We start from the raw sequence: 139,288 nt of genomic DNA, 5'->3' as shown, positions 1-139,288 counted from the left end.
TTTAGCTCCAGGGGTAGATTGCTCACCTTGCACATGAGAGGCACTGAGTTTGATCTTCAATACCACATAAAAATAAGTAAAATAAAAAATAACTCAAAGGTGCTGTTTGCACCATAACAAATGCCTGTAATCTCAACAACTTGCAGGGATGAGGCAGGTGGATTGCAAGTTCAAGGCCAGCCTGGGCAACTTAGTAAGACCCTGTGTGAAAATAAAATTGAAAAAACTGCTGGGGATTGTAGCTTAGTAGTAGAAGGCCCTGGGTTCAATTCCCAGCACTGAAGAAAAAAGAAATTAACCCAAAGGAATAGCTAGATGCAGTGGCATATGCTTATAATCCCAGCAAGAGGGAGGCTGAGGCAGGAGGATTGCAATTTAGAAAGGCCTTGTCTCAAAATAAATTTTTAAAAATGGTTGGGGATATAACTAAGTGGTAGAGCGCCCCTGGGTTCAATAGCCCCACCACCACCAACAACAACAACACACACACACTAACTCAAAGAAAATTGAAACGGAAAAACCAGATGGAACAAAAAAAGAGAAAGTCCATAGTCGAAATACAATCACCTTTCTTTGACTTTTAATGATTTAACAGTATATCTTTAACTAAGCTCCCAGAATTCAATCATAGGACCAAGTTCCAGGTAGATGGGAAGAAAAAGAGAGCTAAATATGAAGGCCTGAAGCTAACATGGCCGACCTTGATTTCATTTAAGCTGAAAAAGTTCAAATTTTAATCCATTATTTTAAAAATTTGTTTTATTGAGGCATGATTTACAGATCTTGAAATTCACCCATTTTGTGTATGACTTGATGCTCAATAAATTTACAGTCATACAACCATTGCCACCAATTTCAAAATATTTTATCAGTCCCAAAAGATCCTTCATGCTCATTTGCAGTTTCTCCTGGATTCCATCCTCTGCCCAAGGCAACCACTAATTTTCTTTCTCTATGTATATACATTTGCCTATTCTGGACATTTCATGAAAATGGAATCTTACAAAAATGGCCTTTGGTGTCTGCTGCCTTTCAGCATCATGTTTTTGAGGCCTATGCAATATGTCTGATGTTTTATTCCTTATCATTGCTGAATAATATTTCATTACTAAATATATTCATTTTGTGTCTCTGCTTACCAGTTGACAGACATTTTCATGGTTTCAGGCTTGGGGCCAGTATGAATAATGTTGCTGTGAATATCTGTCTTCATAAGAATGTTTTCATTTCTCTTGGATAGGTTCCTACAAATGGAATTATTGAGTGCTGGAGCAAACTACTTATTTTTAACATTTTTCTCCCCAGTACTGGGGAGTGAACTAAGGGCACTTAATCCCAAGCCCTTTTTTTATTTTTTATTTTGAGACAGGGCCTCACTAAGTTGCTGAGTCTGACTTTGAACTTCCAATCTTCCTACCTCAGCCTCCCGAGTCACTGGGATTATAGGTGTGCACCACAGTGCCCAGCTTCCAGTTAACTCTATTTTAAACACTCCCTTTCTTCTTCGTGGAGAGAGGATCATCAACTAAAACCAATGAATATCTCTTATTGCAAACCCTTCACCTCAGTTCTATATCTCTGAAAGTTATTTAATGGCAACTTGGATATTAAGGGGCTTTAACTTTCTATTGTAATATCAAAGTGTGCTGGGGTGTAGCTCAGTGATAGAGCCCCTGCTTAGCATGCACAGGCCCTGGGTTCAATCCCAACACCAAGGGAAAAAGAGAGAAAATGTCAGTCTGGGTTTGTGCCTCAGTGGTAAAGCACTTGCCTAGCACGGGTGAGGCACTGGGTTCGATTCTCAGCACCACATTAAAAAAAAATAAAGGTTAAATTCTTGGAAAAAAAAAAAAGAGAGAGGGAGAGAAAATGTCAGAGTAATGCAGCTTAAAATAAATAATGTGGGGGCAGTCATCTAAGATGGTCCCGATTGCTCCTTGCCTGCTGGTGTTTAGACCCTGTGAAATCATCTCCACTTAAAGATGACCTACACATTATGACTCAATTCTAACTAAAACTTGGGAAAATTATGACTTTCACTTCTAAAATTCAGACACAAAAAGACTATGGCAACTACCCTTTCACCCACTTTGGGGAAAGCAAGCTGCCAAGTTGTGAGCTGTCCTATGGAAAGGCCCACAAGGATCTGAGGTCTCCAACCAATGGACAGTGAGGACCTGCTGACTACCAACAGCCATGTGAGTGAGCCTGGAAACCAAGCATCCCCTTTCAAGCCTCCACCTGATGACAGCCCTGGCCTACATTTTATTCAGCTTTCTTAGAGACCTTGAGCTAGAGACAGTTAAACTACCAACCCTCTTATTGTTTTATGCTGCTAAATTTCGCACTAATTTATTTTGCAGCAATAGATAACTAATACAACTAACAAAAAAGTGTTTTTCCTGTGATTTCTGTGAACAAGAGGGGCTTTTTTTGGGGGGTGCACTAGGGATGGAACCCATACGGGGGTGCTTTATCACTGAGCTATATCCCCAGCCCTTTTTATTTCTTTTGAGACAGGGTCTTGCTCATTTGCCAAGACTGGCTTCAAACTTGGAATCTTTCTGCCTCAGCCTCCTAAGTTACTGGGATTACAGGCAAGAGCCACTGCAGCTGGCTGCATTTATAGTTCTTTAAAGAAAAACACTGGAGTCAGGAACTAATATCATAGAGTTAAAATTGATTTTCAGGCAACCATTTAAACTAACAAGTGTCTTTGAGGAGTTATCATCAAGGCAATAAGGAATAGTGTCCTGAAAGAGTTCTGATATCAAGAAGTATTGCTGGGAGTATTGCTGGGGCTGAGGAGATAGCTCAGTCGGTAGAGTGCTTGCCTTGTGAGCACTAAGGTCCTGGATTCGATCCCCAGCACCCAAAAAAAAAAAAAAAAGAAGTATCACTAGCATTTAAACCTTAAAAATAGCTGTGACCAATCAGTATTTCAGAAATGGAAAAGAAAAAAAAAAAAAAGACTTAAGTGAGAAAACATATGAAGACTTTCAGAGCTGGGCATATAGTACTGTGGATTCTTTACTTGTTATGAGATTTTCAGTGACCCTTCAGTAAGCTACATGACCCTTTTATTAGCCTGTTAATTTTTTTTTCTTTCTTTCTTCTGTCCTTTCTTCCTGTTAGCCTGTTAATTTTCTTCACTTCAATGATTAATCAAGTCTCCAGATTTGGAGATGACAAATGGATGGAGCCATGAAGGCAAAATGCGAAGAATGATTTGCTATCACTAACTACAACAGCACATGTCACATGACCTGATATTCCCAGCAATTCATTTTTCTGCAATCATTTCTTTTCAGCTTGCTTCATTTGATCGTGTTTAATGTATGATGATACATTATTCAGTCAATGCTCTTGATTTCACTTTCAAAAGCATGAAAATTAATTCAAATCAAAACTAACTTGCAACCCTAAAACTCCATCCTCTTCAAGTTTTTATAAAGACCAATCTTCATTTTGGGCAGGGGGAGAGCAGATGTAATTTCAAAAATAGGACCATGGCTAATTAAACCAATGGATTTTTCTAACCATGGTTATGCAGAATTCTTAGAGGCTAATATATTGGTAGACACTCCAGGAATCCCAAAAGACTAAAAGCAATAAAAAGAAAGTACATGGGGTGGGGGCTTTCAGGGAGGCATTGTTTATACACCTTGTGTGCAAAGTAACAAGTTTCCCATAGCTTGGAAAAAACTGAGGGGATCTGGCAAAATAGGAACGCAGAAACATTATTTGAAAAGCCTTTAAGTGAGCCAGTCCCCCCAAATAAGCACACTTCTGGTTGGTAGCTTGCTCATTTTGTTTTACCTTGTGGGATGGAATAATGATGCAGTGACATTATTCATAAGGCATAAGTTGGATGCCAGCTGAAATAGACACAGAAGAAAGAATTCTTTATTTTTCATTGGAAATGCTTGTGCTGTGCAGAGCCAGAAATTTAAGGAAACTCAGCCTTTTGTTTTTTCTCCTTCTCCCCTTTTTGTTTTGATTCGCCCCATTTTCTGGGTGAATTTTGTAGACAGCCTGTTGTTTCAGGGCCACAGATTTATGGAAAGCTAAAGAGTTGAAGTGTAACATTTGAAGAATGCAAAAGGGGATTTAAAATGGATGTGTGCAGCGCCAGTGACAGCTGAACTAGCCATTAGCAAGGGATCTTGTTGGTTTGCTATAGAATACCATGAGCTTTACAATGGAACCGCAGCAGGGTCAGACATAATTAATAGTGAATGACTGACCTATGATCTTAGACTAGGGACTTGGATTCTTGTCCTAGAGTAGAATCAGATACAGACATAACAATACTCACTGTCTTACCCCTATTACCAAAAAAAATGTATTTTCCATAAGGTAGACCAGGAAGAGAACGATAATAAGAACTGCAGCCTCTTATAAAGTGCCCGCTATATGCCAGCTATATTCTAAGTGCTTTCTACACGATAACTTGGGTATTTAATCTTCAAAACAACCTGCTGATTCTCAATGGAATTTTAAAAATGTCTAGGGACATGTTTTGTTACTGCAGCAGGAAGGGGATGCAAATGACGTCTTGTGGGTAGTGGCCAGGTATGCTGTTTGCAATAATTGTGAAATACATAGTTTTTGTCATGGTTTCCTGGCATGCAAATCTTGAAATCCTTGGAATCTCCAGTGTAATAACTCATTCTGTGAATGAGTGGACTGATCAAATTCCCTGTTCTGGTCTCTTGGATAGTCCAGATAGTTTATGGCCTCACTGACTTCCCTCGCAGTGACTCTGCATCTGGGGTCATAGGACTTGGCGTATTTCTCTAGTCATCCAGTGAACTAATCTGAGCTTATTTACATGGTGGTGGGCCACAGGTTCCCAGGAGAAGCAAGAAAAAGCAAGCACAAGCACTTTACAGGTCTTTTCTTGTGTCAATTTTTCTAATATCACATTAGCCAAAGCAAAACACATGGCCAAGCCCAGAATTGTGAAGTAGGGGAAATAAGATTCCACCTCTTAATGGTACACAGATGTAATTTAGCGAGGTCCTAAGCAAATCAGCAAGACCCTATCTCTAAATAAAATATATAAAGGGGCTGGGGATGTGGCTCAGAGGTTAAGCACCCCTGGATTTAATCCCTGGTACCAAAAAAGAAGAAAAAAAAAAAAAGAGAGAGTAAAGAATTAGTGATCCTTTTCTATAATCATCATAATTAGAGATGGAGTAATTGAATATCAATACCAAAAAATTTTTTTGACAATTGTCTTGCAAAATTCTGAAGAAAGCTAAGAAACCTTTTAGCAATATGATGATTTCTAAAACTCTAGGTTTTTGGTCATTTCATTCAAGGCTACTAGAACCATCATGGTGGAAAGGGCATGAGGGAATAGTTTCTGCAGAGCTAGTTGTTGAGAGATGCAAATGCATGACCTTGGGAAAGTTGTCCCTCATTGTCCTTCATCAGAGGTGACAGCCTACACTAGATGTTCTCCCAGCAAGGGACCTTTCAGAGGTTGCAGGAACATGAAAGAACAGGGCACTTGCTGGATAGCCCATGCCCTGCTTGTTCAGATAAGATAAAGAGATAAGATGGCGGAGGTATAGCTCAGTGGCAGAGCGTGCAGGGCCCTGCATTCAATCCCCAGCCCTGCAAAACAAAAAGATTAGGAGATAGAGATGAAAAGGTATAGAGAGCTTTCATCCAGATTTTGACCTGGTCTGTGAGTCTATGGTTTTCGTCTTTTGTTGCTCAGAGTCCTGATCATACCCTTTGATCTCATTTTATTGGGCAATATTATTACACCACTTTGCAAATACACCATTGATTTCAGGCTGACCTTAAAAGTCTTTCCCCAACTCCTTCAAGAGCATTCATGATTAGCAGAATCCTCAACAATACTAGATTTGAACGTACTCATGTTAAATGCTCTACCACTGAGCTACATTCCCAGCCCTTTTTATTTTTTGTTTTGAAACCCAGTCTCAAAAGTTACACAGACTGGCCTTGAACTTGTGATCCTCCTGCCTCAGCCCCCAGAGTTGCTGGGATTACAGGCACACATCACACCCAGCTAGCTAATTTTATTTATTTATTTATTTTTTTAAGTAAAAAAAGCTAGCAAAAAGGCTAGGGTGCGGCTCAGTGGTAGAGTACTTGGGTAGCCTGAATGGGGCCCTGGGTTTGACAGAAGCACAATTTTTTTTTTTTTTTTCCCTGTGGTGCTGGGGATTGAACCCAGGGCCTTGTGCTTGCAGGCAAGCACTCTACCAACTGAGCTATATCCCCAACCCGACAGAAGCACAATTTTTAAAAAATAACAATTAAAATCACATTGTGTGGGCTGGGACTGCGGCTCAGTGATAGAGCCCTTGCCTAGCATGTGTGAGGCACTGGGTTTGATCCTCAGCACCAAATATAAATAAATGAATGAATAAATAATCACACTGCACTTAATCTATTGTGTGTATTATTGAATATATACAACAGACTATTATACAGCCTAAAATGGAAGAAAATTCTGACACATACTCCAACATGGATTTGCCTTTCAGACATCATGCTAAGCGAAATAAGCCAGACACAAAAGGATAAATATTCTGATTCTGCTCATATGAAGTCCCTAAAGTAGTTGAATTCATAGGCATAAAGTAGAATGATGGTTACTGGGGCCAGAGGAAGGGGAGAGTGGGGAGGTAGTGTTTAATGGGTACATTTTCTGTTTAGGGATGACAGAGTTCTGGAAATAGTCATAATGGTAGCACAACACTGCTTGTTACTGAACTGTCCATTTAAATGTTTGGGGGCTGGGGTCATGGCTCAGTGGTAGAGTATTTGCTTCGCATATGTGAGGCACTGGGTTCAATTCTCAGCACCACATAAAAATAAATGAATAAAATAAGGCCCATAAACAACCAAAAATTAGAATAAATAAAATTAAATAAATAAGTATGTTTGGGCTGGCTGGGGCTGTAGCTCAGTGGTAGAGCACTTGCCTAGCCTGTATGAGGCACTGGGTTCGATCCTCAGCACCACAAAAAAAAAAAAAAAAAAAATAGACAAATAAAACAAAGGCATTCTGTCCATATACAACTACAAAATTTTTTTTTTAAATAAATAAATGTTTGGGCTAAGGAGGTAGCTCAGATGGCAAGAGCCCTTGCCCAGCATGCACAAAGTCCTGGGTTCAATCCCCAGCACCACAATAAACAAACAAATAAGTTTAAAATGATCAAATTTCTGTATATTTTACCACAATAGGAAGGTAATAAAATAATAAAATCCTAACAGATGCCCTTGGATCTAAGAGATGCTCTTAGATTCTTCATCAAACACTAAGGGGTTCAGATTCACAGAAACAGACTCCATAAGAAAGTTGTTGATGTTTGTACCCATGTTCACTGTGCTTACAGGACGTGTGTACTATATATATCCTGTTGTGTCTCTTCTACCGAAAGACACCCCTAGTGCCCCTCTTCTCTAGTGGGTCACTCTCTCCAGTCAAGCAACATGCTAAATAGCTCTCATAATTAACATGTGTCATCCTGTCCTGCTGCCTGTCCCACCTTCTGTACCACCACTTCTTTTCCTACAATGCCCTCCACGGAGCAGAGACTTCCCTGCCCCACGTCCCCTTCCTCCAAGCCCATTCTCTGAAACCCTTCCACTTCAAGGAAATGCCTTCGTGCAGTGGTTTCCCCACTGCAAAGTCCAGTGACTAGTTCTTAGTCATCATCTTACTGAACTTATCAGCAGTCTCTGTCTGGGTTGATCATTGCCTCCTCTGGAGATATTTTCAAGCACCTGGCTCCCCTCACTACTTTCTCCTCTCCCTGACCCCTCGGCATGGGCACATGCCTTGGTTGTAGGTGTGCCCAATCTGTATTCCCTGGATGATCTTCCTCCCAATTCCATGGCCTCCAGAACCACAATTCCATGGCCTCCAGAACCACACATCCCCTGAAGACTCCCCCTCATTTCCTCCAGCTCTGGCTCCTGGTGGACTCTCAGCTGCCTAGTTGCCATCTCCCAGATCTCTCAAACTTACTGTGTGGCCAGGGCTCAACTCTACTCTTACCAGCTCCCCACCTTCAGAACATTCTACCTCCAGTCTTCCATTTGCTCAGTCAGACAACACCCTAGACTTGCACTGGTCTCTTTCTCACCCCCTACCCCCACCATCAGCAAGTACAATTAGCTTGACATTCAACTATATCCAGAATCAGTTAGTGCTCACCTCAGTGACATCACTCCAGTCCAAGCCACCACTTTCCTGTCCTGATGGTAACAGGAGGCTTCTAACACCTCTCCCTGCTTCCAGTCTTACCCCCAGTAAGTCTGTTTTCTAAATAGGGTGTAGAGCAATCCTTTTCGAGCACAAGTCATAGCATGTGGTTCCTCTCCTGAAAATTTCTGAATGGCTCTCAAGTCAGAATAAATGTCACACATCTTACCATGAATAACTGAATATCAGGCCCTTTGCTACTCCATCTTCTACTTGCTCCCTCCACCTCAGACACCCTGCCTTCTCAGTTCCCTCTTCCAGCACACCTAGAACACACCCAACTCAGGGCCTTTGCCCTTGCTTCTCCCTCTACCTAGAAGGCCCTTCCCCCAGGTAGCCACATAGCTCAGGACTTCACTTCCGCCAGGTCTTTGGTCACATTTCCGATGCCTCTTACTGGGGCAATCATCCTTGAGTAGTAGTCATACCCTAATATATACAATAGGGCCCTCCTTGCCATTCCATATCCCATAACCTCTTTCTTCTTCTTCCTCTTTAACCTCCTCTTCCTCCTCCTCTTTTTCATGCTGAGATTTGATCTCAGAACCTCATGCATGCTAAGCACACATTCTACCACTAAGCCACCTCCCAGCTGCATTAATCTTCTTGATACCACCTATCACTATGAGGTATGTATTTGGTAGTTCCTTTGTTTATTGTCTGTAAGCTCCACCAGGGCAGGAACCTTTTTGTTTGTAGTTGCAAAGCCTCTAACAGTGCCTGACACTTAGCTACTCAGAAATGTTTTAAATTAATTAATGAATATTTAAATTAGCAAATGTTACATGATGTGTGTATAGCTCTGTGTGTTCTTTTATTTTTTATTTTTTTGTTCTAATTGGTTACACATGACTGTTGAATGCATTTATACATTTTGATAGGTGAAACAAAAATGAAGTATAATCTCTCATTGTTGGATCACATTGGTCATGCAGTCATATATGTACATGAGGTGATAATGACTGTTTCACTCTACTATCATTCCTACCCCCATTCCACTTTCCCTCCCTTCACCCCTGTGTGTTTTTTAAAATTTTTTTTAGTTGTCGATGGACCTTTAATTAATTAATTAATTAATTAATATATGGTGCTAAGAATCAAACTCAGTGCCTTACACATGCTAGGCAAGCGTTCTACCACTGAGCTAAAACCCCAACTGTGTGTGTGTTCATTTTAAATGCATTCCTGGCAAACGGGGAGTGACTGACAAGGTCAAAGGGCTCTATCTCTCTATCTATGCCTTCCTGCTTTTATAAATATAGATACCACAGAGAGTTTCATGGCAATGGCCCCAGAAATATCTATCAATGTATTGATATATATCTAGATCTATCTGTATACCTATAGATAGATGTCTATTTATACCTCTATTTTATAGAGATAGGCAGATAAATACAGATGCATATATGTCTGGGTTCATTGCCATGAAAATCTGATCGTGTTAAACTTAATATAAATACATGTAATAGGTTGACTTTTGCCTCTTTCCTTTTTTTTCTGTGTTGTTCACTTGATACAAGGAAATCATTAATCTTTTTTCTTTTTTCTTTTTTTGTACCAGGATTGAACCCAGGGGCATTTTACCACTGATCCACATCCCCAGACCTTTTTATTTTTTATTTTGAGATGGGTCTCACTAAGTTACTTAGGGCCTTGCTAAGTCTGAGACTGGCCTCGAGTTTGCAACCCTCCTGCCTCAGCCACCTGAGTGGTTGGGATTACAGGCATACACCACCATGCCTGGTGAGATCACAGTTTTTTTTTTTAACTTTCTGATAGTGATTTAGGTGCCTGGCTCAACATTGTCAGCAAAGGTTTCCACTGTCCACCAGACATGGAGAAATTGGAACTTTCCTTCTTTGCTGGTAGAAATGTAAAGTAAGTGTAGCCCTTGTGGAAAGTAGTTTGGCTTGTCCTCAAAAAGTAAATGTAAGGCTGGGAGTATAGCTCAGTGGTAGAGTGCTTGTCTAGCAAGTGGGAGGCCCCAGCTTGATCTGCACTACACACACACAGAATTAGCCAAATACGGTGGCACATACCTGTAATCCCAGCAACTCGGGAGGCTGAGGCAGTAGGATCTGAAGTTTGAAGCCAGCCTGAGCAGCTCAGCAAGGCCCCAAGGAATTTAGCAAGACCCTGTCTCAAAATAAAAAATAAAAAAGGGCTGGGGATATGACTCAGTGATTAAGCACCCCTGGCTTCAGTTCCTCGTACACACACAAAAACGGTTAAATCTAGAATTGCCATATGATTCAACATTTTAACTCCTAGTTATATAACCCCCCCCAAATTTAAAACAGGCACTCAAAATAATACCTTTAAGTATTTGTTCATAGCAACCCTATTCACAATAGTCAAAAGGTTGAAATAACCCAAATAATAGACATTAATGACTGAATGGATAAACAAACTGTGGTCTGTCCATGCAACAGAACATTATTTAGCCCTGGAAGGAATTACTGCTAACATATTACTATGGATGAACCTCAGATACATGATGTCAAGTGAGAGAAATCTAATACAAAAAGTTACATCTTGTGTGATTCCGTTTACATACAATATCCAGAACCAGCAAATTCATAGAGCCAGAAAGCAGATTGGTGTTTGTCAGGTGCTTGGGAGGAAGGGAAGATGGGGAGTAGAGGGTTTCCTTTAGGATGATGAGATGTTTGGGGAGTAGATAGAGGCAGCTGCACTACATGGTGAATGCACTAAGTGCCATGGAATTTTTCACTTTAAAAGTGGTTCATTTTATGTTACATGCATTTGACTTCAATTAAAACGACAACAACTGTATCTTGACTTCATGTGAGAGCCCTCTTTAGTTAGTATAACCTTGACTTTCATTATGAAATAGCATTTTTTGCGAAGTCTCAGTAATAAGAAGGATTATTGTAGCCAGGCACAGTGGCGCACACCTGCAATCCCAGGGACTCAGGAGGCTGAGGCAGGAGGATCCTGAGTTCCAAACTAGCCTCAGCAACAGCGAGGCTCTAAGCAATTCAGTGAAATCTGTCTCTAACTAAAATACAAAATAGGACTGGGGGAGTTCCTGCTGCGACTGGTCTCCCTGACACGTCTGATTGTCCTCTGCCCGGAGGGCTGGGTGCGGGCGGTCATTTGGCCCTAGTTTTCCCGGTCTGGTCTTGTTGGGGAGTGCTCCCTTCCCTTGTCACTGGTCCAGAAGAGCAAGGGGGCTAAGACCCCAACATTTGGCGCCCAACATGGGGCACCTCGAGGCTGATTCAAAGAAGCTGCGGCCAGAGCGAAGGAGCGGCTACAAAACCGAAAGTACCGGCGGATGGGGCTAAGCAGTTCCGAGCTTTCTCAACAGATAATTGATGATATGCAATATGTTGCCAGTACCATCTTAGATCTACAGGCTCAACTTGATTCCTTGGCCACTGTTGTCCTGCAAAATCATCATGGTTTGGATCTGCTAATGGCGAAGGAAGGAGGGCTTTGCCTGTTACTTGGTGAAGAGTGCTGTTTCTACGCCAACTGCTCTGGCATTGTACAAGATAAAATCAAAAACCTGCAAGAAGATCTGGAACGTTGTAGGAGCGAGCTCCACTCTAATTTCCTCTGGACTGGGTTACATGGGTGGCTCCCCTACCTCCTCCCGCTTATGGGATCACTAATCACCATTATCCTTGTGTTCACCTTTGGGCCTTGCATAATCAATAAGCTTATCCATTTCCTGAAAAGCCAGGCTAAGTCTGTGCAGCTCATGGTGGTCTGACAGCATTAACCGCCCTTCATAATGATGATTGGGAGCCCTATAGGATCATGGATCACTCGGGTCTAAGTGTCCCTCCCTTGAGCCCTGCTCCTCCTGAGGTGCCCACCTGAAGTGCTAAGGTGGTAGTCAATGACGGGTAAGATCCTCAGAGGAGGACAACCTAAGACAGGCACACCTTCGAGTAAGGCGGACCCCCAAACTGCTAGGATGATGTTCCATGATGGGTAAGACCCTCCCAGGGGCAACCTAAGACAGACATACCATTAATATAAAATAAAAAAGAGGGAAATGTTGGGACTAATGACACGTTAACTAACTCAGGCTGACTCCTTACTTCCTGGCAGGTGAGCAAGATCAAGGTCTCAAAGGCGGTTTCAAAAGTTAATGACGATAAATCGGACCACCCTCAGGGATTGGTTAACAACAGTTGTGCGAACATGATCAGCTCGTGCTTGCCATATAGTCCTATGGGACTCTCACCTGTGTGAACCCCCTGTGCCTTGCTGACTTAAAGCTGATTGGTTCTCACTTAGCCTTCACCCTACATAAAAGCTGTGTGACTTCCTCAGTAAAAGAGTTCCTACTGTGGAAAAAAAAAAAGAACTGGGGATGTGGCTCAGTGGTCAAGTGCCCCTGAGTTCAATCCCCAGTACCCTCCCTCCAAAGAAAGCATTATTGTGTCTGTCTGGAGGACATAAGTTACAGAATTTCTAGGGCAGAAGAGACAAAACAGTGTTCCAAGTCAGAAACACAACTCCATTCATCTTCTTCTTCTTCTGGTAAATATATACTACTAAAGAATCTGGGATTTAATTAAGTGTTAAATTTAGCTCCTCTTCCTTTGAAGCCTCTTGCCTGCCTGTCCCAGCTCCGCACTCACCATGGGTTGCTCGCCAGCATCCGGTTTTCCTTTCTCCAGGAACTCCCACTTTATTCAGACATCCCTTTCTCCCACGCAGCCCTGAGCCTCAGCGGAAGCTGAGCTCAGTCTCAGCCCCTGCAGAGGCTGATCCTAGGATAATCCACTCTTTTTACTAGTTCTTGGTTCTGGAATAGCTACATGCCCCAGATCCAATGAATCAAAATGCGAGGGGAAGGCCGCCGGGTAGTATGGTGATTTCCAAAAAAACATTTAAGAAAGATGGCCCTCAGTAACTCCAGGCTTCCATCCTGATTAGTTCAACAGTCCAGGTGACAAATGTCATGTGAGGCAGGGCTCTTTTTTTCAAGTGGCACAAAAGCCAAGCACACACAAGCTGAGCGATGTTGTGAGGCTCAAACAATGTCACTGGGACTTGTCACTCTCCATCTCTGGGCTCTGTTATCATCTGCATTGACATCACTACTAGGCAGGTCCTGGTGGCACTTGGTGGCAAAATGCTCCGGGCTTCCATTCTGACCCCTTTGGCAATCCCAGGAGGCCGGACTTCTGCCAGAGTTCCAGGGCTAAAACTATGGAACCAGCCCCAGGGTCCATCAGTGGAGGAATGGATGAAGAAAACGTGATGTATATACACCACGGAGTTTTATTCAGAAATTAAAAAAATAAAACTGTGCCATTTGCAGGAAAATGGATGAAACTGGAGAACATCATGCTAACAAAAATAAGCCAAGCTCAGAAGGTCAAGAGTCGCATGTTTTCTCTCATATATGGAAGCTAGAGCGAAAAGCAAGGTGTGTTTTGTGGGGAATCTCATGAAAATCTAAGGGATATCAGTGGAGTAGAGGAAAGTGTTGGGAGGAGGGAGAGGAGACATACTGGGGAATGATACTGGCCAGATTATGCTGTTGTATTGTGTGCGTGTACAAATAAGTAACAAGAAATGCTGCCATTATGTGTAACCACAATGGACCAGTAAAAAATAGGGGGGGAAAGTTCCAGGCTAATGTTCACTGGGCAGGTCTGTGTCACATGACTATTTCCAGAGCAGGAGCCCCTGTGAACCAAGGAGCAGGGAGGGGCAATTCCCCAAAAGAAAACTGCACTTAGGAGGAGGGGAGAGCAACCCCCACTGACCTCCGCTGGATTCCAACGTTCTCCTGTGAACATGCCAAGCGTCCCCCAACGGATTACCAAACCCATACATGCTGTGCCTCCCTTGAGTCCCTGCGGACCATCTTCTTCCTTCTGCTGCCGAACTTCTAGTCTACAACTGCTGCCCCTCCTCCCAGCATTTTTGCCTTCTTTAGTCCTGTGTAACAAGGTGTCCAGCCTCGCCACTCCACTCAAAGTGCTGTGGCAGTGGTCACCAATGACCCAATTCAGGGGCCTTTCTTCTATCTCTGTCCTGGTTGGTCTCTCTGCCCCGTGCGGAACCACTGTCCACCCAGATGAGGCTGATCTCTGGACCTACTGGCCACCTCTCAGGTTGGCCCTTTGTCTCCTTTACTGCCGCCCCAGCTGCCCCTGTTCTCAGCTCCACCTTAGCCTCCATGTGCCCCTCTGTTCTTGGACACCCATTGCCTTGACCACACTTTTACAATGATGGATCCCCACATCTTTTCTGGTCTTAGCTCTGGACCCTTCCTGCCCACTGCCTGCTGTTCACTCCCACCTGGGCATCCTGCAGAACTTTTAGACCTGGTGTGTCCAGAATTTCATCCCTTATCCTCTTCTTGGCCAGGACAACATCCCAAGCTAAGACTGCCTTGGGTTGATGCCAGTCCTATTCCTTGCTAGCCAGCTGACCATGGGTAAGTTACTTCAACAAAGCCTCACTGGTCATCTGGCCTCTGGTCCTCACTCACCCCATCTCTACCTCCCCTTCCTCTGACTGACCAGGGTTCTTCCCCCCCCACCTTTTTTTTTTTGTACCAGGGATTAAACTTAAGAGCACTTAACCACTGAGCCACATCCCCAGCCCTTTTTAATTTTTTTTATAATTTTCATTTGTTCTAATTAGTTATATATAACAGCAGGATGCATTTCAATTCATCATACAGGAAAGGAGCACAACTTTCTATTTCTCTGATTGTACACGATATAGTCATACCATTTGTGCAATAATATATGTACCTAGGGTAATGATGTCCCTCTCATTCCACTATCTTTCCAACCCCCAGTCCTCCTCCCCTCACTGCCCTCTGCCCAATCCAAAGTTCCTCCATTCTTCCCTTGCCTTCCCCCCATTATGGATCAGCATCTACATATCAGAGAAAACATTTGTCCAACCCTTTTAAAAAAATATTTTTAGTTGTAGATGGACACAATACCTTAATTTTGTTTATTTATTTTTTAATTTTTTAATTTTTTTTTTTTTTTTTTTATGTGGTGCTAGGGAATGAACCCGGTGCTTCACTCATCCTCGGCAAGCACTCTACCACTGAGCCACAACCCCAGCCCCCATGCCCAGCCCTTTTTTATGTTCTATATGTTTTATGCTCTATTTAGAGACAGGCTCTCACTGAGTTGCTTAGGGCTCTGCTAAATTGCTGAAGCTGCCTTTGAACTTGTGATCCTCCTGCCTCAGCCTCTTGATCTGCCGGGATTACAGGCATGCGCCACTGCACCCGACTGGACCAGGGTTCTCTAAGACATCCATTGAATCATTCCACTGGTACCAGTGTCTCACTTCCCTGCCCTGCATGGCATGGGATGTATGGGTGAGGGACACAATCTTTATAACCTAACCCTATTTCCTTCCCAAACTCTACCCTACCTGTATGAGTTTCCTGTGGCCATTGAAACAAATCCACAAAGTTGGTGGATTAAAATCACATGACTGCGACATCACTCCACCTGAATACTCAGGAATCCCGGTCACTCTTGGGCGCTCCAGGCGCCTCCTCCTCTCTGCCTTTGCTCCTACTGTTTCCTCTGCCAGATGACCCATCCCACTTCTGTCAACCAGCCTGTCTTTTTACTGTAACTTCAGAACAACATAAATCACCCTTTTCTTTTTACTTTTCCTTAAGCCCCATAACCAGGTAGCATTCGGTACGCCCTTTCTTGGGTCCCTGGAGCAAGGAGCTTCATGATATTGAATCCTCGTGACGGGTTTGCATATCTGAGCTCTGTTGGATGGTGATGTTCTGGGAGTAGGGACTTTGGTGGGGTACATGAAGTATTTACTGACTCCAGAAACAGTTAATGAAATCTGCTTTTGTTGTTGGCTTTCCCCCTGTGCTGGAATCTGAACCCAGGACCTCGTTGCATACTGGGCCAGTGCCCACCTCTGAGCCACACCACTGCCCCTTACTAAGACTCTTTTTTTTTTTTTTAGTTGTAGGTGGACACAATACCTTTATTTTATTTTTATGTGGTGCTGAGGATTGGACCCAGGGCCTCATGCATGCTAGGTGAGCGCTCTGCCATTGAGCCCCAGCCCAGCCCCTAAGACTGTTAAGATCCAGTTGGTAGTGGGATGGTTTTATAGGGGCTGTCAGTTATTTCCTCTGCCTGGCCCAGCCGCCCTTACACCTTTGCAGAGCAGCTGCCTTCCTCGCTGGAGAGTCCCTCTGCCCCATCGCAGTTGCCCTAAAGGCCATAGCACTGGCTCTGATCCATGATGTAGGGCTGGTCAGTCAGAGCCAGAGTGATTGTCCCAGACGAAGACATGAGATTCAGACTGGGCTAAACACAACTGTCCTGTTCTGGAATTGAATGTGGAAGCTAGAGAGAGAAGGTGGCAGTGAACTGGAGTGAGGAGGGCCTTGAGTAACATGAAGCTCTGCCCCGTCCCCAGCACCGACCACCTGGAAAAGGCTTGCCTGCCATGGGGAGAGTGAGGCCACACAGGAAGAACATGGAGCTGTGGGTGGTCAGTGAGGCAGGCAGATGTGGGACAACCATCCCCGAGGTCAGCTCCACCCTGGACATCCCTTTATGAGAGCCGAGTAACCCCCTTCCTGCCTCTGCCTGTTGAGGTTGGATTTCTGATGCTCATACCTGAATGAGCCTTGACTAAGGCCAGCCTCAGCAACTTAGCAAGACCCTGTCTCAAAATAAAACACAAAAGGAGCTGGGGATGTTGCTCAGTGGTCAAGCATCCTGGATTCAATCCCTGGTAACAACAACAACAAAAAGGAACATATGGTGGAAGCCAGGCACAGTAGTGCGCGCCTGTAGTCCCAGCTACTTGAAGGCTGAGGCAGGAGGATCACTTAAACCCAGGAGTTCTGGGCTAGCCTGAGCAACTCAGCAAGGTCCCATATCTTAGGGATTAAAAAAAAGGAATTTATAGTCTAATGCTCTGTACACTGTAGAAACCCAGCAACGAGGACTTACTGACTTCAAATGACATGTAAGCTAAGACCTAAAGGAAGATAAGGCCCTGGTCATCCATAAGGGTCAGGAGGGTTATCTAGGGAGAACAGGACATGCAGCAAGGTCCTGAGACAGGAGAGAGTTTGGAAAGTCAAAAACAGATGTTATGGTTTGAACTGTTGCCCCGACAGAATTCATATGCTACATCCTAACCCACAGAAGCTCAACGTGTGATGTGACTTGGAGATAGGGTTTTCACAATGGCTATTGGGTTAAAACAAGGTTCTTAGGATGAGCCCTTACCCAGTATGACTAGGGTCCTTGTAAAAAGGGGAAACAGACCCACCCACCCACAGGGAACACCATGTGAATTTTGAGACAGAAACCAGAGCAAAGTGTCCACAAGCCAAACAACACCAGAGATTGGCAGCAAACATTATAAGGGAAGAAATGCCTAGAACGGATTCTCATTCATAGTCCTCAGAAGGAACAAACCCTACTAACCTCAATCCCACACTTCTAGTTTCCAGAACTGAGTGCCAATGCATTTCTGTTGTCTGAGCCACCAGGTTATGGTACTTTGTTACAGCAGCCTGAGCAAACTAATATACCATGTGCATCGTAAGGTAGCTGGGAGGTCACCAGGGAGTGGGGGGTAGTGGAGGATGGGATTAAAGAGAGGGTCAGGGCCAGTTCACATATGACCTCGTGGTCTTCAAGCAAGACTGTGGATTTTACTTTAAGATCTTAGAATACTGTTGATTGGTTTTATAGCTGTGGTTAGCAGAGACGAGATGCCATGTACAGAATGATCTGGAGGTGGGAAGAAGTGACAGAAGGACCAGCAAGGACCACTGCAGTGGTCCAGTGAGATGAGATGGTGGCTTGGGTTAGGTGGCACCAGTGGAGGGGGAGAAGATAGATTGAGCAACTGGACAGATAAGGATGGTTCTTATTCTGAGACAGAATATCAGAACTGGGGAGGGCGTTAAATTTGTGGGGAAGAATGAAAGAATCCCTTTCCATCATATGAAGTTTGGGATGTGTGTGCCACGTCCCAGCAGACAGGTCTCAAGTGAGCAGACAGGTGGGCCTGCCCATCCAGAGCTCAGAGGAGGGCCTAGGCTAAGGTCTGGGGACCTTGCAGCATCAAGCTGATCTTTCATGCCACAGAAATTGGTGAGGACAGGAGGCCGGGACTGAGCCGGAGAATTTCCTGTCCTGGGCTGGTGGAGATGAGTGAGAATGATGCATGATCGCTGGTAGATGAGGAAAAACAAGGCCGGTGAGCTGGACGAGTCCAGGAGCCTGGGAGGGTGTCCCTGAGGAGGGGGCAGGTTCAGTAGGTGAATAGGAGTTGACCAGGGGAAGAGAGTGTCTGAAGGAACAGAAGCATAAAGATCAGAAGATCAGTTCCCGAGGGCTCCATAACAATGAACTGCCAACTCAATGGCCCCAAAAGACAGAAGTTTATTTGCTTATAGTTCCAACATCCCAAGCAAGGGATCCTCGGGGCCATGCTCTCTCTAAAGGCTGTAGGGGAGAATCCATCCCATGTCTTCCTCTTTGCTCCTCATGGTGCTAGTGATCCTTGTCGTACTTGGCTTATAGATCCATGACTCCAAGTTCGGCCTCTGTCACCACACATTTTCCCTGTGTCCGGCTTCTCTTCTCCTAAGGACACCATAATGGACGAAGTGTCCACCTGACTCCAGTATGGCCTCAACCAATCATAACCACAACAACCCTATTTCCAAATAAGGTCCCATTCAGAAGTTCCAGGAAGGACATCCAGGGGGTGGATTCAACCCCCAGCATATCCCAAGTGAAGGAAGATGATGCCTGTACTTCACAAAAACGCAGGAGACTAATGAGGTTGAAACCTAGTCAATCGGACACAGACAGGAGAGGGCTCATGGGGAGGTGACCTTAAAAGTTACTTCCAGTTCTACACTGAGAGCATCTATGTTCAAGGAGCCTTGAAATATTGGTTTCTTAGAAATGACATCTTAGGGCTGGGGAGGTAGCTCAGCTGGTAGAGTGCTTGCCTTGCAAGCACAAGGCCCTGAGTTCAATCCCCAGTACCTCACACACACACAAAAAAGAAATGACATCTTAAACCAGGTGCAGTGGTAAATGTCTATAATCCCAGAGACTCAGGAGGTTGAGGCAGAAGGATCTCAAGTTCAAGACCAGCCTCAAGCACTTAGATCTTGTCTCTAAGTGAACATTTAAAAAGGGCTGGGAATATAGCTCAGTGTTAGAGTGCTCCTGGGTTCAGTCCCCAGTACAACAATAACAACAAACAAAAAGAAAGGAGGAAAGAAATGCTACCTTAATTTGTATAACTAGCCATATCTATGTGAATTCTAGAATAAGAACATGGACTTTATTCAGTGAGGGACAGGGCAAAGCTGAACTAGAACAAAGAAGTGTGCTTGGAAATGGAATCCGAAGCAGAAGAAATGATTTATAAGGAAACTTTGACATGTGTTACTTTAAAATGGGGTGGAAAACTGCAGCCTGCTTCCTGGCAGCTTATGTAAATAAAGTTTTATTGGCACACAGCCATGCCTATTTGTTTGTATATTGTCTGTGATTGCTTTTGTACTACCACGGCTGGGACCACATGGCCTGCAAAACCTAAAATAATTACTCTGGACCTTTGTCTTAGTTTTGTTCAGGCTGCTGTAATAAAATACCCCAAACTGGAAGCTTATAAACAACAGACATATTCGCTCACAGTTCTGGAGGCTGGGAAGTCCAAGATTTGGTACTTCCTAGTTGATAGATGGCACCTTCTAACTGTGTCCTCATGTAGTGGAAGAGGCAAGGCTGTTCTCTGGGGTCTCGAATCAGTTCATGAGGGCTCCACTCATGAGCACTCTCCTCCCCAAGTTCCCATCTCCTGATACGATCACTCAGGGCTAGGTTTCAACTTGTGAGTTCTGTGAGGACACAAACAGTCAGACCATAGCAACCTTTAACAAAATATTTGCTGCTGCATGGAGAAAAGGATGGAGGCTTATCGTTCAATGGGTACTGAATTTTTCAGTATGGAATGTTGAGAAACATGCTGCCAACAGGGGTGGTGATGGCTGCATAGCAGCGAGAATGTTCTTAATGTCTCTGAACTATACACTTCAAAAAGGTTCAGATAGTAAATTTTATGTGTTTTGCCTCAATAAATAGAAAAAAAAAATAACAGATAAGCCATCAAACTATAAACAAACAAAAAACAAGGCAACAAAACAAGAAATGCACCGGATGTTTCCACCAACCCCAGACTGTGGTGTCACAGTTCTTACCCAATCCTATTTAACCCTTTGAAAGATTTGCCTTGTCGAACTTCCAATTCACCAGAAATTCTGACCTTACCTTAACAAATACAAAAACAGACAAAAAAAAAAAAAAAAAATCAACAAAAGTTTGCCAATTCCAACTTCAAAAGGCTAGGTAGAACCGGGTACATTGGCACACACAGGCCTGTAATCCTAGCAGCTTGGGAAGCTGAAGCAGGAGGATTGCAAGTTCAAAGCCAGCCTCAGCAACTTAGTGAGGTCTTAAGCAACTCATGGAGCTCCTGTCTCTAAATAAAATATAAAAAAGGGCTGGGGAGGGCCAGGGCTGTAGCTCAGGGCAGAGCAATTGCCTATCACGTGTGAGGCAATGGGTTTGATCCCCAGCACCACATAAAAATAAAGGTTTTGTGACCATTTACAACTAAAAATATTTTTTTAAAAAAGGGCTGGGGATGTGGCTCAGTGATTAAGGCTCCTGGGTTGAATCCCTGGCACCAAAAATAAAATAAAATAAAGTAAAATTAAATTAAATTAAAAGGCTAAATAAATCATAAATCATATCCAAATGGAGAAAGCATTAAGAAAGCATGCTTACAAGTAATTTTTAGTGCAATGAGAAAAAATGTGATGTAATGCAAGGTGAAAAAAAATCTGGAGACAGTATGATCCACAGTTCTGGTGTCTGGCAAGTCCAAGATCAAGGCTCTGGCAGACTTGGGGTCTGGGTAGTGATTATACAGGTATATTCAATGGTCAGAACTCATCAAACGGGGGGCTGGAGTTGCACCTCAGTGGTAGAGTGCTTGTCTAGCATATGTGAGGCACTGAGTTTGATTCTCAGCACCACATAAAAATAAAATAAATAAAGGTATTGTGTCCATCTACAGTTAAAAAAAATTTTTTTTTTTCAAAAAACAAGCTGTTTAAAAAAAAAAAAAAAAAAAAACTCATCAAACTGGCTACATGCTGTGTCACACACCTGTAATCCCAGCAACCATGAGGCTGAGTCAGGATTGCAAGTTCAAGGCCAGCCTCAGCAACCTAGTGAGACCCTGTCTCAAAATTAACAACAAAAAAAGGGGGGCTGCTGGGGATGTGGCTCAGTGGTTAGGCACCCTTGGATTTAATCCCCATTAATAAAAAAAAAAAAAAAAGCAAAAAAACCCTGCATGCTATTGTATGTTCATTATATCTAAAAAATAAAACATCATAAATAACTTCAACCAAAAAAACCCCAAAAATCAAAACATAAAAGCAATGCATATTTTGTTTGTATTTTGGGGTGCCGGGGATTGAACTCAGGGGCGCTGGACCACTGAGCCACATCCCCAGCCCTACTATGTATTTTATTTAGAGACAGTCTCACTGAGATGCTTAGCGCCTCACTTTTGCCAAGGCTAGCTTTGAACTCTTGATCCTCCTGCCTCAGCCTCCTGAGGCATGCGCCATTATATAGGATTATAGGCATGTGCCATTGTGCCTGGCAGAACAATATATTTTTGTGCTTATTATTTCTTATAACATTTAGATTGTGTCATTGTAAATAGGATCAATGGAACTCAGTGGAGAAGTAAGTGATGTAACATGAAATAGGTGTTAAATCAATCATAGTAAATTTGACTTGTTATGTTGAAAAAGTTCCTGAAACATGTTTGCAAGTAGACCCAGTACTGCTTTGCACCTGCCAAGTGAATACTACCTTGTAATATCCCCCAGTAGTTTGTAAGAATTATGTTGTAGGCTGTCTCTGTCCTCTGTTTATTCTGTAATAAACTGAAGCTTCAAATGAATCCGAATCTGGTTCCAGTTAGCCTGTTTATATCCTTTTCACCATACCTCTGGGGCAGTAACAGAGTCCACGCTCTCAAAGAGAGAACCTCTTAGAGTCTGGATAGCTTTATTCTGAAGGAATTTTTCCAGCTGAGGAAGCACCTCACGAGGTTCTGTGGAAGAGAACCTAGTATCTGCTGTGGACTGGACTCTATCCCCCGCAGGGTGAAGGGACGCAGATCATCAGAATGGTGTGATTTCGCAAAGCCAGCCCAGGGTTATAGTAGGGTAAGTGCTGGGCTGTTTTCTTATACCTTGTTCATTGTCTGTGCCAGCCCAGATCTTGTTGAAGTGGGAGAGAGGATGGAGAAGAGGGGAAGGCTTTTGAAAGTGGGTGTGTGGGACCTTCTAACTCCCACAAAAGTGGCCTTAATTCAAAACTCTCTTTCTTTTCCAGAGGATGAAATAGGAATAGGCTTCGCTATCCTTTCTCCAGATGATCATAACCATGAAATCCTCACCTAAGTAAATTCCTGATTGCTAACAGGAAGGCTCCTTCACATTCCTAAGTCTCAGAGTGAAGGGAGGAGGAAGAGTGGAATGGGCTGACCCCATATTTGAGGGTCAGATGAGGCTGAGATGGGCACTGCCTGTATCACTTATCAGCTAGGTGATGTCCATCAGTGCTGGCCAGGTTTGTCGCACCTGTCTCCCCTGAGCCTTGGTTTCCTGATGTGTAAAAATGGGACACCAGTACTAAGTTGGCAGGGCCACACTGAAGACTGTGCCAAGCACAGTGTCTGCAGCTGGCTGAAGAGGAATTCTGCAGACGTGAGCTGGCCTTAGCATCCGACAGCACCACAGCAGGATGGGACTTGCTTCTATTTCTACTTCCTCAGCAAGTGCGAGGTGCCTCTGTCAGCACTGGGGTCCTACCAAACACAGCAGGGATTTGGGGCCTTCCTCTCTGAGTTGCCTAGTTAGGGTAACCAGTGCTGGAAAAGAGGTCTCTCATAAGAACACTCTAGACTTTTCCACATCACACAAGCTAACAGTAACCCAACAGGGCTCTTTAGTGTTAATTATGTTCCTTCCCTCAAGAATGTTATCTCAGAAGATGAAAACTGTTTTTAAGGAGTAAGCCTGTGGACCATTAAAAAAAAAAAAAAAAAATATATATATATATATATATATATGTGTATATATACGTGTATATATATGGGAGAAAAGAGTGGGGGCTTGATGTGGGTTCTCTCTTTCAGGATTGTTATTTTTTCTGAAAGTGGTAGGACAGTCTTATTGGCAACTGTAAAAGGCAGAGGGGCTGTAGGGAGAAGAGAACACAGGTAACAAAGGAGGAGAGGACAAGCTTTGGTACGACTCCTGCCAAACAGAGCCAGGAATCTCTCCAACACCAAAGTGCAGAATTGGAAGCGGCAAGAAATCTCTCATAGAGTTTTAGGAACGATTCTGGGCCACAGCACGGGGCCTCCTCTGTCCGGGCCAGGAGAATTCTGGCAGCGGCCCCCAGCCCAGACTTGTTCCTACATAATTGAAGTCGAATGTGCAGGGGGGAGGGTGGACTGAGGAAGGCTCCATGCTCCTCTAGACTGCAGAATCTTCAGCATCCTGCCGTTGACCCTGTTTGGGATCAAAGCCAGTTAGTGTTGATTTTTTGCAGCATGGAAACAAATGCAATGAAGCTGTTTTCCTGAGGCCTGCATTTTGCAAGGAAGGATTTTAATGTTTTTTCCCCCCAAGGACAGGTGGAGGGGGGAGCAGTGGAGGAGTGTGACGTGGCTCTTGTATTGCTGACATTTTTGCAAACTGTTTTGGGATTGCAGCTTCCGCATGAGCGTAAAGGAATCAGATGAGTTGGTACAGCTTTAGCTAAGCAGTGTCTGTCACCATAGAAAATTCCTAAAAAATGCTGTTGGAAGTGACCGTGCATGATAAGTTACAATTTGGTTGCTCTCGGTTGGAGTGTATCCAAGAGAACACGCTCCTTTTCCTCCTAAAATTTTCCGCTGACTCTTCTTCACTTCTAGGCCTTCCTCTGTGATCTGTTCTGCTCCAGAAATTAGTCTGTGCTCTCCTTCTCTTCAGTCAGTACTAAGTCCTTTGGTGCTAAACGTTATGTTAATGATGTAAAGTGACACCAGTTAGTTTCTCAAGTTGTGGGAACACCTCATTCTTTTACAGGGAACTTGACTAATCCAGAGCTCAGGGAAAAGCCTGAACTTTGCCTCTTGGGCCATCACCAAAGCACTGAGAATTTAGAATTGAGAATCCATGCAGTAGGGAGAGGGTGGTAGTGGTGGTGGTATGTGTGTGTGTGTGTGTGGTAGGATGTCTCTGTGGGCTTTCCTTATTGTTTGTGTGTGTGTGTGTGTGTGCTGGGAATCACATACATTCTACTACTGAGCTACATCCTCATTCTTCTTTTTTTTCCCGGTGGTACTGGGGACTGAATCCAGCAGTGCTTTACAACTGAACTACATCTTCAGCCCTATTTTTTTAATTTTAATTTTTTAGTTGTAGATGCTCACGATACCTTTATGTGGTGCTGAGGATCTAACCCAGTGCCTCACACGTACTAGGCAAGCGCTCTACCACTGAGCTATAACCCTCAGTCCTTTCGCCCAATCTTGAGACAGGGACTCACTAAGCTGCTGAGGCTGATCCTCCTTCCTCAGCCTCCCAAGTAGCTGGGATGACAGGTGTAGGCTGCTGCACCCAGCAGTGCTCTTCATTTTCACATGAAGAAATAAATGTACAAGGATATTTAGTCTGGAAACTGTTGCTTCTCAGCAAAAGATGGCAAAAGGTATCTCCAGGTCAAAACTGGTTCTTCTATTCCACATTTATGCTCAGTGCTTCAGGCTTACTTTTATCAACTGGAAAGAAGTGCACCACTGGCTGCTTTATGTTAGGGTAGATTTATCCTAGGTCTTGTAAGACTTCATGCTGCAGATTTCACTCTTTGACTTTCCCACCTGGACCAACTTCCCTGCATTAATTTCTAGGCAATCTCGGGCTGGATCTGAAAGGAGTCTTGGGTCAGGGGATTTAGAACAAGGTCTGAAAAGAGACAAAGCAGCTTTATTTCATTTAGTGAGCTTGGTAATTAGCCTTGGAGTAACAAATGTTATCTGTACCAGCGCAGCTCCGTGCCAAGTACCAAATCTGCATTTCCCAATGATCCCAGTGAGAAGTTTTTGACCTAAAGCAATTTAGCATTCGGCCCCAAAGACTATGATCATCTTGTGTGAAACAGATCGCTCATCTCTTCCTTTCATGCAGCAAGAGGGCAAAATACAGATTAAGAACTACTGCAGAACTGCTTTCATGTTCTCCTGAGCTTCCAGAATTAGAGACTACTCAATGTTCATGAAAATAAACTGGCTACAATGCTTCTGTAATAGTACTGGCTTCTGGAAGTACTTTCAAAATTAATGCCTGACGGAATGGATAGCCCAAGTGTGAGCCCACTGGGGACAGCAATGAAACTTGAGATTTTAGGTGAAGGAGGGTTATCATTGAAAAATGGAGTGGGAAGGAGTTGAATGTGTCATTAGTCAGGATAAATAGGCCACAATCTCTCTCCCCCAGTGAAACACAGAAGATGGCTTATGTAACGTCCCCTAATACACAAATGCAAATTTTTTTGTTTTTCCAGGCAGACTCCATGTGGAACAGCATTTCACAGAAAAACCATGTTCACATTAGAGGGGGAGGAGTCACTTGGCCTTGGCACTAGAGTAAACTCTGGGTTTCAGAAGGGAAAGGTCGTTCTGTTACTGTTTCACTGCCACTTCACATTTTTAACTTCCCAAAAAATTTACATCCATTTAGTAGAGCCACTAGGCAGATATTCCCATTTGAAGAATTTTTATAGGCAAGATTGAAAGTGGAGCTGGGGGTGTAGAACATGTGTTTTAGCCTGAAGAGGTGCTAGGTTCCATCTCCATCACCTCCCCATCACCCCCACCCCCACAGAAAACAAAAAAAGGGGCCTGGCCAGCAGCAGAAGCCTGCCACAGAATACTCAGTGGCATCCTAAGATTGATGAAGGCCATGGCTAGATCTGACTTTGATGTTACCCTGCACTAGTTTTTATTTATTTTGAATACAAGGGATTGAACCCAGGGACACTTAACCACTGAGCCATTCCCAGCCCGTTTTTATATTTTGAGACAGTGGCATGCAGCGTTACTTAGGGCCTTGCAAAGTTGCTGGGGCTGGCTTTAAACTTAGAATCTTCCTGTTTCAGCCTCCTGAGTCACTGGGATTATAGCCATGCACCACCGCACCCAGCTTTCCTGCAGTGTTAGCCAGAAAACTGGCTGAGCTTGGTGGTGCAAGCCTGTAATCCCAGTGACTCGGGAGGCTGAGGCAGGAGGGTTGCAAGTTCAAAATCAGCCAGGGAAACTTAACCAAGACCCCGTTTCAAAAAAAAAAAAAAGTTGGGGGGCGTGTCTGGGTATATAGCTCAGTGGTAAAGCATCACTGGGTTCAATCTCCAGTACCAAAAAAAAATAAAAGTATATATGTATAAAGTAATAAGCAGCACAAATTGGTTGTCCAGACTCTGAATTTCCCTTCTGCTGCTAAGAGAGCAGGAAGGCAGCACAACCATTATGCAGCAGTGAATTCAGCTTTATCCCAGAGAAAACAAGTTTCCTCCAAATGTGACTCTTCCCTTTTATACATAAGCCTATAGACTTCATCACACTAGCCAAAATGCGCCACCAGCCCAAGCAACATGGCATCTCGCACCATGGCCGAATCACATACAGTACTTGGAGAGTGTGCATCCTAACTGCACCAGGAGAGGGTTTCCAAACGATGACAGAAGGTTGCTCCTTCATATTTGCCAAGTTCTGACATTACTGGCTGGCTGTCTACCTAAGTTTCTCAGCCCTTTGGATGTGACAGCTTTGCTTTGCAGTTGTAGTTGCTTCAAGTGCTTTGTATTACCAATGTCCTAAGGAGCCACATTTGTGATGGTTTAAAAAAAAAAAACAAACAAACCAAACAAACTCAGCTTTAAGGCCTGGAAGCGTCTCAGGTTAAAAAATCAACTCCTTCTCATTTACAAAAAAGAGTTATGTGTCTGGGTCTTCCTCTGCTCTAGACCTTCAAATTCAGATAATTTCCCCTGATCTGTATCTGGTTCGGCTACTCCCCTGCTTTTTTCCTTTTTCTTTTTTAAGGTACTGGGTATTGAACACACAGGGGCTTTACCACTGAGCAACATCTCAAGTCCTTACTAGAGTCTCACTAAATTGACCAGGTTGGCCTCAAACATGTGATCCTCCTGCTTTAGCACCCTGAGTAGCTGGGATGACAGGTGAGTGCCACCATGCCAGCTCAGGTTCCACCTACTTTTTGTTGGTTTGGAAAGCTGCAGAAAAGGGGCTGAAAGATGGACAATTTCAGTGCTCACTATCCTGTCAGTTGATTTTTATGCTTATCTCTAAATCCAGGTCATTAACTTTCTTGATTAGATATGTGCTCCTAAGCAAATGTCAGAAACACAAACTTCACACAGCAGAATAATTTCAAAGTTTGGTTATTTTAATGCAATTTCACTGTTCAAGGAAGTATGGTTCATTTCCATCCTGAAGAGAACACTAACAGCTCCTATCTTATCTAATTTTGTCATAACTCTTTCACCTTTTTTTAAAATAACATTTTCTTTACATATCTTGATAAGATTCCCCCCCGCCCAACCCTGGAACAGTTCTTTTAAACCTTCAAGTAGTTTGGGGACCGTTGCCTATTTGCTCATTCCTCTGGGCACAGCCTTCCAGAGCATTTGCCCCACCTGTGCTGAAAACTGCTGCTCTCCCAGATGGAGGCAGGGCTGAGTGATGGAGGCGATCATAAGGAAATGAGGAGCGAGCAAGCTTTGTAAACTACTTCTTAATTAGTATGCTACAATCCACCCCAGCTTCTGCAAGGTCAGACATGCAAGACAAGTACTTGGCCAAAACAGCAGGATTCTAACTAGTGTAAAAATAGATTTTAAATAAAATAGAATCTCTATAGGAAAGACAATTAGGTTATGCTTTACATTCCCACTCTTGCTTTAAGATATCTGTATATTAAAGTCCAAGGAGGACTCATAGCATTAGCGTTGGTCTGCCCTAAGTAAAAATTAAGAATGTCTGACTGAGTACATTCATTTTGCAAAGTTACAGGTAAGGTTTTTTTTGGGAAATGCTGTAGCACATCCCCCAAACTGGATGGTGATTAGCAACACAGCTGATGAATTAACAACACGTAAGACTGTTTAAGTCAAAGGGGATGAGGCCCAATCACAGCCTAAAAACAATTCTGCAATGTGACAATTTAAAACCTTTGGCTAATTATAAATCAGGGGGAAAAAAAACAAAAAAACCATCATTTAACAGGATGCCTTGTTAACCTGTCCAGCTCCCTCTTCTAGAAGCTAAATTCCAACATGGTTCTCACTTCAGTTTCACTCAATTATGGCATGTCATGAATTATTTGATGTTTCTGGTTCTAGAGAAAGTATGCATCCCTCTGTTGGCCCACAAAAAGCATTACATGACTGTTTTAAAGGGGGCTCTGTTGAAATTCAAATTTTAGGATTTAGTAACAGCCTTTGGTTATATCTTGAAAGCATAATTGAAAATCTGCCCAAGCTCCCTCTAGCTGCAACCTGAACATGCAGTTGGATCTTTTGTAAACATTCAGAAAATACTGATCCCAGCAAAATACACAATTAGCTAGTCAGAGGCCTCACACTATGTTTTCACATGGATGATAAATCTCCTCTTATTCTTGCTAGACACTAGGAAATCCACTCTGAGATTTAAATCTTGAATAGTCATTAAGCCTCTTTCTTATTTGAGGTGCACAATGATGTGTGGAGTCACCAGAAATAAACAAAGTGGAACTGCCACCATTTTTCCTACACTATGTCCACTCAATCTGTCCTGGGTTGTTTTTCCTGGCTATCCCTAGGGCAAGAAGAGATGGCTGCTGGTTACAAGCCAGTGCCTGGCTTACAACCCAGCCTGTCTTCATATAACATTCAAACAATTCTTCAACTCCCCAGAGGAAGGGTGGGATGGCAATGAGATGAGGCTGGTGCTAGGGAATTTTCCTAGCTCCTAAGTAGCCAATGAGAATCTGTCTTTAAAGCAGCTGCTATGACCCCTGGGAGGTTTAATGCTAGGTAACATTACCTTTGAGATTACGAAAAAACTTCATGTCTTTTAAAACTACCCTAGAACTAAACATCAAATACTCCAACTTAATAAATACAACGGAAAAATGCACAGCAGAGTTGGGGCATCTACCAAGCAAGAAGGCAAAATGGTCATTAGAATGTCTGAGGTTAATGAACTCTTACCACCTTTGAATACACTGTCCATGTGCATCTGCTCTCTCAGCATCCTCTACATTCATTATGCCACACTAGCAAATGAAAGAGCCAAACGACCGTGGCTTGATCCTTACTTGTACTTATTAGGGCCCACCCTCCCATTTAGCCAAAGGTCCCAGCACACCCTTGCAGTGCCAGGGAGAACAGTCTCAGGGATGTTGTTTCTCTGAAGATCACTTGCCCCTCTTGCTTCGGCCCTTCCTGGAAGGCAGCTTCCCACTGCCCCCTGAAGAGGAGGGGCTGGAGGTGGAGGCCATGGCAATGTTAATCTGTCCCTCCTGTATTTCCTGCCGGGTTTCAGCAGGCAGGTGACTGATCTGCTGCTGAGTCTCCAGGTAGAACATGACATCACGCAGCTGCTCCTGGATCTCGGTGATCTGAAGGTCTTTTTGATCGCAGGTTTCTTTCAACAACCTTTCCTCCTCCTTCAGCTTGTTCTGCAGGAGGACCTGGTTGGCTCGCAAACACTTGTTCATTTCCTGCTCCTCCTGGAGCTCAGTTGTGAGTTTGGCCACTTTTGTGTTTAGCTGAGTGCACCTTTTGCAAAACAAAGACAAAAGCACATCTTTTCACTTGCTGACACAGTCGGCTTTCTACTCTGGGACTGAACAGTAGCAGGCCAGGACCTCAGAATCCATTTTAGAGCAGACTCCCCCCATCTCCTGTGCTGAGGTAGACTGGTTTGCTGCCATTGTAATCAGCCAGGCAAAGAAAGAATTTTGCTCTGGTTAACCCAGGTGTATTCTTAAGCCACTTTTAAAGCATCTGAAAATTTTCAATAGCAGAAACTTGTGGGACTCATGGTGAAACTGCTTCTCTGTCAGCCCATAGTTAAATGGGTGCCTCAAATGTGATAGCTATAATAAAGAAGTTATGAGGAAAAGTGACATTCTTGGAAAGTCAATTTCTCTGACCTCACTGCATTTGCTGGAGAAAAAAAAAAAAGTGCTTATTCAAAGGGCTTTCCAAAATTGGGAATTCCCTATTCTTAATGTCCAATCTTACTCATAAGTAAAGAATTACAAACGAAAACATCATTTGAGATATCATTTTTACATTTCAGAATACCAAAGAACTCAGACAAGGGAAAAGAGGCACACCTACAGGCTGGCACTAGAGTGAACTGATACAGAGTCTTTGGAAGTCAACTTGGCAATATTTATTAAAAAAAAAAAAAAAAAAAAGTTCACAGCTGAGCATAGCAGTGTATGCCTCTAATCTCAGCAATTTGGGAGGCCCAGGCAGGAAGATCATTAAGTTCAAGGCCAGTCTGGATCTTATCTTGAAATAAAAAATAAAAATGTCTGTGGATGTAGCTCAGTGGTAAAGTGCCCTTGTTTTCAATCCCCACTATCAAAAAACAAATACAAAGTAACAACAAAAACCAAAAAAGTTACCTCTTACTAAAGATCTAGGAGGTTAAAAAAAAGAGCATCCACAATTCTTTATTTTTTTAGTTGTTGATGGACCTATATTTTACTTATTTATATGTGGTTCTGAGAATCAAACCCAGTGCCTCCCATGCTAGGCAAGCACTCTACCACTGAGCTACAACCCCAGCTCATTAACTCTGAAATTCTTTTAACTCAGCTCAATTTGTATGTAGGAAAATTTAAAATTTCTATTAATATTGCAGTGTTGTTTTTACAGCAGCTTAAAAAATTTGGTGAGAGTTTCTGTTTGGGGTGATGAAAAATTCTAGAAGCATAGTGTGATAATGGCCTTGCAACACTGAGTGCACTTCATGCTAGTGAATTTACACTTAAAAATGGTTAAAATGGCACATCCTATGTTCCATATATATTTTTCCACAACAAGAAACTATTAGAAAATGCTTTTTAACAGTAGGAGAAAATGGGTGAAGAATACTAGGAAATCTTGTTGCTACTATCTTTGCAGGCTTTCTGTTAATCTAAAATTCCAAAATAATGTTAAAGAAAAAAAAAAAAAACTTTTTCCCCCTGCAGTACTGGGGATTGAACCCAGGATACTGTGCATGCTAAGCAAGTACTCTATCACTGAGCTATATCCCCAGCCCCTAAAACAATACTTTTTAAGGACCAATTATCTCCCTTAAATGTATGTTTTATTTGTTTGTATGGACATAAAAAAAAATCCATTCACTTCTGTGACTATAACTTAAACCAGAAAGGTAATTTCAATCAGTAACAACTATCTTCCCAAATGACAGTGGCCACACTAGTCATTGGCTTCTTGTTCTATATTCAACCTCTCTGGCCTTTACTTTTGCCAAAAGCCAAAGCCAAAGACATCTCCAGCTTAGATACAGTCTCTTTTCTAACTTCCAGTTCTCAGCAACCATGGTTCAGAACAGCTGCAGGTCCTGAACACAAGGAGACGGCTTCCTACCAGCAAAAATGGAAGCCATCTGCTAGGGTGCAAGATGCAGGCAGCAGGAGAGCACTGCATTCCACATAGGGGCATCCACTTTGGGTAAAACAACACATTTTTTTAATAAATGAGAAGTCACAGTAAATTTGCTCCACTTATAGGGAAACCCTTGAAAACCTGGTGATGTACACACTTGAAAATGAGGGAATTCCTAAAAGAATGAAGGGAATCATCTGTTTACCATAAGGTGGCTAATTTGAATAACAGATCATCTATACCTACTTCCTTTCCACAGACTGCTTTTCTTTCAGGAGATCATTGAGCCTGTGCTCCAGACTATCGCACTTCTCAATCGTTTCTTTAAATTTGGTCTTCATGTTGTTAATCTGAAAGAGCAAAGAGAGATCATGCTAAATCGTGTGGTCTTTGGGACTAATGCCATGATTTCCTCCAATCATCAGTGTATAATTTTGACAAACCAAATTTAGAAAAGGTGAGGTGATCATGTGAAAGCATACCTGGGGACTGGGGTTGTGGCTCAGTGGTAGAGCACTAGCCTAGCATGTGTGAGGCACTGAATTCTATTCTCAGCCACATATAAATAAATAAAAGTCCATCAACAATGTAAAAATGTATATATACACAGACAGAAAAAGAGAGAGAGAGAGATGGGGGAAGCATTTCTGTAACAGGAATAAAAATTCTAAGAACTTCTTTTTTGGCTTACTGTTTCTCAACACTAGAATGAAGAAGGGATCAGAAGTTGCTGAATGTCCATTGAAACTGCTGGAAGGTGACCAATAAGCTTTAGGCCCCAGAGCAGGAGTTGGCTCGCCAGAGGGCAGATCAGGCCTCCCATTATTAATTACTTCCTAATGTTTTTCCCTCCTGTGCTTACATTTCAAAAGTTATCATCCACTGATTCTAGTTGTTTGTTTTTGTTTTTTTTTTTACCCTCCAAACTATTACTTTTCTCACATACCACGAAGCTCTATGAAACATAAAGTCCATTTTTTTTGTGGGGGGTGGTTTGTAAAGGCAATATATATCTATAAACTAAGTCACATGACAGTCTTAAAAACAAAAGAAAACTTAAAAAATTTTTGGTGTATTAGATGGCAGTAATCCTAGCCAAGAGTATATTGGAGTCCAGTTAGAGGGAAATTGGACTGGTTCAGGTGTAAAGGCCTACAGACTTGGAAACTGCCTCACTTCCACTATTGAAGGATACTGGGAGAAGAATGGGTGGGAAGGGGAAAGAAGAGTCTGAGTGGACCATGAAGCAATAAAAAGATCTGAAAGTGACCAAGATTTTAAATCCCGTGGTCCAGGCACTATGTATTTCATAGGCAGTCTCTCATTTACTGTTCACAACAAGCCAATGCCATAGATAAGGTATCTTTGACAGAAACGAAGGCTCAGAGAAAGGCAATATGCCCAAGGTCACTGGGCTTGATTGTGGTGAATCCAGTCCAAAACCAAGCTTTATTCAAAGCCAAGTTCTAACCTCTTTCTGTACACTAAAGTTGTCCTGTAAAGGAGACATAACTTCTGATCTACATCTGAATCCTTAGCAGATCCTGCCTATGATGCATGTGAAATTGATCGTGCAGGAGAAATCAACCTTCCCTTTCTCTTTTCCTCTTTTTTTTTTTTTTTTTTTTTTTTGTACGAGGGATTGAACCCCAAGGAACTTAACCAATGAGCCACATCCCAACCCTTACCCTTTTTATTTTTTATTTTGAGAGAGGGTCTCACTAAGATGCTTAGAGCCTCGTTAAGTTGCTAAGGCTGGTCTTGAACATGTGATCCTCCTGACCCAGACTCTTGAGCCCCTGGGATTACAGGTGTGTGCTTCTGCATGTGCTTTCTTTCTAAACATTTTTCAAAAAGCCTGACAAGCTGGTCTCTTATAGCATTGTTGTTTAAAAAAAATGATAATTGCTTTGTAGAAATTAACTTTATAGCCAATTTCATTAAGTTAAAAGAACAAGAAAGGGAGATTCTAAAAGTTCTATGTCATAAAAATCAAAATAGGTTCAAAATTGTTCTAATTCTAGTTTAGTATTAATTTTCTCTTCAATATTGTTTTGAAATAAGTGACTACTAAGGAGCTGGGATTGTAGCTCAGTATCAGAGCACTTGCCTAGCATGTGAGGCACTGGGTTCAATTCTCAGCAGCACCACATTAAATAATTAAAATGTTGTCCATCTACAACAAAAAATAAAAAGAGAGATATTACTAAATTCTTTTCCCATTTTTCTCCTAAACTGACTCTTCAGTGAAGTTGGAAAGGACAAAAATTACTATCAAAAGGAACCAAACTGTATGTTTTGGTCACAGAAAATACATAAGCCAAACACATTTAAATAAAGATGAAAAATATGAGGTAACTGTAGCTGGCTGTGGGGCGCATGCCTATAACCCCAGTGACTTGGGAGGCTGAGGCAGGAGTATCACAAGTTCAAGGTTAGTCTCAGCAACTCAATGAGGCCCTAATCCACTCAGCGAGACCCTGTCTCAAAAAATAGTAATAAAAAAAAAAAGGAAAAAAAAAAAAAAAAAAAAAGGGTTGGGGATGTAGGTCAGTGTTAGAGCATCCCTGGGTTCACTTCCCAGTACCAAGGAAAAAAAGGGGGGGGGTACTTCTAAAGAGGCTTTTAATGTTACTATAGATGGATGTTACAAAGATTTATTAATGCTTTTTAAACCATTTCCAAACAACAGCTCACAATAAGAAACAGTCAATAGATATAGACAAACTGCAGAGAATTTCACAAAATATTTAAAGTGATACACTCACATTTTATATCTACCATATTCTATGCAATAAAAATGCCAGCTGTGGTCCACTAGATTCATTTCATAATCCACAACTGGAAAAATACTGATTTAAATGGAGCTAGAGGTTCGAAGAGAAAAGAGTTATCTTCAGGAAAATTCCCCTGTACTGCTCACTGAGTGCTCTTCATATGTGGCCCCATGAAAACTAAGAACCTTCGAGTGGATATAAGCTTCATTTTCTAGACTCTGCTCACATGCTATAGTAATGGCACTGCCTCAGGCACTGGGGGAAGAAATAGCATTTATGACTAAAGTCCATGATGAGTTTCAACCTTGATTCACTCCCTTCTTGACATAGAATTTTTTTTCTTTGCAGCCCCAGGGTGCACTGCCACTGAGATACATCCCCAGCCTTTTTTTTTTTTTTTTTTTTTTTTTTTTTTTTTGAGACAGGGTCTCACTAAGTTGCCCAGTCTGTCCTGGAACTTACAATCCTCTGGCCTCAGCCTCCCAAGTAGCTGGGATGACAAGCATGCACCACCACACTTGGCAACATCAACTTTTTATGAGTCTCCCAAACAAGAATCTGTCAGTGGGGCTAGGGAGATAGCTCAGTTGGTAGAGTGCTCGCCTTGCGAGCACAAGGCCCTGGGTTCAATCCCCAGCACTGCGCAAAAAAAAAAAAAAAAAAAAAAAAAAAAAAACTGTCAGTGTAGCCCAGAGTCCAGGTCACTGTTTCTCCCTGCATTCTCTGGTGCTAATGGATAGAAGAATGGCCAATGGAGGACAGTGGCAGGACAATAGGCTTGTATCAGCCATGAACTTATGGATAAATGACATTTGTTATCAGAAAACAAAAGCATCCTTTCAAGCACTGTGAACTTCCAACTGGAGCTGCCTGGCCTCTGTTTACCTAAAAGTAAATGTAAGCGAGTTTCACAGGGCTTCCTTTCCCTGCCCCCACCTGCTTCCACTAACATGTCTTAGGAAATGAAGTTAATCCTGAAGAATCTTAAAGGGCAGAGAGACTCCTGAGCTGAGTTCTTAAGGGTCCATGAAGGATCTGAGGTGGTCACACAGCTACATTCCACAGAAAACCCTATTAGTGAAGCTGCACAGCACTGCCAACACGCCTCCCTATGAGTCCACAATGTGACACCAAGTGCTCTGCCTCCACTCCCGAATGTGCCCCAATCAAGCCCTATTCAGAACCAGAAAGTCAAGTGACCTTGAGTTCCTCTGGAAAGGCACTTGCACTGACCGGAAGGTTCCTGTAAGAATTTCATCAATAACTTTTAACTACAGATCATTTTAAAGCTGGTGTTAAGCATTATTATTTTTTAAAGAAACCCTATTTCTCGCATTTATAGGCAGACCCATGAAGTGGGGCCCTTAGGCCTGGCATAAACAAGAGCCTAGACCCTGAATGCAGGGCTGCAGGATAATCCTAGCTACCACAGACACGGGCCCTGAGCCTGGTTCTGAGGCCCAGGCGCAGGTGGGAACTCACAAAGTCACTGAAGTATTCATTTAGAAATGTCAAAGGTCTTTATTTAACACTAAGGAAATCACTGAATTACAGGCCCTGTCCCTAGGTCCAGAGAATGGTTCCCAGAACCCTAATGGTATAGAAACTCTTGTGGCTTTTCAAATTACCTTATTTGAAACTCTCAGGACTCTTTGTACATGCTGGAAATAGAGGGAAAATCAAGCCGGCAGGGGTCTGAGTCCTCATCCAGCTTCCCACCCAAACCATACCACTTTTTTCCTTACATGTTGGAAGACATGAATGGCATCTTTTTAAAAATTACCTTTTGACATGGGGTCTTTCTATGTTGCCTAGTCAGGCCTCAAATTCCTGGGCTCATGAGACCCTCCTTACTCAAGACTCCCAAAGAGCTGAGGCTACAGGTTTGAGCTGAAGGCATCTTTTTTTGTTTTTCTTTTTGCAGGAGTGGAGATTGAATATAGGACTTCACACATACGAAGCAAGTTTTGAGCTCCATCCCCGGTCTTTTTTATTTAAGATAGGTCTTGCCAATGCAGGCCTCAAACGTACAATCCTTCTGCCTCAGTCTCCTGAGTATCTGGGATTACAGGTATGTGCCACCATGCCTAGTTTGAATGGCATCTTTATTTTATTAAAATCTGAAAACCCCTGACCCAGCCCAATATCCTGCCACGATGACCCCTGAAACTCTAGTATCTCTGCCCAATTTTATTTCCTTTAATTTAGAAGAGGTTAATACCATCTTGTAGCCTCAGAAGTTCAAAGCTACTCTCAAAGGCAGCTGTTCCCAAGTTGACAAACCAACTGGTTGACTCAAATTACAAACCCTCATGTACATACTTTGTTTCTAATGGAATTGCATAAGCTGCTTGAAAATCTGATTGAGGTTAAAAACAAACAAAACCCCTTAGCACCCCCAAATTGCAAAACATTCAATCCTTTAAGCCCAAGTATTCTTTTTAGAGGCAAAACTTCTTTACCATTTATCAGACTGAGAAGGAAGATTCTAACAATTCCTTTTTCCACCCACCATAAGACTGCCCTGCCAGATGGCATTTCGGCAGTCACCAAACCAGACAGACTTACTTCCTCTGCTGTGTCCTTCTCTATCCGTACTATTTTGTTTTCCCAGTAGATTCGTTGAGATTCCAGCTGGCTTGTGAGTAAATATGAATACTAGAAATAGAAAGTAAACACCAAACTGTAAGCCACTGCCATCAGTCTCTGATAGCCAATTAAAATCTGAACGTGAATGATCACTACAATAAAAGTAACCATCAGAATGTAGTAGCTGTTTGTCTGCCAGGGCCTTGAACATGCTAGGTCAGGGCTCTACCACTGAATCCCAGCCCCAGCAACTGTGGTTTTTTTGTTTGTTTGTTTGTTTTTTGGTACTAGGGATTGAACCCAGAGGTACTTTACCATGGAGTCACATGCCTTATCCCTCTTTAATTAAAATTTAAAATTTTTAATTTTTTAAATTTCGAGCAGGGTCTCTAAATTGCTGAGAACTTGTGCCCTCCTGCCTCAGCCTCCCAAGTAGCTGGGAAAACAGGCACATGCCACCATGCCCAGCTTTGTAGTTTGAGAAGAGCAGCTCAAGGTATCCTCCCACCTTAATCTCCCAAGTAGCTGGGGTTACAGGCATGGGCCACCATGCCAGGCTCATCAAAATGTGCATTACATTTGGGTTCCACTCTTTTCAACAGGTACTGTGCCAGGAGACACAGAGATGACAATTACACCTTCTGTTTTCCTGGGGCTTATAACCCATTTGGGAGAAATGCACATTATAGAAACTTATTGTGGTCCAGGTGACTTTAAGAACCACAATGGATTTAAACCTATGTATAACCCAGGGCTAGAGGATAGGGGCATAACTCAGTGGCAGAGCATGAGCTTAGCAAGCATGAGGCTCTGGATTCCATCTCCCGCACCACACACACACATAAAAATCTATGTATAATTCAAACCAAATCATCCACTTATCAGCCCTTTGGTTAACTGCCTCTGCTTGGCTTTCTCAGGGCATGCCTACCATTAGTAGCTCCTACGACACTAGTGTTTAGTTGCCAGTTTACCAGCCTGCTGCTGTACTGGACTGTGAACTCTCTCAAAGTAAGGACTATATATTTATCTCTAACTCAGAGCCTGACACATGCTGGATGTCAAGAAATCTTTGCTGCATGATGGCATGAATGAATGAAGAGTGCTGTGTAACTACAGGGAAGGGACAGATAGTGTATGACAGTAGGGTCTGGTAGGACTTCTGAGAGAAAGCAAGTTTGAGAGGGCTCTTGACAGGAGACAGATAAACAGAGATCTGATTGCAGAGAGCTGCTGGGTCCAGACAGTGCTGTGGATGTTCAGGATCTCTTCAACAATAAAGAAGTAATGCCAAGGAGCTGGAGTGTAGAGTACAGAGAGACAGGGCCTGTGGAAGTCTGTGGGTATTATGTTAAGAAATATGGGCAAAAGGGACTCCAAGGCCAAGCACTGGCAAAATCAAATCTCCATTTTGGAAACACCACTCTAGAATCAGAAGGGGTCTAGAAAGAAAGGACAGTTAAGGAACGCCTGTGCCATTAGAATACACGCAGGGAGTTGGTTCAGTGCTGCAATCACAGCATGAGACACAGTGGCTCCAAGAAAGTCGTCTTTGATAAGCCAGCCTTCCTTTCCTTTCTTTTTATTTTAATTTTTTTATGGTGCCAGGGATGAAACCCAGGGCCTCGGGCATGCTAGGCAAAATTTATACCGTTCAGCTACACCTCCCACCCAATAAATATTTCCTGATGTGCGGAATGCAGTTAACGTGGAAGTCATTCTAAAAACTTTAAGGTGGTTTGATCTTTTCTTTATCAGTGTAGTAATTCATTTATTTAGGGCCATTTTGCTGAATTCATTAGATCTTTAAGGATCTACAGATAAGTGAGTTTTCAAATGTCCATTTACTCTGAAGATTTTTTTTTTATTAAAAAAATTTTTTTAGTTGTTGATGGACCTTTATTTTGTTATTTATACGTGGTGCTGAGGATTGAACCCAGTGCTTCACTCATGCTAGGCAAGCACTCTACCACCAAGCCATAACCCCAGCCCAAGGTATTTGTTTTTATAAGAATCTTTTTTTTTTGGAATTTACTCAAAACAGAACTCATGTTGAAACATCTCTTAAATTAGACTTTATACTATAATAACTTTATAGTGGACAGAATTTACTACTATGGAGAAAAAACAGATTGTATTGATTTTGTTATTTCTTCATGTATATGAATACTCAAAAAATGGCTTTAAGTATATCAGTCTCTACTTAATAAACTATATACTGTGAGCAGACATTTAAACATAAAAATCTCTAAAGCATAAAATGCCAGCTGAAAGTATATGAAAACACTTCTGGGGATAGAAAGACATTAATGGGTGTTCCTCATTCTGATCAAGTCTGTTCAGTTCCCAGGCACTACTGTGATGCTGACAGGAACACTCTAACCTCCAGTTCAGTGCAGCTACAGAAGATAACTTGATTGTCTAAAATATTAACCTGAACTTGAGACAACTAGGCATGTCACATTGAAAAAAATAAGGCACAGAGAAGTTTAGACTTTCAATAACAAAAACAGATGTGCAGAGTGCAGTGGTACATGCCTGTAATTGTGGCAGCTGAGGCAGGAGGATCACATGTTCAAAGTCACCCTCAGCAACTTGGTGAGGCCCTAGGTAACTTAGTGAAACTCTGTCTTGAAATAAAAAAATTTTAAAAAGGGCTGGGGGATGTAGCTCAGTGATTAAGCACCCCTGGGTTCAATCCCAGGTACTGAAAACAAAAACAAAACCAGACAGTATAAAAATATTTTAATCCCTCATAGTAATGACAGAACTTTTTAAAAATGAAGTTTACATGCAGGGTAAATGGCAAAAACAAAACAGTCAAACAATCCTTCCAATTAGATAGAAAGAAGCAGTAGCAATAGTACTGAGTGGTAGCTGACAAGCATCATCTTACCTCTAACTGTAAGGCATCTATTTTCTCTTCCTGGCAAGTGTCACCCTCACATTCATACTGTACTATTTTTCCATCTGTTTTACTTGCAACCAGTCGATGGACATAATTATCTAAAGAAAAGAATGAGTCAACGAATGTGTGTTTCTTCAGAATGAAAAAGGTCTCCATACACTTTTAATTGACAACATTTTTATTTTTACAGGTCTATGTGAAATGCCTTGCAATATTTCTTTAAAAGTGGGTCAAATCATTTGAATATTAAAGAGAGGGCAAGAGTGGACATATAAACTCTCCTTATAATGTGCGACTGAGGCCACTCCTAGGAAGTGGAGCCCTCGGGGCACCATGAGGATGTTTTGCAACAGCTGTCAGGAAGATGACACTTCAAGCTGAGAGGGAAAGTGGAGAGATTCTGAAAGAAAAAGTCTCCATAGAGAATGAGTCCAAATTAGAAAATAATAAGAGTGGTGCTCACCTCCAGCATAGTCCCAGACTCGATGGTTGGTGAGCTGCATGGCATATGTGTGCTGCGTCTCTTCAAAGTGCTTATAAGCGTGTCGACTGACATACCGCCCACATCCTATATGCCCGCAAATCAAACAAATCCACAGATTCTGCCAATGAGGAGAAAAGATCTTAGTTACACAGAAGTATGTGAACTGGCCCACTAGGACTGGGAAGGGGCCGACATGGGAGTTTTGAATAAACAGGTTTAAAAATGCAACAATCAAGATGTTTTTATGGATTGATCGTTTTTCTCTGATTTCCATGGAATTCTATGTAAACAGCAAGAAAAAGATTCACAATTTGTCAATCAAGGTCTAAGTCTTTTAAAAGAACACGATAATACCATATAGTATTTTTGCCTAGAATTAACATATTTGAGACTGATTTTCATTTTCTTTTTGTGTCAAAAAGAATTTAAGCCACACTGGGTAGAAGAAAATCCCAGGCAAATAAAGCTGTGTTCATTATTCTTTTCCACCGCTCATTACTTACTTCCTGAACACCACACTCAAAACACTTATTTTCTTCTACTGGTTCTGGTGTTTGACAGTACCGGCAAACAGGACACCTATCCAGGACGCAGAAAGATAATGGTACAGATTAGACACAGAAGACGACAGTTACAGAACTCAGAAGTCAAAAGCTGGATTTTATGTACTACTCACTTAGATGCTAAGTTATCATGTTCCTGTTATTTTTTTCATTTGTACATTTATATATGATTTTATTATTAACAAGTCCTTTCATCTTATGACACTTAACTCACCAAATTTTTTTTTTGGTGGGGGGCAGATACTGGGATTGAACTCAGGGGCACTCAACTATTGAGCCACATGCCCAGCCCTATTTTGAATTTTATTTGGAGGCAGGGTCTCACTGAGTTGCTCATGACTACAAGGTCAATATTATTACTATCATCACCATTTTACAGATAAGTAAGCTGAGATTTAGAGAGGTTGAGTAACTTGCCCCAAAACCATAAATAACAAAGGACCAGAGAAACAAGCCCTATAAGTTATTATTTTTAAGTTTATCACAACAAAGGTATCACTTTAAAAATAATCATTTTGAGCTATTCTCAATCAAAATGAAATTATACAAAGTCTTGATAAAGCAGTGGAAGAGGGAGAAATTTTGATCTGCCTGATAACCTTTTCTTTTTCTTTTTTTTTTTTGGGGGGGGTACAGAGGACTGATCCAGGGGCATGTAACCATTGAGCCACATCCCCAGCCCTTTTTAAGTTTCATTTTTATTTATTTATTTATTTATTTTTGGTATAGGGGATTGAACCAGGGGCATTCAACCACTGAGCCATGTACCCAGCCCTTTTTTATATTTTATTTAGAGACAGAGTCTCACTGAGTTGCTAAGTGCCTCGCTAATCTGCTGAGGCTGGCTCTGAACTTGAGATCCTCCTGCCTCAGCCTCCCAAGTTGCTGGGATTATAGATGTGTGCCACCACATCCAGCTTTACTTCTTTTTTTGTTTTGTTTTGTTTTTTGGTGCTGGGGATTGAACCCAGGGCCTTGTGCTTACAAGGCAAGCACTCTACCAACTGAGCTATATCACCAGCCCCCAGCTTTACGTTTTGAGATAGGGTTTTGCTAAATTACTTAGGGCCTTGCTAAGTTGCTATGGCTGGCTTTGAACTTGTTTCTCTTGCCTCAGCCTCCCAAGTCTCTGGGGTCACAGGCGACACCTTGCTATACCACCTTGCTGGCCTGTTTTTAATCTTTTTTTAAAACCTTATTTTTTTTGACGAGATCTTTGGGGAGTGCTCCCAGACACGACCACCTTTCCTCCCTGACAACCACCCCCAACCCTTGTCAGAGATCTGGTTCCAGCATTGCCTCTTACACCAGTCCCTGAGCACTACCAGTTGGGGCACCATCTCTCTCTTTCAATCTTTACCCTGAATTTGGTGCACTTATAGGGAAGCCCCCTAGACTGTGCTTACTGAGGAGGACCTGCATTTGGCTCCTCCCCCTCAGCACCCAGCACTATACTACATATATGCCAAGGCTCAAACAAAACCCATTCACTAAATGAGCAGCACGCTTCTGAAAGCAGGCACCTGCCTCACACCCATAAGGCAGGCACAGCAGTGAACAAGCCAAGTGAGGTCCTTACTCTGTAAGGCGGGCACTCTCCTTCTAGCCTTGAGGCCACTTGTGGGTGAACAGAGATTCCTGAGGACTTTCACCCCTCCTAACTTCTAGACTTTGGGAGTGTGATCTTCCCATGCACACTCCCCCTACCCCTATTGTGTTTTCTTGCTCCTGCGTGTTACCTGGTTAACTCCTACCTATCCTGAAAGTGGCTCCAATCACAATGCTGAATATTGTGCCTTTTGTAACAGTTGTTAAGGCTGTGATTTCACACTTAATTGTGTGATTACTTTGTTTTCTATTTTTCCCTCTGAACCGGGAAACCCATGAGGCCAGCAGCTGATATAAGCTTCTAGCTAAGTCCTCCAGTACAGTTTGCAAAGGGAACAACCACCCTCCAGGTGCCAACTCAGTTCTTTGTATGAAGCATGTTATCTACAACTAAGGCCTCCTATACCTTGGGAATTAGGACACATAGGCGTGTTGACTGCTATTATAGCTAGCTGCCAACCTATTAACAGCACAATAAAGCTAAGCATTAGGTTGTTATAGTCCAGTTGATAAGAGTGAAATGGTAGATACCAAGCACAGACCATGGAAGAGATTGCAGACCTAGATTCAATATTATTTTCCAGTGCCAGGGATAGAACCCAGGATCTTGGGCATGCTAGGCAAGTGCTCTGTCACTGAGCCACACCCCTAGCCCACAACGGGTTTCACATAAGAGCCTCAAAGCCAAGCTTTGTATTCCTTCCCACCCCCATTCTGCCTCTTGGAAGGAAAGAAGAGCTCATGCTGCTCTGGGAAATTACAGAATTCAGAATCAGCACCCAAACTAAGAAGGGCTTCCTCCAGAGTGTAGATTTCCAGTGAACAGAGGAAAGGCAGCAAAAACCAGAAGTCTCTTTCTTATCATGGTGCCAGGTTTGTAGAGTCAAACACTTGGGAGTGGTTCATTTTTGGTGGTGTATTTTTAATTCTGGGGAAGGGTCAAAATGGATTCTGATACAATGGGGGCAGCCCTTGCACTCACGTGGTGTCATCCCAGCGCTGCAGACACTGGCTGTGGAAGCTGTGGTTGCATAAGGTGGTGAGGATGCCATTAACAGACTCGTCCATACGCTCCAGACACACTGTGCACTTGGGAAGCTCGGTCAGGTCCATCACAGGGAGGCTGGCACCCTGCAGGGAAAACACCTCACTCTGTCCTTCAGCCATCACTTCCATGACTTTTTTTTGGTACTGGGGATTGAACCCAGGGGTGCTTAACCACTGAGCCACGTCCACAGCCCTTTTTGATTTTTGAGACAAGGTTGCATGAAGTTACTTAGGGTCTTGCTAAGTTGCTGAGGCTGGCTTTGGGAATTTGTGATCCTCCTGCCTCAGTTTCCCAAGTTGCTGGGGTTAAAGGCATGTGCCACCATGGCCAGCTGTTTTCTTTTAAAAATAGTTCTCAACACTATAGCTCTGAGAAAATAAAGTGGTAAAGTTTCATTCATTTATTCAGCACTAATTGAGTACTGTTTATTTTCTCAGTACTGTGCTGGGCACTTGGAACAGCGAAGAAAGCAGACGGGAATCTCTGCCCTCATGCAGCTGGCATTCTAACAAGGGGAGACTGCTGCCGAAACCTAGACACATGCAACCAGACTCCTAGCTCAAGCTCCAAAGGTCTACAACCAAAATACCCAAAGGGATAAAACAACAATGGATCAGAATGATTTTTCCAGAGTAAATTATAATTTAACACTTTCTACTTAGTGATAATAGAATCAATAGCAATGACTTAGTTTATTTGTGCATTTAACACATATTTCTTGAGTCCTTGCTATGTGTGCCAGACATCGTTCAAGATGTGGAACAATGGTAACCAAAACTGAATCCAGTGTGCCCCCAAAACAGCCACTTCTTGTCCTCGTAGGTCTTAGAACATAATGGAGCGAGAGAGAAAAAAATCAGAAGAAAAGGGACAAGAAGCTTACAACAGGGTGTGCAATAGGGAGCATGATGGCAAGGCTGGACTCGGAGCAGGAATTATCAAGGCGAGGGCAGGAGGCATACACATGAGGACAAATGGAGAAGAAGCACATTCGTCTACAGTCCCTGAAGAACAGACACTTACAGGAAATCTCTCAAGAAGCTGTGTTCAGTTACAGAAAAGAATCTTAAAAAGCAGGCCTAGTGCAGCACTTGGCCCAGGGGATGTCCAATTTTATCACTCATTAAATTTTATTTCTCCTAATCTAATGATAGAACAATCTACCTAGAAGTTATTTCCATTTATCTGATTTCCAGGTAAAAACACTTTAAGGTTTACTTTAAAAGAAATGAAATCTTAAAAACATCAGAGCTAAATATGCTATTTTATAAAATGATTTGAGTGAACACACACTGCAGGGCAGGTTCCCACAGAAGGTGACAGATCAGAGCAATTACAAATTGCTATAGAAACAGAATTAAGAATTAGAAAAGGGATTAGGGCTAACACTTCAAACAAAACATTTCTTTTTGGCTCTAGGCAATGTTTCATTGATCTGGGATAGATGAACATTCAATTTCAAAAATGCAGATATCTTTTATTAATGTTTTATATTATTAGAAAATTTTAAAATAAAATTCATGTTATATAAAATTCTCCACCTTAAAGTGTTTTTACTATATTCATAAGGCTGAGCAACCATCACCACTATCTAATTTGGAACATTTCCATCACCCTAAAAAGAAACCCCATACTCATTAGCAGTTACTCCCCATCTTTTCCCTCCCCAGGCCCTGGTGACCACTAAGCTATCTTTTGCCTCTATGGTTTGGCCTGCTCTGGACATTTCCCTAGATTGCTTAACTTCTGATTTCATACCAATCTGCTGTATCAAAGATTTAAAACTTACATCTTCAGATTTCAGCACTTCAGCCCTTTCCACATAGACCAGTTGACAAACATCATCTTCAATTGAGTTGAACTGGCGGCCATTGCATGCCATATAAAAACTATCTGCATCAGCCTATGTGCACGCACCAATGGGAAAAAGGAAAAAAAAATTAAGATAAATATGCTGAAAATCTGACATACTCAAAATCCACGATTTCAATTATTCTCATCAACTTTCCTCCCCCTCCACCTGTTTTCTTTTGGTACTGGGGATTGAACCCAGGGGTGTTTACCAGTGAGTTACATTCTCAGCCCTTTTTATTTTTTGAGACAGGTTATTGCTACTTTGCTAAGGCTGGCATTTAACTTGCCATCTTCCTGCCTCAGCCTCCTGAGCAACTGGAATTATAGGCGTGCACCACTGCACTGCATATGGTTCCTAAATAGGTTCTTAAAGCTGATGGTACTTATGAACTACTTAGGAGAGAAAAGCAACCACTAGAAGTAGCATCTACTGGAGCAGGCTGGTAAGCCAAACAAACTCTGCAGATCAATATTCTATAATCTGACAGTGTTTCCTGGACTACATGGGAGTTTTTACTTGAACTGAAAGAAGGTACTAAAGCATAATAAACTGACAGCAACAATTTTAATATTTAATATTTAACCAGCAACAGACAATATTTCCTTCATATTCTGACACATGCAGCAGCTGAGAGAAAACACTTCTGCAAAGACTGGAATGAAATCGTAAGTGATAACTGTTATGGAAGAACTCTGTTTTATTTCTTAAAGTCAGTATTCATGTTAAATAATGAAGAATGATTACAGGATGAAAAAAACCCTCTTTTTCAATAAACCAAATAATCTACGTGTTAGTTGGGATAAGGATCCATCAAGAGTGTCCAATACCAGAGGCCAAACTCTTGGTGAAGGTCAAGAGGGCCAAGAAGATCCTACAGTAGTGTTCTGAATCATACAGCCACTATAGACTTCCTGAACAGCTTTTAATTCCACTCCAGTGATGTAATTCAATTGTGGGGTTCTGATTATTTATGCTTTCTTAATATGATCAACTGAGCTAAGCAGCTGAAGAAGGATACTCAATTCTGAATGCAGTTTTACTGGAGGTAGAAGGAGAGCTTTCCTGAAGAAAACAATCTGTGGACTGGGTACAGTACAGTGCACGTTAACTTCAAAACGTGTAAAGCCAGTTGTTGGACAATAAATCTCCTTAAGACTAAGAAGCAGCAACCAAAAGTGGCTTCCCTTTCTCTTTGGGAACAACAGTTTTTTTGTGAAACATTACTGGATGAGTAAGCAGCACAGGGAACTCAGGATTCATGTAGTGAGAGAACTGACTGCTTGGAAGTCAGGCTCAGCTCATGTCTTCACGGCCTCCAGCGCCATCAGGAGCTGGTTGCAGCTGCCGAGGAAAAGACCCCGTCAGATCTAGAGCTCTGTAAATGCTCACCAAGTGGCGAGGGTTCCTTGGTGGAAGGGCAGACACATGAGACAAAAGCTATTCAACACCAAGTGCTCCTTTCTTAGAGGAGTTGCGGATATATGCCAAAGAAACATCCTTTTTTTGGAAATGGTAACATCTATAAATAGCTGAGGTTTCTAATCTGAACACACTAGTGTCTTCTTTAAAATCTCAGTATCAGGGTCAGGTGTGGGGGTGCAAACCTGCAATTCCTACAACTCAGGAGGCTGAGGGGGGAAGGCTCACAACTCTGAGGACATCCTCAACAACTTACAGAGACCCTGTCTCAAAATAAAAAATAAAAAGGGCTGGAGGTACAGTTTGGTGGTAGAGTGGTCCTGGGTTCAATCTCTAGTACTATCAACAAAACCAAACCTCAGTAGTAGGGATGGGGATGTAGCTCAGTGGCTCAGTAGTGAGGCAATGAATTCAACCCCCAGTGTTGCAAAAGAAAGAAACGCTCAGTATTAGGAATACAGCTTTATTTGTTCAAATATACTGAATACTGAATACCTACTATGTGCTAGGCTCCGTGCTGTGCACTGGGGAAAAGAGTATGGAACAAAGAATACGTGGTTTCTACTTCAACCCATTATCAAAATGCACAAAAGCTCACAGGGAAGAACACAGGAGACAGTAACTCTTTAAAATGTTTGCACTGTAGGGAGGCAAACATTTAAAGGCACCCAGCTTTTGTTTCTTCCTACTCTCTCTTTTTAGTATTCTCTTCTGAGAATGAACTCAGAAAAGGACAAATCCATTATAATCAGGTTCCTTCACTGTCACAGTGATCAATCATAGTGTTGAGAATACATGCTTACTTCTCAAAAGAGTAGCTACATAGGCTCTGTTAACTAAGCACGCCAGTGAAAATGCGCCAACACACCCTACAGAGAGGTTATCTGTCCTTTTCTTATCACCAAGAACAACAAAATTAAACTCCTGCCTGAGTTCTAATGAATTACAAACTCTTTATCAGTCAGTCATGGTAGCACATGCCTGTAATCCCAGCTATGCAGGGGGCTGAAGCAGGATTGCAAATTTGAGGCCAGCCTAGGCAACTTAGCAAGACTCTGTCTCAAAAAAGAATGCAGCTCACTGGTAGAGCACCCCTGGGTTCAATTACTTTTCTTGTATCACCAAAAAAAAAAAAAAACAAACAAACAAAGAGGTAAGAAAGAGGTTGTAAAAGATACAGGGAAGGCTTATGAATTCTTATTAATTACCTGGTGAGAAAAAGAATAAGAATGTAGAGGGTGCCCCACGCCATGAAGTCAGGCTGCTAGGGTTTGAATTCTAACTCTGACACTATCTGTCCAACTTTGGGAAGTGAACTTATGTGTGCCTGTTTCCTCAATTACACAATTTGAAAGAACCATCACCTCATGGCATTGCTGAGAGGATATGAGATAATGCACAAAAAGTACTTAGAAGAGTCTGGTAACTAGTACATGCTCAACAGTTGGCAGCTACTGAATCTAGAATTCTCATTAGAGGCCCTGTATTAATTTAACAACTTAAAGTCTTATGGCAAGACGGTGTTATTAGGTCTTAGAAAGTTCTTGATAGGACGGGTCTTGACAGATGACTGGGTTCAGACCCAAAATCCAGGGTGAGCAGTAAACAGTACAACTATGGTACCAAGGTAAAGGGCTCTATCCCCATGGAGAAGAAGGAGCAGTAAGCTGTTTTACAGACTTAGAAAATACTGGTCAACGGAGCACCCTCATTTGGTCAAAAGACAGAAGTAAGGCTGGGGGTGTAGCTCAGTGGTAGAGCACTTGCCTCACATGTGTATGGTTCTGTGCATTTGCTCCCCAGTACTGCAAAACAAACAAACAAGCAAACAAACAAAACCCCCCAAGGACAGAAGTGGAAAGGATAGTGCAGATGTATAAAGAAAATCTACTAACAGCAACAGAAAATATCCAAAGTATTATCTGCACATTAAAAGGTAGCAGGAAATTTGTAGGTTTAATAAATAGGTTAGTGTTACAGATTTATTAGACTTCAGACCACATAAAAAGCCTAAACATTTTTTTCCTATCTACATTTGTAATTCTTTGTATAACTTGGAGAAACCATCCTGAAATATTGCTGTTACACAAAGGCTTATAAGCCGGATACAGTGGCACCTGCCTATAATCCTAGCAACTGGGGAGGCTGAGAAAGGAGGATCACAAGTTTGAGGTTAACCTCAGCAATTTAGCGAGGCCCCAAGCAACTTAGTGAGACCCTATCTCAAACAAAAAAATAAAAAGAGCTGGGGGGATATGGGGATGTGGCTCAGTGGTAAAGTGCCCCTGGATTCAATCCCTAGTACCAAAAAGCAAAAAAAAAAATCATCGGAAAGACCTGTAAATAGTGACTGTCTCTGTTTTCCACACCTTCATTATTCTACTAGAAGAGGAATGTGTCCTAGTGATTCAAAGTGGATCCATCCCTCCTCATTTATTTCTAGCTGTGTAATCCTGGGCAATGACTAATCTCTCTGTAGCTGGGTTCTTCATCTGTGAAAGACAACGGAATCCATCTACCTTGAAGGGTTGTAGTGAGGATTAAATGAGACACTATATGCTGAGCACTGAGCACAGTGAATGATACAAGAGCCACTGTTTTCTATGATGATCATTCTTCTTATTATTACATGTACTACCAGGTTTAATAAATTTAAGGTGTGCCACTTTTCCAGTTTCCAAAACTCCTGAGCCTTAGAAGGTCTGCTGACAGTCCACAATATCAGGTAAATACTTTTCCATTCTTAAGGGGAACTTGTAAAACCTACAGTACAACTGAAACACAGGGTTCAAATGTCTCCCTCAATGCTGGGATACTCTGTAACGGTTAAACAACTATGTACCTTCTTGTACCAGGGACTCCACAATAGAAGGGCCCCTGGAACATGTACAAACATAATTCAAGGTCATTTCTCTTAATTTCCTCCACATGCTCAATGAATGGCTGTTCCTACCGAACGCAACTCTGAAGTTCTATAATGAGGAAGGAAAGAGCAAATGGCCCTCATATCATGGGCTCCCTTTTACCTACAAACTCTGGTGACCAGAGAGGTGACAGCAACTGACCCTATAAACCCACCCATTTCTTTGTTAATCAGCAAGCTGGAACTATTTGGGACAAATTCAGGAAGGCTGTTTATCAATGAGGTGAGAGGTTTTTTTCGTTTGTGGTTTTGCAGTACTGGCGACTGAACCCCAAGGCTTTCTATTACTGAGCCCCTTTCATCTTTTATTTTGAGACAAGGTCTCACTATATTGCCTAGGCTGGCCTTGAACCTGTGATCCTTCTGACTCAGCCTCCTGAGTCAATGGAATTTATAGGTATATGTCACTGTGCCTGGCTGAGAAATTAACTTTTGAAAAAAATGCATTTCAAAATCTAATGTAAACAAAACAACCAAAAACCTAGTAAAATTTCAATGGAAAAATACGAAAGGTTATTAAAGGATCAGCTCTTTAATAACCTGAATAATATCTAAAGCTTACCTCATTTTTATATTCACATACAAACATGCATGTTCAAAAGGATGAGTAAGCAAAACCAAGACAGTATCTTCTAACATCTTTAGAACTGAGGTACACAGAAAGTGCTACTTCAGTGAAATGGAGCAGACAGCAAAATCTTCCTACACCAAAAGGCATCTGTTACAATGCATAAGCACTTTCAAAAACTGAAAATATCCTCATTTGTTCTGTGTTTGTCTCTCTATCATAGTAATATTCAGTCAGGACTTAAAAATACAACACTTCAGGTAATGACACAAAATCGCTCGTCACCAAATTTTAAGTTGAAAAAAATACAATGAATTTTATCTTCTAAAATGTGTCAAAGAACACCTTGTAAAAATAAAAGAGATAGGGTAATAACAAATAATATGATAGTGTCAACTTCAAAGCATTTGGGAATTATTGCTTTATTGGAATAGTTACCACTGAATAAACAACCAAAAACCTAGTTTTCAATATCCAATCAGATGCGTAAGAAACCCTCGATATCAATTACAATTGTATTTCTGCTAATGAATTTAGAAGTACATCTGCAGTTAAAATACCCTCAAAGATATGTAAGTCAAGAACCTTAAGTGCAAAAATGTTGTAAATCACACATGGCTAGTATCATACAGTTTTAAAAACACAGTTTCTGTGGCAAAGAGATTTTAATATCTTAACTTTTACCTGTGCACTAAACTTTATCAGCACCATATATTGATTTGGAGTAGAGTCTCTGATGATTTTCATTTGTTCAATTACTTCATTAAATGGGGCGACAAACTTCATAAGGTCATGACTGGTCATTGTAGCAGGGACTGTGAGAATACACAGCATGGCACTGCGCCTCACATCTTCTTTTAAGGAGGTCATCTTACTAATAAGACAATAATTAGACTGTCTTGAATAGACGAGGTATAGTTAGTTTGGATAACACTAATTTGACAACTTATGTCCAAGAAAATAGGAAAAAATAAAACTTGTAATATTTCAAAAATAAATTTAAATAGTTCATCATTTTATTTAAAAATACACACTAGATGAGTAATACAAAATCCCCTAAATGTATCCATAGTGGACTTTAAGGCAAAGTTTAAATTATTCAATATTATATCCCCCCACCAAAATTTCAATCTTCAGTTAAAGGCCTGTAATGGTCAAAATGTGCATTACGGAAAGTCAGTTTGTCTTTTATTCTGTTTAGTTTTTGAAAAATAATCTGTTATTGGGTAACTTAAAAGTAAAACTCAAACATAAACTTCTCTCAAAAGGCCTAGAAGAAAAAAAAAGAGCCTAAATCTAAAAGAGAATTCTAAACCACGAGGATGTGACAAAAGATTACAGAAAGTGTTGCTGGGAAGAACAAGTTGGAAGGGAGGGGAATGAAAAACTTCCCACAATTCAATTGCTTTTGAAATGCTGCTAACTCACTTAATATCTGTGATCCAAAATGGCTACTTGAGTATTTACTGTTTTCCCAGGAGGGACCTGGCAAACAAGTGAAGACAAGGATAGCCTTGTCAACTACCAATTATCAGCTGGGTGAGATGGTGCACACCTGTAATCCCAGCTACTTAGGAGGCTAAGGCAGGAGGATAGTAAGGTGGAGGCCAGCCTTGGGAATTCTGTGAGACCCTGTCTCAAAATAAAAAAAAAAAGGGCTGAGTATGTAGATAGAAGTGGTAGTATGTGTCTCTGGGTTCAATACCCAGTACCACAAAACAAACTAACTAACAAAAAAAAAAAAAAGAAACACGAACAAACAAAAAAAAAAACCCACAAAACCAAACCACCAACCCCTACCAATTATCCAAGAAGCTGACGGTCCAGCTTGTGGATTACCTAGCCAAATGCTTCCTTTCCTTGGGCCTCCAGCAAGCTTTGTTTACACCATAGTACCACAGTAAAGGGTTAAAAAAAAGTAATAAAATTATGATTAGTTAACTGACTTATTAGCTGCTTTAGTATAGGTTTGGTGGAGATATGAGACTACAATGATGCTGTGGATCATTTTCTTGTTTTTATCATTCTTCCTTTCAATTCTCCAATCATCCCCATGTCTAACTGCTAAGAGAACATTTCCCAGGTATTTTATCAAGTGTTCTTACACGTTTCTTTTTTGAGAAAAGCTTTGACCCAAGATCCACAAGATCAACCAAATGTAAAACATCTAAGAATTCCCTAACACACAATACATGAAAGTACTATCTTTTTGAAGCTTAAAATATCTACCACCTCCTTTCTAGCTAAAAGAGTTTTCTCTATCCCAAGGCAAAAAACAAAAGAAAAAGATTTTTCTTTTTTTCTTACTTTGTCTTATATAGGTGCATAATCCCATGAACTATTTCAACTGAAGGATTTCCACTGAAGAATGAAATCTGGTCTGGAAGTTGTTTAGATGGAGAATCAGGAGCTGCATTTATGCATTCTTTACTTTGATCTCTACTTCTCTGCACAGTGAGGGATGCTTCTGAAGACTTCTTTTCTTCCATTGTATCTTTTAGCTCATCTTTCACAAATCAAAAATTAGCAGATTACAAACAGCTGGAAATATGCTGAAGAATTCTAATCAGGTTAAAATTTCAAGTTAGAACAATAAACTATGATACAGAAAATCTAAAGTACTGCATTAAGAACTATATTCACAGAACAGTCAAATGTGGGCACATCCCAACTTTATTTTTTTATTTTTTATTTTTATTTATTTTTTTTGCGGTGCTGGGGATCAAACCCAGGGCCTTGTGCTTGCAAGGCAAGCACTCTACCAACTGAGCTATCTCCCCAGCCCCACATCCCAACTTTAAAACTAATTAACACCCTCAGAAACTGAAGGATAGCTTTAAAGTCCAGCAGTACGGTAACACAAGCACACACACCTAAGTGGGACAAACATTCAGGACTATTATGTTTGAAGACCAAACCTACCAGTTCTGACCATCCCCGTGCTTGAGATGCAGAACATACCCACTCGCTCAGATGGAATGAGTTGGCAGAGCATGGGAGAAACAACATGCTTATCTGGATGCACTTATTGCTGACTTAGGTGGTAAGAAGCTCTCCTCGACCAATGAGTGTTTCAAATACAACTTGTTAGGATTTATATATTTATTTGTTTTTTTTGAGATAGGGTGTTGCTATGTTGCCCAGGTTGTCTTTGAACTCTTGAAGTCAAGTGATCCTCCTGCTTCAGTCCTTCAAGTAGCTGGGACAACAGGCATGTGCCATGCATGATCAAAATAATTTAGAAGAAACATTTAGAGATGCTGAAATGTGCCTTAATGACCTCCTGTAAAGCATACAGGCAGCTTTTAAAAGACAGAAGTATGCTACAGGTCAACATTATAGGCTCATGAAACATGTACAAAACAAGTAACTAAGAGCTCACATTACAAAAGAGTCCAGGGTTTCTGAAAGTATACCTGGGTTGGACTTCATGGTCTCAATGATCACATCTGTCATTTCCCGGCGGCCAAGGTGCTGATGAATGATTGTTGCTTTCTCCCCTGGTGACTTCCCTTCTAAACAGGCAACAGCTGAAGCAAGTGTTTTCTTTTTGATATCCTCATCAGACATTTCCCCAGCTAAAGAACATATGAACAATTAATATCTGAAAATAAAACAAGTTCCTCTCCATTCTCAATGTTCCAGTCAATAGTCTTCCCTTTTCTCTCTCTGCTCTCCCCTAAGAAGATGCTTTTGCAGTGTCCATCTCACTCACTCTGGACACCTGCAGTACAGCAAACAGTCAAAAAGCTACTAGTACAATAAACTCAGAAATGCAGGGTTGTTCTGGTAAAATCAGGCACTTTAGTGTAAATCAACAAGAATCAGTTTTAGAGAAGGTTCAATAGTGACTATGTCTAGAAGAACTAATATTTTAGTAACACTGGTTAAACTGAGACTCTGAGTTGGGCCTAAAATCAAAGTACTAAGTCCACTAATAAACAATACTTCAAAATCTTTAGAGGTCTTTGTGTGTGTGTGTGTGTGTGTATGTGTGGTACTAGGGACTGAACCTAGATCCTTGTGCATGGTAGGCAGGCACTCTGCCACTGAGCTACATCCCTATCCATTCCCCACTTTGACATTTTATTTCGAGACAAGATCTTGCTAAGTTGCCCAGGCTGCCCTGAAATGGCTCGCAGGCACATGCCACTGCACTGGGCTAGAGATCTCTTCTTAAACATCCTGGGTTACTGTCATGCTATGGATGGCACCATATAAATCTATTATTTCTATCTTAAATCAAAGAAACACACAAAAGGGAAAAAGAATTTGGAGACTTGACTGAAATAAGCTCTGCGAGGGTAGGGACCAGGCTTATCTTGCCCATCACTGTATTTCCAGCACTTATACTTTGTGTCCAGCACACAAGGAGAGTTCTCTAAACACATGTTGACTAAACGACTACACAACTGACTCGTTGTAGGTGTTTACGTGTGGCTAATGCCAATTTGGTTGTCTTTCAGAACTAAGGGGTCACTTTAAGTCTTTAAAATGTCCTCAAACGGATGAGGATATAGCTCAGTGGGAGGGTGCTGGCCTAGCATAATGAGGCCAGTGAAATAAAATATATCAGAATAAAATAAATCAAATAATTAAACAAAAAAAAATCCTCATAACCTTGAATTAAAACATATTCAGGGCTGGGATTGTAGCTCAGTGGTAGGGCACCTGCCTAGCATGTGTGAGGTACTGGGTTTGATTCTCAGCACCACATATAAATAAATAAAATAAAGGTCCATTGACAACTAAAAAAATTTAAAAAAAATATTCAACCCTGTCTCAAAAAAAAAAAAAAAAATTACAGTCAATCTTTAATTTGCAGCTTCAATGTTGATACGTTCAAGGAAGCTTCCAATGACCACAGCCTTACTTGCCCTAGTCTCAAATTCTTGTGAATTTTCCTGTTTCTCCTTTCCTTTACAGCATTTATCACAGTTTTAATCCTACATTTATTCTTTACTTATTTAATTCATCTGTCTCCTCCATGGACCTGCTGGTGTATTTCAGCAGAGACCATATCTGATTCTGCCCAAAACTTAAACTCCAGTCATTATTGAGCATTTAATAAATATCTCTTGAATGTATGTTACCAGGTAATCTTTTGAGAACCTGGGAACAGAATCATAGCTGCATTCCTCACTAAGATGGTATATGCTAGTGTTGAAGGGCTCATTCTCAAGTCCAGCTCGCAGAGCTGGAATCCCAGTTTCACCACTTGCAAGTAATCTTAGGCAAATCATTTAATCACCAGGCCTGTTTCCCTGTAAAAGGCGCCAACTATCCTTAAGGTGGTTGCCGAGGTCATTAAAGAGAACGCACACAGGTTTTCAGTGCAGTTTTTGGACATAGGAAGTGCTCCAATTTTATTTCCTAAGATTATCGTCATGCGGCACCTCAGTGAAAAGGAAGAGTTTAATTAAACCAGGGACCGTCAGAGTCGTTGGGGACCCAGTCCCTGCTTTCACTAAGTTCAGAGGAAAGCAAGTGAGACAAACATAACCCGATTCAAGCAGGGCGGAGAGGGAGACGCGCCAGGTGAACACCCGCAGGAAGGCACCGGGAGGAAGCGCGGAGGAAGGATTTCACGTCTGGAGAAGACTGTAGGAAGGCCTGCTAAAGATGGATGGAATGAGGTGGTCCCAACCACCTCTCCCCGGTCTGTCTCCGGACCCGTGCTTCGGGAAGGCGAACCCCGGGGCCCAGTCCCCGCTACAGGGAAAGCGGCGCAGCACTGGAACTCACCCGCGGCGCAGAAGCCGAAGCCGGCGGGAACGGGCGAGTGTTCCGCGAGCTCCAGTCGGATGACAACCAGTGACACACTCATAGGGCAGGCGCTGGCCGGCGAGAGCTCCGGCGGGCTCAGAACAGGCAGGGAGGCGAACGCAGAGGCCGAGCGGCCCCGGGCCGGCAGCGCCGCCGCTGCCTCAGCAGCACCAGTCCCTCGCGCAGCCTTCGGAGCCACAACAACCTGCACTTCCGCCTCTCGGCCGCCGTCGCTGACCCACGGGGTCACGCATGCGCACATGAGCGCGCGCTCCGATTGGGCGAGGCGGCGCGGGGGCGGGCCTGAGCGCTTCCGGACTGGAGCTCCGGGAGGTCGGAGAGGAAGGACAAGTTTGCGTTGCGGGCGTCGCAGCCCCCGGAGGGGCCGAGTGGTTGGTGTGCGCCCAGGCCCGGATTAAGCTCTGCGGGCCCAAGAGGTTTCGTCCTGAGCCCACCTCGGCTGGCGGCGCAGTGTGCCCGGCTCGAATCGCCCGAGAAACCCGCGCTATGCTGAGGGCTTTTGCCTCTTGCTGGGTTTGACCCCTCGCTTCAACCCTCGGAAGGGTTGTTTTGTGTCAGGCCCGCTTTACAGATCGGTACACTGAGGCTCAGAGGTGAAGTTGCTCTGAGGGCTCATGGAGACTCGATTGTAGGGTTTCTGACTCTATTATGGTAGCGCGATGGACTGATTAAGAGAGCACAGTGCTGGTGATAGATCAGGTTCCTACTTCCCACCCCATTACTTCACGGGTGTTTACAGAAAGCCAGACTCTGTTGGAGGTACTCGGGATACATTGGTGAATGGAGTAAATACAGGGTCTACTTATGCAGTTGACCTTCAGCACCAGTTATGTGATCATTGAACTTAGTCGTTGTAGAAAATTGGGGTAATATCCTTCGGTGGTTGTGAGGATAAAATGAAATGATGTGTATAGAGATGACAGTAGCATTCTTTCTAGTATGTCAGATTGCTCTTAGCATGTAGATACTGACAGCTACAATTGATGTGTATATGCCACATGCACTAGGTATATGCTATGATCATATATAAGATGTGTCGTAGTAATTCTGGGCATATCTAGGTATATGCTCTCTCTGTATAACACAACCGCATGATAAATCCATATATATAACTCATGACTACACCCTACGAAATATGTTTCATACCCTCTTTATATCAGGGTTTCTCAGCCTCTGCACTTTTGACATTTTGGGTTCTTTGAGGGTTGTGTACATGTGTGTCCTGCACATTGTATGATATTTAGAAGCATCCGTGGCCTGGTCCACTAGATGCCAGTAGCACTCTTCCCCAGTGGTGATCACTAGATATGTGTCCAGATATTGCCATATGTCCCCTTGGGGTCAAAATCATCCCCTATTGAAAATCACTGGTTTATATGAAAGTGCTTAAGCCATATACACATAGTATGTACATATAATAGGAGACTTTAGGTTTCTTTTTTTTTTTTTTTTTTTTTTTTTTTTTGCAGTGCTAGGGATCGAACCCAGGACCTTGTACATGCAAGGCAAGCACTCTACCGACTGAGCTATCTCCCCAGCCCTCAATATGAGACTTTATGTGAACTTTTTTTGGGGAGTTATAGTACTAGATAACTTTTTTTTTCTTTCCGGTGGTGGTGGTTGTGGGGGTTAAACCCAGGACCTTGCACATGCAAAACGCATGCACTCTACCACTGAGGCACCACCCTCCAGCCTAAGTAATAGATAACATTTAATGGTGTGCCAGCTACTAGTGACTGCTTTACACATTTTATCTAATGCAAAGATAACTTTATTGCCATCATTTTACAGAGGAGGCTCTGAGTAAGTAAAGTGTCCAGGATTTCACACTTAGTGGCAGAGTTAAAATTTGAATGGAAGATATCTTATTCAAGAGCTGAAACTTAATCTCTTTACTAAACCATTGCCTTAATATGTAACAACACAAACTGTGTGCATGTTTGCAAAAACAATTTAAGTAGCAAATCTCTACTATACTAATCTCAGAGGAACACAGTGAGTAGCACTTGTGACTTATAAGATGCCAATTCCAAAGAACTAGAATTATCAGCCAGAAATGGCCACGTTGGATACATTATAGTTCTTTGTGACTACCAACCACTAAGACTTTCCCTAGCTTTTCCCTATTTTCTGATGTATTCAGTTTATGAATGTTCATTTTGTGCAGTTGTGCCCGGCAGTGGGGTAGGTTGTTGACAGGCAAAAGAAAGTACCCAGAAATAGCATGTGAGATATATGAATTATTGGGGAAAGTGTAGCGATCAGTGACTACTCCAAGAAGAGTTCAGTGGCAGTAGGATGAACAGATAGCACATGTCCCTCAACATGTTTCACCTAGCAGCGGTTTCTCTCCCTCATGGTGTTCTGTCCAGTGGCAGCCAGCTGGGCAAGTGACGTGTCCTTTCCACAGTGCCCTCAGTTCCATCCCAGTTGCTACTGAGAGGGGTTTTGTATGTTAGGCTGCAGAAGCAGTGACATCATTGGCATTAGCTTGCTTAGTTTGCTTGTATCACCAGCATCCCAAGGAGATGTCCTGGTATACAGGAAAGAAAGTAGCTTTCTACAGATAACACTACCCTAACCTACTCCCAGTGGATATGAGGAAAAGCCAGTGTCCTTCAAGATTATCTGTATTTGGACTTTCCAACCTAGGCTTGATCTCATGGTTCTCTTAATTTGGCTAAGTTTTGGGAAATAGAAAGGGTGCATTCAGGGACACGGTGTTTTTACTGTTCCCTTTTCTTTAAAGATGACAAAATGCATCCTTCTAACTCATTTATATGAGCATCTTATCTATGTCTAGACACTGTACCAGGCCCCAGGGGATGGATGTATACAAAGATGAGTAGGATAGTCCTTGCCTGGAGGGAACTTACAGTAAACATGAAAACAATGCCTAAATAATTGAGTAAGAATTCTACTAATGTGTGGAGGAGGAGCAATGGGTCAGGAAAAAATTGCCAACATCTTCTTGGAAAAAGAAAGAAGCTTCTGTGAGGAGATAAATTCAAAGCTGTGATGAATAAACAAATGGGAATTCATGAGGTACAGCCCAGGAAGGGGTTCTAGTCAGTGAGCACAGGAGGGACAAGAACTTAACAGCACTCTTTACTCTGAAGAGAGCATTGTTGGCAAGTGGCTAGAACAGAACTGTCATCTGAAGGTGGAGGAATAAGCCAGCAGCCTGTGGGAGCTTCGCCCACATGTCCATTAGTGGGAGAGTGTGGAGGACAGTGACCTTGGTTAGGATTATTGAAGTTGGCCCCTTAGGCCCCCAAAGACACTTTTCATTTCTCCAAAGCCCTCACACGAGACAGGTTTACATTTTTATGAGCCTATAAATAAATTTTTCTTTCTATCATAAGCTTTGGTATTGGCATAGAAACATAAGTAAAACCAAAAATACAAATCAACCTTGAAGGTTTTTTACTTTGAAAATTACCCCAAATTCAGCAGATTTCCAATTGCCTAAGAAGCACATTTTACCATTTTTCAGAATTACTGCTTACGATTCCTTTCTTTAGATGCTTACATAGATTTTTGAGTCTTTAAGGCAGCCCTGAGATGAATTCCATACAATTATGAGTTGTCTTGCCATCCTGATTTACTCTAACCTGATTTAAAAAAATACAAAACTTTTTTTTTATGTGTGTGCTAGGGGTCAAACCCAGGGCATTCTGGGTGTTATGCATTCTCTTTACCTCTAAACTATATCCCCAGACAACTCCCCCCACCTCCTTTGTGAGATGGTGACTCACTGTGCTACCCAGGCTGGACTCAAAATCCTGCACTCAAGTGATTCTTCTGCCTCAGCCTCTTAAGTACATAAGACTATAGGTGAACGTACCCCACCCTTCTAGAAACTCTTGTTATTGTGGCAGTATTTGGGATTGAGCCCAGGTTTCAAGCATACTCTATCACTGAATTAAAGCCCCAGCCTTTTATATTTTTTATTTTGAGATAGGCTCTTGCTAAGTTGCCCAGGCTGGCCTTGAACTTGCAATCTTCCTGCTTTAGCCCCCTGAGTTGCTGGTATTGCAGGTGTGTGTCACCATAGGCCAGGAAAGCTTTTCAACTATAGAAAACACATAAAAAAGCTTAATGATTTTCAAGAGAAAAATAGCAATCCTCTTAGTTCTTTTGTTTTTTCCCCCCCTAGCGTTTATTTCAAACTTATAGAAAATTTGAAAGAAAGGACAATGATTTCCCATGTACTTTTTAAAAAAAATCTAGATTCACCATTAATCTCAGTTCATGTGTATGTAGGAATATACACATGTATGTTGTATCAGGAGGGGTTCTTGCACCTTTGTGTGCAGGGTGGTGTGTATGTGCATGTGTGTGTGTGTGTGTGTGTGCTAGGGATGGAACCCAGGGCCTCACCTATGCTGTCAACTCCCCACCACTGAGCTCTTCCCTGAACCTCTTGAAGGTGATTTTAAAAAAGAGGCAGTGGGAATCATTCAGAGGCTAAGGCAGTGATCAGTATGAGAAATGATGATGTCTTTTTTTTTTTTTTTTTTTTTGCGGTACTGGGGATTGAACTCAGGGCCTTGTGCTTGCAAGGCAAGCACTCTACCAGCTGAGCTATCTCCCCAGCCCGATGATGATGTCTTGATGATGTGATGGAGACATCCTAAGCAATAGGAGAGGGAGTACAGGACATCTTGGGAGAATACAGGAAAGATAGGTAAACTACAACTCAGGGGACCATTTGGAATTAACCAGGCAACTGAAACCAAGTGTTCCAGGTCAAGGGACCAGCATATGCGAAGACCAGAATACAGGAGGTGAATACAGTATCTTTAAGGAAACTGCACATAGATTTTTGTGTTGGTATCTCCTAGTTGAGGTGAAACAACAGGGTGAGTTGAATTGCTGCAGACTGGGGGAAGCAGATCTTAGGAGGCCTTTAAAACCAAGTTAAGGAACTGAGAGTTGTATCTTGAGGAGAGAAGGGAGCCATTGAAGGTTTTAAATGGGGTTAAGATGTGATCAGATATATAGTCCTGAAAGATTATTCTAGCTGACAAATGAAGAAAGAATTGGAAAGAGGTTTGAGGCGAGGCAGGGGACCAGTTAAGATCCATGGGCAAGAATGATGACAGTGAGAAGGGGAAGGGGTAGAATCGACGACATCAGAGCAACTCGAGTTGTTGTGGCCTAGTTGAGATGGCAGGAATTTAGGGCTGAATCCCACTTTTTAGCTCAGGCAGCTGGGTGGACGATGGAGCCCTTGGTGGGTAGTCAGGGTGGGAGGAAACACTGAAGTCAATTGTGGATGTGGTTTGAGGCAGTTGGTGATCCCTAGTTGGCATTCCGAAGCTCCAGGGCAGGGGCCTGCATGGAGGTAGTGAAGTCAAGCTGTGCCCTGTGCCTTCTTCCCACACAGCCTGAGCTCAACATGTGCGTAAGGAGGCTTTTCCAGTCCTCATATTTCCACTGGGCATGGAGAGCAGCTTTCCTGAAGCCCATGCAGCAGGGAACCCGCCGACAGACACATTCTGGCAGCACTTACAGAGCAGTGATTTTTGACATGGGTGGAGTTCTCATTCCTTCACCAGCGAATGTGGCTGCAGGTGAGCTTTTCATTCTTTTTCACGTGAGAGCTGAAGAATGTACAGGGACAGGGAAGAACATCTGGGCCACAGCATACGCCAGAGGGCAGTGCTCTGGCCCTTGAGTCAAATTCCGAGCGCTACTTGATGGCTGAGTGCTTGGGCAAATTGTTCAACTTCTCTTAGTTTTCTCATCATGAAATTCAGACTAATAATAGTACCTACCTCCTTGAGGTTTGGGGAAGAGTTAAATGAAATAATCTACTGGCTTAGCACAGAGTGCTCAGCTCATCCCTTATTCTCAGTAAACAACCAGTTGCCATGGTTACTGTGGTTGTGATTAGAATTTAATTACCTTTCCTTGGGAATAGCACTACTTCTGAATGCTGGATGAAATTCCCCCTTGGATCACAACCTTTTCTTCTACCTCTCTCTAAACTTGTATCTGAACTTACAGTGTTAAACTTCTGTTTATCATGGCCTCCCTGGTTTTCCTTCTTTCTTCTCTCTGTTCGATTTACATTAATTAGTTAAGTTTTGGTTTCAAGTGTTAGAAATCCTAACAAAACAGGAACTGAAACAAGATAGAAGTTTATCTTTTTTGCTTACAAAAGCCCAGGTATATATTCTGGGTCTAGAATGCAGCTCTGTGGCATCAGGAACTCTGGCACGGGATCTCTCTTACTCTCTAGCTCTGTGTGTATGTGTATGGTACTGGGGACGAACCCATGTCCTTGAGCATGCTAGGCTGAGTGCTCCGCCAGTGATCCACACCCCTAGTCCAACTTGGGCTATTTGTATCATGCTGTTCTGTTGAATATTCTCTTCATTTCCTAAATTGCCCAGATTGGCCTTGTACTTGTGATCCTCCGGCCTCAGCCTCCTTAGTAGCTGGAATTATATGTGTGTGCCAGTGTGCCTGACATTTTTGTGTGTGTGTGTGTGTGAGTGGTGCTAGGGCTTGACCCCAGGGCCTTGCATGTGCTAGGCAAGTGCTCCGTAATTGATCTACTGCCCCAGCTCAAATATCACACTCAAGCTAGGTATGGTATGGTGGCATACACCTGTAAACCAACTGGCTTGGGAGGCTGAGGTAAGATGATCACAAGTTTGAGGTCAGCCTTAGCAACTTAGCAAGTCTCTAGGCAACAAGTGAGACCCTGTCTCAAAATAAAAAGTCAGTTTTCCTAACTGACTGGAAGAACTGAAGCTGGGTGGTAATGTGGGTCTGGGGAATTAAACAATTTTCATATAAGAGAAGTCAGAACCCTTTGAGCCTTACCAAATTAGTTGCAAAGTTTTCCCTAAGTCTAGACCCAGCTCTTCTTTCCTATAGAATGGAGTACATGTGTACACCAGCAAAGTACTGTTGTTCGGTGGTTAATGCCCTCAGTTCAACCCTTGGTATCCCCCTCCAAAAAAAAAAAAGAAAGAAATTCATACTCTTTTTTTTTTTTTTTTTGTGGTGCTGAGCTATATCTCGAGCCCAAAAAATTCACACTCTTAACATTTTTTTTTTTTTTTTACATTTAATATGGTGGTTAGTCAACTATGACCAGTGGGCGGCCAGATTGCCTGCCTGCCATCTGTTGGTATGTGGCCTGTCATCCAAGAATGACTTTTACCTTTTGAAATAATAGAAAAATATCAAAACAAGTACCTAATATTTTGACCAAGTATGGTGGTATACATTTGTAATTAAAGCTACTCATGAGGCTGAGGCAAGAGGATCACACATTCAAGGCCAACCTAGGTAAGTAACTTAGTGAGACCATGTCTTAAATTAAAACTCTTAAAAAGGGACTGGGGCTGTAACTCAGTGATGAGAGTGCTTTGCTTAGTGTGCACAAGACCCTGCGTTTAATACCCAATACTGCAAAATATTTGTTGACCTTCGTCTAGTTTTTTCATTTCAACATCTCACACATACTGTGTGGTATTCCCTTAGGTGGATTTACCCTAATTGATTGAATAAGCCCCTTAATAATATACATTTAACCTTCCAGCTCTTTCTGTTACCAAAAAATAGTGTTTTGTGATGTGAAAATTACATGAAATTCAAATTTCAATGTCTACAAAAACAAAATTATTTTGGAACCTCATTCATTTCCATTTTATCCCTGGCTGCTTTTGCCAAATAATGTCTGGGTTGAGTAACTTCAACAGGAACACTTCTGACCCAGTATTTGCTGTCTGACTGTTGGGAAAAGCTTGCCACTTCAATTTGAACTATTTGGTTGCTATGAAATTAATATGTATGTGAAAAAAATTCACTTCAACATTGTATTCAGGGAATATAATGATAAGATCAGATCTTTTCATTTTTGCCACAGGTCCATTTCTGTTTTTTTTTTTTTTTTTCTGTTATTTTAGTGTTCATTTCCCTGCTTGTCAGTGGGGTTGAGCCTTTTTTTGGTATGTTATTGCTCACTTAGTTCTATCATTTTATGAATTGTTCATTTTTCTTATTGATTTGTAATAATAACTTTTCATCAGTTATTGTAAATATTTTTCTCTTCTGTGGCATGTGTCGATTTTATTTATAATATTTTTGCCATACCAAACTTTTGTCTTGTCTTTTTTTTTTTTTTTTTTTTTGGTACCCGGGATTGGACTCGGGCACTGGACCACTGAGCCATATCCCCTGCCCTATTTTGTATTTTCTTTAGAGACAGGGTCTCATTGAGTTGCGTAGCACCTCGCTGTTGCTGAGCCTGGCTTTGAACTCTCCATCCTCCTGCCTCAGCCTCCCGAACTGCTGGAATTACAGGCATGAGCCACCACGCCCAGCACTTTCTTTTTCTTTCTTTCCTTTTTTCTTCTTTTCAGTGCTGGGGTTTGAACCCAGGACACACTGGGCAAGTGCTCTACCATTATATATTCCCAGCCCTTTTTTTTGTTTGTTTTATTTTGAGATAGAGTCTTCCTAAATTGCCCAGGCTGACCTTGAACTTGAGCTCCTCCTGCCTCAGCTTCTCAAGTCACTGAGATTACAGGTGTATGCCACCTTGCCCAGCTTGTGTTTTTTCTTTATGGCTTGAACTTTTTGAGTCTCAAACTCTTTCCATCTTTTTTTAAAATTTATTTTAGGTTGTTGATCTTATTTTACATGTGGTGCTGAGAATTGAACCCAGTGCTTCACACATGCTAGGCAAGTACTTTACCACTGAGCCACAACCCCAGCCCAAACACTTTCCTTCTTAAAGTTCATGAACATATTTTATGTTATTTTCTAAATTTAAAGCTTTGTATATTTTATCTATTGGGAATTTATTTTAAATTTTATTTATTTTTATTTTTGTGGTACCCAGGGACATTGTACCACTGAGCTACATTCCCAGCCCTTTTTATTTATTTATTTTTTTTATAATTTTGAGACAGGGTTTCATTAAGTTGCTTAGGGCCTTGCTAAGTTGCTAAGGATGGCCTCAAACTTGTGAGCCTCTTGAGTTACTGGGATTACAGATTTGTATCACCACACCCAGCTTGGGAATTTATTTTTGTGATGTGCAAAATAGAAATTTAATTTAATGTTTTTCCATATTGAAACTTATGGCACTCTCAGTTATTGATTTCTTAGTGCTAAAAGAGAATAAAATGTAAAGGAAACTTCCTGCTGCCACCTCTGTCCTTCCCCAGCAGGTTCCTGCCTTCTGTGGTTATCATTGTGAACATTTTCTTGTTTAGCATTTAAAACATTGCATGTGTCTATCTAGGTACACACTGATATATAAGTATGTGTGTATGAATTGTGTACATGTGTACACATGCATTAGATCATGTTCTGTAGACTGTTTTCTGTACTTTTCTTTTTTGCAGTAGTTATTTTGCCAACTTTTGTTTTTCTTTCTTTCTTCCTTCCTTCCTTTTTTTTTTTTTTAAATGCTGCAAAGTATCAAACCAGGGCCTCACTCATGCCAAGTACATGCACTATCACTGAACTATAGCCCTAGCCCTTTCCAACTTTTCATATCAGTAGACATAAGTATAGTTCAAGGGTTAGCAAACTTTCTCCATAAAGGGCTGTAAAGGCTTTGCACTTTGTGAGCCCTACTGTCTGGTCATAACTATTCACTTCTACAATAGTGAGAAAGCCTCAGTAGACAACAGTAAAGGAATAAGTATGCTTGTGTTCCAAATTTACAGAAGCAAGAGGGCTGGGGTTGTAACCCAGGGGTAGAACACTTACTGGCACGCATAAGGTTCTGGGTTCAATCCCCAGTAAACAAAAAATAAACAAAAAATGAGTAGAATATAGATTTGGGCCCCAAGACCTTTTGGTGACCCTTAGCCTAGTTTATACATTTTAACATCACATACATACCATGTGGCATTCACTTAGGTGGATTTACCTTAATTTAATAAGACTTTTATAAATATACATTTAACCTTCCAGTTCTTTTTTATTGCATGCAGTTCTGCACAAATAGCCTTGTTATCATCAAGTATTTTTGTAAATATATCTGGAAGAAATTCCTGGAAGTGAAATTACTGTATCAAATGTAGGCACATTTGAAATATTGGCAGAAAGTGCCAAATTGCTCTCCATAGAGGTTATACTCGTTTTACGCCATCAGCAGTATATGAGGGTGTTGACTTCCCCACACACTTGCCAAATCTGGAACTGTGAAAAGGGCCATACACTTTAGATTAGCTCTAAAAATTCAGAAATATTATTTTTGGATTGAGGGGTTTTGCTTTGTTTTGTTGTTTTATTTTGTTTTGTTCTGGAGATTGAACCCAGGGGTGCTTTACCACTGAGCTTTATCTCTAGACCTTTTTTATTTTGAAACAGGGTCTGGCTAAATTGCCCAGGCTGACCTTGAACTTGTGATCCTCCTGCCTCAGCCTCCTGAGCCGCTGGGATTACAGGCATGTAGCACCATATCTGGATCTAGATTGGGTTTTCAGGGCTGGGGATATAGCTCAGTTGGTAGAGTGCTTGCCTTGCAAGCACAAGGCCCTGGGTTCAATCCCCAGCACTGCAAAAAAAAAAAAAATAGATTGGGTTTTTAAAACCTTAATGTTCTTGGAGAACATACACAACATTGTTATCGTTGGTTATTGCTGAAGAATGAGATTGCCTGTCCTTTTACTTTTTTCTTTTGCAATATTGGGGACTGGACCTAGGGGTCCTTAACCACTGAGCTATGTCCCCAGCTCTTTTTTTATTTTTTATTTTAGGACAGGGTTTTGACAAGTTGCTCAGGTTGGCCCTGAACGTTCAATTCTCCTGCCTTTGCCTCCCAAGTTTGGGGGAGGTTTGTACCACTATGCCTGGCTCTTTTTTCATTTTATGCCTTTTTATATCTTCTGAGATATTTTCAATGCACAAGTACTACTTTATCAGAAAAAAGTGGCTTCATTTCAAAATACACATATTGCCCAGCAACTGTATTACTTAGAAACTAAAAACCTCCTAGAAGAAAAAACAACCCTATTCATATGTTCCCAGTAATACACAAATGCTGATCCATCTACTGCCTTTCCTCTTTGTGAACAGACATTTTCTTATTTATTCCTCAAAGACAGCTTCCTGCAAGTGACTGATTCAGTGTACCAGCCACATTGCCATAAAGAATTACTTACAAAATGAAGAGTTGGGACGCTGTCCAAATCTGGTTTGTTCCCTTGTGAACTTCTTTACTATGTGCTAGGACCACATAAATAACCTAATGTGGGGTTGGGGTTGTGGCTCAGTGGTAGTGCGCTCGCCTAGCATGCATGAGGCCCCAGGTTCAAGCCTCAGCATCACATAAAAATAAAGGTATTGTATCCACTTACAACTGAAATAATAATAATAATAATAATAATAATAATTAACCTAATGTGTATGGTCCAGCCAATGAGAGACCAAAGAAGAAAATCCATGCTGTGTTCAGAGTCATCTCAAGCAAGTGGAAAGAACCTGAACCTCAGCAGCAGTGTGCTTGCTGTCTGTCATACAAATTAGTTTCTGTTCCTTCAAAGGTCCAACGTTGAGATTTTGTTTGTTTGGTGTTGGTTCCAACCCAGGGCCTCATGCATGCTGGGCAAGTGCTCTACCACTGAGCTATATCCCCAACCCTCTAAGGTTGAGGTGCATTTCTCTGAATTACAGTTAACATCTACATAGACATCACAGTGATGCCATAGGAGCTTGTATGGTAATTCCCCTGAGCTCCCTGAGCTCCAGCCATTATTTGATGTATTTCACTGTTGCATATTCTGTTTACAGAATGGGAGGTACAGAATCATATTCCTTCTGGAACTATATTGAAAGCTTTGGTCAAAGGTGGAGAAAATGGACCTTGGATGAGATTTATGAGAGGAGAGATAACAACAGAGGATTTCTTACAAGAATTTGGGAAACTTTGCTCTGAAATAGTAAGTGGAAAATATACCTGCATTTGTATTTTATTATTTTTGCCTTGAAGAGCATTTGGCAACATTCATCCATAACTTGATTAAACTGAAAATAAAGTAAAACCTAATAACCCATCATGTTTTTAAGCTACTTTCCCTAGGTATTCAAGCTTCATATATGAATAAATAAAAATATTCTTTACTGTAAACCCCTCCAGCAATTATTGAAACCGGAGCCATCTACATAATGGCTTTGATCCAAAAGCTTATTAGAACGGTAACAATATTGACCATTTTCTGTGTGCTGTGCTTTGTCCTAAGCTTTTTATTTACATGAAGTCATGTAACTTTCACAGTAGCTCTGCTAAATCATAATAGTATGAGCAGTTCTCTGGCTGGATGGTGGTGAGCACAGCAGTGCCCCTGAGCTATAGACTTAAGGATGGAGAAAATGGCCAATTCTATGTTATACATATTTCCCACAAATTAAAAATTATGCAAAGACTGAACCTTGTAAACATTAGGCCAAGTTAAAGAGGCTAGTCAAAAAAGACAGCCTATTATTTGATTCCATTTATATGAAATGTCCCAAATACTCAAAGCTGTAGATAGGGAAAGCAGATTGATGGTTTTCTAGGACTAGGGGTATTGGGGGAAAATGAGGAGTGTTAACGGGTATGAGTTTCTCTTTAGGATAATAAGATATCCTATGACTGACTGTGATGGTTGTACAACTTGGTGTATGTGCTAAAAGTCTTCATTCGACTTGTGGGCTGCAGTTGTGGCTCAGTGGTAGAGTGCTTGTCTAGCATGTGTGAGGCACTGGGTTTGATCCTCAGCACCACATAAAAATAAATGAATAAAATAAAATAAAGGTACATATATATACATTTTATATATATGTAAATATACACATATATAAATATATATAATATATATAAAAATATATATATAACAGCAAACTGGCCTTTATAGATTTTGAAACATTGTAAGAGTTTTCAAAGTCCACACAGATTATATTTTAAAATAACAAAATTGATCAGAAACTAAAGTTAATAATGGTGAAGTCATGAATAATACAAAATCATTAAGTGCCTTCTCAATCATGAAAAATAAATCACAGAACTTGGGGTATAGCTCAGTGGTAGAGCACTTGCCTAGCAGTGTGAGGCACTGAGTTCAATTCTCAGCACCACATAAAAATAATTAAATAAAATAAAGGCATTGGGTTCCTCTGTAACTAAAAAAAAATTTTTATATAAATAAATTGCGTCTAACTGTTGTGTGGTACACTTCTATAATGCATGCAAGTAAAGAGACTGAGGCAGGAGGATTGCAAGTTCAAGGACAGTCTTGGCAATTTAGCAAGACTGTCAGAATAAAAGTTAAAAAAGGGCTGAGGATGTGGCTCTGTGGTAGAGGGCACCTGGGTACCATAAATGCATACATAAATACTTGTAATATATATCCTCTTGTAGACAGGCATGGTGGCATGCAGAGGCTTAGGCAAGAGGATTGCTCTGAGCCCAGGAGTTTGAGATCATCTGAGGCAACATAGCAAGATGCTGTCTCAAAAAACAAAACAAAACACCACCACCCAAAACTCACATATAGAATTCCACAGAGGGGTCCAGGAATTTAGTACCTTCAGACAGTAAGCAAATGGCCTGGGCTCTGACAACCAAGGAACAGGAATCAGTATTTTTTCCTGTGGTCTCTCGTTCCTGACCTCTGGCTCTCCCCTCCCCTCTTCTGTTCACAGTCAAAGACCTCGGTGCCGGTGGACTCATTTTTCTCTCGGCTGACCAGTAAGCAAGTGGCGAAGCAGTTCCCAGTGATGACTGAGGCCATCTCTCAAATTCGCTCAAAAGGCCTTCAGACTGCAGTCTTGAGCAATAATTTTCGTCTTTCTGATGGGAAAAGCTTTTTGCCTGTGGACCGGAAACAGTTTGATGTGGTAAGCTTGAGGATTCAAACCAGGGGAAGCATGGTCCTTGCTCTTGCTTCAGGGTGCAACATTGTTGCATCCCCAACTCAAGTTAGGTTTAGATATTATAGGTTGAAACTGGGTTTTTAAAATTTCACTGTGCTCTTAGCAAGGCCAAACATTTGTAGAGTTTGAAGCTGTAGTGCTAGGTGGTGATACATGCCTGTAATCCCAGTGATTTGGGAGGCTGAGGCAGGAGGATTGTGAGTTCCAGGCCTACCTGGGAAACTTATCGATAACCGAAGCAACTTAGTGAGACTCTGTCTCAAAATCTAAAGTTAAAAGACTGGGAATGTGACTCAGTGATGGAATACCCTTGGGTTCAAGACCAAAAAGAAGAAACTTCTGCTTTAAAGACCCCCTTTACATTCTGCATTGGAACTTTAGACTGACCTTAACACAGGTGCTTGGGTCCCCCCTCACATCTTAATGGGTCCTTTGACCTCTTTTCTTCTAAGACCAACTTATTGTCCCCTGTTTTTGTGATTTTAATCCCTAGACCAGTACTGTCCAATAAAACTTGATTACTTTCCCTGGTCTGATTAACTGTCCTTCTAAATTGCACATGATTTGTTTCATATGCATATCCCAGCCTTTAATGCTGATGATATAATTTTAACATGTTTGGCTATTTTGTTTTGTTTTGTTTTACAGCACTGAGGATTGAAGCCAGGGCCTCTGTCTGCTAGGCAAGTGCTATACCACTGAGCTACATCCTCAGCTGTTTTTAAATTTTTATTTTCTGACAGAGTTTCACTAAGTTGCCCAGGCTGGCCTCAACCTTGTGATCCTCCTGAGTAGCTGGGATTAGAGGCGTGTATCACTTTGTGCCTGGTTTTATTTGTGCGTGTACCCTTAAAACACTTATTTACGTCTTAAAACCAGCAGCAGTAATAACTCCCTTCAGAAATTCCAAAGCCCAGAGTGGCAGCAGGTCTTTCAGGGCCTTCCAGAATTGTGATGGATCAGGAGAACCCTTCCTTGTGGCCCATTCTCCATGTATAACCCAATCAGTGCCAAGGGGAAGCATCTCACCAAATACTGTGAGAATCATGGTAAGCTCTAGAACACACTGGAGGAAATTTCTCTGATAATTGGAGTATTGTACATTTTGCCAGCAGAGCCCCTTTCTGTTTCTTTCCATTCTTGGAAGAGATATTTTGGTTGGACTCTAGAAGGTGGCATGTTCCCTGCCTCTTATCTATTTCTCTGTGTATTTGTACCCTTCATTGGACCAGTGAGATTAAAGATTTTCAACTCTGCCTACCCATCAGCATGGCCTGTGAGTTTGTAAAGACACACGTCCTTTTCCCTGAAGATTGTTGTTGGGTGAGTCTGGGTAGGACCTTGGTATTTTTTTTTTATGAAAAGTTCCACAAAAGATTCTGCTGTGCAGTTGGGGTGAGAAACCCTGAGATGTGATGAGGGACTTTGGATTCTGGTCATGATTTTCTTCTGTCACAAGGTCTCCAGTACTTTGGGTAAAATATACTTGTGGTGAGATTGTGAAATGCTCTGTGTAACCATAATATATGACATTAGCAAGTGTCCTGTCATTTTGGAACTCACTTAAGTTTCATAATAACCACTAAGATAGGTAAGATGGCTGTTCACATTTTACTGATGATTAAACAAAACCCATTTGGTTGTAAAGGCCACAGTGTCTGAAGAACTTCAGTTTCCTGAGTTTGGCTCCCAGATTGTAACCCAGAATTTCACAGTTACTTGACTTACCAAGGCAATGTCATTTTAATATCCTAACACTCTTAAGTTGTTCTCATGCATCTCAGCTGTCCTGCCTCTGCTCTTTTCAAAAAATATGCCAGCATGCTTGTGGGAGTTGTACCTTTAGGGCCATTCCTCCCTCGGTCTCCCCGTCAGGTGGTGGAATCCTGCCTGGAAGGTGTCTGCAAACCAGACCCCAGGATATACCAGCTGTGCTTGGCACGCCTTGGCCTGCAGCCCTCTGAGTCCATCTTTCTTGATGATCTGGGGCAAAATCTAAAAGCAGCTGCCAGTCTTGGTATTCGCACCATTAAGGTAAGCATCATTATTTTTGACCCCCTGCCGTGCACCAAGAATTAGTAGAAGCATTTTATGCCATCTTTTTACACTTGCAGTTGTAGCTCTCTATGGCGGTTCCTCCTTGTTTCCATAGTCATCATTTTTAAAATCAGTTATGTAATCGATGTGACTAGCTGCTTGTATTATCAGCAGGGAGAAAGACAGATGTGTACAAAGAAGATGGATTGAGCACAGAGCTGTGAAGGAGGTGCAGGGCAAGCTAGGACGTCTGGGGTGGTGTTTCTACTGTCTGAGTGATTTTTCTAGGTGGGGAAGTTGCAGCTACCAGTTGCATGAGTCATTAAAGTGAAGAACAGAAGCCATATGGCAGGAGGGGAGGCTAGACCAGCTTTCTGCATTTAATTTTCATTATGAAACTGACACAGGGACACAGCAGATGCTGCAGCCATAGTCTTCTGTCCGCAGTGCACAAAGTATGCTGTGAACTCACCTGCACTCTTCATGAAGGTAGAGCTGGACATGGTGGTGCACTCCTGTAGGCCTAGAGACTCGGGAGCGAGACCAGAGGATCTCAAGTTTGAGGGCTTGGAGTTGTAGCTCAGTGGTTAAGTACCCCAAGTTCAATTTCCAACCCACATACAAAAACAAACAAACAAACAAACAAAAAAAAAAAAAAAAAGAAAGAAAGAAAGAAAGAAAGAAAGAAAGAAAAGAAAGAAAATGAAATAAAAAAGAAAAATATTAAATATAAGGTGGTTAGAAATTAAATGGATAAGGAAACTCATTCTGGTTCCTGTTAACTGAATGTCCTGGCTCCAATGTCCGTCCTTGGAGAACTCCTTGGATATTTATTTCCCTCTGAAGAACTACCCTCAGAGGAGACAGAGAAGAGGCAGGGTTGACGGTGACACACGGTGGGTATTCTCTCTGAAACCAGGTTGATGACCCAGAGGCTGCCGTGAAGGAGTTGGAAGCTCTCCTGGGGTTTCCTTTGCACATGGGTATTCCCAATACTCGTCCTGTGAGGAAGACCATGGAAATTCCAAAAGATGCTTTGGAGAAGTACCTCAAGGGCTTGCTGGGGACCCAGATCACAGGTATGGAAAGTTTTGTGTTTGGGCAACTCTGTTCAAGACTGGGCTCAGTCTGGCTCTCACTTTCTAACCTCGATGAACATGCCAGCAACCCAGAAGCCATGTGGAGAGGAAAACAGCCAGCTGGCCTGGCGTATCCAAGTGCTGCTTTCAGTTTTGCTTGGGTCGAAGCCTTGACCTCCTTTTGTATGGCTCTGCAGAAGTGCATTTGTGCCCTTGTCATCCACCTGAGAGTCACCTGGCAGCATTTGCCTGCCAGCAGCCAGCAAGGAGCCGGAGCTTGGCTAGTACATATGTGCGCAGGGGGGTTACTGTTGCTAATTTTTTGAAACAACAGCCTGTTTTCTGAAGGTGACTTAAAAGTTGCACAATTTGAAAACGTGGCAAGTCAACTCCCCCTCTTCAAAGGCCTGTCTCTTGATCTTCACATTTCACCTTCAGGAAAACAGAAGCCTCATGGGCTTTTGAAGAAATTTCCACTTGGTGATGAAATTTTGCCTCACCCACTTGATCCTCAGAAAAGGTCTTTATTTCTGGAGTTCCACATTATGTCAGTGATTGGATTCTTAGTAGTATTTCCACAATGCTGAAGGGCCTGTTATGACCAGGCCAACTAACTCAGGGCAACGCCCGTGCTTACCCACTGTCCTGACCAAGTGAAAGGAATCCACATCCAGAGGTCCATCTTGCTGTCAAGCTGAGGGCTAATTTGGTTCACTTCTACCTAGAGGCTGAGGGAGCCACAGAATTCACCTAGTGGGGTGGGGAAAGCAGCTTTGGCTCAAGGTGAAGACCTCTGCCTGGATCCTTTCAGCTGTCACATCAGAGTCAGACATGGTTTGGCCAAGTACAGGCAAGGGACACACAAGGGCACTTTCCTTCTCAGGCCTAAAGCATTCCTTTTGCCAGATGGGTTGCCATGACTGTGCTTGTGGTTGATAAACAGAACTAAAGTGCTTTTGTTCACGGGGCAGGAGTTGGCAAGGAGGAGAGAACTGGACACCCATACAAAGTGAGAAAAGATTGTGGTGTCAAGTGAGTGGCCTTTGCCACACTAGTGGCCTGTGATTCTGGAACCCCACTGACAGGGTGAGCCAGGGACTGAGTTGCTGTGGCACCCAGGGGGAGGTGCTTTTCTTGTCCTGCATCTCAGAGAGGATATTCGGGATCCCAAATTCAGAACTTTTAGAAGGAATATTTGAGCCAGACATGTACACCTGTAATCCCAGGAGCTTGGGAGACGGAGGCAGAAGGATGGCAAGTTCAAGGCCAGCCTCAGCAATTTAGCAAGGTCCTCAGCAACTTAGTGACATCCTATCTCAAAAATAAAAAAAATGGGGCTGGGGAGATAGCTCAGCTAGTAGAGTCCTTGCCTTGCAAGCACACGAGCCTGAGTTCGATTCCCAGTACCGCACAAAAAATAATAATAAATAAATTAATTTAAAAGGGCTGGGTATGTAGCCCAGTGGTAAAGTACTCCTACCCCTGGGTTTAATCCCCAGCACCAAAAAAAACAAAAAACAAACAACAACAACAAAAGAAAACAATATCTGTCCAGAACTGGGCTCCAGATCCAGTTAGAATGTTCTTTGTTTTCTAACTTACAGGCCCATTGGAACTCCTTCAGTTTGATCATGGGCAGTCAAACCCAACTTACTACATCAGGCTGTCCAGTCATGAGCTGGTTCTGAGGAAGAAGCCCCCAGGGTCTCTCCTTCCATCTGCCCATGCAGTAGAAAGGGAGTTCAGGTAAACTCTCAGGGGCTAGGGTGGGGGCGGTGCCTGTCCACCTGGTTGTACTATGGATGAGTTCAGCCCTAAGATACAGGTTAGCTTCCATAAGAGCCCTGAGACATTTACAACTGCTGTTATGAATCTCCATATTATTTCAAATAAGGACATGTTATCTAATTTTATTTGTTTTGTTTTTGTTTTGAGGCACTGTGTTGCTCTGGTGGTTCTTACTTCCTGATCGCAAGTGATCCTCTTGCCTCAGCCTCCTGAGTACCCAATTTTATTTATAAGTTTCTCTTTTCTTTTCTATACCCAAATCTGTAGGTGGCGACATTCTTTTAGCACCTCTAGAAGAAAAAAGGGCAGGGTTGAGATACATTAGTCTTGCCCTTTACAATTGTTGTGATGCTGAGAATTGAACCCAGGGCTTTGTGCATGCTAGACAAACTCTCTACATCCCAGTCCTGTCCTAAGGCCTTTTTTTTTTGTACTGGAGATTTAATCCTTGGGTGTTTTACTACTGAGCTCCATCCCCAGCTCTTCAAAAAACTTTTTTTTTTTTTTTTTTTTTTTTTTTTAAATTTTTAATTTTGAGACAAGGTCTTACTAAGTTGCTTAGGGCCCCACTAAGTTGCTGAGGCTCGCCTTGAACTTGTGATCCTCCTCTCTCAGCCTCCTGGGTTGCTGGGATTATGAATGTACACTGCCCTGCCTGGTTTAAGGACATTTAAGTAAAGATTAAAAATTCTCAGACCTTTAGTCTGTCTCTTTTTTCTTTTTCTTTCTTTCTTTCTTTTTTTTTTTTTTTTTCCTGGTGCTGGAGATTGAATCCAAGGGTACTTAACCACTGACCACTGAGTCACATCCCTGGCCCTTTTTTTAAATTTTATTTAGAGACAGGGTATTGCTAAATTGCTGAGGCTGACCTTGAGCTTTTGATCCTCCTGCCTCAGCCTCCTGAGCCACTGGGATTACAGGCATGTGCCACTACACCCCACTCAAGACCTTTAGTTTTAAAATCAGTACTTTAAGCTGAGTGTGGTGGTATATACCTGTAAGTAATTTCAGTTACTTGGGAGACTGAGGCAGGAGGACCACAAGTTTGAGACTAGCCTCTGCAACTTAATGAAACCCTGTCTCACCAAAAAAAAAAAAAAAAAAAGTGGCTCAGTGGTAGAACACCCCTGGGTTTAATCCTTAGTACCAGGGGGAAAAAATCAAAACAGGACATTAGTGGGGCTATAGCAAAACAAGCATGGGTACATGATTGTTCATTATACAAATAGCTCTCCTTTTTTTTTTTTTTTTGGACCGGGGATTGAATCCAGGGGTGTTTTACCACTTGGCTACATCCTCAGTCCTTTTGTGTTTTTAATTTTTATTTTGAGATAGGGTCTTGCTAAGTTGCTAACGTTGGCCTCAAACTTGTGGTCCTCCTGCCTTGACCTCCTGAGTTGCTGGGATTACAGCCACTGTGCCCAGCCACAGTGCTCTAGTTTTGTATATGTTTGAAGTTTTCTAGTGTAAAATGTTTATGAGATAGTGACTGGGGTTGTGACTCAGTGATAGAGCTCTTGTCTAGCATGTGTGAGGCACTGGGTTCAATTCTCAGCACCACATAAATGAATGAATAAATGAATAAAATAAAGGTCCATCAACATCTAAAAAATTTTTTTAAATGTTAATGAGAATAAAGATATTATAACCCATTCCCAGTAAAGTAGATTGTTTGCAAAGAGGACCATTTAAACATACAAGTTTGAAAAAAACCTAGCTCCAGATCTTTTAGAGAATGAATACAAAGCCATGAATGAGCTCTAGAGTGAGACTCACCTGGAAGGTTCCCTTCCTCCTCCTCTTCCTTCTCACTAGCAGCCTATTATGTTCCATAAAAGGAGAGTCCCAGAGTCATCAAGAAGAACGTGATGTCAGCTCTTGGCCCTCCTTCCTCCTCCTGATTATTTTCCATCTCTCCTCTTGACTTTTGAGTTCCTAGAATCTGACTTGTCCGAGTGTTGTGAGGACCGCTGACCAATGATTATGAAACCTTAGGGTTTCCTCAGAGGAGAAAAGCGGGGGCACTTTATGAGCATTTATGTAGATGTGCCCATGTAATAGCAGGTGTGTAAGCAACTCAGTGAGACCCTGTCTCAAAATAAAAAATAAAAAGTGCTGAGATGGTTGAGTACCCCGGAGTTCAATACCCAGTACTTTAAAAAACAAAAATCCAGACATGCATGGAATTTGCATTGTGTTAAAAATAAACTGTATTTCAAGATGAAACAACACAGTACCTGCTTATAAAATGCCAAATGTAGATTTGAACTCTACCAGAAAATAATATGATACAATTCATTAAAAACCTCAGAGTATTCATACTTCAAGATTTAATAATTTCAATTCTTGGTACCTACATGACTAATTCTAAATAGAAAAAAATCTTTGTGCATGAATATCCTCACTAAGTGTTGTTTATAATAAAAATTTGGAATTACTCTCAGGGTACAATAATCAGGAAATGATTATGCAAACTTCAGTGTATCTACTTTTTTCTACAACAGTAATCGGAGTAGCTGACATTTGCTGAAAGTTCATTACTTACCAGGCACTATAAGCAATGCTTGGAATGTGTTAACTGAAAACATTCTCACAACTCTGGTTTGATGCTGTCATGATCCCCATTTGATAGCTGAGAAAAGTGAGACCTAGAGAGGTAAACAGCACACCTAGGGCACACACTGGTAGAAGAGTGGTGGAGTCCGCCTGCACAGCTAGGCACTGGGATTCCATAGCCCAATCTTTAAAAAAATTTTATGTACCCCAGCACAGAAAAAAAAAAATTATGTATTATTATTTTTTTATGATACTGGGGATTGAACCCAGTGCATTTTACCACTGACTTACATCCCCAGTCCTTTTTACTTTTTGATTTGAGACAGAGTCTCACTGAGTGACTGAGAGTCTTGCTAAGTTGCTGAGGCTGGCCTTGAATTTCAATCCTCCTGCCTCATCCTCCTGAGTAGCTGGGATTATAGGTGTGTACCATCTCACCTGGCTCCATAATATTAGTGATTATGCTATTATCATACCCAATTAAATATGCTTATAATAGTAGAAAAATGTATGTGACAAAAGTTAGGAGAATAAAGATAGATACATGTGTCATATTTTTTAAAGACATGCATATGAAAAAATACTGGAAATGAACACTTAAAAATGTTAACCCTGGTCATGTTTGGGTAGCCTGTTAGTATTCTTCACTTGTACAGAACCACCAAGCCTAACTTAAGCATTAAAAAAACAAAGGTAGGGAGGATGATATAGAAAAATGTTTTACTTCATGATTTAAATCTTTCAGGCGTACAGGATCCAGGGGTTCAAATAATGGCACCAGGATCCATGCATTCCCCCTCTCTCTCTATTTCTGTTTCTTCCTTCCTTGATAATTCTAGAGTATGTTCCTGATGTCTCCTGAGGTTGACTCATTGGTCCATTTGGGGTCATAGGTCTATCCCTGGACTATTCTGTGACCAGGAGATGCATTGACCAGACTGGTCATATCTTGCTCTTCTGCCCATCTCTAGAACCAGGGTTTGGGTCAGTGTCACTTAGACCATGTGGACTGAGACTGGGGAGGGCATTTCCCAAAGGAAAGTGTACCGGAACACAAAAGGGGACAGGGTACCAGGTAGGCAGTAACAGCAGCCACTTGGAGGTGAGTCTATGCATAATTATTATTCTTTTAAAATTAAAAATTCTTCATCCTTATGGTTTACAGAATTCACCAGTAGAACCTTTTGGGCTAGGAGTTTTGGAGAAGGTTTTTGAATATTAAGTCAATAAATATAGAGCTATTCATATATCTTATTTCATCTTTTTTTAGTTTTGAAAAGTTATAATTTCTAAGGAATTTATTCATTTCATCTGAAGCTATCATATTTATTGCTCATAATGTTCCTTTATTATCCTTTTAATATGTATAGAATCTGTGGTGCTATCCCCTCTTTACCATTCCTGATATTGATTAGTAATTTGTATTATCTCTCACTCAGATCAATCTAGCTAGATATTTATCAATTGTGTTGATATTTTCAAATAACTTGTATTTAGTTTTGTTAATTTTTTGTTGTCTCTTTTTTATTCCATTTTATTTCTTCTCTTTATTCCTTTATAGCTACTTACTCTGGGTTTATTTTTATCTTCTTTTTTGTTGGGGGTGGGGGTTGATGGACCTTATTTTATTTAGTTTACTTATTTATATGTGGTACTGAGGATCAAAGCCAGGGCCTCACACATGCCAGGCAAGTGCTCTACCACTGAGCCACAACTCCAACCCTATTTTTACCTTCTTAAGGTATACTCTTAGATCATTTATTTAAAATCTTCCTTCTTTTCTTTTTGTTTCTTTTTTTTTTTTTTTTGTGGTGCTGGGGATTGAACCCAGGGCCTTGTGCTTGCGAGGCAGTCACTCTACCAACTGAGCTATATCCCTAGCCCATCTTCCTTCTTTTCTATTAAAAACATTTAAAGTTATTTCTAAGTACTTTGTTAGCTACATCTTACATACTTGATCTATTTATTATTATTATTCCAGTTGAAATGTTTTCTGATATCCCTTGTTATTTCTTCTATGACCTATGGGTTATATACAAATGTATTCATTTCACAATGTGTTTTTATCTAGATATAGTATATTAAGTTCTAGTTTTATTCCACTGAAGTGTGAGAAATACTCTGTAAAATTTCAATTTTTATTGAAACTTACTGAGATTTATTTTACAGACCAGCACATGAAAATAATACATGTTCTGCAATTGCTGAACAAATATTCTAGAAATGCCAATCAGGTCAAGTTTGTGGATAGTTTCTAGATCTCTATCTTTAGATACACCTGTCTTTGTTGGGTTCTCTGATTATTGACAGATGGGTGTTAAATCTCAGCTGTGTGGGTTTGTCCACTTTCACTTTATGTGTTTGAAGCTCTGTTAGGCACACATGCACTTAGGGCCGTTATGTCTTCCTGATGTATCTTTCTGAAGTGTTCTCTTGTCTTAAAATCGACTTTGTCTGATATTAAAGTATGCCAGCCTTCTTGTGTTTACCAGTTACACAGTACTTCCCTTTCCATCCTTTTGTTTCCAACCTATCTATGTTGTACATTTAAAGCATGTCCTTTGTGGACCTCATATAGTTAGGTCATGCTTTTCTGTGCACCCGGATAACTTCTGTCTTTTTATTGTGGTGTTTATCCTATTAATTTAAGGTAATTGTTGATATGGTTGATTTAGGTCTACAATTCACTATTTGGTTTCTGTTCATTCCACCTGTTTGTTTTGGTCTTCTTATTTACTTTTGGTTCATTTGAATATTTTTTAGAATTCCATTTTAGTTTATGCTTGTATCTTTGTGTGTTTGTGTGTAGTTCTGTGATTGAACCCAGGATGTCACACATGCTACGCAAGTGCTCTACCACTGAGCCATACCCCATCCCCAACATACTGATTCATAAATCAGAAAAGTAATTTCAGGAAAATCTCATCAGTTCAGCCAGCAGTTATGTTCATTTTTATTTGTTCTACAGGGTAATGAAAGCCCTTGCAAATGCTGGAGTGCCAGTCCCCAGAGTTCTTGACCTCTGTGAAGATTCAAGGTAAAGTTCAAATGTATTTTTTGCCATTGCAAATTCAAACTTCAGGAGAAAAAGCCCATTTACTGACTCAGATGCCAGTCTCTGAAATACAAATAAAGTTTGGGTCAGAGAGGAAAGAGACTATACAGCAGACTCCCTTGGAAGTCTAGATCTTTAAGTTATCCTGAAAGAAAAATACATGCCTGCTCTTATGGGGATTGGTAGCAAATAGCTTTTTTGAGCTTTTAAAAGATATATAGCCACCTTGTTTCATGTTGTTCTTTTTTATTTAATTTTCATTGTGGTCTTTCCATTCTGTTTAAATCTGCTTTGTAACATGCTTTTTGAATCTCTTTCTTTTTTCTCAACTTTTATATTATGAGAAATTTGAAAAATGCAGAAAATTTAAGAGGAGAAAAAATAATGAGCACCTGTTCATACTTCATCTAGATTAAAACGTTAAAATTTTCCACACTTGCTCTCTGTGTGGTGGTATATGTATGTATATGCATGTGTATATGTTTTTTATTTATTTGTATGTGTATATATGGAATGGTTTTTTGGTCTGAACCTTTGAAGTAAGTTTCAGATAGTATGCATCTCTTAAGAATAAAGATGCTTCCTTTCCAACCATAGCACTATTATCAGAGTTAAGATAATGAACAGAGGAATCTTCCAGGAAGGGCTGGTTCCACAGTGCCCTGAGGATGCTCAAGCCCCTTGTTGGAATGGCGTAGTATTTACATATGACCTGCACACACCTTCTGTATACTTGAACTCAGCCGAGGTTATTCATAATACATCGTTTTACATAGCAGCCAACTGTTTACATGGCACACTACATCAGGGCTGTGTAAACAGTTGTTACACAGTATTGCCTAGGGAGTGGTGACTAGGAAAAAGTCTCTACATACTCAGTATAGATACATAGTTTTTTCCCAAATAATTTTGATCAGAGTTGGTTGCTTCCATTTATGCAAAACCTATAGGTCTAGAGAGCTGACTATACTTTAATATTATATATCTAGCCTATGTTTAAATTTCCTTAGTTATCCCATGGAGATCTTTTGTGACAATTTCTCAAATTAGAACAAACACTTAAAATGATGGAATTTTCAAAATTACTTTTTAGAGTAGTAAACTAATTTTTAGTAATGATTAACAAATGGCTTAATGACATATCAGTGGGTTATTTCAATACTGTGAGGCAGTATATGTGCCATTCAGACCACCAAATAATGGTAAAAATAACATCAATAATAAGAAGGGATACACAGTGACCCTTCATGGGACCCAGATACCACCCTGAACACTCTGTGTATTTTTTCCTTTAGTTATTAGAACTACCTTTGTATGTGTGTGCTGCTGGGGATTTAACCCAGGGGCACCTTACTTCTGAGCTACATTTTTATTTTTACTTTGAGACAGAGTCTCACTAGGTTGCTGAGGCTGGCTTTGGACTTGCAATCCTCCTGAGTTGCTGGAATTACAGGCCTTCCAACCACCCTTGGAAGTGAATATGTTTATTTATTAGCAACGATAAAACTCAGAGAGGTTTAAAAAGATTCTCAGGGTCACATTATTAGTAAAGTACGGAAGTAGGACTGAAGCCTGGTTCTATTTTATTTTATTGTTTTAGTTGTAGATGGACACAATACCTTTATTTTATTTATTTATTTCTTTACTTTTATGTAGTGCTGAGGATGGAACCCAGTGCCTCACACATGCTAGGCAAGTGCTCTACCACTGAGCTGCAACTCCAGCCCTAAGCCTGGTTCTTTATGACCCCAAAGCTCCCTCTCTCAACCATGCTGCTTGATGTCTTATCACATTTAAGCCCATTCCAATGACGTCTACAGATGGGCCTAAAAGAAACAGCATTGCTGGCTAAGCTGTAATAACAGGTGTGTGTGCGCATGTGTGTGTGCATGTGGGTATGTCTGGGAAGAGTTACTTCTAACACCTGTACTTAGGTGCAAAAGGAAAAGAAAATGTCCTGTATGTCCAGTATTTGGGGTCTGAGCTCTCCTCCAGCATCCCACATCCCATGTGTGCACAGGAACAGTAGGAGCAGCGCTGTGGCTGACAGCGCACCTCATCATGCACTGGGTCCCTGAAGCTCCTCATCTGTGTCCCTGCCAGTGTCATAGGCACTCCCTTCTATCTGATGGAGTACTGCCCCGGCCTCATCTACAAAGACCCCTCTCTGCCAGGCTTGGAGCCCACCCAGAGGCGAGCCATATACACTGCCATGAACAGAGTCCTGTGCAAAATTCACAGTGTGGACCTCCATGCTGCAGGCCTGGATGACTACGGGAAGCAAGGTGAGCGGAGCCACTTGGGTCTGGATGGTTCATTAACAACCAAATGTTTGCTAAACATAGGGAGGACTTTAAAGTTTAGGTTCATCTTTTTTTGTTTGCAGTGCTGGGGATGCAGCCCAGCCTTGTGCATGTGAGGCAAGTGCTGTACCATTGAGCCACATCCCCAGTGCCACCAACCCAGCTCCTTTTTTTTTTTTTTTTTTTTTGTATTTTTTATTTTTAGTTGTAGATGGACACAATACTTTTATTTTTTTTTATGTGGTGCTGAGGATTCAACATGTGCTAGGCAAGTGCTGTACCACTGAGTCACAACCCCAGCCTCCCAGCTACTTTTTATTTCTTTTTCTTTTTGGTACCAGGGAGTGAACCCAGGGACACTTAACCCCTGAGCCACATCCGCAGCCTTTTTAAAAAATATTTTGTTTGGAGACAGGGTCTTGCTGAGTTACTTAGAGCCTCACTAAGTTGCTGAGCCTGGCTTTGAACTTGCAATCAACCTGCCTCAGCCTCTGAGCTGGTGGGATTATAGGTGTGCACCACCACGCCCAGCTCATTTCTTATTTTGAGACAGAAATCTCACTAAATTACCCAGGCTGGCTTCTCACTTGTGATCTTCCTGCCCTCTGAGTATCTGGCATTGCAGGTGTGTGCCCCCACACCCAACATATTCTCTTTTTCACCCATTTCCTTACTTAATCTTTTTAACAGGGATAGATTTTTTTTTTTTTTTTTTTTTTTTTTTTTTTTTTTTTTTTTTTTTGGTGCTGGGAATCGAACTCAGGGCCTTGTGCTTACAAGGCAAGCACTCTACCGACTGAGCTATCTCCCCAGCCCCAGGGATAGATTTTTTAAATGTCATTATGCCAAGATGTTACATTTGTATATTTTGTTTCTGCTTTTTTTAAAAATGGGTGAAAATTCCAGTTTCTTCTTATCCTTGGCAGTATTTGATATTATCAAGTTTTTTTTTTTTTTTCTTTTTCTCCAATTTTTTTTTTCTTTTTTGAGGTGGGGTCTTGCTGTATTGCTTAGGCTGGCCTTGAACTCATACGTTCAAGTGATCTTCTTGCCTCAGTATTTCAGATCTCAGACACTATACCCAAGGGACTTATATATTTTATCTTCCCAAAAACTCTCAGAGGACCATCTCAAGATAAGGAAAGTAAGGTTAAGAACGGTCCTGAGATCACACAGCTGGTGGATGGCAGACCTGAGATTTAGACCCTGGCAGTCTGGCTCTGGAGTTTCTGCTCTTTAGTCACCCACCCACTATAATTTAACCCAAAGGGATTTATTAAAGGCTATTAGGAAGTTCACAGGACCTCAAAAAGGGCTGGGGATCAGGTTTAGAGGCCATGAGGCTGGGAATAGTGCCCAGACTACCTTGAACCAGCCAAAATGACTGGTGGTTTCCATGTAGAGCCAGCAGGAGTGTCACATGGGAAATTCTCCAGTCCAGTGTTCAGAGACATGTCATGGCCACAGAGCATTTCTGAGGAATTCACTGCACTGGCAATTTTTAAGACCTTTGGAGGTTGTTGAAACGGCACACCACGCTCTGATTTTCTTCCCTCAGGGGACTATCTTCCTCGCCAGGTGCGAACCTGGACTAAGCAGTACCGAGCTGCAGAAACCAGCACCATCCCAGCGATGGAGAGGCTCATCCAGTGGCTGCCTCTCCATCTTCCCAGGCAACAGAGGACCACAGTGGTGCATGGGGACTTCAGGTAGATACCACTGCCACGGATGTGAATATGACATGTGAAAAATGATGGGCAGGGCACTGGAGGGGGAGCTGAAGCTGGTCTTGGCCCAGTCTGTAGATGGTAACCATTTCCATTACAGAGTTCCTCCCTTTTGAGGCAAGGTTTCTCAGCCTCGCACTGTGACATTTTGGGTTGAACAATCCTTTACCATGGGGGCTGCGCTGCACTGTCGGATAGCAAACATCATCCCTGGCTTCTCCTCACTAGACGCCAGTAGCACCTCCCCACCAAGTTGTAGCCACCCAAAAATGCCTGCAGACGTTGTCCCATGAGCCGTGAGAGGGCAGCATCACTCTGGGAGGAGAGCCACTGTTGGAAGGTCAAGCAGAGCAAGTGTTCCTCTTGCCTCCCATGAGGTGGGGTGAACATTCTCCTGGGCAGGGAGGATGAGGAAGGGAAGGGAATGAACGTGGTGCCCTGGGGTGCATGCCACGCCTGTCGCCTGCCTAGCACTGGAAGTCAAGTGTGCCTTGTGTCTGGCTGCGTGTCTAGCTTTATCTTACCACCTCAGCTGCCAACACAGCCCTTGAGGCACTTGGGTAGTTTTCCAGTGTTTTGTTTCCCAGTAGCACCTGAAAGCCTGCTTTTGATACACGTCTTATGTGGGCCCCGATCTGTTTGGTAGTTTTCTTTCCCTTCCTGAGAAGTTGCACCTCTTATTTTTTTGGGGATCAGACTCAGGGTTTTATTCATGCTACGCATGACCTTTACCCCTGAGCCACACGCCCAGCCTATTTGTGCCTGTTATTGAACAAGGTTAGATTGTCAGGCTAAATATAAAGACATTGCTTCACTTTCCATGCCAGATTGGCCTTCCTTGGCCTGCTGGACCATGTCATTTACTTTGACTCCTTCCTTTAGCCACCCTTGGTGATCCCCCTGGATCTGACTGGAAGTTGAGCTTTGTCTACATCACAGGGTCATCCATAGGAATAAGCTCTTGCATGGGTCTCTGATCGACTGGTCCAAGTAATTTCCTTATACTGCTTTGAACTTTAACTAAGTTGTTTGTGACCCCCTTTTCTATCTTCTTCCTCCAGTTGGGATAGCAAGTGGCACCTCGCCCTTCAGTATACCTCTTGCCAAAGATGCAACCCATTCCTTTTGGTGGGGAAGAGTAGCAGGTGGTCTTTGTGCCTCTGGTCCACAATAACTGCTCCATGGTACTTGCCTTTACCTTTCTTTGCACCTCAAATGTTCACAAATGTGGTTGATTTATTTATTTTTAATGACTTTGTTTTATTTGTTCATTTTTTAATGTGGTGCTGAGGGTTAAGCCCAGCACCTTACACATGCTAGGCAAGTGCTGTACCCCTGAGCCACAACCCCAACCCACACAAATATGATTTAAGTACAACAGCAGGCAGGAGACATCCAATGGTGGTCTGAGAATCACCTCCCTTAGCTGTAGTGAAGTACAGGGGTCATTTATGATGACATTTTCCAGAAAGGCATCCTCTGATTTCAGAGCGCATGCTGACACTTACTGATGAACATTATACTCAAAGCTATTTCCATATGTTGGTAGATGGAAGAACATTTCTTGCTCAGAACAAGTGGAGGTGGGAGCATAAGCTGGTACAAATACTTTGAAAATAGCCAGTAACATAGAAGACGGGATAGACCACAAGCTGTCATTCTTCTAGAGGAGCATTTGCACCTGTGCACAGGAGACTCGGCAAAATCATGATTTTTGCTCATGCTTGTAATTGTAACACATAATAAACCATAGTTAGGTGGTATGTTATAGTTCAGGAAATAAACTAATTTAAGTGATTATACATAAATCATCAAAAGTAAATCTCAAGAAGAGAATACTGGGTAGAAAAAATATATACAGTGTGATACCCATGCAAACTAAAAGGCTGGAAAGAATGCTACGTATGGCTTACAGGTGCAGGCAAATCTAAGAAAAGTATTAAAATATCTGAAATTAATGCATGCCAGTTTCAAGATGACAGTTATCTTTGAGAACGGTGGGGAGCTAAGGGAGGGAGGCCTCACGTATCATGGCTTAAAAATTTGAAGGAAATACAACAAAGAAGTAGAGATGACATCTGTTAACTCTGGAAGCGGGGCACGTTTGGTAATTATGTTAATCTTCTAAATAAAGATACATAGAGCCCTGGCAGGAAACAGAGGACTCAGGTCACTTGAGGAGTCTAACAGGTGCTGTGTGGAGAAGAACCGCCAAACAGCCTGGAACCCAGGCCGGCAGCAGTGCAGAGCCCTTGCCACTGGGGTCTGCTGCTGTTGCTAGGGCATACACGCTGCCCCAAAGCCGGGCGCTGGAAATGGTACTCGGAGTTGGTGTGCTTGCTCGTCTTTAGTCTCGGTACAGGACAACTTATTTTGACTGGCATGGCTCTCAGCAGGGCCTGGAACCATCTGCAGGCTGACCTGCGTGCTGGGCTCCTCAGGCTGCTCTCTGTCCCTGTGGTTTCACCCCAGGCCGGTGGTTCCTGGGTAGCTGGACTTCACATCTGGCAGTTCGGGGATCCAAAGCTGTGTGTCCTCTCAGTCCTAAGGGGCCGAGAGGAAGCCATAACACATTTTCAGCCCTTGCCTAGCCCCAGGAGTCCCTCAGGCTTACTTCTCCCCACTTTGTTTGTTAAAAGCCAGGTGCTTCAAGGGGTCAAAAATTAGACTACCTTTTGTGACAGAAATGTCAAAGAATTTGCAGGCCTGTTTTAGAACCATCACAGAGAGGACATAATTACCGGAACCCAGAGAGGGTAGCTGCATGGTGAGGGCCACCTGGCCGAAGCACTGGCCTTCGGTGGCAGAATTCAGACCTTGCTCTACTCTCTGCAGGGGGGAACTGGGGAATGAATTGGCAGACCCGCTTCCATTCTGGAAGCCACAGGACTGGGGTGACCCCAGCTTGACACAGAAAGAGCAGGGAGGGTGGGAACGAGCCTGGACCTCCCTTGGCCCAGAATACACCCGGTCAGGGATCTCAGGCTGTCTCTCCATCCCGTCTGTGGCTTTTCAGGCTCGACAACCTGTTGTTTCATCCAGACAAGGCGGAGGTGCTTGCTGTCCTTGACTGGGAGCTTTCTACCTTAGGCGACCCCCTTGCTGACGTGGCCTACAGCTGCCTGACTCACTACTTGCCGCCCAGTTTCCCCATGCTGAGAGGTAGGTCCCACGGCTGTGGGCCGATGGAGTGGGCCAGCTGCACACCCCAGGTGTTTGGGAGCCACGTTGGTTGAGGCATGCCATCAGGCTGCAGCATCTAAGTGTGGACCTGGTGGCTTGGGTAGAAAACACCACAGGAATGCATTCCTATCACATTCGGGGCAGAATGAGTGCAGGGTGCATGTTAAATGACAGGTACACCCACAGAGTACCTCTTGTGTTTCATACAGCTGAATTCCACTGACTTTTTTTTTTCAATAATAGGGATTGAACCCAGGGGTACTCTACCCTCCCCAGTCCTTACTTTTTAATTCATTTATTCATTTTTTTGAGACACAGTCTTGTTAAGTTGCTGAGGTTGGCCCCAAATTTGCCATCCTCCTACCTCAGCCTCCTGTCACTGGGATTATAAGCGTTGCACCACATCTGATGGACCTGTTTTTTTCACTTAATTGTAAACTTTGGACATGTTTTCATGTCATTAAGTATTTCTCTGACAGCTTTGGATTCTATCAAGTAGAATTAACAAGACATTTGATTTAATTTCCTATTGGGCTACTTAATGTTTCTGATTTTTAAAAATATTTCCTCCCTGCAACCCCATTCCCACAAAAAGGCAGGGAACATCTCTGTAGTAACATCTTTGCTTATATATAAGTTATACTCCTAGGACCAAGCCCTATGCATAGAATATATTGCATGCTTCTAAATCACCAATATATCACAAATCACACAAATCAGTGAAATTCTTAACTTGTGGCAGTTGTCTGTTCCATCATTGGTGTGAGTGCTCTTCCAGTGCCACTTTCAGTCAAGTGACTGGTTGAGAATAGTACCCGTCCACCGTGAACTGTGGTCCCAGTGGAATCAGAGGTCACATTTCTTCCCTTTCTGCTAATTTAATCTGAAACCTTCAAGAGCCCATTAGCTCCCTGCCTGGATTCCCGGGGGAGGAAGAGCCATTGAAGTCTTGGGCGACCCCTTGAGCTAGTTGTGGTACTAGTTTTGGAGAGACTGATTTTCAGGGTAAAGCCTGGCCTCCGCAGGGGAGCAGGCTCTGACTGCCCAGGAACCTTTCACCTCAGGTGTCAGTGGCTGCGATTTGGCTCGGCTGGGAATCCCCACTGCAGAGGAGTACTTCAGCATGTACTGTTGTCACATGGGGACCCCTCCTGTGGACTGCTGGAACTTCTACATGGCCTTCTCCTTCTTCCGCGTGGCAGCAATCCTGCAGGGCGTCTACAAGCGGTCGCTCACAGGTAATGGGAAGAGTCTCAGCCAACGCCGCTCTTCCCTGACCACAGAGGCTTTGCAGGGACCAGTTTGACCAGAATTCAGTAGGATTCAGTTAATTCAATCATTCATCATTAAAATACGTATATATAATAATTACATATAATTATGATCATATACATATATTAATTATATAAAAAATATATATATATATATAAAATTTAAGATATTCTGATTTGTTTGGTACCAGGGACTAAACCCAAGAGCACTTAACCACTGAGCCACATCTCCACCCCTCCTTTGTTTTTTTTTTTTTATTGTAAACAAATGGGATACATGTTGTTCTTTGTTTTTTGTTTTCGTTTTTTTTTCCAATTTTGAAACAGGGCTAAGTTGCCTAGGGTCTTACTAAGTTGCTGAGGCTGGCTTTGAACTTGAAGCCCTCTCGCCTCAGCCTCTCGAGCTGCGGGGATCACAGGTGTGCAGTACCTTGCCTGGCTAACATCTTCTTTAATCTTGACTCTAATATAAATTTATTCTATATGTTTAATTTTCTTCCTCTTTTCTCACCCTCTCTTTTCTTTCTTTCTTTCTTTCTTTTTTTTTTTTTTCAGTGCTGTTGATCAAATTAGGGCCTTGCATGTGCTAGGTGAAGCCTACCCCTCTGAGCTACCCTCCTAGCTCTTAGGTTCTATTTTATTATTATTGTTATTGATTTATTTTATTTTTGGTACCAGTATTGCCGAGGCCTTTTTATTTTTTACTTTGAGACAGGTTCTCACTAAGTTCCTAAGGGCCTTGCTATGTTGCTGAGACTGGCTTGGAATCCTCCTGCCTCAGCCTCACCTCTTAAGTCACTGAGATTACAGGAGTGTGCCACTGTGCCTGGCTTAGATTTTACTTTTCCAGTGGCCCCAAACTCTTGGGCTCAAGTGATGCTTCTGCCTCAGCCTCCCAAGTACTTGGGACTACAGGTGCACACCATGGCACCTGGCCTAGTTAAAGTATATTTGAAGTATATGATGGTATTGTGTGTGTTTTTTTCCTTTTTTCGGGGGGTAGCAGGGATTGAACTCGGGGACACCTGACCAATGAGCCCCATCCCAGTCCTATTTTGTATTTTATTTAGAGACAGAGTCTCACTGAGTTGCTTAGTGCCTCACTTTTCGCTGAGGCTGACTTTGAACTCGTCATCTTCCTGCCTCAGCCTCTCGAGCTCCTGGGATTACAGATGTGCACCACTGTGCCCAGCATATTGTGTGTTTTTTTAAAGTCTTTGTCTTCTGATGTAAGTGAAAATAGTCATAGATGAAATAATTCAATGTTTGGGATTTACTTCAGAAAAATCAAGGGCAGTGGGGTTGGGGCTGGGAGGGAATGAACCAGATTGTCCAGATGTTGACATGGTTGAAGGTGAGAGAGGTCCTTCCTGGTCCCTTATATTCGTCTCTGTACTCTTGTCTATTTTTGAAATTTCTCAAAAATCAAAAACAAAAGTCAGGAAAAAAGTAACCTATCAGCAGGTTTGCTAGTACTAGGTGAGTTCTCTGCTTCCTGGGCAGTGCCAAGCTGCTGGCAGCACGTTGCTCTCAGCCAGGCTGCCAGAGTCTTCTGAGAGGGGCAGTTGTGGCAGAGCAAGTGACGAGTTATTCATCCATTCACAACTCTCTGAGCCTCTACTGTGTGCCAGCTCTGTGCCAGGCTGTCCAAAGTCATGGGCAAATCTGTTCAGGGAAAGGTCAGTACCCAGAGAGTTTCTAGTTTACCATCCCTGATCTGAGAAGTAGGGTCTTGTAGGCAGGGATACTTAGAAATAATACTTTTTTCTTGTTTGGAAATGAGTCTAAGCACTGCTCCCCATTTTTGTTTTGTTTTTTCAATAAGAGCTAACCAGAAACATTTCCTGAAACAGAACTGCTGAATTCTCAGTATCCCCTGTTGACATTTCCTTGCCAGCTGCCAGGTTTTCTCTGACTCTGCTCCAGGGCCTTGGGAGTAACTGCATAGATTTTGCCCATAAAGAATTCCCTGTGTTAGCTGGGCATGGCAGTGCATGCCTGTCATTGCAGCTACTCAGGAGGATGAAGCAGGATCACAGATTGGAGAACAGCCTTTCAAAAAAAAAAGGACTAGGGATGTAGCTCAGTGGTAGAGCACTTGTCTAGCATGCAAGAAACCCTGGGTTTGATCCTCAGTATTGCTAAAAAAAAAAAAGAGGGCTGGGGATATAGCCCAGATGGTAGAGTGCTTGCCTCACATGCAATCCCCAGCACCTCAAAAATAAGTGCACCAAGGACCTTTTCAGATGAAAAATCTTGCCCTCCATGTTAGAGAAAAGTCACGAGCCTCAGATTAAACTGAAGACTTTAAAGAGGTTTAATTATGCCACCACCAATCCAAAATAAATGACTTCATGAAGTGAAAAAAAAAAAATAAGAAAAGAAAATTTTAGAGTCTCCCACTGAGTTGGCCTCAAGCTGCCCATCAGAAGCCCTTTGCCATGTTGCTAAGTTCCTGTGAGCCATGGGCATGGCTTCAGGCTTCCCCTGGTGTGGAGGCAAGGCAACGTGCTTGTCTGCCACCGCACAGTAGATGGCTGTCCTTCTAGGCCTCCAGCCCTCTGAGCCTAATCATGCTCTCCCTTCTCTCCCTTCCCTCCCACTGGGAAGCAACCCACACGCTGAGGAAGTAGCTTAGTTTCCCACACAAAGCCAGTGAAATCCAGTTTTTGAAAGAATGGTGTAAAATCATTCAGTTGGGGGGAATCCCAGCTAAGTGAACACAGGTATCATTTCTGTACATTTGTCTTCTGTAGTTATTTGTTAAAGTCATATTTGTTTGTTTGAACAGTTGAGATATGGGATGGAAAATGAGAGTTTGGGGAGGAAGTATTTATTTCAAAGGCATACTCTCTCAGTTCCTCCCTCCTTCCCACCTTCCCTTCTCCCTCCCTCTCTCCCTCCCCCTCTCATTTCCTGGGAATATCAGATCATAATTAGGTTGAAGGACAGGAGAACCTTGTGGCCAGTCTACATAAGGCTCAGTCTACATAGCCCACCCCCATGTCACCCTCCTTCCTTAATAAGCAGGTACAGAGATTTGGGTTTCCTCTAGATATCTGCTAAAAATCTAGAAAGGAAAAAGTGTTCACGACGGCATCTTAGGTGGCTGCCAGTGATGTGGTCTCTTCTACTGGAGCTACTTTTGGGATAACATCCCAGAAGCTATGGCCTCAGTCACCCCCGGCTCAAATGCCTCCCCCTGACAATGCAGCAGATCTTGAGGCATGCACTTGATCTTGAGAATGCACTTTGTGCTCTAATATAAAATGAAATCATCTTTGGTAACAGTGGACCGAGGGGAGCATCTTCCCCTACAGTGTGGCCTGTCAGGCTGAATGGAGAGGACTCGTCGTGTGCCTGTGGGTCCTTCCTGTGGGCCTGCAGCTCAGAGAAGGGGCTGCTGCTTCCTGATTGACTCCCAGGGCTTATGTCCACCCCAGCAGGGGCTCAGCAAGGACCTGTGGGGCCCAGTGGGTCATGCACTCCACTGGGGAGGCCAGTGAACACCAAACCTGCCAGGAAGTGGTTCTTTTTAGAGCAACCTGTTGACTGTCAGAGCCAAAAGAAAATAGGCCTCTGTGAAGATCCATTTGTTGAGACAAAGGGAATGAGGGAAATAGTCTTTTGGGGACATGGAATGCTCATAATAAGCTAGGACAGCTAGTTATTTTAAAAAAGGAAGAAAAAAAAGCTCACAGCATACATACAGCAGCAGGGTGGGCCTCACGTGGTGCTGAGTGGAGGAGCCAAGTGTGTCCTCCTGTGATGTCCTAGAAGAGACTAGAGGGCAGAGGGCTGGAGGAGTGGTGCAGGGACACTGGGGAAGCTTAGGGGGAATGGAAGTTTCCTGTTTCTGGGTGGCAGTGGCGGTCACCCCACTGTGGATTCGCCACAAGGCAGAGTTGTGTGCTAAGGAGGCACGTGTACATTGTGCCTTCATTTTTATAAATTTCCACTTCCTTAAGAGAAGTGTTGACGTGCATGTTAAAAAAGGAGTGAGCTCTGAGGTGCTGGAACTCATTGTTGACCCAGGCAAAGGGCTCCCTGGAACCAGCCGTTCCTGCAGTCAGCCGTGACACACTGGCAGTCCCTAGCAGGACACGAACGCAGGATCTCTTATGACCCGCTGCTGCAGCAGAAGTGGTTAGGGAGATTCTATCGATTGAATTTAGTTTCTTTAGGGAAAAAAAGAGGTAAGGAGCAGGGGATGGCAGACCTGAGTTCCCCTTTTGGTTCCGAGTCCACTAACTTAAAACTTGAGCAAGCCACTGCCGCCTCTAAAACTTGGTGTCCTGTTCCCAAAGCAGATTCAAACTGTTGAGTTGCTTTGGGAATTGGGTGAGCTTAAGTTATTACGAGCGAAACAGCCTCTCTGAAATTAAAAGTTCTGAGTTGTTCTAGCTCCTGAATTTCCTCATATTGAGGAAACTAAAAGATTTACCCCCGACTTAGGTGGGCACAAGGAAGCTGAAATTGACATGTTCTCCTGCTAGCACAACTTCGCTAAATCTGCATACTTACATCTCCTGACTTTTGTATCTATAAACTGTAAACTCTTCTGAACCGGGCACCAGCGTGCATACCTGCAGTCCCAGTGGCTCAGGAGGCTGAGGCGGGAGGATCACAGTTCTATGCCAGCCACGCAATTTAGCAAGGCTGTAAGCAACCCAGTGAGACCCTGTCTCAAAATAAAAAATAAAGTGCTGGGGATGTGGCCGAGTGGTTAAGCACCCTCGGATTCAATCTCTGGTACCAAAAAAAAAAAAAAAAAAAAATTTTTAAATTAAAATTAAATTTGTAAACACTACTGTAAACCAGAGAGAAACAGTCCCCACTGCTTCTACCCAGTTTGGTCAAACTGCATTCAATTCATTTTCCCTTTATGTATTGTTTGCTTATCTCTTATGTGGGCAGCCAAATTGGATCCAGGCAGGGCCCCTGGCTGGGCTGCTGGTAACATTAGCAGGTGCCCCAGTGGTGTCATGTGCTCCACCAGGGGTGGCTGCTGCTGATGGAAGGACTGCAGGGCCGCCTGGGAGTGATCACTGCTTTTCTTCTGTTCTGCCCAGGTCAGGCAAGCTCAGCAACTGCGGAACAGAGTGGAAAGTTGGCTGAATCTATAGCTAACCTGGCATGGGATTTTGCAGTCAAGGAAGGGTTCCGGATCTTCAAAGAGATGCCAGCCACCAAACCATTAAGGAGGTCCTACCACACGTGGGCTGGTCCACAGTCCCTGCCGAGCTCCACAGGCACAAGGAGTTATAGCTCTGTTCCAGGAGCTTCCTCAGCTCATGCCTCGAAGAGAGCTCTCGTCATCTCTCCAGAGGACCTCTCCCCACCGGTCAGAGAGCTGTATGACCGGCTGCAGCGGTTTATGGAGCAGCGTGTATACCCGCTGGAGCCAGAACTGCAGAGACACCAGGCCTCCGCGGGCAGATGGAGCCCTTCCCCACTGATAGAAGACCTCAAGGTGAGGCAGCCTGTCGAGAGTTGCCTAGGCTTTGTTCACAAGGCAGACCCTCATCTGTGCCCTTCCCAGAGAGACACAGAGGGCTGAGTCCTTCGCTCTCCATCATATCAGAAAGAGCCAGCTCTTTATTATTCAGTTTCGGTCTCATGCTTATGCTGAGTGACCACTTCACAACTCAAGACCTCAGGTGTGAAAGGAATGCTGGCTGCAGCTTAGAAAGGCAGGCCAGCCTGGGCATGGTGGCACATGCCTGTAATCCCAGCAGCTCAGGAGGCTGAGGCAGGAGGATCGTGAGTTCAAAACCAGTCTCAGCAAAAGCAAGGTGCTGAGCAACTCAGTGAGACCCTGTCTCTGAATAAAATACAAAATAGGGCTGGGGATATGGCTCAGTGGTTGAGTGCCTGAGTTCAATCTCTGGTACCCTGAGTTCAATCCCCAGTACCACACCCACCAAAAAAAGGAAGCCAGGCCAGGGGGGCTTTTATTATGCAGGTTTGAATTATACAGATCTGAAACAGTGAGCACAGTGCCATACACCTGTAATCCCAATGACTGGGGCGGCTGAGGCAGCAGGGTTCCAAGTTCAAGGCCAGCCTGGGAAACTTAGCCTGGGCAATCCTGTTTCAGAAATAAAAAGGCTGGGTGTGTAGCTCAATGGTAGAGCACCCCTAGGTTCAGTCTCCAGTACAAAATGAAAAAAAGATGTAATAAAGTTTCTCTGGAACACCCATAACATCAAAGTCAGCAGACCAGTTAATCGATTGTAAGCTATGTTTGGTGTTGTCCTTTGTGATGGTGAGGCCACTTTAGCTGACAAACACAAATATTGACTTTCCTTTGTCAAGGCTAACCTTGGATTATGTTGGTTTTGAAGTTATTTGGGATCTTCAGGAACACAGTGCAAAAATTTTCTAAAAAATAGCATTGTGTTATGTGTTTTTTGGTAGTTACAAACATGACAAAAAAGCACATAACAAGTAAGAGTTCTTGAAAAGTCCTTGCCCTCTGAGATAATTACTGTCACTGACTTGGTGGACCATGCTCCCAGCTTTTTCTTTCTATTATATACTAACATATATCCATATTCCTATGTCGTAATGAAATCATTCTGTACATTGAAATCTTTTCCCATTTGCTGACATGGAAACACATGAGATCAGCCTCCAAGGGTTCTGCAGTGTGGGTGCACCATATATTGTCTGACCCGCCCCTGGTTAAGGTCACACTGCATGTTACTAGAGGGCATCTAGGCTAGCCACCAAAGCCAACCCAGGGTCACTGAAGCAGCAGAGTCGGCAACTGGCAGTATGGCCGGGAGCACAGAGGAGCAGCCAAGGGATGGCGGGTCACGGCAGCTTGGGCAGGCTGCCTCTCTTCAGGTCCCTTGCTTCCCACTTCTCCTGCCCTCTTCTTTCCTTGTTCTAGTTCATCTGCCCTTTTTACTTTGGCCATTACACTCTGAGCTCATTAACTCATGCAGATAGTGAGCGAAGCCCTGTGATCCTGGAAGCACGTGGCCTGGGGAGGAGGCCCAGTGGGGCCTCCTCATGAGAAGCAGCAAGGAGGTGATTACGTCCATAACCTCCAGTGCTCATGGCAATCTGCGGGTTCCCTTGGCGACTCCTTGCGGTCTGGGCCATCTCACTTCATCCTCATGGCCTCGCGAGGCGGGTGAGCGGGCATGGAGGCTGGGCATGGGCAGCCTGGTCCTGTCCCACCTTCTGTTGGCTGGGCATGGGCAGCCTGGTCCTGTCCACCTTCTGTTGGCAGTGCCCACTTTTACCTAGGGGCAGTCTTCCTCCCCATGGGCAGTCTGGTAAAACTGTCAGTCAAGATAGCAGCCTAGCCCCCTGACCAAAGGGTGGGCACATGAGCCAGGCCAGGCCAGCCGAGTCTCCTTCCTGGAACTGCCAGAGGGAGTGTTTCCAAGATGGAAAACAGTTGGTGAAGTCCCAGCAGGGCTGAAAGCATCCTATCCTAGTGCAGTCCCTTAGGAGGCCAGTTCCTGTCCACTTGTGAGCCTCATTCTCTCATCTTCCTGCCTAGTTTGAGAGCCTGGGAGAACCTTCCCACTCAACTCCTCTTTTCCTTTAGTTGACTGCAGTGCATTGCTGGAGCTGCTGCTCAGTATCCTCACTGCCATGCAGGTAGTCATGTGCCCATTGCACAGACAGGACCCAGAGATCAAGTCTCTTGCCCAGTCTCTCAACCAGACATGCTGGGGCTGAGGCTGAGCCAGAGCCGACTGAAGGCCTAACCTCCTAACATCCATCATAGAATTCCTGGCTCGCCAGCCCAGAGCCATATTTAAGAATCCAAGTTCCTTTGTCTCAGGAACAAATGTTGCCCATGACTTTGGTACTTGTGGAATCTTTGGCCACCACCTTTTTCCCTCCCCAATCCCTTTCATTGTTCCATGAGTCAAAATAGAACACAGTGGGCTGGGGATGTAGCTCAGTTGGTAGAGCGCCTGCCTTGCAAGCACAAGGCCCTGGGTTCAATCCCCAGCACCGCAAAAAAAAAAAAAAAAAAAAACAAACCATCATTCTCTGCGATTCCGTGACTTAGTTTTCCCATGATAGGAGGAAGCCAAGGCTGAAGGACTTTGGAACCTGTTCCTACCCTTGGAGACTGATCCTGAGAAAAACTATGGAGCAGGACTGACCAACATGGAGTACACACATCTCTGTGAAGTCATGGGCATGTCTTTGTATGCTCCCGAGGTATGGAGCCTGAGTAAAAAGTGAAGGGGAGAGTCGCCCAGGCACGATGGGAGCCACGAGAACTTCAGGGCCTGGCCCAGGTCCTTTCTGTCCAACAGGGACGGGGGCCCTGGCTGGGCTGCAAGGAGTCTGAGATTCTCTCTCAAAATGTTACAGGTTTGGGTGTCTGTGTCAGAGGGTCTGGTGAAGGGCTAACACTCCACCACTAGGGGGAGCTTGAAGTTTTAGACAAGAACATGGCAGTCACTGACGTGCTCTTTGTCCTGTTCAGATATTTAACTGCTCTGCTCCCGACACGGGGAACATGGAGCTCCTGGTGCGATACGGCACTGAGGAGCAGAAGGCCCGCTGGCTGACCCCTCTGCTGGAGGGCAAGGCGCGCTCCTGCTTCGCCATGACTGAGCCCCAGGTACCTTGCTGGGCCCTGTCCGGCCTGCGCCCACAGAGAATGCAGGCTGAGGGCAGCTCTAATCAGCATGTGTTCCCACACAGGTTGCCTCGTCAGATGCCACCAACATCGAGGCCTCCATCAGAGAGGAGGATGGTTTCTATGTCATCAATGGTCATAAGTGGTGGATCTCAGGTGTCAGGCCTGACAGCCAGTCCCTATACACAAGCATGTCTCTTGATGCCTGGTTGGGGCCAGCTGCTTTCTCAGTTGACACAAAGGCGGTGTGCTGTCTGCAGTGCTTTCCATGGGGACGCAGCTTCACCAGGCGACCACACTTGTGGCCCTGCACACGTGGCTCTGGGATTCTCTTTGCTCCTCCCTGCTTGCTTCTGCCTGCCTTGAGCAGCTCTCCTTGGAGGGCTGGGGGCCACTTCCTCCATGGCTTCCCTTTAGCCCAGGGTCAGCTGCGTCCTATCCCAGGGGTCCTTCTGGAGCAGTGCTTGCACCCAGCACTGTGTGGGCCTTGCCTCACTGAGTACTGGCACTTCCCAGAAGGCAGGGGTCATCATCTCCACTCCACAAGGGGACTCTGGGCGTGGCCAAAGCCACTGCCTAAGGTTCCACCCACAGTGGTGAGTGGGACACCCACACTGTAAGATTTCTTGACTCTGGGGCCTGTGCCCCAAGCTGTGTACTATCCATGGGGACAAAGCAAAACAGGCTGGCAGGGACAAAGTAGGTTTTCAGCATCTTACCTCTATATTTTCAACTGTAACATAATGCTTTTAAACATTTGCTTTTACGATGCTGGATTCATGCCTCGCTGAGACAAAACCCAGTTTGCTCTTCCTTCTGCTCTGGAGCCTGCAGATGCTCCTCTGATTACATGAAGTCTTACGGAGTGCTTTCTGCATTCTGGCTTTGCCTTTCCTGGGCCACGACTGCTTGGAGACAAAGACTCGATGCCCTGGCATCAGCTGAGGGGGCTTGTTCTCTCTCTATTCCTGGCAGGCATCCTGGATCCTCGCTGCCAACTCTGTGTGTTTATGGGGAAAACAAACCCACAGGCCCCGAGACACCAGCAGCAGTCTGTGCTCTTGGTTCCCATGGACACCCCAGGGATAAGAGTCATCCGGCCTCTGACAGTGTACGGGCTGGAGGATGCTCCAGGTTAGACCTCCCATGGTGGGTCACCCTCGGTTGCGGCTCAGGTCCCTGAGGAACAACGTTGGGCGGCCCCTGCTCAAGTGGGTCTGCTGACACTTGAGTGGCCACCTAGACCTGTGTTTCATTTCCATAATGAGTATCAACGACATAGCAGATTGCAAAGGGGCATATAAGCAATTTTGTTCCTCTTTAAGGTGTAGACATTGAGCGGGAGTCTGTGAGACAGGGAAGATCTCAGGCAGGGCCGAGACAGGAGGTGTTCTCTGACCTTCTCTTCTAGGGGTTACTATGTTGTTAGTTGCATGCTAGGGAAGTTTCCAGGGGTTATTATCTTGTTAGTCACATGCTAGGGAAGTTTCAGCTTAAGTTTGTACCTTATATATTGTATGAAAGAAATGGTGGGTTGTGGTTGTAGCTCAGTGGTAGAGCGCTCGCCTTGCACGTGTGAGGCACTGGGTTTGATCCTCAGCACCACATAAAAAATAAAATAAAGGTATTGTGTCAATCTGCAATTAAAGAAATATTAAAAAAAAAAAAAAAAGAAATGTCAAAATATCAGTTTGCCAACATAAATCAGTGGTACTTTCCCCATCTTGCCTTCCCGCTTTCCCTCCCCGTTTAGCCATGGCCTAGTTAGAAGGCTCCAGAAGGACTGTTGCCAGCAGATAACCCAAACTGCGGTGGGGGGTAAACACACTCAAGGAAAACCTGAATGACAGTTGCTCAAGGTGTGTGTCTGGGTCTTTCAGGTGGCCATGGAGAGGTACGATTCGAGAACGTGCGTGTGCCCAAGGAGAACATGGTCCTGGGCCCTGGCCGTGGTTTCGAGATTGCCCAGGGCAGGCTGGGGCCTGGCCGGATCCACCACTGCATGAGGCTGATTGGGTTCTCAGAGAGGGCCCTGGCGCTCATGAAGACCCGCGTGAGTGCCCCTCAGGTGCCCCTGTCCCCCCACTGACCCAGAATCCCACCTTCTGCTGTGCTGGTGAGCTTCAAGTCCTGTTTTCTGAGAGCAGACCTAGCAGGAGAAGCAAGGTGATGCTCTTCCCAAGAAGTTACATCCCTATCTTTTCTTTGTTTCTGCTGCTTTGCTTCAGCTTGACATGCAGAGCAGAATGGGTCTCGCTCTGCCCAGGTGACCAGAAGTGAAAGGCCAGGCTCTGTGACAGCCGAGGGCAAGGTTCCCACATGTGCTGCTGAGACACATTAGTCCCCAGCATGTGGTTAAAATTAGGCGCCAGGGAGAACCCTGTTTGCAACGTCTGGCTCCGACCACCCTCCTCCCAGCATATCCAGAAAATGTCATCTGCTGTGACCCCTCAAAGGTTGGAAGTCTGTGTGAAAGAGAGTGACGGCCAGGGAAGAGAATCCACATCAGTGGTATTGAGCTCGTGAAGATGAGGCAGACCTTTGATACAAAACAAATTTCTCACGCAAAGAGCGAAAGGCATCTCTTATTTATTTTTTGAAGGGTGGTACTGGGGATTGATCCCAGAGGGACCTTACCGCTGAGCTGCCTCTCCAGTGCCACTTAAAATTTGTTTTTCTTTGTTTTGAGAGAGTCTCACTAAGTTGCCCAGACTGGCCTTACACCTGGGATCCTCCTGCCTCAGCCCCCCTGGTTGCTGGGAGTACAGGTGTGCACCAGCATCCCTGACTAAAATGTATTTTGGTTACTGGGCAAACTTTCTATGATTTATACCTGTTTTATTGAGACAGTTCAGTTCCTCTTTTTTTGTTCGAAAATAAAACACTCCTCATGGGCTCAGGAATGATATTTCAGCCCCACATGACATTAAAACTCAGACCAGCTTCCAGCAGAGCAGTGTGGCTCTACATGTCAGAAGCCTTCAGAGTGTGAAGCATTCATGTGGCAACTCAATTTAGGACCCGGAGCAAGAGAGTAATTAGGAGTCTACAAAAAATTTGCTACTAGAAGGTTCACCGCGGTACTGATTGTAATGATCAAATGTTGGGAACACAGTGGCTGATTGGTCATATAAATCATGTGGGGCATGCAATAAAATCCCCAAAGATGCTTTGGAAACCTGCTTTTCAACATAGGAGATGTTCACCATACACTCTTAAATTTTAAAAGGCAGGCTACAAAGCACTACAGAGCATGACATCATGTTTTATAAGAAATGTGTGTATGTGTGCATACAAAAAGTCTAGAAGGTTATGCAACAGATATTAACTGTATGTCACTAGATAGTGAGATTCTAGGTTTTTTTAATTTTCTTCCTTTGTCTGGAAATTCATATTTTTTTCTGCCATGAGATATATTATTTGTGCAAAATTACTACTAGTAAAGATAAATAAGCTAATAAAATGAGAAAAATAAAGAATATTTATAACATTTCCTGATGCCTCACAGCCTTCAGATAATCCTTCAGATAAATCCCCTTTGAGAAAAGGTGGCCCCCAAGTGGAGCCTTGGGGCGAGGCTGGCCGTGGCCAGCAGGGGGCGACATGCCCTGCAAGGCGTGAGGCTCCAGGGTTGCTCCCTACCTCCCATGAGTAGCAGTGGGCCAGCAGCTGGCACAGATCTGAAGAAACTCCTGCCTGCCCAGAGGTAAAGGGTTCTTGGAAGTTGTTTGTTCAGCTGCCGTGAGGACCAGGGCGTGCTGTGGTCCCCGGGAATGTCGTCTGCCTCTAAGGTCTCTCTTAAAGTACCTGTGGCTGGAGAGCTGGCAGGTCGGCAGAGAAGCTGCACGTTCTGCTTTTGCCCTCCTCCCCTGCCTGCGCCTCTGCCTCTGCAGGTCCCCAGCCCCGAGCCTAGTATGTCCTCAGCTCTGTCTCCTGTGTCCACAGGTGAAGTCCCGTGTGGCCTTCGGGAAGCCCCTGGTGGAGCAGGGCACAATCCTGGCGGATATTGCACAGTCACGTGCAGAGATCGAGCAGGCCCGGCTGCTGGTGCTGAAAGCCGCACACCTCATGGATGTGGCAGGGAATAAGGTGGGAGCCCAAGGCCCTAGGGGTGGGGCCTAGGAGAAAGAGCTCAGTAACTTCACTGCCGCTCTCCGTGGATCTCTTTGGGGAGCTATTCAAATGCAGAAACGTCTCAGTGAAAAAGAACTAGATTTTCTGGACTCCCAGGCCATGTTGAAGGTGGAGCAAAGGAAAAGGGACCCAGCAAGAGGGGACTCGCTGGCCCTAATCCAAATATAGAATTAGCCAACACAGAGACTTCTTTCCTATGGTGACAGTCTCCATTAATTAAAGCTCTTGCTAAATGCCCGTAGTGGCCAAGCAGGACACTCACTTGTCCAGCTTTCTGTGGGGACTTCACCCCCTGGTCAAGTGCCGTAGTAATGGGGGGGCCAACCATGCTCACAGTTCTTGGTTCTCTGACATTGTAGTGCTGGATACGCAGGAAGCTCCTGGGCACCTCAGGAGCTTGGTTCCCTGGACCGTCATCTGGCCTTGGTCCACTGTTGCCTAGAGATAGAGCTAGCTGTGATGTGGAACAAGGCACAGTGGCTTTGTTCCCCCATGTCACTGAGTCACTGCACGTGCTGACAATCCAGCACAACTCAGGGCCTCCAGTTTTGAGTCCATGTATTTTTGAGAAAGGAATTTTCTTTCCAGCAGCCAGCCCTCACTCTTTCATGACCCGTCTCCTCCTCCGACAGGCTGCAGCTTTAGATATTGCCATGATTAAAATGGTCACTCCGGCCATGGCCTACCGAGTGGTCGATCGCGCCATTCAGGTGAGCACAGCTGTTGGTGTGAACTGTTGGCAGCAGGTGCAGAGCTTCCTCACCTCTGCCGACCTCCGTGCCCCCCACGGCTTCCCTGCACTGCCCACACTGCCATGGGTTCCTCTTCCTCTCCAAAGCAACCCTGTGAGGAGGGGGGCTCCTTCCTGCCCTCGTTTTCAATAAGAGCAACAGTGGCCCAGGAAAGTGAAGCAACTTGTCCAGCTCACTCAGCTGGTGAGCCACTGGCCTCAGGTTGACCCGAGCCTGAGTCTTCATAGCACTGGAACCAGCTGCTTCTGCGTGTGGGTCCCCCCCCTCACCCCACCACCTGGCCCAACAGGGTGTTCCTAGTAGCAGAAGCCACCTTGCAGCGAGGGTGGGGTTGGCTGGCAGGGCTGCCTGAAGTCTTCTGGGACGTTCCTTACCTCACATATCACGGGGGACAGCCCTGGAAGGCGGCTGGCCATTGTGAACAGGCCATCGCACCCAGGCCCTCAGAAACCAGCGCTCACCAGGGCCTGCTCTCCTTCCCAGGCCTTTGGAGCAGCAGGCCTGAGCAGCGACTACCCGCTGGCTCAGTTCTTTGCCTGGGCCCGAGCGCTGCGCCTTGCTGATGGCCCCGATGAGGTGCACCGGGCAACAGTGGCCAAGATGGAGCTGAAGCGGCGCATGTAGGCCTGCAGGAGCCAGTGGCATCCTGCTGGCGTCTGACTGTCCTCCCTGGAGTGGACACAGACACTCATTAAAACGTTTTGGAAGCGACATCTCAAGGCTTTGTGAACTTTGTATGTCAGGGGACGGGTTGAGGGGTTGAGAACAACCCCCAATCCCCGCTCTGTGCCTTAGCTCGGCAGTTGCATCCTCAACTTCTGTTTCCACGGCACCCCTTCCGTGCATGTGGGCTGCAGACTGTCACCCCATAAGTCCCGAGTTGCTGCCGCCTCAGATCACTGCTGGCTTCCAACTGTGCTCATAAGAACTGCACCGAAGGAGCTGTGCCCCCTGCCCATGTGCCAGGCCCCTCCAACTCCTTCCCTCCAGCTGTGCTGTTCCCACAGAGCATCTGCGGAAGGGGAGGGGGCAGGGGACGTGCTGTGGCAATTTGGAGAGCAGTGATTCCTCCAGACACTTAGGAGCAGTAGGCGCCTGAGAGCCACTGACAGCGGCGAGGCCCTGCTCTGCTGATCTCAGGCGCTTGTGCATGGCCAGGCCCCTCCCAGGACAGACGAGGTGGGCAAGGTGCAGACCTGACCTGGGGAGCTGCTTCCCCGAAAGCGCCTGTAACCAGGGCCCACTTCATGCTTTGAACAGCGCACAGCCCTTATTTTAAAACTGACATTTGTTTCCCTTTCTCTTCTCCCTGACCTTCCTAAATTTGGGGGCAGCAAGATCACCCTTCTTTTCTCATCCTAGGCTGAATTTTCTTTATTTAAACACACACACCACAGGGGGGTGGTGCCTGAAGGCCTAAGAAATGGCTACAGTCCTTAATCTTCAAAGGCACAGATGAATCACGACACCTGACCGGGCTCGCCCTGAATGCAGCCTTTCTTTTTTTTTCTTTTTTTCCTGGTACTGGGGGTTGAACCCAGGGGTGGGTAACCACTGAGCCACATCCCCAGCCCTTTTTAAAAAAATATTTTATTAGAGACAGGGTCTGGCTGAGTTGCTAAGGGCCTTGATAATTTGCTGAGACTGACTTTGAACTTGAGATTGTCCCGCCTCAGCCTCCCAAGCTGCTAGAATTACAGGCATGGATCACCACACCTGGCTCAAATGTAATCTTTGAATCACCTCTTTAAAAACACACTGTCCCCCCAAGCCATGGGAATCACAGCCTCTGGGGCAGGAGTCCCCTTTGCTTTGCTTTTCCTGGCAAAGCAGTAAAACTTCATTTTCCTTTTTCTCAAAACCTTGTCCTCAATATTGGATTGGCACTGGGGACAAGGACCGAACTTTCAGTCACATGCCCACCAGCTCACCCAGGCCCTTGCATCCCAGGGAGCACAGCTGTGGGGGCTCAAGAGCAGGCTCCTCGTCTGCACTGGCCCAGGCAGGCTGGGCAGGCAGAGCCTTCGCCACCACACTTAAGAAGCCACATGTTGCTGAAGAAAGGCAAAGTGAAGTTCCAGTGTTCCACGTGTCCCCTCAACACCAGCCATCCGCAGGGAACCTTTTGCAAGTGTGCAGGATGCTATCGCCCTGAGTTCTGCCTCGGGCCTCAGGAGGAGGAGGGCTTTTTTAGAAGAAAATGGTCACACCTGGCATGTCATGTGCCTCTTGGGGTGACCTTGCTCGTTCAGTCATGCTGCTGCAGAGTGACCCCAGGTCTCCCCCAGGAGCTTTGAGATGAGTGAGAAGGTGGCTAGGCAGCACCGAGAACACTCCTGCAGAACAGCGAGTCCCAGGGCTGAGGCCTCCAGCAGCCTCTTGGGCAGGTGTCCAGGTCTGTTACGTGATCCCACTCACTGCTGCTGAGTGAGCCTCGACTCTTGTGCAAGCCCTGGTTTAAGCCTTGGGAAATGTGCAGCTGAACAAAATGGGTAAGACTGCTGTCCTTGTAGACTTACCAAGTGGGGATGGCAGTAAGCTGCCCAAGGATGGCGGTGATGTGGCAGACGTTGCTCAGGGGCTGGGGACTCGGGAGGACCCTTTCTGGAAGAAGCATTAGAATCAAGTTCTGAAGGACAAGAAGCAAGGGCAAGAATGCTTCCAGAGGCAGGAGTGCTGAATGCAAAGGCCCTGGGGTCAGCCCAGTGTGTGGGGAAAGGGGGCAGGAGAGAGGGTAGCAGGTGCAGTTGGGAAGGTTAGGCAAGGGCCTGCCCACGTGGGTCCTGTGTAGTGTTGACTCCCTGTGTGACAAAGCTGTGAGTGACGGGTAGTAATGCAACATGATATGATCCACGTTTTTAAAAGTTCCTTCCACTCCACAAAGTTCATGAGGACTAAGAAAGAACAAAGTCGATGAGAGTGAGTTTGGAGTTCTCTAGCATGGCAGAGGGCTCCAAAGGAATCACCTGCAAAATAAAGATAAACTGGGTGTGATGGCACACACCTATAATCCCAGCAGCTTGGGAGGCTGAGGCAGGAGGATCACGAGATTGAGTCCAGTCTCAGGTCCCGTCTCAAAACAAAAAATAAAAAGCTGGATTTGTAGCTCAGTGGTAGGGTGCCCCTGGGTTCAAGCCCAGTACCAAAAATAAATAAATAAATTACAGATAAAATGAAAAGGGAAGCCAACGGGGGTTAAGAAGGTGTGTGCTACCCTGGTCCTGATCTCACCCTCCCCACCTTCACCAACAGCTGGCCTCCCTGGTTCTTCCAACATGGCGACGGTCTAGGCGATGACCTCCTCTTGACTTCCCCAGCAATGGAAGCAAACACGGGGCCACAAGAGCACGCTTGGGCGTGACTGGGCTTGGTTTGGCAACAACTGTGCCTGGCCAGATTTCTTGGTGGAACCCATCTCAGCGTGGTTGGACCTGTCTCGGGAAAGGGAACAACACACAATCAGAACATGCTCCTTTTTTTTCTCTCACCGCAGCGTTCTATCCCAAAGCAACTAGACCAGTGCTCCCTGCTGCCCTCTGGCTCAAACCGATTGGCCTGGATTTCCAGAAGTCCTGCCTCCTTGGCGACTCCGCAGTCCCACCAAGTTCCTGCCCCTCCAACCCTCCCTCCTCATTCTCTAGGCAGCCGCCTGCACTGGCTGCCTGAGCTCCCTCGAGCGCTGATTTCAGATGCTGATAGATGACTCCAGAGCAATCCTGAGAGGCTAAAGGGAGATCAAACTCCAGGGAACCTGATTGGGTGGCGCCCATTTGAGACTGCGCTGTAGGGAGTGGCGCTCAAAGAACAGGCTCCAGGGTTCTCGCCACAAGTCCCTAGTCTTGGAGTGGTTGTCACCACCCAGGGCTTTAAGGCTCCCCAAGGACGCCTGTGGGGTGCCAGGGCTTCCTCAGGGCTGGCCACTGTGCAGCCAGGGCTGAGGCGCTGATTGAGCCTTTCGGAGACCTATCTGGGTCCGTGCTTTGCCTTCTGGCTGCCACACAGGCACAGACTCCTCCCCTCCGTCAACATGCATGAACTTCAGAGCGGACCGAGTGTGGATAGACTCTGGCCACATGGGGTCCCCACCTGAGTGACAATCCGCCAAATAGTCTTGGACGAGTTTCTTTTAATCAAATGGAGTGGAGAATGGCTTCAGGGAATCTTCTCTCATTAGATGGATAGCACAGTGGTTAGGAGTTGTCCAAGATAGATAAAGCCTGGTGGAGGTGGTAAGGACAGTGACATGCTGCCACACTCGGGAAGGGCTGCTGCACTCGCTCTGACGTGCGAAAAGGTAGCGCGAACCGCAGGGTTGTGGACGTGAACGGTGTCAGGGCCACGGACATTCACACAACGTAGGGAAGGGGCTTGGTCCGTGTGAAAGCCATCTGGGTTTGGCCCTGGGTGCTGACGGAAGTTAGGAGTCTGGGAGACAGGGCTCTACTTATCTCCAGTTTTGTCTGCAGCAAACAGAAACTTCTTTCGGCAACGTTGAGCTTTCTCAGGCAGGTGCTTCCTGGGGACCTGAGGTCATCCTAGCGATAAAGCCTTGAGCTTTTGGAAACTGTCAGTGTTCCGTTCAAGCTTCCTGATGTGGGGGGAGTGCAGGCGAGGTAATTTGTGCTGACAGCCTACAGTTTTTATAGGCCAAGGTTGTGGCCCAGCTGGGAAGAAGGCTTTGCAGAGCTGGACTAGCAATGGCCGGGGAAGAACCTTGGGTCTGGGTTTCAGTGGCCCAAATGGTTTGAATCCCACTTCCACTGCAGACTAGCTGGATGCCTGGGGAAGCAGTTTTCCATCTCTTAGCCTTGGCGTTTTCATTTGAAAAAATGAGGAGAACAGCACTTCCCTCCCAGGGTCGTTTAAGCTTGAGGAGGTGACACAGGGTTTATCAGTGGCCTGCAGGGCGTGCCAGCTACTCCTGTGTGGCTGGAATCAGGGGCGCGCTTACAGCTGGGGGTGCAGCTCTGTATGGCTTCTTCAGGGCAGAGGGCAGCTTAGTCCAGCTGACCACGATGGCTCCCCAAACCTCACATGCAAAGAACTTCCCTGGGTGTGACTGAAACAGTGTGATTCGGCAGTTCTGGTTTTTTTGTTTTTTTGTTTTTTCCTGCACTGGGAATTGAACCCAGGGTTTCAGACACAGTAGGCAAGTGCTCTTCCACTGGGCCACGTTCCCAGTCTTTTTAAAAAATGTAACTAAGTATAATTTTTATATCTTAACTGAATGCATTAAAAGCACATGTTTATCACATCAGTTTTCACAATATATAAATTCTGTGTATCTTAAAATATGTAAAACATTCTAATAGGTGCTGTGAGGACTTCAAAGGTTAACCAGACACTGAACTTACTGTAAAGAAACTCAGATACAGATAACATAAAAAGGGAAAATGAAAAGTGATTTAAGCTATCTATGAAGCATCTCCTGCAGAAATTGAACATCTCTTCTGATCTTCCAAAGCTTTGGAATTCCTGTATCCATCGAAGGAAAGGATGGTTTAGTATGCCTTCCTCTCTAGTCATGAAATTCCCTGGTTACATGGGATGGATGTCACTTTTCTCAAAACAACTGCTTTCTTTCTTTCTTTCTTTTTTCTTTTTTTTGTACCTGAGATTGAACTCAGGGGTACTTAGCCACTGAGTCACATCCCCAGCCCATTTTTATTTTTAATTTTGAGACAGGGTCTCACTAAATTGCTTAGGGCCACGTTAAGTTGCTGAGGCTGGCTTTGCACTTGCAATCCTCCCACCTCAGCCTCCTTAGCCACTGGGATTACAGACCTGCACCACTGTACCAGGCTACAGCCACTCCTGCTATGTGTATGAGAGAAGTTTGGATTCTCATACCCTGCCTCACCACCTTCTTAACAAGTTACTTATTACCTTGTTAAATAAATAATATCCTTCTCTTCTTTTTTTTTTTTTTTTTTTTTTTTTTTTTTTTTTTTTTGGCGGTGCTGGGGATTGAACCCAGGTCCTTATGCTTGCAAGGCAAGTGCTCTACCAACTGAGCTATCTCCCCTGCCCTTAATACCCTTCTTTTCTGAATAAAGTTCCTTGTTTCCTCAAGTAATATATTCCAGCTTCTATTGTCTCTGGATCTAGGATAATGAATTTATTTTGCACTTGAAGTTTCAATTTAAATGTAGGCAAATCTTTCTTCCTGCTGGACAGTGTAATACAAAGCAGAGCCTTTCTGATTTTTCTCTTCTACTATCACATGCTGTGTTATCTACCTGCCAATGTGATCATGACACCACACCAGATTAGCGAGCGGGTGCTTTTTTGATAGTTTGCCAATTGATTGATCGTTAAGTATTGCTACACTGCTCTAGAAAACATTAGCTCATATAAGGTGCAAAGTTACAACCATTGCCATATATAATACATGAATTCTACAAAAGTCTTGACTTTGTTTTCCCTGATGAATCCTGATCAATTTTACCTTGATATTGCATTTTAAATAAAAGCTGTATGTCAGATCGGTTATCACAGCTCACCACCTTCATCATATGGACACATTCAGAACACTTATTTATATCAATAGGTCATATATTTTCACATTACCTGTATACTCTGTATCTAAAAACTGGTATTATCAAGACTCAAACGCCGTGACTCATAGGCCTGCTTGATCAGGCAGTGTAAATATGTACATGGTTAACTATCCCTAGTGCGATTACTTTCATGTACATATTTATTTTTTGGTGGTACTGGGGGTTGAACCTAGAGCCTCATGCGAGGCAAGTGCTCTTCCACTGAACCAGTGGTATTGTGCCAGCCCTGCGGCACAATTGTTGATGGGGAATATACTTCTATTCCTTTGGAAGATGGCACATCTGTTTATCCCTGCAGTCATTTGTTAGAAAAAAGGATTGAATAACAAGAGCATAAACACACAGCTGTTTGCTAGAACAGCCTTCTCCATTATGTAGAGCTTGATTCCAGAGTTCTTGCTCAATGTGGATGTTACTGCCCCCGCTTGGGATCCTTCTCTTTCCTAAATGGATTTGCTATACCAGAAATGTCCAGAAACCTAGGATGTCAGAATTTATTTACATTTTTATGTAGTTTATGACCTCTGGACCATATTATGAAAAAAAAAATGTGTTATCCCCTTTAATCCCAAATATACCAAGCGTCTTCTCTATTTGAAGGGATCTTTTAATATTCTACAAATTTTTTTAACTTATGTATTTTGTCTTCTCATATTAAAAATTCAAAGGACAAGTGGCTTGGGAGGCTGAGGGAGGACACTTTTTCTTTTTAGTTGTTGATGGGCCTTTATTTTATTTATTTATATGCAGTGCTGAGAATCGAACCCAGCGCCTTACACAATGCTAGGCAAGCACTCTGCCATGGAGCCACAACCCCAGGCCAGGACCTTTATTTTGAACACTTATAACAGCTGGCAGTACTTCTGTGCCCCATTTTAGAAGTGAAGGGACCAAGGTTCAAAAAGGTTATGTAACTTGCCTAAGGTCTCAGAGTCAGCCAGTGAATTCAAAGCTAAACTCGGAAGGCTCCGGAGCGCTTTCGGCTCTGAGGAGCAGAGTTTAGGATCCCTAAGGAATTTCCTGAGGGCTGCTGGTTGTCTCACCTGGAAAAGGCAGGGGTAGCAAATGAAGCTCCACCTCCCCAGGAGAGTCTGCACTGCCCAGAAGAAGGTCCTCCAGTTTCTCCCAATGATTCTATTTCAAAAGATGGATAATATCAGGACACCCTCTAACCCGGCCTCTTAAGGGGCCCCAGGGAAGGGGTCTGCGGAGTGGGCCTAGCCTGCAGGGTGTGATGACCAGCTGTGTCATGAGTGTGTGTACCAACAAGCGGGCTGCTGGGGCACAGGGCTGGGCCACACCTCCCCTCCTACCCGAGAGGGAGAACACCTTCCGGGTTAAATTCCCTGCCTAACTTCACTGTTTTGAGGGTTTGGGGAAGCTCTCCTTAGATAGAGTCAGTGTTCAGAATGGGAACTAAACAAATACTCAAGTCTCTCCATCCAGAGATGCTGAAGGAAACCTCAGAGACCACTTTTTTCTGGTTTCTTCCTTTGTTTGTGGTGCTAGGGATCCAATCCAGGGCCTGGTGCTTGCTGAGCACATGTCCTACTACAGTCGCTCTGCCACTGAGCTACACCCCCAGTCTTTTAAAATTTTTTATTTTGAGAAAAGATCTCACCAAGTTGCCCAGGCTGGCCTCAAACTTGTGATCCTCCTGCCTCAACCTCCCAAGTTGCTGGGATGACAGGCCTGCACCACTGCGCCCGGCTCCTCCTGTGTTTTTAGAGAGCAAGTGGAACTAGAATTCTTTCAACATGAAAACACACTAGGAGGCCCCAGAAATCCAATGTTTTGGAGAACATCACAGTTGAGAAGCTGTACATTTTCTGAGAGGAAGTGACTTTGGGTGCCTCCCCCAAGATCTCAGCACTGGAACGGTGCTTTTGATTTTGCCCGTTCCATTCTTGGCAAGCAGTGGTGAGTCCACAGACAAAGGACAATGGAGAAAAGAGAAAATGAAACTTAGAGAAAAGGAAGGTTCTTATCAAAACGGAGAGCGAGAGGACACACGGAAAGAAACGTGGAGGAGAGTAAAGAGCTCATGGAGACTGTCAGGGTTAATGCTCTGGACAGACTGAGCCACCAAGAGCCATGATCCTAACAGGGTTTCAGTACAACCAGCTGAGTTGGGTGGGAAGCATCTGGTTGATGTGCGCTTGAGGACCAGGAGAAAGCAGCGGAGGAAGGCTGGTGTGGCTGTGGAGGAACTGTCCCTGGAGACGGGATTTAGGCTGAATCTTGATAGGTAAGATTTCCTTATGGGGAGAGGGTAGACCGGGCCTTGGGGATGAGCCAAAACTTGGGCCAAACAAAGTAGAATAAACTGAGACACCCCCGCCCCCCCGCACCCTGCTGGGCCAAGCCCTCAGCGTTTGCTGCACCGACATACCTGAATGTTGTAAGCATCCTCACTTTGTCTGTCCCCTTCCAACAGCCAAATTTATCACTTTTCTGGCTTCCCCATCCTGGCAAACAGCATTTAGTAGAAAACTCGGCACCATCCTCCACCCCTCATTCCCTCTCATCTCCACACAGCTACCTGTCAATCTCACCGCCACACACCACCACACCGTCTCCCAGCCAGTCCCGGCAAGCAGCCCCCCTCCCCTTTACCACCTTGATTTTCCACTCGGTCCCCAGAGGGATCCCTCTAAAGCACATATGCAACCTCACACTTCGAGGTTTACAAATCTTGGTTAAGAGAAAAGACATAGGCATGCTGGGGGTGGTGCTGCACACCTGTAATCCTAGCAGCCCAGGGGCTAAGGCAGGAAGATCACAAGTTCGAAGCCAGCCTCAGCAATTTAGGGAGGTCCTAAAGAATTTAGTGAGACCCTGTCTCAAAATAAAAAATAAAAAGGCCTGGGGATGTGGCTCAGTGGTTAAGTGCCCCTAGGTTCAACCCCTAGTACCAAAAAGTAAAAAAATAAAAAATAAAAAGACAGTATGAGAGATTAAGAGAAAGCTGCGTGATCAGACTGGCATGTGAATAGAACTGTGAAACAACGTGGTTCAGAAACACTTGGCTATTTAAGGGATTTACTAGTATAAGATAAATTATGATTGACAAGAAATGTTTACACCATATATGATAGACAGAAAATTAATTGCCTAGAGATACATATATGCATTGCTACAATCCAATTTTAAAGAGGTCAGCAATCAGCCCAAGGGGAAAAATGAACCAGGAACAGGAACAGTTAGTGCCTAGCAGAGGAAAAACACATGACTTCATGTGGGTAACCATGCTCGAGCTTACTCATCCGGGAAACGCAACTTCATGTTGAAGTGAGAGGCTATTTTCTACCTGTCGGATTAACAATGCTAAGAAAAAAGTCCGATGTGGCTGGGGTGTAGCTCAGAGGTGGAGCTCTAGCCTAGATGTGCAAGGACCTGGTTTGCATCCCCTGCGCAGTCTGATAGTAAATTGTACTGGTAAAGGTATAGGAAACTCAGGCAAGATAGAGGGTGGGGCGTAAAATACTCACACCTCTGTGGTGGCTAACACAGAAGGTCCCTGACTTACAATGATTTGATTCACCACTTTTTAAGTTTACTATGGTGCAAAGGTAAATATACCTTTAGTAGAAAACATATTTTGAACTTTGGATTGGTACCTTTACCACACATTGGCAAGCACAGTTAACAAGATCCTCTCACCACGCAGGACAGTAGCAGCAAGCACGGCTCCCCAGCAGCCCTCGATCCCCAGCGGGAGTAACCAGCCCTCTACAGTACTTAGTGTAGCTAAGCCACGAAGGGCAGTAGGTATGTTATTTTCAACTTAAGAGGGTTATGAGCCACCATAATCCTGGGAGAACTGTATAGCAACATCTTCATTTTAGTGGTCCCATTGCCGTGACTGTTCAGGTAAGTCAAAGATGTGTACATTGTTTGTAATAAAGACTGAAAGTGGCCCAAATTCATACAGGAAATTCTTTAAATAAAAATGGTACATGTAGCCAATGGAATACCATGTAGCTGTTAGAATAGGTAGGCTTTCCTTGTGTGCTGTGACAAAATGATCCCCTCAACATTACTGAATAAAGAGACAAGGTGCTTTCAGGAAGGGGAAGTGGGGCCTGGGTAGCTGCATTCAGAGAAGGATGGGAGACTCCCGTTACAGAAGATCTCTACAGCTGATCACAAACCCCATTTCCCCTTCCACTTGGGCACACATGGTACTCATTGGCCAGACTCCTTTGTATGGAGGCTGTGGCCCTGTGCCTGACATGTAACCAGTGCAGCTGGCTGAACCACAGGAACCCACATGTTGCCCTCAACACTTTACCCCCTCTGGTTTGAGTAGGATGGTAATGAGTCCCAGGGTGACTTTGACAATCCCATGTTAAAAGGAAATCACACAAAGAAAGAGACTCAGGTCCCTGAGTTCCTACCTGGAGAACCTCCACCTGCAAGGAGCAGTTTAATCAGGGATTTGATTACCTTTAGTTACTGGAAGTCAGGGCTTATCTCTTATAGAAGCTCTGTGACAATACCCTTTTGTTATCAGGTTACCTCTTGAAAGCAAAGCAAAACAAAACTGGTACCCACAGGTACTGTCAGCCCCTGCATCATCATCTGTGCCTGGTACTTGGTAAGTGCTCCTCTGCTGGGGTGTCAGCTGCTGAGGTGTCGCTCCAGGGCTCAAGCATCACTTAGCTCCCTGGACCCCTGTGCTGGACTTCTCTAAGTCAAACAGTTCTCTTTACACAGCTGACCTCCTCGGGCTTTCGCTGAGGTGGATCTGGTTGAACGTCACACATTTGACCCTTCCAAGCCATGTTCCCTCGTTCCTTCCTGCATCCCCAGTGTCCAGTTCTTGGATATCCGTGGAATAAAGCATTTGCAAAATCCTTACTAGCCTGTAGCCGGTTCTCCACGGATGAGAGCACTGGAGGCAGAGGCAATCATCCAGTTGGGAGCACGGCCTCCCTCCCCTCCTCTCCGGCCCCGCCCACTGCTCTCACCTCTCTTCCCCTCACTTCCCCTGGTTCTCTGGGCTCCATTCTTTGCACTTCTCCAACGGGTGCCAGGGTGGTCCCATGTCAAGGCCTCCACATTTGTGTTACTCCCCCTGATTTGCTCTGCCTTAGACCTTTACCAGACTCCCTGCTGCCGCCCACTCAGGTCCCACCTGTCACTTTCTGGCTATGTATTTAAAAGTCGTGTTCTCTGGCCCCACCGCCTCTACACCCGGTTCCTCTTCCCCACCGCCCTTATCGCACACAGTCTGAAGTCACCCCGAGTTTGGGTGTCAGCTCCAGGAAGTCAGGGTCGCTCCCGTTCCGGCTTCCACACCATCAGGGGTCTGGGCACAGGTTAGGGGTCGAACCACGGCGTGCTGAATTCGCGAGGTCCTTGCCACTCGCGGCGCGTCACGCGGGAGGCAGGGAAGCGCGGAGCGGGGTTGGTGCGCGGCGGGCCGAGGGCGGTGGGCCGCCCACCTCTGCCCGCGCGCCCTCCACTGGCGCGCCGCTCCGCGGGGGGTGGGCGTGGCCGGCGCCCCTGCGCCCCCCGGCGCCTGCCCATTGGTGGCCGTGCGGGGCGGAGCCGCGCGGTGGCACGGTGGCCCGGCCGCAGGCGCCGGCCCGGCAGTCCTGCGCCGCGAGCCGCCGCCCGCCGCCGTCCCAGGCCGCAGCATGTTGCGCGCCGCCGCGCTCGCCGCGCTCGCCGCCACCCGCCTCGGGCCCCGTCCCGGCGGTCGCCTGCTCTCCGCAGCCGCCACCCACGCGGTGCCGGCCCCCAACCAGCAGCCCGAGGTCCTCTGCAACCAGGTGAGCCGCGCGCTTTGTTCTCGGGCCGGGTCGCCGCAGCCCCTGGGCGGACAGAGCTGGGCGGGTGGGTAGCTGGGGGCCTCAGTTTACCAGCTGCGGTCGGGCTTTACGCGCACCTTCCCCTTTCCGTCCTGAGAGCCTTTGTGCCCCTTGGCCGCCTCCGACTGTCAGTCCCATTATCTCGCTGCGACTTGGCACCCCCCTCGGTCCAGCCGCGGTCGCTCTCCGGCCTTCGCTTCTTCCACGGATGGTCCTCGTTTCTCGGGCCTCTTCGTCGCCGCTGTGTCTGCGCAGGGTCTCCGTCGTCAGCCACTCGGAAGATGCGCGCTCTTGAGTCCATCTTTGCAGGAGTTTTTGCCCTTTTCTTGTTCATCTCCTTTACCTCTTGACTCAGGCCTCATCCAAGAACGTTCAAAAGGAAAATCGAGGAGAGGAGAGGTAGTCGTGGTGTCCATGCCTCCAAGGGACTAAGGAATATTTTTTGATCCTTGAGTTTGTACAGTGCTGAATGCACACGGACGTGTACTGGTTTTGAAAGTTCCTTTTGTTTGTGCAACAAGTGCAGGTTGGCGGGCCCCCTCTGAGCTTAAGTTTCTTTTGTAAAATGGGAAGGCGTTAGAGGCTAAGGTGCCTTTCGACACTGGGCTGCAGCTCCTGTGGGCACTTGGTAGGTAATAACAGCCCTCCTGCCAGTTGTCTTTAATCCTTAGAACAGCCTTGTGAGGTTGGTACTGTAATTATCTCCATTTTACAGTTGGAGAGACTGAGTCACAAGAAGGTTTAGTGACTTTCCTAAAGACCCAAGTCGGTGGGAAGTTTGAGTTCACATCTATATCCCCAAGAGTAAGCCCCTTACTGGAACATTCTATGGTATGTCAACACGGTGGGAATGGAGGGACCACTGACCCTCTGACTGCTCATTGAGGATTCTGCAGGGCAGGCTCCTAGCCTGACCCAGAGCGATGCTAAAGGGACATCAGTGTGATTTTAAATAGTATTTCAAAGGGTCATTTGCAAAGGATTAAAAACATAAAATGTTCTTTGCATAACACAAGCCAAAAAATGCAGTGGCTGTTGCTCCCTTGACGGGCTGTTTAGGGGAGACCTTGAGGCTTGGAAGACTTGAACCTCAAAACTAATCAAGCAGAAATGTCCTCCAGGAGAGGTGGCAGCACCCGGAGGTAAGGTGTGCAGGTCCTTCTGTGCCCCTTCAGTTGGTGGAAATCACAAGCCCTGTTCTCCAGATTTAGTCTAATAGAGTGCAGTGAATTCTCCCTGAAGGATATGGAATCGACAACCCCCAAAACAGTGGCCTGAGAAAGCAGGCGAAACACTGATAACATCGATCCTTCCCCAGTGACAGTATAATGGACCCTCCGTTCTTGTTCTGTAAAAACACTGCCCAGTAAAAACAAATGTTAGATTCTCACAACCTGTTTCCTGAATGCCCAAACTGATATGTCCTATTAAAGTCTTCAGTGGTTAAAGACTCAGTGTGTTACCTGTATAAACCCGCACCTCCCCTGCACTGTGCTTGGCTTAGAATCGCTGTTCAGTAAATATTTGCTGAATGTATAATGGCCGCCTGTGAAACTGTGTTTTCTGCATTGCAGGAGCCAGGGAAAGGGTTGCTTAATGGCAACCCAGCATTTCCACTCAGAGGACCTTATTGTGGTGCAGTAACTCGGGAGGCACACAAATTTGAGGCCGGCTTGGGCAATTTAGTGAGACCCTGTCTCAAAGTAAAAATAATAAAAAAGAACTGGGGATGTAGCTCAGTGGTAGAGCATCCATGGGTTTACTGCAAAATATTTGGGAATTTACCTGTGCAGGAACAGGAATGAGAAATTAGCCAGGGGCAATGATCACACCAACATGGCGGTTGCCATCTCCTAAGCACATGGACACGTTAAAACTGTCTACCTGGCAAATAGTCCCCAGTAGAATTAACCCTCCCACCCTGGGGTTGGTGAAATCCCATCAATCCTGGAGGGTGTGTGGAGGGGGTTGGGGCCAGGTGCCAGAATATCCGCAGCACTTCTGGGTAGAGGGCGGCCCTTGGACTTAACTGCAAATTAACCCAAGGTTCTGGATGGGCTGTGAAGGGTAGGTACACCTGTGAGGCATGCCAGGTTTGTCTTGAACTCTACCCCTTGGGATCTCAAAGTGCAAAGGACAGCTTCTGCTTTTCATTGGGTTAGTTACCTGACTGCCGCTTAAAAAGCACATGCCGTCAGGGTCATCCGTGCTGAAACCCACACAGCATTTGCTCACTTACTCCTGGAAAAGAATGTGTTCCCGGGAAGTGGATTGCCTACATAACGTCCTGAATTCTTTCATGAATAAAAGCTTGAACTGAATTCTCTCTGGAAAGTGCCTTGTCTCCTGAAATCCCAGCTACTGAACATAGTTTAACTTTTTATTGGTGACCCAGAGCAGATTATGACCGCCCATGGTCCTGGGATGTGGGGCAGCAGCTGGGATGTTACTCTTCTGCCTTGGTCAGGCCTCTGTCTTCAGAGTCCAGCCATCCTGCTTCTGGCCCTCCTGACTTGTGGCAGTTCCTAGGTCCCCACTGCCACCACTACTGCCACTTGGTTTGTCTTCATTTGCAGTTTGTAATCTAATTTGCTGAGCTTAGAAAACAAGAAATCCAATCCAGTGAAGGATCTGGGTTGTCCTCAAAGTCAACAATTCTAATTTTTTGGTAAACCGTTTACCAAAATGCACGTAAAGGGATGTTGGCAATAGCAGCATCGTCGAGAGGGCTTGTCCCGAAAGTACGCGTTCGTAGGAAATGGTTAAGTCAACTGTGATTCCAGCTGTATTGAGGAGTCTGTTACTCAAAATAACTACAGCAGATCTGCCTATGCTGTAAGTTCCAAGAGCAGCTGTTTCTGAGAAAAGCAAGTTACAAAACAGAAAGTCTGTTGTCCCTTAGCAGGGATGCTGCAGTGCCTGCTTCCGTCCCTCTGACCCCTCAGCAGTATCTGCAGCTCCTGGGACACAGTAGGTGGAATTGGGAGCCCCCTCTGCCTACGCTGCAGCCACGTGGCCCTTTCAGCTCCTTCTAGCCCTGAGCACTTCCTGCTGTTGCCCTTCGGTGCCAGAGCTGCTTCCTCCGGTTGCCTCAGCCTGTTCTTTCCTCTTCTCACTTGGTTGGCCTGTTTACGGCTCATTCTCTCTCTCCTCCCTAGGACTCTGCAGTTCACCCTGTGCCTCTCAGCTAAAGCTTATCAAACTCATGGGGAATGAATCCAGCCTTTGCAAAACAGAGTGAGACGTTCTTATGAAAATATGTAGAAGTTAGAGTATTTGGATGGAAATGCTTCATGGGTGTTGCCAGCGATGCAAAATGTCAACTCCTAACCTGACTCTGCTTCCAGCCTCAAAGAGGAGGTCTGAGCCTGGAGGACCAGCCCCAACCCCACGCCCCTCTGAGAGTGGTGGAATTTAGCTTGTTGTGTAAATTGGGTTGGAGCCAGGAGGTTTTAAAGCTTGGGGTTTTTTTAAGACAAATTACTATGAAATGCTCCTCTCTTGGGGGAGAGGTATTTTTTTTTTTTGGTGGTGGGGATCGAACCCAGGGCCTTGTGCTTACAAGGTAAGCACTCTACCGACTGAGCTATCTCCCCAGCCCCCTGGGGCAGAGCTTTGACCAAGGTGCTCACTGAGAAGGCTCCTACCTCCCTGGCCTCTCCAGGGGGAGGGAAGCCATTGGGTCTGCTGCTAGGAGAAGGTAAGTGGGAACTGAGCCCGAGGACCCTTCTGCAAGGTCCCTTCTTCACCAGGTGCCCCTGGACTGAGAAGGGAGGTTAGGCTGTGGAAAATCCAGCCTGATTCACTTACGAAGAGTGACACAGCAAATTCAGGACTTGGAAAAGCTCACAAGCCAGGGTGTGACCCTTCCAGGGCCCTAATCTACATCAAAGGGAAGGAGTGGGACCTGATATCCAGCCAGACTGGCGAACCTCTCCCTTTCTTTCTTCCTGATCTTTGCAAAACAACGATGAAAACATTTTCTTAGGACAGACTAATTTAGTATACTGTCCTGCAGAGAGCAACACAAAGAGGTGGCAGGCCTGGCCCTTGCTCCTAAGAACCTCCAGACCGGGTGGTAATGGGAACCCCGTGGGCAGGTCCTGGCCTGGGAGCTGCAGCTGCTGTCACACTGAATCCTCCCACCAGCCCCCAGAGGCACGGGATGAGGCCTCTTGGAGTTGAGGGTTTGCCTGGGGTCCCAATCTGGGGTGTGGACTCAGGATTTGTACCTATTAGGGTGGCTGGCGCAGATATCCATGAGAGACACATCTCAGTTCAAGCAAAGGTTTATTGACAGAGAATCTTCCAGGCTGCCCCTCTGCAAGGCGCAATAGCCTGCTGGAAAAAACTTCTTAACTATATAGTTGCGTACATTGGAGTAGTTAAAAAATAACTCATCTGGATGTCTTTGTTGTGGTTTTGGTAGTTCGGGACTCTTTGGGGGTGGGCCTAACAGGAAAGTCACGCCTGGGTGGGCAGGTGCTGATTTTCAAAATGGAATTACTTTGGCTTCAGGACCTAACGGTACCAGGTCTTTCTGTCTTTGAGGTTGTTCCTTTTTCCTTTTTTTTGGTTACTGGGGATTGAACCGAGGCACTTTACCACAGAGCCACATTCTCGGCCCTTTTTTATTTTTTAAATTGAGACAGGGTCTTGCCAAGTTTCTGAGGCTTACCTCAAACTTGCAATCTTCCTGCCTCAGCCTCCCCAGCCTCTGGGATCACAGGTGAACACCACTGCGCCCAGCTGAGTGCTTTTTACAACTTCCAGAATAGAAGAGGGTCGGGGCAGTGAGCAAACTAAGGGTGGAGACTGGGGAGTTGAGTTCCCACCTTCAAGACAAACCTGGCTGTGACTGGAGGCTGGAGTGGGAACAGGGAGGGGTCTTTGGAGTCCCAAAGCCTGGGTTCAAATCCTGTCACTGTCCTCACTCCTGTGTGACCTTGAGCCAGTAGCTGATCCCTTCTGTGCCCCAGTGTTCTCCTCTTGAAGTGGAGAGGGTGAAATTTACTTCAAGGTTGAAATGTTACCAAAAGCTCGGTCCTTATCCCCAGTGCCAATACAATAACAAAGATACGGTTTTGAGAAAAGGGAAAATGAAGGTTTATTGTTTTGCTAGCAAAGGAAAAGCACAGGAGACCCCTGTCCCAGAGGCTGTGGTCTGCCATCAGGGAAAATAGGACTGTCAAAGAAGCTCTTCAAAGGCTTCATTCCAGGCGTGCCCTGACTGGGGTCCCAGGTCGCCCTCATGCTGTGTTGAAAATCACTAGGGTGACATCTTCCTGTGGTGGGTATGTGCTCAAGGACAGAACTCCAGGTAATCTCCTTCCCCACCCTCAGGTTAGGGAGAGGGAAAGGGAGAAGAGGAAAAGAAAAACACATCCCTTTTAAAATAGGTGTCGAATGAGCAGCCTGAAAATGCTAGTTGTTTCCATGATGTGCAGGTGACTGGGCCACTGTCCTCCTTGGGGCGAGGGAGGGAGGACAGGCAGGAAGGGGCAGCTCAGGACCAACCCCGACACCCTGCCCACTCCTCCAGCCTCTCCAGCCTCTCCTGACCTGCCACCCTCTGACCTCACACCCCCCAGTGCTTCCTGCACAGCGGGGGCTGCAGGCCTGCAGGCCGCCTGTCCTGCTTGGACAAGCCCTCCTCTTTCAGCTTGAACCCTCAGCGGCTCCCAGAGCTTCCCTGTCCTCCCCATTTACCAGGAGAAGGACGCTGGTTCTCAGAGAGGGGGAGCGTGTGCCGGGGGCCCCAGCTGGGTGCAGTGGAGCCGACTTGAGCTGTGCCGTGTTGGAGCAGGGGTCTGCCTGGCTTTGAGCCAGAGCCCTTTTTGCCATGTCCACACCTCCTGCGGGATACTGCCACCTCTGCAGGAAGAAATGTGTCGTTTCCCTAAAGCTTATATCCACCAACTATGAAGCCACATAAACATGGTTCCCAGATCTGCTTCACGTTCACCCACATTCTCTTGCCGGTGGCCGAGAGCTTGCCTTGTGGGTGCGCAGCTCTGCATGATGCTGCAGTGGCGTCCAGGGGTTGTGCAGAAATGTCCTGTTCAGCTGGGGAAAGTGACCCCTGCACGTCCCTTACCTGACTGCTCCTTCCAGGGGCTCCTGCCCTGTCATTGTGGTAGTACGGGGCACTTACCCCTTGCTGGACTTGGTGCAAACCCCTTGAGCCCAGGCGTGCCTCTTTCCGAAGAGGGTTCTATAGTGATCCTACTCCATGGATGAGGAAAGAAGGCTAAGAGGGGACGGCCTTGCCCCAGCTGGCAAAAGTAGGAGGAAAGGAGTCCCGTTCACCCGGACTCTTGCCGAACAACTGAGATGGGCCACCCTCGCCGACCCTGGTGCAGCCAGCTTCCAGGCTTTGCTCGGTGGCTTGGTCTTAGGTGTGATCACAGATAGGCCCAGAGTAGCTGCAGATGACTCCCTGGGGTCCCAGTCCAGGCTGGCCAGCTGGGTAACTGGGGCCAAAGAGACCCGTAGAAGAAAGCCTGGGCCTGTGATTCATTTGGACCAACAGAATTGGGGGCAGAAATGAGACACGGCGATTTCTGAAGCTTGGCCTCAGGAAGCCTTACGGCTTTCACCGGAGCCTTTCAGAACACTCCCTGGGGCGACTAGCTGCCATGTAGAAGTCAGGAAGCCCAAGCAGCTGGGAGGTGCTCGACAAGCGAGCGAAGAGCCATCTGCACGTCCAGCCCAGGGGACTGTGGCCCCAGCTGCCCTGGGACTGCGACCATACACCCAAGCTCTGCCCAGCTGAGTCCAATCAATGGGCACAGCTCTGAGAGATGAGAAATCATCTTCAGCCACCGAGTTTTGGAGCGATTACACAGCAGTAGATAACTGGAACATGAGGAACATTCTGTTCATTTTGCAAAGATGCCAAGGCACTGGGAGGTCAAGTGACTTACCCAAGGTCACCTGGCAGAGTGGGCATCCCAGCTTAGACTCTCCAAGGCTTGTGCTTTCAACTTTGAGGCTACTGCCCACTGAAGCTGGTTCATAGTTCCTCATATTCGTGAGATATGTATATATATATATGTCTCCCCAGTGTTTGGTGCTGGGTTGAGAGCTGGTCCTGAGAACTTCTTTCCTTCTCATCGTAGATCTTCATAAACAATGAGTGGCATGATTCCGTCAGCAAGAAAACATTCCCCACTGTCAATCCCTCCACTGGAGAGGTCATCTGTCAGGTAGCAGAAGGGAATAAGGTAAGAACTGGTGTTTTTATGTGGTTGGAATTTTACCATGCATGTCTTAGTTTTATAACCTAAAAAAGTCAATTAAAAAATTTGGGTAAATGAACCAACAGGATTTCTTATAGATGAAGGTGCTAGATTGTATCTGGGTTTGATGAGCCATGAAGTGTGGAATTATAGATTTGGAAGGGACTTCGAGGAACCCTTCATCCAGTGTCTCTTTTTCAGACCCTGGAAGGTGAAGGTCAGAGGAGGAAGATGCTTGATAGATAATAGTGGCATCTTGCTGGATAGAATTTGGGTTTCCTGAGATACACCTCTGGTGTCAGTTTGAATTGTATATACTGGTAGAAACTAAAAAGGTAATAGCATTTCAAATTAAAAGATTAGAATTTTAGTAAAGATATTTTTTAATAGAAGCGTCATTAAAAATAATTCAAGAATGCCTTAGTCCTCTGCCTTAGGACAATATTTTTTATATAAGGTCTTGCCTCCTTTGCTGAAAGAAATGAATATTTTTCTGGTTTATAGGATCGTCTGATGGTATATGTGTTTAATATAAGTGAACACTCTGCTCCCTGCCTCCTGATTCACATCTCTCTGTATGAGCTGTGAATTTCCCTGCTTCTCTAAGGAAGAGGGAAGCTGGCGAGCCTCATTTGTTGGAGAATGCCTGTGGTTTTCAAAGGAATGTTATTGGAAGTGGGGAAAGTGGTCAAATGCTAAGCTCGGACCCCTGGGTGCCTTTCCCTCCCAAACTCTTTGGGGGATTTTGAAATGAAAAGTAGGAACAGCCAGGATTCTTATCTGCACCCTGACCCTTGGCACGAGAGAGAAGAGTCCGTGATCCAGCCCTGTCGCTGAGGTCTGGAGCACATCAGGGGTAGCCCTGGTGCTGGCCTGGCTGGTCCTGCCGGCCCTGGGGCTGTGCTCGGCCATGGGTGGGTGACTTTTGGAGGCAATCATGCTGAGAAGGCCTGAGCCGTCTTTGTGGGTGTTCTGCAGGAAGATGTGGACAAGGCTGTGAAGGCTGCCCGGGCCGCCTTCCAGCTGGGCTCGCCCTGGCGACGCATGGACGCCTCTGACAGGGGCCGGCTGCTCTACCGCCTGGCTGATCTGATCGAACGGGACCGGACCTACCTGGCGGTGAGTCCTCTGCCCGCTTGCCCTTGTTTCCACATGGCGAAGGGATGATGGCATCTAGTGAACAGCCAGGGTCCACGCTGCTGACATCAGGATGGCGCGAGATGGACACCTTTGAATTCCCCACACCAGCCAGTGGAGCCTGTGTCCACCTCCATGCAGTGGGTTTGGCCAAGAAAGGACAGTGGGGGAGAGGGAGGAACCTCATCAGAGAGCTTTCCTGGGAGAGCTCACAGGAGGGGCACCTCTCCCTCTGTCTCGCTCATGGTGGGTCCTCTCCCTGGCTGCAGAGGCCCTCCCCTCTGCAACCCCCTCCCCAATCCATTCCACACACAGCAGCCAGACGAACCTTCCAGAGGGCAGCCTTGTGTAGCATCATGCATCCCTAGCACAGAGTCCTCAGTGTGGTCCATGAGACCCTGCGGGCCTGGCTCCCCCTCCCCAGTCAGTCCTGCTTCTCTGAGCACCAGAGCCGTTGGGCACACTGCCCTGCGGCTGGGGTGAGCTACATTTCCTCACATTCCCACCAGCCTGTTGCCCACGGGCCTCCTGCAAACTCTTCAGCTTTTAGTCTGAGGTGGGTGTTTCTCAGACCAAGTCAGAGAGACTGGTCTTTTCCTTTTTAGTAATCTTAACTTGTGTGATGGATGCTTTGTGTCACGACTCACTACCTCTGCTCTGTAAGATCCATGCTCACTTCTGTGTCCCCAGCACCTGGATCTGACAGAAGGCAGAAGCTTAAAAAAAAAAAAAAAAAAAAAAAAAATCCGTGGAATGAATGAATGAGAGGTTAATACCTTGCTCCTTCTGTCCCCCTTTCTCCTTCTCCCTCCTAGGGAAGGCTAGGGCCATGATCCAGAAGTGCCCTCGACTTTCAGTGGCCAAAAGGAACTCTCACTCTTGGTGTCTGTAGCCTTTGTCAGTCTGGGCCTCCGTGCTGTGTGGCCACCTATTTGCCTCTTGTTGTTTCTGCATCATCTTGTCTCTGCTGACCTCGATGTCTTTTCAGGCCTTGGAGACCCTGGACAATGGCAAGCCCTATGTCATCTCCTACCTGGTAGATTTGGACATGGTCTTGAAATGTTTCCGGTATGGTCTCAGGTTCCCTGTTCTTTATTTTGGTTGTGCCAAAAGGGAGGGAGCAATGTTGGGAGACAGAAACAGAATCACTGTAGTTCCAGGGGACCACAGGGATTGGGGAATGCCGCTCCATTTAGACTCTGTCTCCTGGGAAAGTTCCTCACGGTCAAAAGTTGTAACTTAGTCACAAATTCTGCTTCTTTCTACTTGAGTCACTTTTGGCTATTTATGTGCTATCTGGAACTTCCCCATTTTATTTAGGTTATCTGACGTGTTGCTTGCAGTTGAGTTGTTCATGGTTGTGTCTTACAAGCCTTTCTATCTCTTTAAGGTCAGTGGTAATGTCTCCTCTTTCTTTTCTTTCTTTCTTTCTTTTTTTTTTTCACTGAGCCACATCCCCAGCCCTATTTCGTATTTTATTTAGAGACAGGGTCTCACTGAGTTGTTTAGGGCCTCACTAAGTTGCTCAGGCTGGCTTTGAACTCAAGATCCTCCTGCCTCAGCCTCCTGAGCTGCTGGGATTGTAGGTGTGACCACTGTGCCCAGTTCTTCTTTCATGTCTGATTTTAGTTATTTGTGGCTTCTCTCTTTCATTCCTGCCAAAGTCTTGTCTTGTTTTGTTGATTCTATTGTTTTTCCATTCTCTGCTTCATCTCTCTGCTCTAATTTTTGTTATTTCCTGCCTTTTGCTAGCTTTGGGTTTAGTTTAAGCATAGACATCTTAGTGAGCAAGGAATAGAAGCTTTTTTAGAAACCTTGGAGTTGCAAAGAACACAAAGTCCAGCTGCCCAACCTAGATGATAGAGACCCCAATGAGCCTCAGATCCAAAATGCCCTTGAGCCTGGCTCGCCCCACCCCTTCCTTCATTATTTTCTTGCTGCACATGGCCTCCTTCAGGGCCTGACCATGTTGGAACCTGGCTGCTTAACTAATCCGAAGCACTTAATCTTGCCAAGACTAACTGCCAAGTTCCTGGGGGCTGGCTTTGAGTCTGGCCAGCTGAGCAGGGCTGTAGGTGGTGGGGAGGGAGCAGGGCCAAAGAGTGGGGGAGTTACCCTTCAGCATGGGGTTGCTCAATCAGGGCCATCAAACCTCCCAGGGCGCAACTACAAAGGACGGGATGCTGCTGGCATCTAGTGGAGAGAGGTCAGAGGGCATCCCGCAGTGGAAAGACAAGCCCCATAGCAAGGAACTTCTAGCCTGTCAGTGCTGAGAAACCCATGCTGCAGGAACACCTGGGAGGGCAGCCTCACAGAGCCGCTCCTTCCTGAGTTTCAGCATTATTCCTCTGTGCTGATTATCTGAGGTGCGCCTGGACCATGTTGACATAGGTGCAGGAGGGAGCAGTCAGAGAGGGCTGGGCTTGTGTGGATCGGCAGCCCCCTGGCCATTTTCCTCCCTCGAGTCACAAACCCATGTTCTGGCCTAGACCAGCTTTGGTTTTATATCCACCTTAACAGACCCCACGCCCTTCAGAAATCTTCCTCCAACAAACTTTATCTTTCCTGTATCTTTCATCTTTCCCTGCTACCACGTGACCATTAGGTATTGTGAGTACACAGCTGGTTTTCCACCAGCTCTAACTTGCTGTGCTTTTCTGTCATGTGTGTCCCTGTGGTCTGGATAACAAGCTTTACAAGGTGGGGGCCCAGCTGGTGATTTGTTTTCCTGTGACTGTCCAGTCTCAGGAAGTGCTGACCATTGGAAATATCTGCCCTTTTCCACCAGATCTGATCCATGGTTCTCTGACACTCTCTATGGTGCTGGGACTGGTGACAACAGTCACCGTTTAATAAATCTGGACGTTTAGTGATTCCCTGGAGAGCTGGATCAAGTGGGTTGGAAGCGGGCCCCTGGAATTTGACTTTTTGCTGTGAGCACGCTAACTGATTCTGAGGCTTCGAGGTTTAGTTATGTAGCTGGGTCTCGGTGTTCCTGGCCGTCCTGCAGGTCTTTCTGGGAATCAGCTACATGCAAGGGCGGGTGTCACAAAATCAGACATTGCTTAAAACTTCAACTTTTCTTTGTTAAAGGTATTATGCCGGCTGGGCTGATAAGTACCACGGGAAAACCATTCCCATGGATGGCGACTTCTTCAGCTACACCCGCCATGAGCCCGTGGGGGTGTGCGGGCAGATCATTCCTGTGAGTGTCAACCCCTCCGAAGGTCATCAAGAGGGCGGGTGTGGAGATCTGGTAGCCTGGACCAGGCTCATTCCAGAGGGGCGGTTCCACAGGCGGCCTTGGATGATGGCCGAGGATGTTGGCTTTCACAAGCCACCCAGGACCTTGAGCAAGTCCCTTACTCTGGGGCCTCAGTTTCTTCATCTAAACTTAGGAATTAACCTCGCTCCTGCTCAGGGAGGCACGGCGCCAGCTACCTAGAGCGCCAGTCACCTGTCTGGCTCGGCCATCTCAGTGTGGGGTGGGGCGGCGTTTTTAGCCACCTGGAGTAGTGCTCTGAGGGGAGGTGGGTTTCGGGGCTCTTGTTTCTTGCAGTGGAACTTCCCGCTCCTGATGCAAGCGTGGAAGCTGGGCCCCGCCTTGGCGACCGGAAATGTGGTTGTGATGAAGGTTGCTGAGCAGACGCCACTCACCGCCCTCTATGTGGCCAATTTGATCAAGGAGGTTCGCCTCGTGTTCCGACCTCTGACTGCACTTGCATGCGACTAACCCAAAGGGACTCCCTGCTTACTGTTTTGCACATTGGGTTCGTGGCCAGATCCCCTGTGAAGAGTGACAGTCATCCTTTAATGGATTATGAATTGCCCACCAGGGAGCCCCGCGAACAGGCTTCTTGTCTGAATCACTTAGAATTCCCACTCGGTGCCCATACAGCTGGCTTCTGCACGCGTGTGTCCCCAGCAAACTGCCTTGTCTTCTCTGGGAGGGGCTCTTAGAGCAGAAGGTTGACTCCTACTGTCCTCTGGATTTTGCTTACAGGCCGGCTTCCCCCCTGGTGTGGTCAATATTGTTCCTGGATTTGGCCCCACGGCTGGGGCTGCCATTGCCTCCCACGAGGATGTGGACAAAGTGGCATTCACAGGGTCCACTGAGGTAAGGCGTCCTGGGACCTCGCACTTGTAGTACAGTTGGCTCAAGCTCCCACTGTCCTCCGGGGCTACTGCTTTCAAGAGGAGGGCCTGGGTACCTGGTCAGGCTCAGCTCCCAGGACTTGCCTCTGAGCAACGCAGGTGAAGCCTGTGTGTGGCAGGAGTAAGGGAGCCGGCCGCTGTGTCCTGATTGCCCCTCCACACGCTGCTCGCAGGGCCAGCATCCCCCGTGGAGCAGGGAGGCTTGGCTGGTGCATGAAGCCCAGAGTGGAAGCCAAAGCCCTCGGCCACGTCAGGCTCCTTCCCACAGGGCTCCGGGAAGACTTGAGCTCCAGTCCTGGCCTAGCGTCATGACGGGCGGGTCTCTGAATGTCTGCGAGCTCAGTTCAGTTCCTCTGAGGGGCTGGGGGTGGTGTCCCTGTGGTAGTGACAGCATGGGCAGTGTAGTGGGAACATGGTGGGCTTTGGCCTCACACTCCTGTGTCTTCTTTCTGTTTTGTGGCACTTTTGGGATTGAACTTTGGCACTCTAGCACTGAACCACAACCCCGGACCCTTTTACTCTTTATTTTGAGACAGGGCCTGGCCAGGTTGCTCAAGCTGGCCAGGACTTGCGGTCCTTTGCCTCCCAAGTGGCTGGGGTCCCTGGCCTGCATCCCTGCGCCTGGCCTCAGCTCTTCCTTGCTGTGCAACCTCGGGCAGGTCACTCAGTGACCGAAGCTTCCATTTCCCCTTCTCTAAAGTGGTTTAAAGAGCCTCACCCTCACTGGGTGGAGTGCATGCGGGTGAGGTAAATCTTTTGACTGCACGGCCCAGAGCACATGCTCCACAGTGAGCGAGCGAGGAGTGGACCGGGCGTGGCTGGCTGCTGTGTGCCACCTACGAGACCCACAAAGACAGGGCACCTGGTGATTCCTCAACACAGTCTCCTTGAAAGCAGTCCAGTTCTTCCGAGGTCAGCTGTTTCCTACCCTGAAATCTCAGCTGTCTTCATCACCTGACCTCCCAGAGTGTCAATAAATAGTAGGACGGTGGTGACCTTCAAACAGTTCCACTACAACAGGCGCCTCCAAACACTCAGCCTGTGGGTGGTGAGGTGGTGCAGAGGGCGGAGGTGTCCACGGTAGCGAGTTGGGGATACTCCGTTGCTTAGTCAGCACCCTGCCCAGTACTGAGAGGCTCTGTGGGGAAGTAAGCAAGTACCAAGAAGTAAGCACAGGGTGGCCTTGTGACAGGCTCGGGGAATACAGAGTTGAAAGGCACCCTGTCCTTGTCCTCATGGGATGTATAGCATGCTGGGGGGCCACACTCCAGTCACCCCGGCAAGGGGGCTGAGTAGAGGGTCTGAACCCCAGTGTGGGTCCTGATCCCACATTTTCCAACTGTGTGGCTTGGCCACTCTGAGGCCCAGCTCTGGTGTTCCTAAACCAAGGGGAAGAGTCGCACCTGCCCCAGGCCATTATCGGGGTTGGATTTAACATGCAGGCAGAGATTGGCAGCCCTTGATACGTGGTTGTCATCATTGTGGCTTAGGGGCTCGGGCTGGGCAGCAAGGGAGGGTGGCTCTTTTGTAACCCATTGGCTTCCTCGAGTTGAGGGCCCCTGTTCTGTCAGTAGAGAGCGTTTGGCTCTGTTCCCCACTGAGAGCTTGTCTCTGTCTGCGTTCCCCACAGGTAGGCCACCTCATCCAGGTTGCTGCGGGGAACAGCAACCTCAAGAGAGTGACCCTGGAGCTGGGGGGAAAGAGTCCCAACATCATCATGTCGGACGCTGATAGTAAGTGGTGGAGTTGGCCGGAGTCCCGCTCTTCCTGTGGTCCTCTGCCCCCACCGGATGGCCCTTTGGCCTCTCCCACCTCTCTCCTCCTTGCTGTGGTCTGTCCCCTGTGTGCACACATGGACGTCCTGGACATCCTCCCCAGAGAGCTTTCTCTTTCTGTCTGTCCCCCAACCTGGTCCCCAAGCTTCGGGAAAGGAGAGAGGGCTCTGTCTTGCTCTGACCCAGGCTCTGGCACCCTGCAGGTGTCCGCCCTGGGAGTGGCGTGGATGGGTTGCAGGATGGATGGTGCTGGGGCTGGGGTCAGCCTCTCCTCATAGTTGCCTTTCCCCTGTCCTCTCCCCACAGTGGACTGGGCAGTGGAACAGGCCCACTTTGCCCTGTTCTTCAACCAGGGCCAGTGCTGTTGTGCCGGTTCCCGAACCTTCGTGCAAGAGGACATTTACTCGGAGTTCGTGGAGCGCAGTGTTGCCCGGGCCAAGTCTCGGGTGGTGGGTAACCCTTTTGACAGCCGGACGGAGCAGGGGCCGCAGGTAAGCCAGGCAGGCACTTCAGGGTGAGCCTGGGCGGTTGACGCTCGGAGATGGGAAGGTCCCAGACTCAGAGTCAGGTGGAGCTGGGTCCAGGTCTCACTCTTGCCCCTCTGGGGTGAGCACAGGACCACACCTGCCATCTCTTCCCTCGTTTTTCAGTTCTGTGGCCCTGAGTAGGGGAGCCACACCCACATCTGAGGATGGACTGTTCTCACCCTGGAGCAGGGGTATGAACCTACCTTTGTCCCCTAGCCTACCTGGGGACTGGACCCGGGGACACTACCACTGAGTCACAAACCCAGCCCTTTTTATTTTACAGTCTCCCTGAGTTGCTTAGGGCCTTGCTAAGTTGCTAATTCTGGCCTCAGACCTGCGATCCTCCTGCCTCAGCCTCCTGTGTCACTGGGATTACAGGCGTGCACCATCGCACCTGGCTTCTCTTTTTATTAGCTTTTTGAAGATATAATTCCCATGCTGTGGACCATAAAATACACCATTTTCATTGTACAGTTCATTGGTTTACATATACTCTCAAGGTTGTGCAGCCGTCACCATTAATTCCAGAATATATTCATCACCTCCAAATAAGGCCTGTGTCCGTTAGCAGCCACTCCTGATTCCTCCCTCCCCCAGGCCCTGGTGGCCACCAGGATTTGTCCACAAAGGTGATTTGCATGAATGAAGTCATGCAGTAGGCGGTCCTCTGTGACTGGCCTCTCCCCTCCGTGTGCTTTCAGGCTTGCAGTGTTGGTGTCGGGGCCTGTGTCACGGTTTATTTTGGCACGTGACCAGGCGGTGTTCCCTGACGGGCAGAGCTTGCACTTTGTCTCTCCATTCTTAGTTGATGGACTCTTGGGTTATTTCCAGTTTTTGGTTATCGAACGGTGCTGCTGGAAACCCCGGCATCCCTTCTTCTCTCATTGTTCTTTGTAGTTAATAAGGTGATGCAAACTTGTGGAAACATTTAATTTTTTTTTTTTGTGGTGCTGGGGATGGAACCCAGGGCCTTGTGCACGTGAATCACTCTACCAACTGAGCTACATCCCAGCCCTAAACATTTAATTTTTACCAAATTAAGATAAAATAAAAGGTATTGCATCCATATAAAACTAAAAAAAAAGGTATTTTCAGTAAAAAAAAAAGACACCTTCTATGTTCTCCATAGGTGAGCGTGTACACATGCTCGCATGGAGTTATTCACTACATTTCACAAGGGTTGTGTAGTCTGTGTGGTCCACAAACTCTTTCCTCTCTGTACAGAGTATCTTGGGCTACCTCAGTGTCAGACAGAACATGGGCATACCATGGTTATTGAACCATTGCCTCTACTGATTTATACTTACAATTATTTCTATATTTTACCTTTACAAAATGCTAAACAAGGTGAATAGCCTTCTTTAGTTTTCTGTGCATGTATAGAATAAATTCCTGAAAGTTAAATAGCTATGTCAAAGGGGATGAGCATCTGGTTTTTTAGCAATATTAATAAACCACTGGTCCTAAGAGCTGTGCCAATTGATAGTCCTAATCATGTATGGAATACACCTTCATTGTTAATGTATCTTTTTTTAAATTTGTTTTAGTTAGTTAGTTTTTTATTTTTTATTTTTTTAGTTGTGAATAGACCTTTATTTATTTACATGCGGTGCTGAGAATTGAACCCAGTGCTTCACACATGTTAGGCAAGCACTCTACCACTGAGCCACAACCCCAGTCCCTGTTGTAATTAGCGATACATGATGGTAGAGTGCACTTTGATAACTCATATATAATGGAGTATACTTTCTCATTCTTCAGGTTTGTTAATGTATCTTATTATTTTTATTATTTTTCTTGGTGCTAGAGATTCAACCTAGGGACTTCTGTGTGCCAAGCACATGCTCTATACCTCTGAGGTGAACCCCACGCCCTTGTATTTTCTTATTATTTAAAATATTTGCTGATCTCATAGTTGAAAAATAAAAACAAAGGGTTGGATACGCATTTCTGTGATAGCCAACGAAGTCGAACCTCTCTTGTGTTTTATGTTTCTCGGCCCTGGGTATTTCCTCTTCTAACCTGGGGTATTCAAGACCTCGGTCCATTTTCTAGTTGTCTGTGTGGTTCTCAGCCTGACGCCTCGGAGCGGTCTGAATTTAACCTTTCCATCACACTGGGCTCCTTCTCCCACAGGTGGATGAAACTCAGTTCAAGAAGATCCTCGGCTATATCCAATCAGGGAGGCAAGAGGGGGCGAAGCTGCTGTGTGGTGGGGGGGCTGCTGCCGAGCGCGGCTACTTCATTCAGCCCACCGTGTTTGGAGATGTGCAAGACGGCATGACCATTGCCAAGGAAGAGGTTGGGAGCTGGGGCCGGTGCGCTGGGGGATGCCCTGCAGAGGGAGGAGAGGTGGGCGGTTTGGGCTGGCATCTTGACAGTCACCCGTCCCCTGGCTTTGGGCCAGCTCTGAACCTAGAATGAATTATTTATAACTCGCTTGTGTTACTGTCACTCTTCAGTGCAGCCTGTTGTAACTACCTGCTGGAGAATATTGGCACTGGGCAGGACAGTGATGTCACCTGGCCCTGCCCATGGCCTTGATACAAGCAGGAGGTCAGGGTACGCCCAGGGGCTGTCTCCCCCCCCCCCAGGAGGCTCTTGATGTCTCTCCTGCACACTCATCTGATCTCTGGGCAGCTCCTCTAAGTCGCACATTTCACTCTCTCAGTGCCCGCTGTGCACTGGGCTCCCCGTAGCCGTGGCGACCCTGCCTCTGGCTTGTGGCATTCAGGCTTGCCCCATTTCCCCAGCCCTTGATCAAGGCCACGGATGCAGCCTCAGATGGGGAACGGCGGGCTGCGCCTGTTGGGGTCTAAGTCAAAAGAAAATAAGATCGAGATGCAAAGCCAGGGTAAGGAGTCCAGCAGAGTTCTGCTTTCCCCCATCATGACTACTTTGATGATTTATTTTAAAGTCTCAATTTTCTGGAAGGTCAGGGGCGCCTGTGCTTTGGTAGTACCTGGAGCATGGGAGGCCCCAACTCAAAATCCTGCCTCAACCAGGAGAGATACTGGCCATCTTCTCCCACCTGTCTCCACACTCTCGCTTCCTGAAACCAGCCATGTTTTCAAGGAGCCCTGGTCCCTTTTAGTGGACAGCCGGATTCAGGGAAGAAGGACTCTGGCTGAGCTGCGCCTCTACCAGGACTCCATCTCCTCCTCTCTGCCTCTCGTCCCTCTTCCAGTTTGGCTATTTCTGCTCCCTGTTGTCACAGATCGATTGTCACTTCAGCAGGACTTCTGTGACACCCTTCTCCATACCACCAGTTAGACCCCTTGGGGCTCCCACGCTCCTGCTGTGCCCAGCGATTACGTTATAATCAGTCGGTTCCTTTGGCACTTGATGACATTTTGATCAGTTACCATTTGTTCCCCTTAATGGTCTCCCCTGCAAGGGCCTGAGAGCAGTGATACCTCACATGCACCATGCACACCTAACTCTTAGGTCATGGTTTCTAAACATCACGCTCCAGGCAAAGAAACCAGAGATATTTGAAGAAACTGCCCATTCTGGGAAGAGGGCAGAGAAAGTGTGAGATAAACCTGGGGCATCTTGAGAGCAGAGTAAGATACTGTGTGAAAAGCACGGGGTGCAGGGAAGGCAATCAGCCCCTGAGAGCGCCTCCACTTTGTGTGTCTTGACCAGGAAGGTCGCCATCTTGCTCTGGAACTGTTGGGTTATGACTGGGGCCTTGGTGGCTTCTGGCATCATATGCTCAGCACTGTGACACTGAAGGGCTGGTGCTTTCCTCTTGCCCCACCCTCCACTCTGCTCTCTCTTCCCCAGATCTTTGGGCCAGTGATGCAGATCCTGAAGTTCAAGACCATAGAGGAAGTTGTCGGGAGAGCCAACAATTCCAAGTATGGACTGGCTGCAGCTGTCTTCACAAAAGACCTGGACAAGGCCAATTACCTGTCTCAAGCCCTTCAGGCTGGCACTGTGTGGTAAGAGCCTCCCATCAGCTCCTGCAGCCCAGCGAGATTCTCCAAGGCCAACATCTGCTGGATCCCAGAATTTGGGGTTCTGGGCTCTGTTTCTCCAGACCAGGGCATGTTAGAGCCAGCTGATAGATGGGATATTTTCAGCTATGTCCTCTTGAGGAGAGTATACTTCTCTGCAGTGTAGATGCCTCTGCAGCTCTCCCTGGGCACACAGATGGATGACTGAGGCTCCTTCCCTAGCTATGACAAGGGCAGGAGACCAGGGTCAAGAGTATGTGCAATTGCAATTCTGATCTTAAAAACTTAGCACCTACTCAACACCCACTATACTTTAAAAAAACGAAATAAAAAAAAATGAAATAACAAGTATCGGTGAGGATGTGGAGAAGTTGAAACCTTCCTCCACAGCCGGTAGGAGTGGAAAATGAGCAGTTATTATGGAAAACAGTCTAGCAGTTCCTCAAAAAGTTTAGCATAAGAGTCAGCATGTGAACTGGGTGCGGTGATGCATGCCTATAATCCCAGCAGCTTGAGAGGCTAAAGCAGGAGGATTGAGAGTTCAAAGCCAGCCTCAGCAACTTAGTGAGGCCCTGTCTCTAAATACAATACAGAAAAAGGGCTAGGAATGTGACTCAGTTGTTAAGTGCCCCTGAGTTCAATCCCCGGTACCAAAAAAAAAAAAAAAAAAAAGAATCAGCATGTAGTCCAGTAATTCCACTTCTAGGTATATACCAAGAGAAATAAAACATATTTACACAAAAATGTGCCCACAAATGTGCATAGTAGCATCCTTCATAACAGCTAGAAGGTGGAAACAACCTAACGGTTTCTCAGTGGATGTGTGACTGAACACAGTGTGCTCTATCCTTAAGTGGAATATGACTCAGCTGTAAAAAGGAATGAAGTTCCGATGGTCAAACTTGACAGGCCTGGAGAACACGGTGCTAAGTGGAGGGAGCCGGACACCAGTGGTGTGGGTGGTCTGGTTCTGTTTATATAAACATCCAGATGAGGCACATCCACGAGGCCAGAAAGCAGGTAGTGGTCAGCAGGGGCTGGAGAGGAATGGGGAGTAGCTGTTGGTTGGGCACAGGTCTTTTTGGGGTAACAGACATATTCCAAAATTAGGCAGTGGTGATGGCGGCATGACATTGAGAATGTACTAATACCTTTAAAAGGTGCATTTTAAGTCCAATTAGAATTTAATGAGGTTTTTGAAAAATTTTTTTAGTTGTAGATGGACACAATACCTTTATTTATTTATTTACTTATTTATTTTTATGTGGTGCTGAGGATGGAACCCAGTGCCTCACACTGGTGCTGGGTGAGCCCTCTACCACTGAGTCGCAGCCCCAGCCCTGATGAGTTGGTTTTTTTTTTTTTTTTTTTTTTGTAGACAGACACAATACCTTTATTTATTTATTTATTTATTTTATGTGGTGCTGAGAGTTGAACCCAGTGCCCTAGGCAAGCACTCTACCACTGAGCCACAACCCCAGCCCAAATTTAATGAGTTTTGAAGTTGGAAATGAGAAAAACATAAGCCTACCAACTAATGAGCCAAAATGCTTGATCCAAATTGAAAGCTGTCACATGCACTGTTACTGATCTACCTGTGGCGGCATCAGGAAGGACAGCAGTGACTTGAGGCCCTGGCTCGTGTGGCCTCTTCCACGACTGGTTAGTTCCACGGTCCGGCCCATTCTCTCAGTAAGCTGTCAGAGCCGGGTTGGGGAGCCCCTGGGCGGAACACACAGCACCAAGGTGATCTCTGCATTCTCTTCAAATTACAGGGTCAACTGCTATGATGTGTTTGGGGCCCAGTCCCCGTTCGGCGGCTACAAGATGTCAGGCAGTGGCCGGGAACTGGGCGAGTACGGCCTGCAGGCGTACACCGAAGTGAAGACTGTGAGTGTCCAGCCCACTGTGCTTGGCCTCTCCAGCGGGCAGGGGTTGGGAGGGTCAGCTCTTACTGCTCTTATTACTTGTTTCTCACTTCAAGCCAGAGAAGCCACAGAAGAGGTGACGACCCAGCCCCTGGGGTCTTGACGCCCGCAGACTTACACGGTTGTTCTCTGGACTTCATTATCCTCCAGGGGATAGATAGTTGGAGCAGAAAGGGCCCCAGTAGGCTCAGCAGCAAGGAGAGGCTCCTAGGAAGAATGGGCTGGAAGGCATTGGACGTCAAGGGCCGCACCATACCCGCTGACCATCCCACGACAGGAACTTGGCCTGAGGAGCTAGTCAGAAATGCAGAGGAAGTTTTAGCGTCAGTAACTTCTATCACAGCATTACCTCTAAGAGAAAAAGTCAGATGTAACCCAAATGTCCCCAAACCGTGGGTCACTCCACGCATGCTTAAAAATGTCTCTGTAGAACATTAGGTATGGAAAACGCTCACCTGTTAAAGTAAGGAAAGCAGAACACAAAGTAACAGGTACCCTGTATCAGCCCAAGTTTAGAACAATATGTACACATTGGCAAATAATCAAATACATTTATTTATCAATATAAAAAAGACAAAAACAAATACACGAAAGCATCCCCCTCTACAATGAACACTAGTTACACAGTTTAACCAGGAAACACATAAGCAAATGATACTTAAAGAAAAAGGAAATGGGCAGAACTGAGCTTTGCCTGGAACGGAAATGAGAAGCCTCCAGGCAGCTACCAGGGGCCGGTGAGAAACCCATCAGGGGCTTCCTAACGTACGAACAGCGCCAAGCCTGAGACACAGAGGCCAAGAGATGACCTATGTTCTCAAAAAGGCTACTGGAATAAAATATGTATGGTTTATTATGAAATGTTCCAATATGAGCAAGTGTGGGTACAACAGCATAAGGAGGTGTGGCAGATTGGCACACAGCTGCCTTGCTGTCCACATATTGTACTTCACCTCGTCCCCAGCGCACACGCTTCATACAGGGGGCCTGTGGGCAGCACAACAGCCACATGGGCAAGGAGTTTGCTGTAGGTTTTGGAGGTGACATTGCACAGGGAGATCCAGCTTCCGTTGATGGGAAGTGGTAAGTCTTGGGATGTGGGTGGTGCTAAGGAGGACTTGAACTATAAGGTGGCGTTGGAGCTGGTGGAAGGATGAGCGCGGCTGGAGTGGGGCAGGGAGAGGGCAAGGACGTTCTGGACACGGCAGGGCTCGTGGGAAAGCTTGAGAAGCAGGGAACGTGGCTCCTCTCGGATCTTGCTGGTGGTAGAAGGCAGTGCTTCAAAGGGAAGGCGTGGGGCCGGACTGTGTGGGGCTGTGCTGCCCTGATGTGGGGTTTGGTCTCTCGCGAGAACCTGAGTGCCTCAGGGTGTAGTTCTGTGGTAGGGCCCTTGCCTGGCACCTGCCAAGCTCTGGGTTTAATCCCCAGTACCCCCAAAACAAAACAAAGCAAAAAACTCGTGGGAGTTGAGCAGTGTTCCTGATCTAGACGCCAGCAGTGCCACCTCACCCCCGTGACAATCAAAAATGCCTCCAGACATTGCCAGCGGTCCCCTGGAGGACCCGATCACCTTGGTGGAGAGCCCCTGGGTTAAGGGGGCAGATGATCTCGCATAGAGGACAGTCCTGGAAGTCCCTGTGGTTGGCCAGCTGACCAGATGCTGGGAGTAAGAGAAGCCCCTCCTGCTCACACTTGGGCAGCACCCAGGCCACGCGCCTGCCAAGCACCGGGAAGTGGGAGGATCCAGCACCTTCTTGTACCCCTCTTACAGGTCACAGTCAAAGTTCCTCAGAAGAATTCATGAAGAACCATCCAGCTTCCTTCCTCATCCAGTGCCGGAGAGTCCCTGAGATCAGCAAGATTTCCAAGAACGACCCATGCACATGAAAGGCTCAAAGGAGAAACGCCTCCCAGGAAATCTCTTCAGTCAAAAAAGTCCCAGAATTCGAACTGATAAACAGGGTGGGCTGGTGGGGCGCGGCATCTGCAGAAAGCCTGTTTTAAACTGTAACAGTACTGCTGGCTTTGAGGGTGATTGCTTACAAAACCAGGTTCATGTGTTCTATCTTCTGTCTCTAATACGCTTCTGTAACTTGCCTTTATTTGGGAAGAAAAAGTGAACTGCTAGCACCCTGCTTTGTATCGCAGACTAAAACTCATTAAAAACTGAACGACTTTCCGCTCTGAGCCTCTTCCTCCATCTCTCTGACCCAGGGCGGTGCTGTCAGGCAGAACTGTTGTCCTCGCTGTTGGCGTGCGACGTTCTCTCTCGTGACTACCCCTCCACTCCTGTGGGTGAATGGCTTTGGCTTCACACATTCAATTCACAAATGTATCTGGCCTGTCTACCTGGGGCATGTCTTGGGCCAGGCACAACCCAACCCCCACAGGACTCAGCTCCTGCCTCCAGAGAGAAGGACGAGACTCCAGAAGAGAGGCTTCGAATGTCTGAGGTGGGTTCTGTTTTCAAAGTTCAAAAACTTGGTCAGACACTATGACACAGAGTTGTGCTGGCCAGTTTCACAGAAGACCAACAAGCTACACGCCGTTTACTTCATTTAAGTGAGATTCAGGAACCAGACTCCAGTGTCCTGTCCCAAACCCACTCTTCCTTCAGTCCTGGTTCCTGGCAGACCGTATTCTTGGTGACTGGTGATCGGAAGACTCCTTGGTGATGCATGGAAATGAGTGAAAGGGAACCGCAGATATTGTCACATTCGTGATCATTTTTGGGTCATGGATTCCTTTGAGAAATTGGGGAAACGTTTGACCCTGTCCTAAGAAAAGGATAACCACTGTCTCATTTTTTTGAATTATGTGATTCCGTTTTTTCCATATTTTGTATTGATTAGTTATATGAATGGTGGGATTCCTTGTTACATATTTGTGCGTGGATACAGTAACATCATCTGTCCTAATACCATTACCCAGTATTTCCCTTTCCCTCCCCCTCCCTCCCCGTGCCTTGTGTGATTTTTGCACATGGGTGTGTTGGGGGTGGCATTTATTAGTTGACCTCTAGCTTGTTTCACTCAGGCTAAGCCACATCCAGATAAACAATCCCATTCCACTGAAGACTAATTTTAGTTATTCAAATTGTATTTCATTCACAATTTTTGTCATATATATACATATACTGTTACTTTTTTCATTAAATTGACTT

The 139,288-nt window shown here is 44.9% G+C and overlaps 3 protein-coding genes across 8 annotated transcripts; 2 read left to right on the top strand and 1 right to left on the bottom strand.

Moving 5' to 3' along the window:
- Window positions 1-27,839: 27,839 nt before the first annotated feature.
- BRAP (BRCA1 associated protein) lies at window positions 27,840-56,822 on the bottom strand. Of its 3 annotated transcripts, none has more exons than XM_079149547.1 (12): window positions 56,576-56,822; window positions 54,247-54,408; window positions 53,138-53,336; window positions 51,515-51,704; window positions 45,855-45,968; window positions 44,000-44,148; window positions 41,350-41,425; window positions 40,826-40,964; window positions 40,351-40,460; window positions 37,434-37,523; window positions 32,335-32,438; window positions 27,840-30,237 (listed from the first exon to the last, which is right to left on the bottom strand). In XM_079149547.1, exons 1-12 carry the CDS (start codon window positions 56,655-56,657, stop codon window positions 29,874-29,876), a joined length of 1,779 nt encoding a protein of 592 aa, XP_079005673.1. In that variant the 5' UTR covers window positions 56,658-56,822; the 3' UTR covers window positions 27,840-29,873. The 3 variants fall into 3 exon arrangements, with proteins under 3 accessions (XP_079005673.1, XP_079005674.1, XP_079005675.1); XM_079149548.1 differs by lacking the exon at window positions 56,576-56,822 and adding an exon at window positions 53,753-54,132 and having other exon boundaries at window positions 54,247-54,386; XM_079149549.1 differs by lacking the exon at window positions 56,576-56,822 and adding an exon at window positions 53,753-54,029 and having other exon boundaries at window positions 54,247-54,386.
- Window positions 56,823-56,907: 85 nt separating this feature from the next.
- ACAD10 (acyl-CoA dehydrogenase family member 10) lies at window positions 56,908-104,089 on the top strand. 4 transcript variants are annotated; one of them, XM_079149518.1, is made up of 22 exons: window positions 56,908-57,210; window positions 60,276-60,441; window positions 62,009-62,196; window positions 68,393-68,541; window positions 70,283-70,477; window positions 72,389-72,547; window positions 73,470-73,629; window positions 75,234-75,375; window positions 80,942-81,010; window positions 83,132-83,313; window positions 84,890-85,040; window positions 88,075-88,220; window positions 89,306-89,479; window positions 94,585-94,985; window positions 97,568-97,708; window positions 97,980-98,117; window positions 98,201-98,291; window positions 99,111-99,269; window positions 100,016-100,188; window positions 102,081-102,224; window positions 102,902-102,979; window positions 103,505-104,089. In XM_079149518.1, the coding sequence occupies exons 3-22, from the start codon at window positions 62,022-62,024 to the stop codon at window positions 103,643-103,645; spliced, it is 3,168 nt and encodes a 1,055-aa protein (XP_079005644.1). In that variant the 5' UTR covers window positions 56,908-57,210; window positions 60,276-60,441; window positions 62,009-62,021; the 3' UTR covers window positions 103,646-104,089. The 4 variants fall into 4 exon arrangements, with proteins under 4 accessions (XP_079005644.1, XP_079005643.1, XP_079005646.1 ...); XM_079149517.1 differs by lacking the exon at window positions 60,276-60,441 and having other exon boundaries at window positions 62,010-62,196; XM_079149519.1 differs by lacking the exons at window positions 56,908-57,210; window positions 60,276-60,441 and adding an exon at window positions 61,152-61,307 and having other exon boundaries at window positions 62,010-62,196.
- Window positions 104,090-115,136: 11,047 nt separating this feature from the next.
- ALDH2 (aldehyde dehydrogenase 2 family member) lies at window positions 115,137-138,312 on the top strand. The gene is made up of 13 exons (XM_079151880.1): window positions 115,137-115,361; window positions 122,522-122,626; window positions 123,620-123,760; window positions 124,767-124,846; window positions 126,872-126,983; window positions 127,338-127,466; window positions 127,782-127,895; window positions 129,564-129,666; window positions 130,015-130,199; window positions 132,372-132,536; window positions 134,025-134,182; window positions 135,973-136,087; window positions 137,897-138,312. Exons 1-13 carry the CDS (start codon window positions 115,227-115,229, stop codon window positions 137,927-137,929), a joined length of 1,575 nt encoding a protein of 524 aa, XP_079008006.1. The 5' UTR covers window positions 115,137-115,226; the 3' UTR covers window positions 137,930-138,312.
- The last annotated feature ends 976 nt before the right edge of the window (window positions 138,313-139,288 follow it).

The sequence above is a fragment of the Sciurus vulgaris genome (genome assembly GCF_902686455.1).
Source record: "Sciurus vulgaris genome assembly, chromosome: 8".
Classification (NCBI taxonomy): Eukaryota; Metazoa; Chordata; class Mammalia; order Rodentia; family Sciuridae; genus Sciurus; species Sciurus vulgaris.
The sequence above is the reverse complement of the archived record's forward strand: the minus strand, read 5'-3'. Positions and strand labels throughout refer to the sequence as shown.

Excerpts from the sequence above, each read along its gene's own strand:
- BRAP (XM_079149547.1), bottom strand. The coding sequence starts at position 56,657 with ATGAGTGTGTCACTGGTTGTCATCCGACTGGAGCTCGCGGAACACTCG. Across the intron at positions 53,337-54,246 it reads GACCATGAAGTCCAACCCAG|ATGAGCTAAAAGATACAATG; the intron begins GTATACTTTCAG and ends GATTTGTGAAAG. Across the intron at positions 45,969-51,514 it reads TGATAAAGTTTAGTGCACAG|GCTGATGCAGATAGTTTTTA; the intron begins GTAAAAGTTAAG and ends GCGTGCACATAG.
- ACAD10 (XM_079149517.1), top strand. The coding sequence starts at position 62,022 with ATGTGCGTAAGGAGGCTTTTCCAGTCCTCATATTTCCACTGGGCATGG. Across the intron at positions 81,011-83,131 it reads GACCTCTGTGAAGATTCAAG|TGTCATAGGCACTCCCTTCT; the intron begins GTAAAGTTCAAA and ends TGTCCCTGCCAG. Across the intron at positions 99,270-100,015 it reads CGGGCTGGAGGATGCTCCAG|GTGGCCATGGAGAGGTACGA; the intron begins GTTAGACCTCCC and ends TGGGTCTTTCAG.
- ALDH2 (XM_079151880.1), top strand. The coding sequence starts at position 115,227 with ATGTTGCGCGCCGCCGCGCTCGCCGCGCTCGCCGCCACCCGCCTCGGG. Across the intron at positions 129,667-130,014 it reads CATCATGTCGGACGCTGATA|TGGACTGGGCAGTGGAACAG; the intron begins GTAAGTGGTGGA and ends CTCTCCCCACAG. Across the intron at positions 132,537-134,024 it reads TGACCATTGCCAAGGAAGAG|ATCTTTGGGCCAGTGATGCA; the intron begins GTTGGGAGCTGG and ends TCTCTTCCCCAG.